A 132,792-nucleotide genomic window follows, 5' to 3' on the forward strand; every position below is an offset into this window, starting at 1 on the left:
CTTTTTCTTTTTTGGTAATTCCTTCATTCCCCCCCTCCCACCCCCCAAGTGTGCCATAGACCAATTTTCTTGCTCAGTGTTTAATATTTTGTGGAATTGCTGTTTAAAAAAAAGAAAAGAACAGTGAATTGGTCACACCATGAATAAAAAAGACACTTTTACTGGACCTCGGTTGTCATTCTTGTACCTGGGGTTGGAAATGTCCGTGATGCTGCACTCACCTGGGTCCACACCTGTTCTGTTTGCTGGGGGGAGGGGGGGCAGGGTCCACAAAATGCCAGACTGTGGAGGGGGCGCAGTCCTCTGCGTGGGGAGCAGCCTTTGGCCACCACCACTGCTCCCGCAGGGAAGGGCCCCCATCCTGACAACTACCAGAAGAGGAGAAAAGATGGGCCTCCTCCAGAGACGGGTGACTTGTAGGCCGAACCTGTCTGGCCATGAGTCCCATCATTTCTCACTGTTTCCGAGGGCTGGTGGGAGCTATAAGCAGGTGTATTGCTCTTGACTATGGAGGCTCCATAGAGCTCTCAAGACTGATAGCTGTTTGTAGCCCCCTCTGTGAGTTGATCTCATCTCCTTCCAAGGGCAGGACTAGGGAAGGGGGAAAATATATGGAAAAATTCATGGTGTGCCCCCCCCCCCGGACTGTTCTGTCCCCCCCTCCAAAAAAAACTGAACAGTTTTGGATTATGAAATACTTTCTCTTAGCATTAAGACGAAGTGTTTATATATTGTTACCCAGGCTTTACTCCCTCCTGAATTGATTTCAAACTATTTAAATAAGGACACTTTTATAGAAAGACTAGAGTTGTAAAATGTCTGGAAATAATGAAACCGTTTGGTGTGTGTGTGTGTGTGTGTGGGGAATGTTTCTTTGCTCTGCTTTATTCCTCTGTAAGTTTCCCGGCCTCATTATTTCTTCCATTCCTTATTAAAATCATTGATATAAAGTATCTTTTACTGGTAGACATTTAGGGGCAGCCCCCCCCCGCAGGGACCAGCTGGCTGCCCTCTTGGGAGCCCAACAGCAGGACAGGAGCCCAACCTCCTCCTCCTCTTGCGTTCCCCCAGCAAACACCCTGCCTCCATTCAATCCAAAGGGAGAGGCGGGTAAGAAATAATTTTTTTATTATTATTATTATTATTATTATTATTATTTATTATTTATTATTTATTATTTATTATTTATTATTTATTATTATTCCTGGGGCTGATAGGTTGCCCTCAGGACGATAGCCTTGGGGTGCAATCCTGCGGAAGTTTAGACAGGAAATATCGTGTGGGTTGATCGGCGTCGTAGACCAGGTTGGAGAGCTCTGGATCCGGCCCTCGCAGCTGCTCCACCAGTGCGGAAAACGGGCCGGCAGGCTCAGCATCCCTTCCCCGTTCATTCTAGCCACACTCTGCGGCAACCAGGCGCAGAAGCGAGGCGTTGATGGCGATATATCCTACCAAAATACAGGATGGCGTCGGCTGCAATGGAGCCAGGGTGATACTCTCCCGAAGCAGAACGTTCCCCGGCCTACGGTGCAATCCTCCACGCCGCCGACTCGGGAGAAAGTCCCACTCGCTTCAGCAAGGCCTCCTCTCAGGGCAAAGGGTGCATCGGTTTGGAGACGGCCGTCCAGCTTGCCTTTGCGAAAACCGATCCCGTCGGGTGGGGGAATCCGGAAGCCGCTTGCATGCCTTTATTCCCGGGTGCGGAACCTTTTTCAGCCCGGGGGCCGGATTCCATTCTGGGGACGCGTCTCGGGGGCCACGTTCCAGAGGGAGGGCCCGAAATGCCAGCCTTTGTCAGCTTCAAGCGCTTCCTGCCAGTAACAAAGGATTTGAACCTTTTCGAATGAGGGTGGAGGCAGGAAGCTGTGCAAAAGCGGTGAAGCCCCCCACTGATTGGTGGCTAGGAGAAAGGGGTGGGGCCAAGTGGTCTTCAGGAGAGCAGGACTTGAACTCCGGGCCTTGGGTTCTGCTGCCGTGCACAAGAGCCACCAAGACAGGAGTGAAACCAGGGCGTTTGCTGCAGATTTGCTAAAGGACACCGCCGTGTCGTTCAGAGCAGCAACAACATTCCCCGTCTGGGAATCTGCCTCCAATCCCAACTTTGCCGCCTCCAGGTCCCATGGAAGGAAACGAGCCCGAGGCACAAGACAGGAGCTGCGCGCGCTGCGTGTTTTCCCTCGTGACATCTGTGCAAGCGCCGGGCGGCAGGCCAGGATCCAGGAAAAACACCTCGCGCTTTCCTGGAACACCCAAGCGTTTGGGGGAAAGTTGGAGTGGCCGAGACGGCGGGAGTTTCCACAGCATTCCTGGAATAATTCGGATTCCTTTTCGTTCTCGTTGCTGGTATCTGTCCTCCGATGTCTGAGCTGGAAACATGACATGACTCGGGCCGGCTCGGGCGCCTTGGCTTGGATGAGGGGAAACCGAAGCGCCACAGCCCTGTTCCCTGCTTCCAAGCATTTCACTTACGGCTCGGTTCCGCCTACTCAGGGAGGCATGTCAGGCCACGAGGCTGCCGCTGTGCGTCTTCGGGGGCTTGCGTGGCTTTCTGCTTCTGCACTTCAGAGCTCTTGCTGACAGATCAGAAGCGGCTCCGGCTTCAAACAATGGATCCGCTGAGAGTTCCGGGTTTCGTTTCATTTCAAAAACAAAAGACAAGTTTAGGGTCCTTAAGAAAGCGAAGGTCAACATGGACCAGGTCTCTGCACTGCAAGGAAGGTTACACCGAGGAACAGCGGTGATAAATTCCCAGAGATGGAGGGGCAGTAGCCGTGCTGGCAGGGGTGGGGGTGGGGGTTATGGGTGTTGTAGTCCAACATCTGGATGGCACAAAGCCATCTTTGCAAATGTATTTGGCCCTGTGTCAAAACTCTCCCCTGGAGCACCCCATGTTAGAACGGATCAGTGCTTATGGAAACTTAGTGATGTCTGTGGAATAGGCCAACGTCTCCGAGTTTGTCAGAGTACCTGGCTTCAGAACAAGTAAGCAAGCCAGGTCCGCACAGAGGCAAAACGAGGCTCCACAACTCTTGAAAGCAAACGCACACACCCGGAATGGCCCGATAACCGGCCCCCTCCACGCCAACCTGAATCACCCCCCTCGACCCTCTCAGGGCCGAGACCACAACACCACTGCCTTCCTCAAAATGGGCCCATTAATCATCCGTCGGTGCGGCCACCGGCAAACGCTTTCCGGAACCGATGAATGCAGCCGGCGTGAAGCATAACCAGCCCTTTCTCTCCCCGCCACTGAGCGCAAGGCCAGCGGTGAGTCAGCGGACACCCGGTTCTCCTGAAACCACTGCCGGGTTTCTGTCGCCTTCTTGCCTCGCTTCCCTTCCCCTAGCTGCAAAAGTTCGCACGCATTCAGGGCCCGACTCTCACTTCGAATCCCAAAATTCGTGCTGATGAACCAAACCCGCGGAACATTGCACAAGGGAACCGAGTGTGGGGTGGTTTTTCTGCACCGCCTTTTGTCCCTTGTGTGCTTCTCCTTCCCAGCGCATGGCCTGGGGTTCGATTATTTTCACCGCAGGCGATTCGCTGAGAGGGCTTCCAGTGCTCAGGGGCGCCGTGTGCCCGCTTCCCTCAAATCGTACGCCTGCTTGCTCCCACCTGCGTGGGACTAAGCCCAGGGCTGGAACCGATGAATGCAGCCGGCGTGAAGCATAAACAGCCTTTTCTCTCCCCTCCACTGAGTGAGGGCCTTCATTGGCTGCCAGTCCAGGTCCGGGCCCGATTCAAAGTGCTGGTATGAACATTCAAAGCCCTAAAAGGCTTGGGGCCAGGCTATCTGAAGGAACGCCTCCTCCCATATGTACCTGCCCGGACCCTAAGGTCATCCTCAGGGGTCCTTCTCTGCGAGTCCCTGCCAAAGGAAGTGAGGCAGGTGGCTACCAGGAGGAGAGCCTTCTCTGCTGTGGCACCCCGGCTAAGGAGGTTCGCTTGGCTCCTACATTATATGCCTTTAGACGCCAGGTGAAGACCTTTTTATTCTCCCAGCATTTTAACAGTCTATAAATTAATTTTAACTCTGCTGTTTTAAATTTGTATTTGAAATTTGTATTTTGGCATTGCTGCTGCTGTTATCTTGCTTGTGCTTTTATATTGCATTTTATATTATGGTTTTATACTGCTGTTTTATACTTGAATTGTCTTAATTTTGTAAACCGCCCAGAGAGCTTCGGCTATTGGGCGGTATAGGAATGCAATAAATAAATAAATAAACAAATAATGCGGCTGGCTTGTTGTGGGCTGAGCCGAGGACACCTTGGCCTCCTGCCCACTTGCCCCCGGCGCCTGGTGCGGCATCCCTGGGCAGCGCACAGAAAGGCTCTGGAGCTAAGTTCAGAGCAGCGCCTATAAATAGCCCGTCCTGGTTCCTGCCAGAGCTATTTTTAGGTCCTCTGGAGCTATAATTATCTCCCGCTGCAGCCGGAGGGCGGGGAAGGCGGCCGCCTGGCACCACGGCCAGCTGGGGGAAAGGGGGGGGCTGCTCCGTGCCAGCAGCCGTGGAGCAGGGGGCAGGCGAGGGAACGCTGGCGGGGGCAGCAGCCTTGTGCCTCTGCGTGGCCAGACGCAGCGGTGCCGGGGGGGGGGCAGGGTTTCTGCCGGGGAGGGGAGGGGACGGGCTCCATCCTCCAGCAGCCCCGGCACCCTTGTCCTCGTTTATTATTTCCTGTGTTGAAACTCTTCAGACGCTTGATCCAATTCCAGCCTCTCTCTTGCCCCCCCTGACTATTACACACACAATACCACACCCCTCGCACACGCGCCTGGTTGCATTTTTACTCTTTCCTTTGCTGCTGAGCTCCTGCGTAGGCTGCTTTTAGTGCAGAGGTCGTCCCCCCCCCCCCATGTATAATGAGTGGATCCCTTCACTTCTTAAGTGATCGTGATTTATGATTATGTCTCTTTTCCTCCCTGCTCCTCCTCCTCCTCCTCGTTCTTTTTATTGCCTTTGTTAACTTTATTTCGAAATAAAATAAAATTTCATGGCGGGGGTGTAAGAGGAGGGGGCTCTTTTCCTTCCTTACCTGGAGATGCACGACGTCGTGGCCGCGTCTCACCTGTCCGGAAAGCCCTGCAGCGGTCCGGCCTGTCGCTCTCCGGGGCCCATTCGAGGCGTCCGCCTCCACCTTGAAAGCCTCAAAGAGCTTTGGACACCGAAGGGACCTTCGCCTTTCTCCCAAGGAGCCGGCAGGAGAAGCCCTTTATTTTGCTAACTGCAGTTCAGAATAAAGTGCAATTCCATGCTAAGGAGGTTAGAAACGACAGAAGAGGAATGTGGCGAGGCACCCAGAGTGGCGGCTTGAGCGTTGGACTGGGGCTCTGGAGATCCGGGTTCGAGTCCCTACTCGGCCGTGCAGCTCTCTAACAACTTTGGGCCAGTCGCTGACACTCCGCCTCACAGGGTTGTTGTGAGGATAACATGCAGAGGAGGAGGAGGGGGACCACGTGAGCCCTTGCAGAGGACCAAAAGCAGGATATGAATGTAATGAAATGAAAATTAGTTTTCAAATGCCCTCTGCAGCCCGTGGGGGTGCATGCAAATGACTGCCCAGAGAGCGACACGTGAAGAACTAAACTCCGGCCTTCCTGCGCTCACGCCGGTGCTGTGACTTGAGCAGTGGTGTCGTAGCATCCCCAGGGCTCGCAGGGCTGCCGCCCCGGGACTTTTTTTTAAGAGCACGGCTGTTCCCTGTTTCCCCAGGAATCTGCACAGTAGCTGGAAGGGGGTGGAACGCATTTCCCTTGCAACAATGGATTGATATCTGCAACCTGTCTTTGTCCAGCTGGGCCCTGAATGGGAAATTAAGCCCCCTTTGCTTGATAAGACACCGGCTCCTGGTGGAGAAGGAAACTCCTAGAATGCCTGACATGGATCTGCCTGGATTTTGGGACTCTCTTCCTTGTTATGTGGACTGTCACAATTTGCGCCTGCACGTCCGAATTTGCCGCCACTCCACTGGATTTAAGTGAGTTTAAAATGCAGAGTTGTGCACGCTCCGAGGATTTATTTGTTTTCTTTAAACCAAAGCCTGCCAGCAGTTTTGTTCTAAGTATCAGAAATGACCCCTGATCATCTGGTTGCCCTCCTCCATTGATAAGTACTCTTTGAGTCCGATTCTGTAGCCAACTGCGAATCCACCTAATAGTTGTTCCATCTAGCCCACTTTTAGCTAGTTTGGTAATTAGAATGTCATGTGGTACTTTGTCAAAAGCTTTGCTGAAGTCAAGATATATGACATCCACAGCGTTCCCACGGTCCACAAGGGAGGTTACCTTATCAAAAAATGAGATCAAATTTGTCTGACAGGACTTGTTCTTGACAAATCCAAATTGGTCTAACGAACCCCGAAGAATCCGTAACATTCGGGGTGTGGATTGCATTCAGGAAAGAACAGACCTGCTTAGCCATTATTTTCCCAAAGGTCTTTCAAGGTCTGTTTCGCCCTCCCCTCCTCCCCCGACCCCCATTTCCTGGCTGAGCTTTAGAACTGAAAACATTGAAACCTTCGGCTTAACCCAAACTCACTTTCAGTTCTCCGAATCTTCGCCTGTTCTCAATCTGGGAACTCGCCGTTAAAGAAGGGGGAAGTTCCCTGGCAAGCCATGATCCGAGTCCGGTGATGAAAAGCTTCTTCCTTCTTAGGCTTTTGCAATTCCGAAATTGTGTGATTCCGGGTGAGCGAAGCCCCGGCCTCCATCCCCACGACTGAATAACCCACCTGGCTGGAATCAGAGGGAGACAAGACCATCTGAAAAAAGGCTCTCCGGCAGAACGGAGGTGGCCAACGTGTGCTCCAGGTAGCGCCTCCCCGCACGCCTATAAAGGTGGCCTGGGGGAAGCCATTGGACTGGAGTGTTTGTCTGGTCTCCTCCCTTCTTCCCCAATAAAAATATGTGCATGAGAATGAGAGACAGAGGCGTGCACAAAAGCCAGGCGACCGGCCGCGGCAGACGTCCTCCTTGACCCCTCCTGCATCTCCATGGGTAAGCTTGCGACCTGACCCACTCCCTTCACCCCAGGGAGCCTTAAAACAGCAACCGCCTGGGCTCATATGCAAAGCCAAGGCTACCCCAAATAAAATGGCGCCCAGCGGAGAGCCGTGTAAACAAAGCTGCTCCCATCCCCAACGAGCACTTCCGGAGCAGCTGGGCAATGTGGCGGGGCTGTTTCTTGAGGAGTCCCCCCCCCACTTTCTTGAAGGTCAAGCGAGTGTCACGGAGGGAGAATTGCGGCGGCTTCCCCAGGGCCGGGTGAAGGCCTTTGGCTTCTGGCGATGAAGGGCAAGATGGAGCCTTCTGCCCATTTGGTGGGCCATGGCCAGCTGGACCGGCCATTGAATTGTGCTTCAGTGCCTGAGGTCCTGTAAAGTGGCTTCGGAGGCACAAGGCAGCCATGGCTTGCTCCGCTCCCATGCCCCCTGCCTCCGCCTGATGCAGCAGCAGGGAACCTTTGGACTGTGGGTGAAATCTGTGGGCTTTTCAGTCCATCCCACCAGTTGTTCTGGCTGGCTGGCAGACCCAACCCCTTTAGTCGAGACCCTCCAATTCTCCACGTTTCAGGCCACTGCCAGCAATCATCCCGGATGTTTCCGGGTTCCTGGCTGGTGCGTGGCAGTGGCCGGAGCCTTTGATCTCGATCAGCCACGCTTGACGGTGAGCCCTGCAAGCGCCCCGCTCGCCTCTGCTGCCTTCTCCGGAGGCGAAGAGAGACGTCCTGCTCGATCCCCTCTGAACCAAATGCAGTGACTAGAAAGGGAGCAAAATGATTCACGCCTGGATGCTTCTTTGAGGAGGGAGCTTGTTGGCCAGGCGTCTTCTTCGGGGTGTTCCTAGAAGTGTGGGTTTTCATCTGAGTGTGTGTTGAGAGGGGCAGGGAGAAGAATGGATGGGTGTCTTAGCTTTGCCCTGCCCATGTGGGGGGCTTGGCACCGCCGGCCTGCGGCCCTCAGAAGGGTAGCCATGGGGGAACACACGTGGCCAGGAAATGTTCTTCATCACAGCCTAATAAGTCCAGCTCAGAACATCAAGACAAGGTCCCGTTAGGAGCCGTTGAGGTTGTCTGGTTGCCACAAAACTTTTCGCAAGACAGGAGGGGAGAACGGGGGGAGGGGATGTGTCTGGATGGGCTGAACCTCCGAATCACTGGGAAATCAGTCGTTTTCGGAGAGCACCGGCTGGCCGTCCGGCAGACACAGCAAGGGACTGAAAGTGGGAACGTCCCGCTCTCGCTGGAAACGTCCGAACGTTGTTTCGTTGCAAAGGCAATTGCGCGTCTCGTTCGTTTCTCACTTGTGACTTGTAGCCATGAAGACCGGCCGACCAGCTAGTTAAAAAAGATCTCAGCGTTGCAATATCTCTGCTTCTATGGGGAGAGGTGGTTCCCCCCTTTTTTGTAAATTAGCTTTTCAAACTTTTAAATATTTCTGGCTTGTTATCATGAGCAAAGTCATCTCGGTTTCCTTTGTTAAATCATTCTCAGCCGCTGTTCAAGTTCACAGTTACCAAGTTGGACTCCGCCCATATTTACCTACGTGGCCAAATGAGCCAAGATGGGGGAAAGGGCGCTCCTGTTTTGCCGCTATGAATGCAGCCGCAAGAGAGAGAGAGAGACGGAAAGGCGCACGGAAGGGTGGGAGCCTGCAATGGTGGGGCTCAGCGGCCAACTTGACCCTCTCCTCCTGCCTCTTTGAACCTGGCCCCCTGCCCTGCTCTCCCCTTGCTCTGGGAGTCGTCGAAACCGCAACAGTCCAGGACACAGAGAAAGCCGGGCGATGGTTGTGTCGGCCCAGATAAAATGGAGGCCTGGCAGTGAGCCGGAGAAACCAACCCTCTCCCATCTCCAGCGGGAGCGGCCAAGGGACCTGAGGCGGGTGTTTTAGGAGGGCTGCCCCTGTCGACAGGATGGGATCCAGGCAGGTCCCCCAAAGGGTTTTGCCCCCCCCTCCTTTCCTGGAGCGGGGAAAGGCCAAGCGAACGTCACGGAGCTTTGAAAAGAAAGCGGGCCGAGGGAGCATTGCGGCGGCTTCCGCAGGGAAGAGGAATGGCAAGATGGCGCCTTCTCTCCGTTCGGTGGACCAAAGCCAGCCGGGCTGGCCGTTGACTGGTGCTTCAAGGCCCGAGGGCCCGTAAGGTGGCTTTGGAGGCACACGGCAGCCGTGCTTCGTCCCTCTCGTGCTCCGCCTGCCTCTGCCTAATGCAGCAGTGGGGAACCTTCGGCCCGTGGGCCTAATCCAGCCCAAGAGGCTTTCCGGCCCAGCCCACCAGCACTCTCGGTAGCCCCCCGCTGTTCTGTCACTGGTCTCTCCCCCCCTCTTGGCTCCATCTCGCCCTTTGCCACCACGTCTTCCGGGTTCAGCCTCCCAAGGCTTCTGTTCCCACCGTGTACAGCTGTTGTGCCTTTTTCCGCATGGTTAGCTCGAAGGAATGCACCCTTGTTTATTTTTCAAAACCACTCCACCCCACTTCTCAGCCACCTGAGGCATTCCTCCTTGCCAGGTGCCAACTATTCTCTGCAGCGCTTCCAGGTGCCTCGCTGGCACTTGGCGTTCACGGAAGACGTTCAGTCCTTTTTGGCCGCTCTTGGTGGCGGGTCCTGCAAGCGCCCCCCCTCACCTCTGCCCCCGTCCTCCCGTCCCCGGAGGCGAAGGCGTCCTGCTCGCTCATGTCTAAGCTCAAAACGACAAATGGTAAGGGGAAGTGATGGCCGGCCAATCGCTTCAAAAGGTGGCAGGAGTACTTTACTTTTACCCGAGGAGGGCGGTGCGGTGGTGACCCTGAGAGCGGGACTGAGGCGAGGACGGTCGTTTTGGGGGGTGTCCCTCGGGCAGGTCCTTGAAGGGTGGGTGTCCTTCTGTGGGGTGTTTGGGGGGAGAGAGAAACAGATGGCCGTCTTAGCTTCGCCATAGCGACTTTTGCATGTGGCGGGCTTTGAACCGTTGGCCTGTGGCCCCCAGAAGGGTAGCCATGGGGAAGGGGGGGGGGCAGCACACGGCCAGAAATGTTCTCCATCGCGGCCTAAGAGTCAAGTCCTGCCTGGAACGTCAAGAGAAGGTCGCATTAGCAGCCGCCAAGGTGAAGTTGTCTGTTTGGCACAAAACTGTTTGCAAGACTGGAGGGGAGAACGTGGGTGGATGTGTCTGGATGGGCGAAAGCCAGGTTGAACCTCCGAATCACTGGGAAATCAGTCGTTTTTGGAGACACCAGCAACATACCGAAAGTGGGAATGCCCCGCTCTCGCTGGAAACGGCCGAAAGCTGTTTTGTTGCAAAGACCATTGTGTGTCTCGTTCGTTTCTCGGTTGTGACTCACAGCTATGAAAACCGACTGATCAATGAGTTGAAAAGCATCTCAGCATTGCAATATCTCGCTTCTATGGGGGTCAAACGCCCCCCCCTTTTATTGTAATTTAGCTTTCCAACATGTAAATGTTTAATAGGGACATTTGGGACTTGTTATTAGGAGGTGAAAATGTTCGGGGGCAGGGGGGAGGCTCTCAAACACTAACGTGAAATTTGCAAATTCCCTTTGGGATCTGAGCCTGAACAGCCGTTGATATTAGGGGTGTGCACGGACCCCCCGATCCGCCCCGCGGGCCGATCTGAAAATTTCGGATCAGGCCCGCTCCACGCCGCGCCGCGCCGCCCATAGTCCGTTCCTCTTCGCCGCGGAGCTCCGGCTCTGAATCGGAGCTCTGCAGTGGAGAGGAGTGGTGCCAGGTAAGGCCCCCTCCCTCCTGTCCCTTACCTGCAGAGCCCGGTAAGGGAGAGGAGGGAAGGGGGGTTTACCTGGTAACCCCACTTACCTTTCTTGTGGAGCTCCAGATCGAGGCGAAGGATCCGCCTTCACCTCGATCCTCTTCGCAACGCTCTGCCGGCCCCCCAATCCTCTTCGCCTCTGCTTTAAGGGGAGGCAAAGCACCCCGCTCCGCTTCTAATTCGCCGGTCCGATATCAACATCCCTAGTTGATATTAGCAAGTGCTCGTCCTCAGGCTTGTCTCCCAGCCAAAGAAAGCGAAGCAGGTCGGTACAACACGCAGAGTCTTTTCGGTGGTAGCTCCCTGCTTTTAGGAACGCCGTCCCCAGAGAGGGGTACCTCGCACAGAGCCTCTTTTTGGCCCCGGATGGAACCTGTGCTCTTTCCCCAGGCTTTTAAAGAACATTTTTAAAGTGTTTTTATATCGTCAGATTTTTTTTTTTTTTTTAAAAAACAACCCTGCTGCTATTCGTTTTATTTTGGGCTTGCTGACGTGCTGTTGCCAGGCTCATGTTGGTTTTGCCCAACTTCGTTTTTCTGTTGTTTTTATTGCATAATTGTGCTTTTAATTAGTTGTTGTTTATTCGTTCAGTCGTTTCCGACTCTTCGTGACTTCATGGACCAGCCCACGCCAGAGCTTTCTGTCGGCCGTCGCCACCCCTAGCTCCCCCAAGGTCAAGTCTGTCACCTCCAGAATATCCTCCATCCATCTTGCCCTTGGTTGGCCCCTCTTCCTTTTGCCTTCCACTTCCCCTAGCATCAGCCTCTTCTCCAGGGTATCCTGTCTTCTCATTATGTGGCCAAAGTACTTCAGTTTTGCCTTTAATACCATTCCCTCAAGTGAGCCGTCTGGCTTTATTTCCTGGAGTATGGACTGGTTTGATCTTCTTGCAGTCCACGGCACTCTCAGAATTTTCCTCTATCTTCCTTCGCTCAGCCTTCCTTATGGTCCAGCTCTCGCAGCCGTAGGTTACTACGGGGAATACCATTGCTTTAACTATGCGGACCTTTGTTGTCAGTGTGGTGTCTCTGCTCTTATCTATTTTATCAAGATTTGTCATTGCTCTCCTCCCAAGAAGTAAACGTCTTCTGATTTCCTGGCTGCAGTCAGCGTCTGCAGTAACCTTTGCACCCAGAAATACAAAGTCTGCCACTGCCTCCACGTTTTCTCCCTCTGTTTGCCAGTTATCAATCAAGCTGGTTGCCATAATCTTGGGTTTTTTGAGGTTTAACTGCAACCCGGCTTTTGCACTTTCTTCTTTCACCTTTGTCATAAGGCTCCTCAGCTCCTCCTCGCTTTCAGCCATCAATGTGGTGTCATCTGCATATCTGAGATTGTTAATGTTTCTTCCTGCGATTTTAACTCCAAAACCCTCAGTTATCGGGCTGTTTTGAGATGCAATCAATCAATCAGTCCATATCTGGCATAGCTCTGCATCCGGACCAACGCTTCATTTGGGGGCAAGACGGCGGTCGAGGCAATAATAGCCAATAGGGATAGAAACGAAACTGAGGAGCGTCAGCCTACGAGAACCTTGGGGTCACCCCCAAATGCTTGGAAATATCTTGCGCCCCCAGCAAGTATTTTTTTGCCTCTACGTCATCTCATGGGGGGCTGGAGGGAAACTCCGAAGGCCAGAACTGCCCCCAGGAAAGAGGTCGCCCCCCCTCCCCAGTCAGTGAGGATATTCACCTGGAGGTGTGAGTGTCGCATTTATTTATTTATTTATGGATTTTTATGCCGCCATTCAGCCAAAAAAGGCTCTCACGGCGGCTTACAAAAGTATTTCTCGACAGTCCCTGCCCACAGGCTTACAATCTAAAAGACACAACACAAAAGGAAAGGGGATTGGGAGGGAGGAGGAGGAGGGGGAAAAGGAAAGCAAATTCAGGCACTACAATCTTAGTTGTAAAGTTCAGCAGTTAGTTGACAGTTGGCAGCAGGAGGGAGGGGGCATTGGGACGTCCCAAAGTTTACTGTGCGGTTGTGACGCGTGCCCGATCACCCAGCGTGCCCGCTGTCCAAGAAAGAAGTTGATCTCTGAGTAAACAGCCTTTATTATGCGAATCGGGCAGGTCAACAGAACAGGTTACAGATTTTCTCACCTAGAGCAAAGATTTCTAATTTGACTCCGAGACATTGACTTATAATAAAGTCTCCTGAAGGTAATTCAGACTGACCCCAAACACATATTATCCTCTGCTCCAGCTTCCCTCAACATGCCCCCCCCCCTGCCCCCATGATGGTTTGGACTACAACTTCCCTCATGGCCCAGCCAGAAAACCTGATTTAGCAGGGACAAACTTTTTGGCTATGGGGTTAACTGAGTCGTTCCTTTCCTATCTCCTGCATATTAGCTTCAGAACTACTGGATCCTGGGTGGCTTTAAAAGGGGGTTGGATCTATTCCTGGAGGAGAAAGCTGTCCATGGCTACTAGCCCTGATGGTTGTGTGCTACTTCCAGTATTCAAGACAATAGCCTGTGTGCTACCAGTTGCTGGGGAACATGGGTGGGAGGGTGCTGTTGCACCGTGTCCTGCTTTGTTGGTCCCTGGTTGGCAGCCGGTCGGCCACTGTGTGAACAGAGTGCCGGACTAGATGGACCCTCGGTCTGCAGGGGGTTGGACTCTATGGCCTTATAGGCCCCTTCCAACTCTACTATGCTATGATTCTATGATTCTATGGTCCAGCCTCAGGGCTCTTCTGGTGTTCTTATCCTGAAGTCATTTATCTAAGCAGTAAATGTTTGTTTGTTTGTTTATTTATTTATTACATTTCTATACCGCCCCATAGCCGAAGCTCTCTGAGCGGTTCACAAAAATTAAAACCATAATAAAACAACCAACAGGTTAAAAACACAAATACAAAATACAGTATAAAAAGCACCACCTGGATAAAACCACGCAGCAAAATTGATATAAGATTAAAATACAGAGTTAGAACAGTAAAATTTAAATTTAAGTTAAAATTAAGTGTTAAAATACTGAGAGAATAAAAAGGTCTTCAGCTGGCGACGAAAAGAATACAGTGTAGGCGCCAGGCGGACCTCTTTGGCAGGGGCTCACGGAGAAGGACCCCTGTGGATGATCTTAAGGTCCAGGCAGGTACATATGGGAGGAGGCGTTCCTTCAAATAACCTGGCCCCAAACCGTTTAGGGCTTTGAATATCAATACCAGCACTTTGTTTATTTGTTTAACAGGGGGAAAACACTATATAACATTGAAATAAACACAAAGAAACATGAATAGTGAAATGTAACAAAATCTTCTTATGTTTTTAAAACATCAATATTTGTAGAGTGACCAGATACAAAAGAAGGCAGGGTTCCTGCAGCGTTAACTGTTGCAATGAAGAGGGAATTTCGCCAGGTGCTGCATGCATATTAATGACACCTGCTGAAATTCCCTTTTCAATACATCTGTTAAAGATCCAGGAGCCCGGTCCTCTTTTCCATAATGGTCACCTGGCTTGTGGATGCAAAACTATGGTCTTATTTATTTATTTATTTAACACCGCCACACAGCCGAAGCTCTCTGGGCGGTTCACAAAAATTAAAACCACAGTAAAACACCCAACAGTTTAAAACACAATTACGAAATACATTATAAAAAGTGCAATTAATGTTTATTTGTATTTATCCTAATGTTTTATAGTGTTTTTCCGAGCAAACAAACACTTAATGCCCAGATAAATAACTTTAAACATAATCTTCTTGGGTGGCCTGATATATCTCTCTATATAGATATAGATATCAACAAGAGCCATTAAAATCAGGATCAGTGAACCCAAAAGTGGCATGAGAAAATGAAAAAACCCACCAAAGTCTGCAGCATTTCCTGCTGTCTGAACACAACCTCAACTAATTATTAATTATTATTTATTTACAATATTTCTACACTGCTCCCCATTCAGAATTTCGGAGCGGTGGGCAAAATAAAATAGAATAAAAACCAGAATTAAACCACATTAAAAGCAGTTTAAAAAAAAGAAAAAAGAAACGAGGTGCAAAATGACCCGCGGCTGGTGGTTCAGGGGAAGGGCTTCTATTTGCAGTTCTTCTGTTGTGAAAGTGTTGCACAGGAAGGACGGAAGAGCTGCACCGCAGAGACGTAAAACATGAAATGATTCCGCCCCCCTTCATTTTGGGCCATGATGTGTTTGGAAAAACTGGTGTTGTTTTTAAAGCATCTATTGATTCTTTTGGGATGTGATCCCTTTAAAGGATAACTACAGCTCCATGAGGCCCCCATCCCCTGTACTGTTGGGTGGTGGTGGGTTTTGGTTTGCATTTTTTGCCTTTTGTGGGGGCGGGGGCACTCCAGGTTTCATCAGCTTGCGTAGAGAGTTTGAAGATGCCTGCAAGAGAAACCGCTTGAGCTTCCAGAAGCTTCGAGGTTTACTTTTTCACTGTAAGTATGCTCTTTTCATATATGAGAAACTGTGTGTTTTAAGGCATTTATAAATCATTATACCTTTTCTTGGTATAGATTTGGGTTTTTTTCAGACTACTGCATTTGCTTTCCACTTTCCAGTTCTTTTACTGTTGCCATCTGCTTTAGCACGTACATGTGTCTGCTCAGGTCTGGCAAAGTCCATAAATTTGTGAGTTCTGAATACAACACATTTGCATAGTTTATTTTTATTGTTTCATCTCTCTCGGGGCTCGGAGGACGGAAATGAGGGACAGGGTCTCTTCAGTTATGGCCCCTTGATTCTGGAACACTTTCCCCAGTGAAGTCCGCCTGGTGCTAACGTTAACCTTGTTCCTCTGCACCCAAACATGCGTTGAGGATTTTAACAAGTCCTGGGACTTTTTTAAAAAATTGCTGGTTGTTTAGAATGGTTCTGTTTTTGAGCATAGGGTTTATTTCTTTATTTCTTTTATTTACAATATTTCTATACCGCTCCAGTTTCGATCTTTGCGAATTTTGCAGAGCTGTTTGGCCACTGGGCCCATCTCGAAAGGGTTCTCAGCGGGTGCCGTTGGCAGCGCACCCAGGACGCCTGCCCCTCTCTGCGTGCGGGACGGTAAACGTCCTCGGGGCGCCTGGCCTCTCCTCTGCCGTCCACCCCCTGGCAGGAGCCCGTGTTCCTTGGCGAGCGAGGGAGGGCTTTTAATCTCATAAATGCGTCGGCAGCCTGGCGGCTCCTGCCGGGAGATGCTCTCGCTACCTCATCCCTTGGGAGGCGTCCAGCCACTTGGCTTCTAGTGCTGCCAGTCAGAATGCATCCTGCAGCTCTTCCGCCCTTTCCCCTGAAACACGGCTGGGTCTTGTAGCGAGAAAAACAGCGGCGGAGGCCGGGGCGAACGTGGCGACGTTGTGAACGGGCACGCTCCGGACCCCTGCGAAACTGCACAGGGCGCTCGCGGCGTAAACGCTTCTTCAGGAAGCACTCTTGGTCCGGCCTCCTCTCTGTTCCGATTACTCCAATTTCCATCAAGACGCCCTCTGGGACCCTGTTGATCGCAGCACAGGCGGGGTGGGGGAGTTGCGTCTGGAGGGCGCTTTGCGAGAGCCGTGGTGAAACCGGGCTGCCCTGTCCAAGTCAGGCACGGTAAGTCTGGGTGTTTGCCAAGGTGGGTCTCATCCCCAGCCACAAAGCCCTTGCCAGCATGAAGCCCCCCTGCCTTGTCGCCGGTGTTCGATTTTTACAGCTAGACTGCCCCTCTGCCTGGAGGTTCCATTTTGCTCTCACGGTGAATAACCGTGAGTCGGCCTCCCTGTGCAAAACTAGGCCTGTTTTCACAGGAGTAAGCCCCACTGTCTTCAGAGGGAGCCCTGCTGGAGGAGAGCAAGGTGAGTCCATTTGGGCCTCCCATCCTGTTTCCAGCAGTGCGTAGCCACGAAGCTCCCGCAAGGATAAAGGCTCTGCATAGCTCCAGGGGTTTGTCCCCGAGCACCTGATACGCTTAGGGTAGACTCCCCCTGTCCCTTGAGTTTACATTCAGCTCCCAGGGCTAAGATACAGGGAATTAAGAATTAAAAATGAAGGTAAAATCATGGAGTTGGAAGGGTCGTGAGGTCATGTAGTCCACCCCCCTGTGCAATGCAGGGTCTCCAATTCAGGGTGCTGCTACAGCATCCCTGAGAGACGGCCATTCAGCCTCTGCTTAAATCCTTCCAGTGAAGGGAAATGCACCCCCCCCAAGGAAACCTGCCCCAGACCCAAACAGCCCTCCCTGTTCAGACATTCTCCTAATGTTTAGCCAAAATCCGCTCCCCTGTCTTTTCCACCCGTTGCTTCCAGCCCCAGCCTTGAGAGCAGCAGAGACGGCGTCTGCTCCTTCTTCTCCAAGACAGTCTTTCAGTTATCTGAACGCTGCTATCAGGCTGCCTCCCTGTAACCTCCTCCTTCTCCAGGCAAAACAGACCTCGATGGAAACATTTCTCCATTTCTGTTTCGCTCCGTTCCCCGGGCTTAAACTTCTTTCATCCTGTATCCACCCTAGTTTCCACATCAGATTTTTTTTTTCCATTGGAAAAAGTCCGGGCAGAAATCCGTAAGCATTTCTTCCAATATGCATATTATTATTTTTTGCAAGCCCTTTTCCCTCAGCAAAGCCGTGTTTGGACACCGGTTGCCCCTCACGGTCACGTGTTTTTGTGAATCCTTTTCAACGACAGCAGGCATTTTTCTGTGCACTTTCCTCTAATAGACACATTTAAAAGAAAAAGGGAGACCAGCATTGCGAAATTTGGAAAAAAGTGAACGTAGAAGCGTTGACTGCATTTCAGGCCACAGAGCGGTTTGCGAAAGTGCGAATTCGGTCTGTTCACATTCAAATCCGAATCGAACCAATTTCTCTTCCATTACTGTTTTGATGGCTCAGGCTATGTTCAAGCAGCTGGGAGGCCGTTTTATGGTGCCATTTGCCTGTGCGGGCGCCATTATTTTCCTAACTTGATTCCTACTTAACTGTACAAAGTAGCTATGAATCATATTCTATGATTCACCAGTCACTGCTGGTCACGTGGCGTTTCCCCCTTTGACACAGGGATGGGTTAGAAGGATGAAGGAAGGATGAAGGATGCTTTAGGGTGGATTCCTGCATTGAGCAGGGGGTTGGACTTGATGGCCTTGTAGGCCCCTTCCAACTCTGCTATTCTATGATTCTATAATTCTATGACTCTTTGTCCGTCTTCTAAGCCAAACTTGTGTCTTCTGAGAACGAATTTGCTCTTTCGTCCATTCTCAGCCTCTAACCACCAATTTGATCCTGCGTCATCGCCGGTTTCTTCAAGACCTCCCTTTATCTTTCTACGCAACCTTTTATTGTTCTATAATAATGTGTGCACCCTATTTCATTTCATTCCTTTTGTACCCCGCCCTTCATTAAAAATAATACTAAACAAACAGGTGAGGAATGATAGTGTTAAAGCAACACGATAAAAAAAAAAAGCCTTTTTAATCAGGCTTTCCCTGACTTATAAACACGCTGCTCCGTTTTATTGTTTTTGAAACTGTTTTTAATGTATATGTTACAAATTTTTACATTCAGAGAAATCCATTTGGGAGGGGCTGGAGTTCAGTGGTTACTCCTTAGTCTCCCCTACCCCGCCCCAGATTTCGGCCAGCTCATGGATTTTCCAGGCGCTTTGCACATTCTCCCTCCACAGGCTCCACAATTTGTGCAAATTTCTGAGCATTTTATGCTAATTCTGCTACAATTCGTGCAAATTCAGTTGTAATTTGTGGAAACTGCCTGGAAACCTGCAGAAATTGCGGAAGCCGCAGGGAAAATTGAGCGCAGAAGTCCGTGTAGTTTCGGGGGAAAGCGCAGAGCTCAGCTCGCAAACACAAACGGAGGCGTAACGTGCCGCAGAACTCCGTTGAGTCAAAAGAAGAAGACGAGAGAACCGGATATCAAAGCGACGGACATCCTTGTAGAGCAGCAGTTTAAATAAAATCAATCGATCAATAACTAATAGAAATAAACGAACATTAAATCAAGCCAATGAAGCAACGGGGAGAAGCGATGATGTTCGTGGGCTTGGGCAAAGCGGCCCTTGTGCAGACTCAGGCAGGCAGACAAGCGTTTCGTCCTCTGTGTTTCTCCCGGGGGGGATTTTGCGCCCCAAAGGCTGCCTCTTGATGCTCCTCTCCTTTCCTCACAGGCCGCAGCATGGATCCCACAGGGCCGCCCAGAAAGACAGTTTGGCAGAAGGCGCTACTCTTCCTTCTGCTCCAGCTGGCGATTGCTGCCATCCTCTTCACCTACGTCCGGACCGGGTCGAAGGCGGGCGCCTCCTTCTCCGTTTTCCCCATGCTGGTGTCACGCAGCCTGTCCGGCAACCGGTCTGTGCCGTACCTGGGCTCCTCCGGGCTCACCATCCTCCTGTGGACCTGGCCGTACGGCATCCACGTCGGCATCGAGAACTGCACCGAGGTCCTGGGCGTCCCGGACTGCCACTTCACCGCCGACCGCAGCTGGTACCAGAAGGCCGACGCGGTGCTGGTCCACCATCACGACGTCTACCTGAACGCGGCCAAGCTCCCTCAGCAGCCCCGGCCGGCCGGCCAGCGCTGGATCTGGTACAGCCCGGAGCCCCCCAGCAAGCACCCCGTCCCCACCTTCATGGACAACCTCTTCAACCTCACCATGTCCTACCGGAGGGACTCGGACATCTACGCCCCGTACGGGTGGCTGGAACTCCTCGACCAGCCTCAGGAGTTCACCATCCCGGCCAAGTCCAAGCTCCTGGCCTGGGCCGTCAGCAACTGGAAGCCCAGCTACGTCCAGCCCCGGATCAAGTACTACGAGGAGCTGAAGAAGCACATCCAGGTGGACGTCTACGGGCGCGGCCACGTGGCCCTGCCGGGGAACAGGCTGCTGCCCACACTGTCCCAGTATAAGTTCTACCTCGCCTTCGAGAACTCGCAGCACGACGACTACATCTCCGAGAAGGTCTGGCGGAACGCGTTCATGGCCGGGACGGTGCCCGTGGTCATGGGGCCGTCCCGGAAGAACTACGAGCGCTGCTTGCCCCCGGGCTCGTTCATCCACATTGACGACTTCCCGAGTCCCCGAGAACTGGCCGACTTCCTGCGCGAAGTGGACGGGAACGCCACGCGCTACGCCGGCTATTTTCAGTGGCGCTCCTGGCTGAAGCCGGTCCACTACAAGTCGTGGGGCTACCAATTCTGCAAAGCGTGCCGGGGCTTGCAGCGGCTGCCGTCCATGTACCAGGCCTTGCCGGAGCTGAGCAAGTGGTTCAAGTGAGGCGGGAGAGCCGCCGCGTCGGGCCGTGGGGTGCGCTCTTTGGCCGGCGGGACTGTCCCAGTCCGGCTCGGAGGTCGAGACGCCCCCGGCTCTTGCAAACACAGGACGTCACGCTCCATGCCGCCTTCTGCCATGCCTTAATTGCTGCTTTTACATTAATCAAATGGGCCGAATTAACATAGCGAATGAATAGGGGGCAGGGGTGGGTGTGTGCCAAAGATTTAACATGCGTTGCTTAGATCAGTGTTTACAAAGCAATCCTACTACACCCTGCCGGAGGCGCATTGCAATGCCAGAGAACGGATCCAGGCCTGCCGTGAACTGTGTTGCAGGCCGGGACCTCAATCCTCCCCCAACTTTTACCTCTCTCCGCTGTGAAGGGAGGGGGAGTGATGTGGACGTTTCCACGGGGCTGGGAGGGGGCTTCTAGGGCTAGATCTTTCTCTCTCCGCCCTCAGAAGGGCTCGATCCAAATGTGCGGTACGTGTCAAACTTCAGGAATTCCGGGAAGCTGTAGCAATGGACGAATCAGCCAGTCCCTCCCCGAAGCCATAGGCCTTTAGCCTTAAATTACAAGGGTATGAACCCTGCCTTAGGAATCGAGAACTGGGTTACACCACGGATGTGGGATGCAGTTCTCAAAGCGGCCGCATTGGGCAGCCGGCTGCTTCTGCCGTTATCTCCAAACACTCATCGGAGATAACCGGGCATTTAACAACATTTAAGCTTGAAAGAGCTTGCACTTAAACACCCCTGCATGGAACTGAATTCTGCTTTGCAGCATGAAAGCTGCTGCGCCGGGCCTTACTCCTGAGTAGACATGCCTAGAATTCAGCTGTGGCTTGAATACTTAGCGAGAAAATGTCCAACTTGGTACGAATTACACTTGACCACCCCCCTCAGCCAAATTTGCTCTGGCCCACCCACTCTTCCCTGCACCCTTATCCCTGCTCCCCCCCGACCCTTCCCAAATTGCAGTTCAGCCCCTGGGCCCCAAAAAGCTTCACCACCCCTAGATTTCGCTGAATGACGCATGAAGGCATGGGGGGGGGGAGATTGCGGAATACATGAATCTGAGGCAGAGGTAGTTTACTTACTATTCTATGATTCTATGATTATGATTATTTTATGACTATTTTATTTTATGACTATTCTATGATTCTATGATTATTTATTGGCAAGCAAGAAGAGATGATTATGGGTGATTTATTATAAGGGTTGCAATTAGGCCTGTGTGTGTGTGTGTGTGTGTGACCAGAATTGATTAAGAGCTTTTGTCCTTTGCGATTCGGTATAGATTTATATATGCGAATTTATCTAAGCTTGAAATAAATCCCATGCAATCGATGGCTGGCTTAGAGGGCTGCCTTAGAGTGGACGTTCCACCCATGCGTGCTTTTCACTGATTATTGTGCACTTCTATGGAAATCAAATAATGGACTCACAGAATCATAGAAGGGGTCTCAGAGGCCATCTAGTCCACCCTCCTGTTCAATGCAGGCTCTGCCCGCAGGGAGCAGCAACAGGCATCCCTGAGAGGCGCCCACCCAGCCTCTGCTTAAATCCTCCCAGTGCAGGAGAACCCACCACCTCCTGAGGAAATGTGTCCCCGCTCCGAACAGCCCTCCTGGTTAGGAAGTTTCTCCTAACGTTTAGCCAAAATCTGCTCTCCTGCAATTTCCAGCTACCCTCATCTTCTCTTCTCCGGGCTAAACACAGCGAACTTTTCCAACCGTCCCTCAAAGGACTTGGTTTTCTGACCTCTCACTATCCTGGTCATTCTTCTCTGGACACACTCCAGTCCATCCTCCTTACAAAAGGGCGTCCAGATCTAGACACAAGATGCAGACTGGCGGATTGAATAAATCTGATGAGTTTTTATCAGGGGTCTCTCTCTCTCTCTCTCTCTCTCTGCTTAACTGCCCTGCAGGGGGCAATTGCAACTGGGGCTGGAAGGGTTAACTCCCTCTTTCTGACATGCTGCAAACGCCCCCCGCCCCCACCGGCAAACATCTTCCCTTGCAAGGCAATTAAGCTAAGAAAAGAAAAAAACTCCCCCTGCCCCCGCCTCGGTTTGGGGTGAGCTGGGTCCGGGTCCAAAGGCCTGGGGATAATTGGTTTCCTTTGAGATGATCTGCATGAGAAATCCATTAGCTGCGAAAGCTAAAGAAATCTCCATCTTTCTTTCTACCTTTCCCTATAGAGACACACATTCGCACACGCGGCTTTGTGTGGGATGGGCCTGGACCACGAATCCTTCCCAGGGCCTCGCCACGTCCCCGGGCTCGCTCCAAGGGCTGAGGCCAGGGCAGCCTGGCAAAGTGGCGCAAGGCGCCCGCCGCGCACCTGGGTGTAGGCCCCGCTCTTGGCTCGCAGCCTGGACTCTGATCCGCCGCCCTCTCGCTCCCCCCTCCCAGCCGCACCGTGCTTGTGACAAGGGGTCGCCTGCATTGAAGCACCCATGCAGCCACGCTGGGGCCTTTTCACACCCAAACGCAGAGCCAGACAACGCCCCACATTCCGTGGCTTCTGCCAACTGCTGACTCAGCCGGCTGCCCGGTTTCGGCCCAGCTGGATCGGCAGGCGGGGACGGAGGCGCGCCCCCTCCCGAGCGACAGGGCAGATCGGAGACTTGCCCACGTTTGGATCGGCCAACCCACATTCCACAAGAGATGGCGGCGGCTTTCGCTCCATCACTCTCTCTCTCTCTCTCACACACATGCATAGGTAGGTGCGCACATGCTCAGGGGTGTGTGTGGGGGTCAGTATGTGAGCACAGCTGCGAATTGGCCCCGTCGCCTCCAAGGAGAGCCCCAACATGCCAGCAGGCCACTTTTCGTCTCCTGCAGGATCAGGGCTTTTGCCGACCTTTGGGCTTTTGCCATTCCAATTCAAGACACACACACACACACACACACACACACACACACACACCCACCCCAACTGACTTTGCATCACAACAGGAGCAATGTTTTCTCGACTGGGAAATGCACATCCTTCCGGCCCGCAGCCACCGTGAGGGCTACAGCTGAACAGGGACGCTTGCGGTGTTGTCCCTCTGAGCCACGACACCACGGCAGCCGCTGTGCCAACAGAAGTGGCCACATTGCTCAAGCGCCGGCCCACGGGGGCCTTCTGGCACGCCGACATGTGCAGATGTCGTGAGGATGTGGCGCTGGTGATGGGCCGTGACCTTGGCTTCCCTCCAGGACGCAAGACAAGTCCTAAGGACGTCAGGAGAGCCCTGATGCTGGATCAGGCCCTGGGTCCGTCCAGTCCAGCCCTCTGTTCACGCAGGGCCTCACAGGAGACCGCATGCGTGCCGCCTAGTCTAACACCCCTCCTGACCGTGGCCAGGGCGCCTGAACGATACAGACGTCCCCGTGGAACATCGCCGATCCAGCCTACGCAAACGGCGCCCCCTCCCATCCGGATCCAGACCCCAGCGGGGGCAAAAGAGTAAAGCCTCTCATTCCCGCTATGAGGGATCAGGTCCCTCACGTTTGCGTTTGAGCAAGAAGCAAGCGCCGCCGTAGCTGCATGCCGCGTTTCAAAGACAATGCATATAGTTGGGGCTGAGACTCAGGTAGACTGCCTCTACCTGCAGAGGCTCGATTTTGCAATTGTTCCTAAGAGCCGCCAATGGGCTCCTCTTTTAAAGCGTTCTTTAACAATTATGCATGGTGTGAAAATGTCCTTCCTTTTGTCTGACAATAATAATAATAATAACAAAAACAACAGCAGCAATTTGGGGTGATTTGGGATTTCCCTGGCTGGATTTGCCTTCTGTGTCGAGCGGGCCGGAGGGCTCCCTGTCTCCGCAGTGCCCCTAGCAATGCCACCCCCCACCCTCCAGTCCCAAATCCCCTCCCAGTTGGTTTCACAGCACGAGCCCAAATTCTGGTTTTACCGGAGAGGGAGAAAAACATCTCTCTGTGTTTTCTCCGCCCCACGATGCATCGCTTTGCATATGGGGCCCACGTGCTCCCGCCTACGTGTCGTAGCCCTGGCTCATCTTCACCACTGGCTCTTGGCAGGCTGCTCCAGCGGTGAAGCTTTCTCAGGCCGCTTGCATTCAGCGTGGATTTTTTTTTAAAAAAAAACCACATCATTTTGCTTGCAGCCGTGCGGCCATCTTGATGCGATTAAGGAGCAAACAGCCGTCTGCCTGCCTCTTGCCTGCTGGGCCCAAAAGGCAGCCGCGAATTCAGCCGTGTGCACGGGGGGCTCGCTCCGGATTTATGGTGCGCAGCCTGGGAGGGGCTTTAACCCTTTCCTTCCCCAGCCACTGTCCTGAAGAAATCCCCCCACTTTGCTCTGGAAGGGAAAACACCCTCCTCCCCATATCTCACCTTCTTTATTTATTTATTTATTTATTGCATTTTTATACAAAGCTCCCTGGGCAGTTCACAAAAACTAAAACCATTCAAAGTATAAAACAAACAGCATAAAAACATGATATAAAACACACATTAAAAACTGATTAAAAACATACCATACATGATTAAAACATCTTTAAAACATCCTACAAACATTCTAAAATTCCGCTGGGTAGGCCTGCCGGAATAGATCTGTCTTTATTGCTTTTTTTTAATTATTCTAAATGACCGTCAAGTTGACGAATCTCTTCCGGCAGGGCGTTCCACAGTCTGGGAGCAGCAGAAGGAAAGGTCCTCTGGGTAACAGTTGTTGATCTAGTTCTTGCTAGCTGAAGTAGACCCTTCCCAGAGGACCTGAGTGTGCGGGGCGGATTGTACGGGAGAAGGCAATCCCGCAGGTAGCCCGGACCCAAACCACGTAGGGCTTTAAAGGTGATAACCAACACTTTGTACTTCGCCCGGAAACTAATCGGCAGCCAGTGAAGAGATTTTAAAACTGGTGTAATGTGGTCGCCCCAGGTGCACCAGTGAGCAGCCTGGCTGCGATATTTTGGACTAATTGAAGTTTCCGGACTAGGCACAGAGGTAGCCCCATGTAGAGCACATTGCAGAAGTCAAGCCTCTTCTGCCAAGTCCGGCCTCCGTTCCTGGCACACCCGTCCTCTCGACAGGCAGCAGTTCCCCAGGGCAGCCAAGGCAGAAGAAGGTCTCTCTCTTCTCCTCTGGGCTCTTGAACCTGGCTCCACCTGCAGGCAAAATGGGTCCTGTGAGTGGCAGCTGCCATGCATTGAGCAGGGGGTTGGACTCGATGGCCTTGTAGGCCCCTTCCAACTCTGCTGTTCTATGATTCTATGCCCCTAAAGATAAAGCAAGGCTCTAGCCCTCATGGTTCTGAGTCAAGGGCTGGTTTAAATCGGAAGCGGCCTTCTAGCCTTGGCCCATGACGCCTGGTGTCCTCAATACCGGGGTGGGGGGATTGAAACTCTTAGAGCCCGAGGCGGGGGGGGGATTCTGTTTCAGCGAAGCTTTGAGGTGGGTGCATTCTGGGAGAGGGCAAAGGGGGTGAGACAGAAATACCCACACGACGTCCTTTAGCTTAGAGCTCTCAGTGGCCAGAATTCAGGCACTGGGGAGGCATTCTAGCTTTTGAGAAGGGAGGGGGGAGCTGCACAAAGCTAGGAGACCACCCAATGGGGAAGGGGCGTGGCTAGGGGAAGGGGCGTGGCCACCTGGAAAACCCCGCAGGGCCGCATTTGGCCCACGGAGCTGAGCTTCTGCACCTCGGGTCTCTGCCAACTGGCTGGAGCTGTGCAGCGTGTCTGACGTGAGTGTGTGTGTGTGTGTGAGTGAGTGATTTGCCCCCAGCTGAGAGGAGAGGGGCCCTCCTCTGCAGGAGGCTGCAGCCCTCCTCTTCACGGCTGGGAAGGGCCTCCGCACAGACACACACACGCACACCCTCCCTCTGAGCAAGCGTTTCCCGTGGCTAAGTGCAACCATGTGTGCTTCTCCGGCTTCTCCTGCTCCTTGGCTCGGAAACGCTGCCCAGGCCTCTCCCCTGGTGACCTCGGGGCTTTCCGAGTCCTGTCTCTGAGTCCCGCCACCGCGACCCACCCAGGGCACGACGCGCCCGGGTCTCCCCTGCCTGCCCGCCCACAGCGACGGGCTCGGCCTGAGTCAGTGCGTCTCGCCGGCTGAGAATCCCACCTTCCGGCTGGGTCTGAAGAAAGCGCTCTTGGCTGGGATGCCGGCGGCCGGATTGCCTTATGCACACAGAGCCCTGCTCATCCGGCTGCTGCAGAGCTCTGTCAGATCTGGGGCAGGGACAGCGGGGGGAGGGGAAGGGGGCATCTCTTGCACAGCGGGGAGAGCACAGGGGGTCGGGCAGAGCCGGGGTTGCCGTGAGGAGGGGGCTCCCCAAGGGGTCCTGCCAGGCTCCACATCCCCAGGTTGTCCTCTTTTCCAAACAGCCCTTCTGCAAACTGGTGCGTTCCAGGTGTGTTGGACTACGAGGCCTATGAGGCACGCTGGGTGATGGACTGCAAGGCTTATGAGGCTTATGGAAATGCACGTGAAAGCAGGCGGGCAGAATTCGGCCCGCAACGGGTTAAGGGTTCGGGTTCCGTTCCGGGTCAACCGATCAGGCCGCAAGGAACAGCAGAGCCCTTGGCTTCACAGCTTTCTGTCATTTTGCATGGCTGCTGTTTTTATCTGGTTGAGCTTTTATATTGTAGTTTATATTATGGTTTTATACTGTTTGTTTTATACTTTGAATGGTTTTAATGTTTGTGAACTGCCCAGAGAGCTCCGGCTATTGGGCGGTATAGAAACGTAATAAATAAAGAAATAAATTGGTTATTTCAGATGAACTGACACGCCCCCCCCCCAACCCTTGGCTTCTCATTCTTCCCCCATTCCATCCACCAGAGAGCTTAGGAAAGTTTACATGGCCCCTTCCCAACAACCCTGTGAGGTAGGTTAGGTCGCGAGATCTAGGGACTGACGCAGAGTCATGGCTGAGGGTGCATTTGAACTCGCCTCCCCCTCCCACTCCAACACTCTGAGTTGTGGCTCAATAATGGGCTCAAGTTAAAGGAAGCCAGATTTCGGCTGGACATCAGGAAAAACTTCCTGACTGTTAGAGCAGTGCAACGGTGGAATCAGTGACCTAGGGAGGTGGTGGGCTCTCCCACCCTAGAGGCATTCAAGAGGCAGCTGGACAACCCTCTGTCAGGGATGCTTTAGGGTGGATTCCTGCATTGAGCAGGGGGTTGGACTGGATGGCCTTTTAGGCCCCTTCCAACTCTGCTATTCTATGATTCTATGATTCTATGATTCTCCAGCTATCTTGGCCTATAACTGCCCATCAGCCCCGCCAGCATGGCCAATGGTCAGCGATTACGGGCGTCATAGTCCTAAACACAGTTGCCTCCTCTTGCTCTAGCCATTACACAGCACTGTCTCAGCAGGAGCACGACAAGAGGGGGGGTCGCCTTGCTATTGTCGCAGCTAGGTGGAGCACCTCGGAGCACTCCGGGCACATTTGGAAAGGCCGCTGGACACGCGCCCCCGCCGCTGACCCTCTCAGGCGCACCCAGGCGCACGCCGCGCACCGGCTCCTGCCCCCCCCGGGGGCTTCTCCACAGCCTTTTCTCTGCCTCTGCTTCGGAGCTGAGCTGTCGGGCTCTGGGGACCCCCGGCTGCCTCCCTGCTTGCGCCGGATGAGTCCTCGCTCCACCCCCGGTCTGGTGGAGAAGCTGGCGTGGAAACACCCACCGGCGTCTGAATTGCAGCCCTCTGCTTGCCCGAGGAGGTGCCTCCGCCCCAGCCCCTCTGGGGAGGCGGCAGAGACAGAGCCCCCCCCACTCCGCTTGCCAGGCTCCAGCCGCCCCCCCTCCCCCTCCCCGCCTTCCCCTCCAGACTTGGCACGATGGAGACCAGACGGCGGGGCTGTAGAAGTGCCGCTCACACAGTCTCGGCTTGTCTGCTCCCTCTCTCTCCGCTGGGACCGCGGCCAGGAGGGCCGCCGAGAGAGGAGGAGGCCGAGGGCAGGGACGCGCTGGCGCTGGGAACCTCCGCGTGGGGCCCTGCGTGGGGTCCCATGCCCACGGTGCGCGCTTCGAGGATGCCTGGGCCCCTCGAGGCCACGGTTCCTTCTCTCCAAAGATCCCGGTGTACGGTCCACGCTGGAGCGCTGCACCCGTCTATTTAGGGCCGCCCCCTGATTCTTTTCACTCAGGCCTCCTTAACCTGGATTGCAGTTCCCATGTTCCCCATGCCTTAGCTGACCAATTGCCTGGGCTTTAGTTGGGTGAATTAATTGATCCAACCTGCGTACGTTTGCATCGGACTAAAAGAATGAGGTGTCGTGGTTAGAGTGTTGGACCAGGACTGGGGAAAACCGGGTTCGGGTCCCTCTTGGCCATGAAGCTCGCTGGGTGACTTAGGGGCTGGTCACTGGCTCTCAGCCTGGCCTACTCTGCAGGGTTGTTCTCAGGATACAATGAAGAGGAGGAAAAAACGCAGGAATATAGATGTAGGCACAGGGGCGGTTCAGGCAGCTTCTCTGGCGAACTCACGTGGAGCTTAGGAAAGGGCCTCATCCTGAGTCAGGAATTGGTCCATCCAGCCCAGTATTGTCGGCGCTGACTGGCAGCAGCAGTGACTCTCAGGGGTTTCAGGCAAGAACTGCCGGGAACCAAACGGGTCCTTCTGCCTGCTCTATCACCGAGCTACAGCGTTCCCCTTTAAACCGAAATAAAGATCCCAGTCCTCATGGTTCTGAATCACAGGCAGGTTTCACTAGAGTGAAATTGAGGTCGAGTCCCGGTCCTGCATGCAGGAGGCCTCAAGTTCAACTCCCGGTGTGGCCAGGTGGGGCGGAGGAAGCCCCACCTGTTCAAGGCGAAGGTTGCCTGAACCCTGCCCACGAGGGGCTGGCCCTGATCCTGGAGAGGTGTGTGCAACGAACGGTGCAGCCAAGCAGAGTGTGTGTGTGTGTGTGTGTAGAGGTGTAGGAACACCTTCCTCAGCCCGCAGAAACACCGCTCAGGTGTCCCTCATCACCTGAGTCACCACCGCCACCCCAGCCCTTAGGTGTGAGGTGTGTTCAGCTACCTGTTCCCTGGGGACACCGGGTCAACTCGGGACACATCCCTCCCTCTTTCTCTTTCTCTCTCCGAGCTGAACAAGGTGCAGAGGAATACATCCAACCCATAATGCCTGGTGGCAGAGCAACGAGAGCCTCAGGCGGAAGCCAGGGGGAGGCGGCATCTCTGCCCACATGACACAGAATTGGCTCTGCTCCTGAGGATGAGGCAGGGCGCACCTGCGGAGAATCATGGCCGCTTGACACCTCTCTCTCTCTCTCTCTCTCTCTCTCTCTCTCTCCCTCTGTCATTGCCGCTCTCCGTCTCGGAGGCGTGGAGGTGAGGCCGGGTTACGAAAGAGGAAGCGGATGAGAAGGTGGTGGCAAAACAACGAGAACCGGAGATGGGAACAGAGGTGGCGACGTCAGAAATAACACTATTTCCCCGTCTCCCGTTTGGAACCGTGCGTGCGAGTAAACCACGCTACCGGAACTGCTTTAGCCTCGGAAGCCTCCGGAAGGGAACCGCCAAAGGCCTGGCGTTGCGGAGCCTTTGGGCCCAGGTCCTGGCTCTCTGAGGCTGTTCCTACAGGGAAGAAAGGCCCTGCTGGTGCAGCCCAGCACCCTGGCTCCGGCAGCGGACAGCCAAATGCCCAAATAGGCGGCACACAAGCCGGGCATGAGCCCGAAAAGGCCCCCGCTGCCATTGATGCCTCCTCCCAGCAGCGTCTGTTTTTCAGAGGTAGACTGCGTCAGAATATGGAAGTTCAAATGGTCGGAGATGGGTAGCTGCCAAGGATGCATTTCTTCTCCGTGAATTTGCTGCCTCCTCCTCCTCCTCCTCCTCCTCCTCCTCCTCCTCCTCCTCCTCCTCCTCTTTTCCAACCGTCACAGCTGGTGTCCATAGGCACGCCACATAGCAATGAGTTCCATAGATACTCAACGGGGCTTCCTTATGTACTCGATGGGGCTTACTTCTGAGCAGACATGTCCAGGGTTGCACTGTGTTTGGGGGCAAGGCCTCTCCGAGCCCCCTCTTCCCCAGCCTCGAGACCCCCTGGCCTCCGTCTCAGCCTGCAATGCCCAATGCGTCGTCCAGCTCCTCATCATTTCAACTAATAACACATTTTCGTCTATTTACCTTCTCTTTATTGTCACATCTGCCTCTTTGTGAGGACGTGGCTCTGAAAGGCCGCCTACAAATACTTCCAATAATAACTATAACAGTGACAACATGGATTTGTGTTGTATTATTATTGTGCTTTTAGCTAATTTTCTGACTTTTCTGTGGACACCCGGGCAAGCCGGGCACAAGGTTGACTGTGCGTCCACTGGACTCCTCCCTCCCAGCCCCTCCCCGCCCACCGCTCCCAGCTACGTTTTTATATCCTGATGCTTAGCAAGACAAAGTTCTTCTCATAGCTCAAAACCTCCAGTATATAAAGTTCTTCTCATAGCTTGAAACCTCCAGTGTATAAAGTTATTCTCATAGCTCGAAACCTCCAGTGTATAAAGTTCTTCTCATAGCTCAAACCCTCCAGTATATAAAGTTCTTCTCATAGCTTGAAACCTCCAGTGTATAAAGTTCTTCCCATAGCTCGAAACCTCCAGTGTATAAAATTCTTCTCATAGCTCAAAACCTCCAGTATATAAAGTTCTTCTCATAGCTTGAAACCTCCAGTATATAAAGTTCTTCTCATAGCTTGAAACCTCCAGTATATAAAGTTCTTCTCATAGCTTGAAACCTCCAGTATATAAAGTTCTTCTCATAGCTTGAATCCTCCAGTGTATAAAGTTCTTCTCATAGCTCGAAACCTCCAGTCTACAAAGTTCTTCTCATAGCTCAGAACCTCAAATTGCCTTAGCATTTTATATAGCGAGATGATGTTTAGTTGTTTATCTCGCCCTATAAGAAAGAAGAAAGAGCAAGGAAGACAAGTTGCAGACAAAGGGAACATCAGGAGAGGGGAAAGCAGGGCCACTCCATTAGCCCTATTAACTGTCTACTTGGTTATTTCCCCCTCTTCCCTCCCCATCCCTTTTTCCTCGTGTGTCGTTGTTGTTGTTGTTTAGATTATAAGCCTGTGAGGGCAGGGACTTTTTGCTGATTGCATCCTGGGATAAAAAATACTTTAAATAAGCAAGCAAGCAAACAAAAAAACAACAACTTCCCAGCTAAGGAGAGCGGCAGGAAAGGAGAGGCGAGGATCTCCTTGACCATGTTCCTGTTCCCAGCTGGGCTCCAGCCTGCTCAGGGTCACCCCCCATGGTATCTCCTGCCTAGACAATGAGGTTGTGGAGGATGCTTTCGACAAAGCCCAGCGTCTCTGGCTCTGAAAAGGGTCCCGGGGGGGGGGGGAAGGACGCAGGGGGCTCGAACACTCTCTGTGGCTAATTACAAGATCCACATCGGTTGTCTCTGAGTGGAATCAGGACTCCTGGGTCCCGTGCTGGCTACTGGGAAGGAAACAGGTTTGAAGGCCATTCTGCTGTGGTTTGGTAGCCACCTATTTTTTCAGGGCCAGCCTGCCAGGCAGAAATCCACCCGGTTCTGTTTACCAACACCCTCTAAGAGAAAGTGCCTTGGTTGAATTTCTGCTTCCTTTTTCTTTATTTATGTATGATAGTTTTATTGTGAGACTGGTATCCCGCTGTTTTCCCCTCTTACATTCCTTGTACATGGCCCTTCTCCTTCCCCTGCAAGGTAGGCCAAGCTGAGAGTCTGTGACCGGCCCGGAGGGCACCATGGCTGCATGGGGACTTGAATCTGGGTCTCCCCAGTCCTGATCCAACGCTGTAACCGTTACACCACACTGTCTTGTGGTTTGTGCTTTTCATGTGTTGCATCTTCCCTTTTGTCTTTGATGGAAACGGAGGATTCACACATGCACGCACCTCGGCGCAACACACAGTGTCTGTCACCAGCGTGTATGTGGGGGGAACGCCATGTTCAGGCCGTGTGCCTGGCTGCATCACCGTGGGGCTGACGTGGCTCCACTGAGAGAATTCTCTGCTGGAACGCGCCCAGGAGAACATCGTCTGCGGGTGTTATCACGCCCTGACATAACCGCGCAGGGATGCTTGGGGTCCGCGCTGATGCGCCGTGCGCATTCCTCGCCATAGTTTCCCACACCTTCTCCGCCTCGTCTCCCCCTGGGGCTGTTTCCCGCAGTAAGTCAGCGGCCCAGAATTCCTGCGCCGTGAGCGATGAGGGGCCCCTGTCATCATCACCTCCGACTCACGCCGGGGCTTACATTATTCCCGAAGCGATCCCCAGGCGGCCAAATCTCCTTGGCGTGGGAGAAAAGAACGGGATGCCGGACATCTCAGCCCGACGTGTTACAAGCCACCCATGGGCTGCCTGGGACTTGCTGGCAATGGCCTTGGGCTGGGATTTCAATGTACGGCAAACGTACCAGAACCCATAGAAAGTCCCTGCCGGTTAGTATAGGTAATACCAAGGCAGGCAGACCATGGGCCTCTGTGCCGGTCAAAATCCGCCCTTTATTCAGAACCATGAGGACTAGAATCTCACTTTTACGATTAAGGGTTCCCAGCTTTGCACCGTTTCTTTACCCATTCTGACAAATCGATTTGGCTCCCCTGAGGCTGAGGTGATGCCAGTCAGAGCTTTAAGCTAAAATCTCCTGGCGGTTTCGTTTTTAGTGGTTTTGTAGACCCCTGCTCCCACCACTCCCGATTCAGTTCGAAAGAAGTTGAACACCAAGGTAGATGGAGCCAGGGTCTGGCTCTGAATAACATTCCTACGTTCCTGTTTAAATCCGCCCTTGATTCAGAACCATGAGAACTGGAAACTTGTCCCCAGCTCCGATCTCCAGGAAGGGCAGGAAAAATCCCTCTGGCTGAACCCCGGGAGAGCCGCTGCGGCCAGTCCGTGCCGACACTACTGGACTGGATGGGCCAAGGCATAAAAGCAGCTCCCGGGATCCCTAATTCTTAGCCACGAAATAAGTGTTAGAGAGATGTCGTTTATGGCGACGCATGCAGGCCTGGGATGGAAGCGCTGAAATGGTTCAGTCCGGTTCCGTGGCTTGGTGTGTTTCCCCTGGATGACACGGGGCTAAATTTCTCTGCCACTGGACATGAGCTATTCCCACTAGGCCAGCCGCTATTATGGAATCGGGGGGGGCATGCACGGCAGGAGCCCCCCTGCTTCTTAACACAAGGGCATTCAAACGCCATCGTAACAACGTTGGGAAGGCTAACCCTGTGCCTTGTTTCCAATAGAGGACAGCCAAATGGGAAATGGAGTTTCCCCCTCCCCGAACCGAGGCCAGCGACTGTTCTGCGCTAGACTGCCATGGGACATGGAGGCTCATCTCGGCTAATACTTGTCGGTGGAAAGAAGCTCCTTTCCTGAGAGTTTCTCTACCCAAACTTCTCCCTGTTGAACGTCGCTCTGCCCCTTAGGAGCAGAGGAAGAGCCCCAAGGCTGGGTCAAACCAAGGGGCCACGCTGCCCACGGGGAAACCACAGAGAAGCAGCGCCTGGCAGACTTCTCCCTGCCACTCGAAGGCTTGCGACCCGCCCCGATCAAGGCCCTTCGCCAGCCTGAACCCAGGCCAGATTCTCCGCCCCTGTGCCTGCTTCCCATGAGACCAGCACCTGCCTGGCTGGCTCCAATTAAAGCCATGATTGCCTTCAAGGAATCCACTGCTGCTATTTTTAAAACTGGCCCCGGAGCCTGGGAACAGGCGGATCTCGCTCCGCTGTGGCGGCAGCCGTGAGTCACTCGGGCTTGACAGGCGGCACGAGGGAAGCCTGCTCCGTGGGGCAGATTCGGCCTCGTGACCGAGGCAAGAAGCAGGAATGTTCACTCTGGCACCTACTGAGGGAGAAGGGAAGCCCCGCCTCCTCCCAGGGACCAATCCCAGGAAAGGGGGCGGAGTCACGGCCCTGCTCACCTGCCTGCCTGCCACAGTGGCAAACCGGCAAGGTTCTGTCTTCAACCTGCCACTGTATTTTCAAGTGTTGCACTGTGGTGAGGTTCTCGCTTCGGTTATCGGGTGGGATGGAAATGCAATACACAAACAAGCCCGTTTCCTAGCCTGCCTCTATTCTTCTTGCAAGGGATCCGGGGTGGGTGGGTTTCACCCGCCCCCCTCTTCCCCCCCATTTGACCCTCACAACTACCCACCCTGGGAGGGTTTTCCCTACAAGGTGGCTTATATACACCTTTTAATTCATTAAAAAAAGAACCTCGTTCTCTTTGTGGGCTTCTTCTTGGGCATCTGGATGACTCCACAGCTGGAAACCGGAGGGTGGACCCATTTTGGGCCTGATCCTCCAGGGCTGCACTTACATTCTTCTTAAAAGCAATCCCATGCCTCTTTGGATGGAAGAAAAAGTCTTGCAATTCCCAGTTTTGGCTGTAGGACATTCTTTCTGGCGGGGGCAGGCCGGGAGTTTTTGGGACCTTGGATTCTGGCTGGGAGCGGCAGAAGGGCTTTGCAGAACTTCCACGCGTGGTGACAATGCGCCCATTCAGGACACCGTATCTATTCTCTCCAGGAGAGGGAGGCGGGGAGCAATGGATGCATAGAGCATAGAATCATAGAGTTGGAAAGGGCCTACAAGGCCATCGAGTCCAACCCCCTGCTCAATGCAGGAATCCATGTACATGGGGTTCCCAGGTAGTCACCCTTCCAGAAACTGACCAGGCCTAGACCTGCTTAGCTTCTTTAAGGTTGCAGCCTCCCATGCCATCACACCAGCTTGCTGTCACAGATAATAGCAGGGATGTGACCCTGTCAACACCTCGTACGATACGGCACCCTTTAACAACCATATATCCAGACGCTGCATCAGCCGAAAGCATTTCATCCGGTGCAACCACGTCAGCATGATGTAACCCAACTGTGGCTGGATTTCATTCATTCATTTATTTGATGCATTTTTTATTCTTCTACTCAACCCAAAAAGGGAATAAACAAAAACTCCTTGTCCTCCTGCCCCCACTTCACATGTAAAAATAATAAAAAAAGACACATCACACAAGGAAACTGGGGTGGGGAGGGAAGAGGAAAACTGTAAGTCCGCTTTCAGCAGGACTCGTGGGAAGGCCACGCTTGGCCCACTTATCTCCCTGGGTAGGTGGGGGACCATCGAACTGGAGCAGGCTGTGACGTTCCCTCTGCCGCCCCTTCCCTGAAATAGTTCAACAGGAGATACAACAGAAGGATAACAAAAGTGCATTACATGCACAGAAGCAAACATTAACTGAGGCTAAAATGTTGCTGGTTCAGGTACTGACGGCAGAAAGAACTGTGGGGAAAATAATATTTGTTCTAATATTGAAAGATAACTGTTTACACAGAAAGAGTAATGAACCAGCCTCTAATAAATATGTCAATGTCTTAGAATAAGCAGTTACATTTGTATCCCATGCCTTGCCCAAACATAAACTCCTTTCTGGGATTACATCAACAACAACAAACCAACATTGACGTATCTTGAATACGAGTCATATGAGGGTTAGTAGAAAATGCTCAAACCAGGGAAACTGGTCTGAAGAGGAAAGAGTGACTTTGCAGTGCGGCTGCACATGTGTCGGCTGTGAATTACGCCCCCATTCAGTTCCATGGGACTTACGCCCGGGTTTAAGTGTGCGTAGGGTTGCAGCCTAAATAGTGGGGGGTTGGGGTTGGACTAGATCTTTTGAAAACGACACCACTTACATGCTTGGGGTTTAAGTGCTCTTATTGCAAATCCCCACAGCAATCACGTACGGCAAACCTGCATTATGCACCCATAGTAGAGGAGGGAAAACTGAGGCTCGAGGAGGTCACCAAGGCGCGAACTCAGCCGGGGGCTTCTCAATTCAGAGCTCCGCTGTTCTCGTTTGTCCCTGCGGGAACTCCCCACTCTGCTCCCTGACAGCTGGGGCTGGATTTGTGCCACGTGGACTGCCACGGCAGACCGATGCCAGGAAACCTGCCCAGCCGTGGCAGAGCCTCGCTTCACGCGTGCAGCCTGCCATAAAAGCCATTTCCCCAAGGTTACCGCGTGCACCTGAGAGGTGCGTGTTGCGAGTCCCACCACTTTGTAAATGTAAACACACATTAGCGGGCCGAGGTTTTATTACTGTGGATCTTAGCAGCGGGTTTCTCGGCACAGCCTTGGCAGGCCGCGCCGTAAGGAGGCCGGACACGCTACGCCTGCATGGTAGCCTCCTGCTCCTCATGGACTCTGCACACTCAGTGTGCCAATCTTTCCTCTCTCTGTTCTGTGCTCAGAGTTCAGCTGAGCACCATCTTTTGGGGCGGGCAGCAGGGGAGGCATTTGGGCTGCAACCTGCCCTCTCCCGAAATCGTTCGCTTGCCTTCGTGGTCTGCTCTGGGGCAGGCTCCCTCTGGCTACTCTTAGAAGCCAACTTCTTCCTGCATTCCTCTTTAAACCAACCTTTTACTCAGAACCATGAGGACTGGAAACTTACTTTACTTTTTAGGGGAAGGCTCCATAACCCAATAGTCACGCGCCGGTCTGCTTTGCCGGCAGAGGGTCCCACGTTTAGTAATATTTACTAAAAAAAAAAAAAGCCATCCAAGCGGTGCACAGCGTTTTAAAACCATAAAACCTGAACGTAATAAAAAAAGGTTGTTAAAAAAGTGACACATTTTAAAAGGCAAAACTGAAACTTTCTAAAGGCCCAAAGAGTGGAGGGCAATTGTGGGAACGCATTGCACAGTTTGGGGGCCACCCAGGAGAGAGCCCTGCTCCTGTATCTTGAACAGTTGCATAGAAAAGGGAATTTCAGCAGGTGCCATTTGCATGCATGCAGCACTGGTGAAATTCCTCTTCATCACAACAGTTCAAGCTGCAGGAGCTATACTAGAGTGACTAGATTTAAAAGAGGGCAGGGCACCTGCAGCTTTAACTGTTGTAAGGAAGAGGAAATTTCCCCAGGTTCCCCATATATACAAATGACACCTGCTGAAATCCCCTTTTCAATACAACTGTTAAAGATATAGGAGCCCTGTCCTCCTTTTCATAGGGTCACCCTATCTTCATAACAAGAGAGGTTCCAAATTCGGTCGCCACGTCTGAATCCATTTGGGGCTTTCAAGGTGGAGACGGACGCCTTGAATGGGGCATGGGAACAAACAGGCAAGCCCACTGCAGGGCTTTCAGGACAGGTGAGACATGGCCACGATGTCGTGCAGCTCCAGGTAGGCAAGGAAAAGAGCTCCCTCCTTTTACCCCCCCCCGCCCCATGAAATATTATTTCGAAATAAGTTAATAAAGGCAACAAAAAGAAGACTAAATCAAAATCACTAAAGAAACAAAGGAATTCACTCAGTATAATAGCCAACAGGCTCATGGAACATCTACAGTGCAACAGCCTACGTAGGAACTATGTAGCCAAGGACATGATTTATGCAGCATGTCAAAGGAGCGTGTGAGAGGAGATGTTATTTTGTGTGTGCGAATGTCTGCGTACCCCAGAGACCTGCTGCCAGTTAGGGGCGTATGAAAGATTGGTTTCACTTCATTTTTGATTGGGATTTGAACGTTTTGCGCCATCCCGACTGAACACGGACTGGGACCGCGATCCGCCCTCGCGGTGATTTGCGGCCCACCGACAACAACGCGTTCGAAACATTTGAAAAACGTGCGCAAATACGCTCTCCAAGCGCGCTCACGACCGATGCGCGCATTTTGGAAAAGGGCGTTTGGGCGCTTGCAGCTGCAGGGAGCATCGCTGGGTTTTGCATGCGAACACACACGGATGTTCGCGTGGAAAGGAAGAAACCTGAAGCTCGCCATCTGACGTGGCGCCAGAAGGCACTTTTGCGATGGAATGTGGACAGCTTTGGCCAGTGAGAGTCTGGCTGTTTTGTGGCCAGTCAGGGTAGAAGAAACCCAGGGAGCGAGGCCACGGCCTTCTCCCCACCACAACTCCTGCTCTGCGGCGAGCGAGAACCGGGCTCCTCTGGGAGGAAGGCAAGGCTGGCAGCGGTCCAGAGTCCCACCGTGTCCGGGGCGCGCGTCACCGAAGCCTCCTGGGAGAGGTGCCGAGTCACGGTTTGCCTTCTGTTTGCGCTCGGCCAGGGCGGCCCAGGAATCGGAGGCGGGGGCCGTCTCGCAGGAGCCTGGCTTCTTTGGGAAAGACAGCCTGCAGGGAGCGTTGACCCCGACGCGATGGGGTCAGCAGAGGGGGTGGGGGTCTGCATCCCCCCCTCGGGCCCTAGGGAGAGGGCCGTGTTGATCTGACGGGGGAGCGGCCAGCGGTGACGTCTGCAGTGTTCTCCAGGAGACGGCCGGCCTTGGCTGCTCCTCGCAAGTTGACGTCAGCAGTGGCCGTGGCCGCGGCGCTCGTGGCCCAGGGAGGCCGGAGCAGGAGGGCGGGAGGGGTCAGAGGTCACCCAGCCGCAGCTGTATCGGGGCGATGGGAAAGCGGCCGGCGGCACTGGGCCCTGCTGCGGGGGGCTCTCTGGGTGGGTTTGCCCCACACTCCTGGGATGCGCCTCTGGCCCCGGGTTCGGTCCCAGAAGCATCTCCAGGGAGGGCTTGGAAAGAAATCCTGCTGCTGCTGCCAGTCAGTGTTGGCAATACTGGGCTGGTTTGATCCAGGATTAGGCAGCTTCTGATGTTTCAGCGCTGAGCGAAAGCAGCCAGCTCTTTGCGCATGCTCTGGGCCAGCAGAGGATGCGTCGTATGTTGAGATGTGCTGGTCTTTTTTGGGCTGGCGTCCAGGGTCCTTTGGAGGTGCACAAACCCCCTAGTTGGCTGGAAAGGGGGTGGGATGGGGGGTGCCTGCAAGGCCAGGCCTGTTCCCCTTCCTCAGGACCCAGGACTCCAGGCTTCCAACCCCGCTGCCTCCGCACCCTCGTGCACTCTTTGCACCATCGTTCTCTGGCTGCGTTTGCAGACAGAAAATCCAGCCTTTGCTGAAGCAGAAAACCTTTTTTTTTTTGGTCAGGGAACGCCATTTCAAACCGCTCGCAAGGGTGCACGCTCTTCCCTCCCTGTCCCGCTAAAGAGGGTGTTTTATTGTGATTATTCCCCGCAGTAAGAAAGTTAGCGTGTCAGGGAAAAGGGCTCTCCCTTTGTTTTGTGTATTTGTTGCATTTTATATTCTGCTTCCCCCCCTCCCGCTCCAAGGAACCCAAGGCGTCTCACATGGTCCTCCCCGTCTTCCTCTCCATTTTGTCCTCACAACAACCCTGTGAGGTAGGTGAGGCAAAGAGTCAGTAACAGTTCGAAAGCCACTCAGTGAGCTGAGCAGGGGCTGGAACCTAGATCTCCTGAGTCTCAGTCCAACACTGTAACCATTACACCACACTGCCTCTCCATGACACCTGTGTTCCCTGCATGCAACAGCCTTCCTCAGCCTGCCTACTTGACCTCACTTCCTTCCCTAGAGTCCTCTGGGCTCTCCAACAGCTGTGCAACAGGCAGAAATCCAACAGGCGAAGCCTCCTCTATGTTTTTGTGAGGGGTGGCTGCGGGGGGTGGGGGTGGGGAGTCACTTAGATTTCAGCTTTGCCACGCAGATGTTGAAGGCACAGGAGCCCTGCCCAGGGGAGGCATCGGCCACCCTTCATCTCCAGGCACCTGCACCCCCTGCGTGCCAAGATCCGTCGCGCCCCCCCCATGCAACTGTGAGCAGCGAATGATGCTGCGTGTGGGGCCTGCATGTGGGGCCTGCAAGCGGCCATCCTCGCCCCCCTCTCTCTCTCTGCAGGGCTGCTTGTTGGCAAAGCACTTTGGGTGTGCATTTGGGGTGGGGAGCGTCCAGTGCCCCTTCCTGCCCTTTATGGCCCCTCCAGTGTCCATGTGGAAGACGCTTTTCTGGGGCGCTGGAGACAGCCGCTCCCTGCCTCGCTGCCTCCGTGACTCCTTCCCTCATCGCCTGGCAAGCTGAGTAGAGCGGCATTCCTGGCCGGGCCTCGCCAGAGCGGCACCTCCAGCCGGGCCGGCTGCCAGCGCCAAGTCGGCAGAGAGCACCCAGAGGCCGCCTGAGCTTGCCTCATTCCTTGGCACTTGCAAACAAGGAGAGGACCCCGGGCCAACGATTCCCACAGAGCCGTGGGATTTGTCAGCCTCTCTCCTGGTTGAGAAGAAAGAGAGCATTCTTTCCCTGTTCTTGGAAAGCTAGCAAGTCAGGGGATGGTCTTCATCTTGACATGCTAGCTTGCTGTGTGCAGAGAAAAACATTTTAACTGTGATCTTCTTCTTCTTCTTCTTCTTCTTCTTCTTCTTCTTCTTCTTCTTCTTCTTCTTCTTCTTCTTCTTCTTCTTCTTCTTCTTCTTCTTCTGAAATAATTCAAATCCCTTCTGCACAGAACACCAGTAAAACATGGATTGAGATGAGGATTTATTTTGTAGTTGGATGGGAATCCATGGCATATTCACCTGGGAGTAAGTCCCATTGAACTCAATAGGATTTGCTTTTGAGGAGACACACGTAGCATTGCATTTCACTCTACAATCAGTGGTATTGCTATTTTATTTGGCCCCAGTATCCTGTTTCTGACAGTGGACAGCCAAATGCCCCGACAGGTGGGGTGTGGATGGTTGGGGTCAATGTGAACAGGAGAATTAAGACTGGCTTAAAACTCTCCCAAATGGAGCTTAAGAGGGTTGGACGGATTGTGGCCCACGTTCGCTTGCAGATGGCTGGCTGGGAGGCCTTTGCACAATGTGCACCCTTCCAGTTTCACTTTACTCAGAAGTAGCTCCCAGTGCATTCAATACGGCTTACACCCAAGTCAGTGTGCGTGAGACTACTATCCAGCCCGTCCCACTTTTCTTTACCAAGCTGCAGAAAACTCAGCGAAGGAAAGGCCCATCCGGTGGGCCCTGTGCCCATGTAAGCATTGCGCCTCAAGTACATTGGTAAAAGTTTCCTTCCATTTTCATGCCTCTTCTTAAACTTGACTGGTGCTGGGCAAAACGGAAAACCACCTCAGCCTCTTCGGTTTGTTCCAGCAGCTCAGCTCTTGCAAAGCTTATCTTCCTGACTGGTTGCGCGGGTTGGACCTCGCCAGCTCTCGCGGCCTCTGAGCTTGCCTTAATCGCTGGTCGGTAACGGCGCCGAGGGGCGTCGATTGGAAAGGCCGAGACATGTGGCTTGTGAGAGGCTAGAAGTGAATCCTGAAAGGGGGCACGGAAGCCCTCCCGCCTGCGTTTGGGTCAGGCTGCGGTGCCAGAACCAGCCGCCTCAGTTAGCAGCCCTGGCGCTGAGCATCTGGTGCCTCTCGCCCCGGTTTTATTCCTCCCTGGGGCAGGATCAGGGCCTGCCTGTCTCCTTGGAGTGACTTCAGAAGCAAACTTAAATACATCAAAAGCCATGCCTGTCTTCTTGCTGCGAACTTCAAGGCAGTTTTCCTCCCACGGAGGAGGAGGCGGAGGCGGAGGAGGCCTTGTGAATGCCTCTCCGGCATGAATGCTGAAGGGGGAGGCCCCATATTCAGTGGGGAAGACAAAATAACAGAAGAGGGCAATTTTTATTTTTTTATTATTACGTTTCTATCCTGCCTTTCCTCCTCCTGCAAAGAACCCAAGGGGGAAGGTTACATGCTCCCTTCCCTCTCCATTCTATCCTCACAACAACCCTGTGAGGTAGGTGAGAGCCAGTGACTGACCCCAAAAGACCCAGTGGCCTTCATGACTCGAACCCGGGTCTCCCCCAGTCCCAGCACACCACTCGAACCACTCCTCCACACTGGCTCCCTATGGGGCGTGGGGCTGTCCTCTGTCGGAAGCAGGAACCTTGGCTAAATGCGCCCACTTTGGTCCATTGAAGCAGAGCTCTGCTGGTGCTCCCTCGGGTCAAGCGGACAGCCGGCTTCTGTGCATGATTGCTGTGCATGACGGCTTTGCTCCCAAGGAAGGTTGCATCACATTCCACGCAGGATCCGGCCGCAGAGGGGAGGGGAGGCTGAGCTGGCCTGGAAGGACAGTAGCTGCTTGGAGGCCGCCCAAGCCCCCCCCTCCCTGGCCTCTTGCGGGAAGCCGTCCAAGGCCGGCCTGCCAGGCTCCTGCAGGAACGTGGCTCAGCATTTTGTGTCTGGGAAGCCGTGAGTCAGCACTTGGGCTGACGAAGAAGGCCCCAGCCGCGGCCTGCGTCTGTGGGGATGATTCCCAGGCAGGGGGAGCAGGGGGGGAGAGAGGGGGCAAGGAGCCCCCCCTCGCCCTGGCCGAAACCTCTGCCAAAAGAGCCATGTGCAAAACCACACGCAAATCTGCGGTCCGTGCTCCCCTTTTATTGCGAATTTAGCAAAATAAATCAGAAAACAAACCGTGGAAGGAAAAATGAAGAAGAACAACAAAAGAACGGCGTGCATAGAAATCTCAATATTCTATCAAGCGCAACGTTCTTAAGACAGGAGAAGGGAGTTCATGGGTTAGGGTTCAAGAAGCAAGCCGAGCAAATGTCCCTCTGTTTATCCGCTCGTGAGTGGCGCCTACATAGACACACCCGTTCCAACGTTGAGGGCGCTGTTAGCTGCTCTGTCCATTGCATTGAGGTTGGTGAACATTTATCCTCCCAACGGCATAATATCAGTCTTTGGGCTGTCAGGAGGGCTCAGAAAACCCGTTTGCGTCGGCCGCACGTTCGCTTCCAAGAAACCGGTGGGGCTTACAAGACACAGCAAGATGTTAGTCCTCATGGCTGTAAATAAAGCCCTGAGTTAAGGAGGGGCTTCTGAAGCAGTTTGAGACTGAGCCACAGGCTGGGTTCCCAACTAAGGGGACCCCATCCGCCTGGCACCATGCAGGAGGGCGCCCGCCCAATGCCAGGCGCTGCGGAGTGAACAACTACACCTGGGCCTCGGCTGAGCGGACCGTTGGCCTCTGGCTACCAGAGATGCCTTGTTTTTCTGGAGTACCACTCCCTGCGCCTCACTGGCTTCCCATCCAGTCACCCTACCCCCCACCCCCACCCAACCGGACATCCGGTAGCATGCCGTAGCCGCCGGCACTTTTGCTGCTGCCACCTGCCTCTGCCAAGTGAACCAGGCCACCGAACCAGCTGTGCGAGGGAAGCAGGGTGCTGGCGAGTTTCCAGACTCAAGGGATGAGCACCGCCTTGGCCCCGATCCCAGTTTCTTCGCCTCCCCATTCACTGGAGAAGGGCGTGCGATCCCTTCCTTCCAAAGGACGAAGCGACCTGCAACACGCCGCCGAATTGTTTACGGCACTTTGGACGCTCTCCTGAGCAGGCTTAACTAGGATGTAGGTCACGCTGAGCCCAGAACTTTCTTCTGAGGAGACCTGCTTGGGATTGCAGTGTTTACGTGGTCTGCACGTGCCAGGAGGGACGGCGTGACCTTGAAAGAGAATGATGTTTAATTCTTTATCACAGACAGTAATATAGAATCAATCTCTTGTTTATTAACAGCAACAACCCCCCCCTTTTTTTTAAGGTGAGGGTTTGGGGTAGGATCCACTGTCAGTCCTATCTAGAGTAGACCCACTGAAATGAATGAGACAAGTTAAGTCCCATTCAGTTCGATGGGTCTACTCTTTGCAAGACTAAGATTGGATCCTTCCCTTGTTTTCGGTCAGGATTTTCCAGTTTTTCCACTGTTCGGTGTAAACATATTTAGACCAAATTGGCATGTTGCAAGGGATTGAGGGAAGGAAGGCACGCCCAGAGGGATGAGTTGCAGAAGGGACGTTATTTATAGCATGCTGGAATTAAACATTTGAAGGTGACCGTACATCTCCTTGTATTATTTTTGATTATTCCCCCCCTTCCCTTTTCTAAACGACAACAGGCACAATTGTACGACTCGGGCACTGTTGAGTTTCACCAACCCAATTCTTAAAAACCGAGTTTGTTGTTTTTTCTAAAAGAAAATAATTTGGCAACCTATATGCATCATGCAAGTTAAACAGGTTTACATTCTTCGTGCATACCTCATCCGTGTTGTTCATGGCAAGGAGCAAGAATCTTGATTATTCAGCCGCCGCTCCGGGCTTCTGGAGTTTGCCACACACCCAACCCACACACTTGTAAACAACCCTCTCTTTGAAGCCATAAGGACTAGCAACTTGGCAGCTGTTGTTCTTTAAATGAAAGTGGGCATTCTCCAGTAGGGTGGCTGCGTGTCCTCATTTACAGAGCTCGGTCGACTACTCCATGTTAGGCATAATTAGAAAAGACACCGAGAATAGAATCATAGAATCATAGAATAGAGTTGGAAGGGGCCTACAAGGCCATCGAGTCCAACCCCCTGCTCAATGCAGGAATCCACCCTAAAGCATCCCTGACAGAGGGTTGTCCAGCTGCCTCTTGAAGGCCTCTAGTGTGGGAGAGCCCACAACCTCCCTAGGTCACTGGCTCCATTGTCGTACTGCTCTAACAGTCAGGAAGTTTTTCCTGATGTCCAGCTGGAATCTGGCTTCCTTTAACTTGAGCCCATTATTCTGTGTCCTGCACTCTGGGAGGATCGAGAAGAGATCCTGGCCCTCCTCTGTGTGACAACCTTTCCAGTCTTTGAAGAGTGCTATCATTTCTCCCCTCCATCTTCTCTTCTCCAGGCTAAACATGCCCAGTTCTTTCAGTCTCTCTTCATAGGGCTTTGTTTCCAGACCCCTGATCCTCCTGGTTGCCCTCCTCTGAACACGCTCCAGCTTGTCTGCGTCCTTCTTGAATTGTGGAGCCCAGAACTGGACGCAATACTCTAGATGAGGCCTAACCAGGGCCGAATAGAGAGGAACCAGGACCTCACGTGATTTGGAAGCTCTACTTCTATTAATGCAGCCCAAAATAGCATTGGCCTTTCTTGCAGCCATATCACACTGTTGGCTCCTATTCAGCTTGCGATCTACAACAATTCCAAGATCTTTCTCGTTTGTAGTATTGCTGAGCCAAGTATCCCCCATCTTGTAACTGTGCATTTGGTTTCTATTCCCTAAATGTAGAACTTGGCATTTATCCCTATTAAATTTCATTCTGTTGTTTTCAGCTCAGCTCTCCAGCCTGTCAAGATCATACTGCCCTTAGAGAAACCTATGGTGCAACCATGATTGGAAGACTGAATGTAGTCCTGGTCGCTACGCCTAAAATAAGATATTGTAGGGTTGAACAAGTGCAGAAAAGGGCAACTAAAATGGTCAAGTGAAGGTGACAACAGCTGGGATTGTTTAGCTTGGAAAAAAGAGGCCGAGGGGAGACAGGATAGAGGTGCATAAAATGATGCCTGGTGTGGAGAATGCGGACAGGGAGACATTTTTCTTCCTCTCTCATAAGACTAGAACCCAACGGGGTCACATCCATTGAAGCTGATGGTTGGGAGATTCAGAACAGATGAAAGGAAAGATTTCTTCACACAGAGTTAAACTATGGAACTCCCTTCCACAAGATGTGGTGACGGCCACCAATTTGGATGGCATTAAAAGGGGCTGGACGAATTCATGGAGGAGGAGGAGGAGGAGGAGGAGGCCAGCCATGGCTACTAGTCCTGATGCTATGTGGTACTTCCAGTATCCGGGGCAGTAAGCCTGTGTGCACCAGTTGCTGGGGAACATGGGCGGGAGGGTGCTGTTCGTGGGTTTCCCATTGGGGCAGCTGCTTGGCCACGGTGTGAACAGAGTGCTGTGTGAACAGATGCACGCTTGGTGTGATCCAGCCTCAGGGCTCGTCTTGAGGAAGCGGAGTCCCTCACTTGATTCTGCATTTTGCAAGGAGGAGTTTCCTTGGGTTGGCCGCACACCTCCTGCCCGCATCCGTTTCACTGCCTCCCCCCACCCACGAGGCGAGAAAGAAGACCCCCCCTTTTTGTCTGCCGTGGCTGCATTTGGTGTCCATGCTTTTAGCATTTAATCTTTTATCCTGCGGCCTACAGTTTTCGATAACATGGTGACATTAGCACAAGGGAGAGGTCCTTCTCAGAGGTGGCCCCAGCTGCAGAACTCTCTCCCCAGCGAGGTCCGCCTGGTGACAACACTGTCATCTTTTTTGGGCACCTGTTCAAGCCTTCCCTCTACTCCTGGGCGCTTGATGGCATCTGACATGGCTTTTAATGTCTGTCATTTTATCAGGGTCCCTGCATCCTACTATAATTATTTCTAGCTGGGTTTTTTTTAATTGCATATTAGAGCTTATATTATGCTTTTAGGATCTTGTATTTGTGGGTCGCAATTTCTGCGAACCACCCAGAGAGCGTTGCTAATTAGGTGGCATAGAAATGAAATCTTTGCCACACGGTATTTTAAATCGAACGGGGGGGTGGAAAAGAGAGAAAAGGAAGGCATGGAAATATCTCCTTTCCTGAATCCTGAGCCTGTGATGGGGGGGGGGGGAGCCTCCTGTTCCTGTCTTGCTGTATGCCCCCCCCCATCAGCATGAAACGCATCTGGGGTTCCTGCCCAGCTGGCAGCCTTCAGCTTGGCGGGCGTCAATATCTTCTCTCAGGACGACCCTTTGTGGAGTGTTTGTTTGAGTTCCGGGTGGCCTGAAATGCCTCCCTGGCTGGACCCAGCGATAACGGCCTTGGAGGGAACAATTTGAGAGGCTCTGATCTGGCAGCTCCACATTCTTGCCCTTTTTGGGTTTATCTCTGGTCCACCTTTGCTGCTCCGTCGAAGGGACGGTGGGAAAAACCGACCATTCTCCCGGAACACTTTGGGGCTATATTTAGACTCGGGGCTGTGTACAGAAGGCAGGATTCTCCCTCTCTCTCTGTCCTCTCAAAAGGGCTGGTTTGCAAGGCAGATTTCCCTGACCTGGTTGCCCTCCAGATGTTTGGGACTTCAACTCCCATCACCCCCAGCCAGCTGGCCAACAGTCGGGAATGCTGGGTGTTGTAGTCCAAACCATGCAGAGGGCACCAAGCAAGGGACAGCTCTTGTAGGTCACGAGTTCCTGCCTCAGGCTCTACAAACTCTGGATCTTCCTGCCTCTGTGTGCAGGAGCAGGCCTGGTTTGAACAGTTGGCAACCGAGCTCAGATCCAAAACAACCTGGCATGACTTGACCCCAGCGGCGTCTGCAGCTCCAGGCACGGCCACGCCTAAAGGCAAGCAGAGGTAGACAACACTTGTGTTTCCTGTCCCACGGTGACCTTCCTCCCCGACCGGTTGCCTCTGTCCTTGAGTCACCTTGCAGGTACAGAAATATGTACCTGTGGTGTGGGGCAGGCACCGTCCTACCTTGCCACAATTCAAAGTACTGCAGAGAAGAACACAGAGGAGTCCCGGCTGTCCCTAAACCCTCCCTCTCCTCCTCTTCCAAACCCGCACCGTCTCTCAGGAAATACTTGAGAAGATTCCCGGCAGTTCCCGGCCATTTAATCTGCCTTTATTATGATTAATGCAGATGTACATTCGAGAAATAAGAGGCACGGTCTGGAACAGCAAATCTGACACACAAATATCAAAGTCCTAGAATGCTAAAGGCATTTATAAAAACCAGAAGTCTGCAATGTTTCTGATGGTTTTTAAATTTTTTATACTTTTTAATGTTTACTGTTTTAACCTTTGTGAACCGCCCAGAGAGCTTCGGCTGTGGGGCGGGATATAAATGTAATAAATAAATAAATAAATAAATAAAAGCGGTTAAGTTCAACACGCTGCCCTTGTGCGTCGGACTGCGGGGTTATGATCTTAGAACTGTCGTCTATGACGGTAAAGTTGGTTCAATTTCCGTTTGTGAAGGGCGCAATCCCGTGACTGTTAAGACAGAAAAAAAGCCCTACATCCTATGCATATTATAAGATCGTGGGGTGGGGTGAGGAGACTGAAAAATGTCCTAGAACTCCCAGCCTGCCTCAGCAACGGTTCGAGCCCAGTCTTGTTTTAACTCATTAACTAAACCCTTTTAATTGGTACTGTGTATCGCACCTTTCCCTGATCTGGTGCCCACCATATATTTTGGAAGCCAGTGCCAATTTTTTAAGATATCCGATCAGCTCTCCAATTTTAATTTGAGTATCCAGATAAAAGTCAAGTTAGTAGTCCTCATGGGGAGAGCCCAACGCCTTATGGAGACGCGCGGGCCATGTTCTAATATTCAGGGGTTAGAGCTACTAATTTCCCTCTTCCCTAGAGCAGAGTGGGGGAAACTCTGCCCTACCCTCTTGACTCCAACTCCTATCAATCCCAGTCAAGAATGCTGGGAGTTGTAGTCCAAAACATCTGCTGGTGCATTGCACCACTTCCTGCAAAATGTGGGGGGGGCCTGTGCATTTGGGGCCTCCAGATGTCCTGTCCCATGGGAAACACTGTTTGCACTCCAGTTTAAAGCTGAGTCATCACAGAGCTCTTTGCTGATGGAGGAAGACAAATGCGAAAACCGTCTGCAGGTCCTTCCGCCTCTTGCAAAGAAATGTGGCCCAGAACATATGTGTGTTTGTGCAGTCTTGTTTGAAGAAAAACAGGGCACGCACGCGCATACACACACGCACGCACGCGCACACATGTGCAGCTGGTGCCAGTCTGCCGTTTCCATGTTGGGATAAAAAATCTTGGAAGGGCTTGACATTTGGGGTTTCGGCTCTGAATCCTGGCAGTACTCGCTGTTTTCCTGACGCTTCTCTTTGAACATGTCGCGCCTGGCAGGCCCCTTCCTCCCCCCACCCCCGGCCTTGTTTTGGAAAACGCCTCTGAGTCCACTTTTTCCCTGGACGGAATGAACTTCTGGAGGAATCCCTGGAATCCTAGGGGGGGACGTTGTTCAGGGAGCGTTGTTTTCCTGCCGCAGAACAACTTTATCTTCGTGCCCAGTTGGCCACGGGCACCCAAGGCCGCCCACCTGCGCCCCTGCCAGCTCCATGGCTTGGCCAGGGGGCCTCTGCTCACGTGCAAAGCTGTCAGGTGAACACAAGCCTGGGATTGTCGCTTGCGAGAGAGAAGAGGCTGTTCTAGGGCAGGAACACCAAGATCCTCCGCAGGCCGACATCTGCCAAAGGCCAAGATGGAAAGCTGAATGATTGGCCTGTGGACGAGGACAGGACAGGGCTCACTCACCGTGTCCTCAGTTAGCCCTGAGTCCTGGGCTTAATATCTGACTTCAGCAGCAGCACCGTGGAAAAGGGCCCGGCTGATGCAGCCCTTTCACAATCAAAACAAACCAGAGAAACACCAGACAGACAGAACATGCATCCTTGCTGTTGCGAAGTGGTGGTGCTTTGCCAGCTTTCAGGGTCACACAGAACGCTTTGGAGTGGAACCAGGGGCGTTGCTACCCCTGGGCCCAAATCTATTTTCCAGCCCGCCCACCACAGATTTATTCCCCAGAGTATCTATGGATGTGCTTACCCCCTAATTTAATTGCCACCCAGCCGGGTGGATGGGGGTGGGGGGCAATTTTCGTGGGAGAAGGCAGCTGGGGGAAGGAAAGGGTTAACTTTCCCCTCCTCACCTGCTTCACCCTGGCAAAAAAGCAAAGCTTCCTCTGCCTGACAATTGAGCTTAAGAAAGAACAGCTGCCCCTCGGTGGTTTGGATTGACTTGGCTCAGGTGCCAATGAAGGCAAGCATTGATTTGATTCGAGAGGATTTACAATGCGAAATGAGCCGGCTGCCTTTCGCTCCTGTGAAATGGGAAGAAACCCTAAGGATCATTTCCAAAGCGGCAGCTGGAGATATCCATGAGGGCAGGTAGGTTGGATGCAGGCCTGTGTCCGATGGACGTGGGGTCCCACGTCTGTTAGGCGCCGATCATGCAGCAAAGGGATTCATGCATTCAGCCTTCGAGGTCTGTGTGCCGGGATGGGGGGAGAGATGCCTGCTCTTCGGACAGGTGGAGGCAGTGCGGTGGGGCAGGACAGGGTTGCCTCTTGCACACCCTTTGAGGTTTCACGGGCAAAAATTAGAGGCTCACGTAACGCCCGTCTCAGGGCGCTCTTGCGCATTGCTGAAGGTGCAACTGCGTCTCCCCTGCAACGGCCAGCCCTCCTTCCACTAAAAGAACAAGCCAAGGCGTTCTTTTGGAGATGTCCTTGAAAATTCCCTACAGCCTGTTGTCTGTGATTCCAGTTGTTTGCTGGCTTATTATGGTTTGCATGTCGCCACTGAGGCTTCTCAGAACGTGCCACCGCTTAAAACCATCCGGACGTCAAGCAATGCAAGACAGGACATGGGATGGATGGCAGCATAAAAAGCAAACGGAGCTCGGTGGCGGCAGGGCGTAGAGACGCAGATGCGCACGGCACAGCGCCTGGCTGTTCGTGCACCTGTGCATTTTGACACGCGTGTGCGCTGGGGACAAGAGGCCTCCCCTGCCTCCCCCCTCCCTGCTCAGGGATCATAGAATCATAGAGTTGGAAGGGGCCCACAAGGCCATCGAGTCCAACCCCCTGCTCAATGCAGGAATCCACCCGACAGAGGGTTGTCCAGCTGCCTCTCGAAGGCCTCTAGGGTGGGAGAGCCCACCACCTCCCTAGGGAACTGGTTCCATTGTCGTAACTGATTCCATTGATGTAACGTTTGACGACCCCGAGGAGAGAGCTGAGCCTCGACGGCTGACAGTTCGAGCCACTCGGGCTAACAGAAATTGCACGAGGCGCTCTGCCGGGAGGCACGGCTTCGGGCGGCGATTTTCCAGGCAGAAAACGGGGAATACGCAGAAGAAAACCCTCCACGGCAGGTCTGTGCGGAGGAGAGGCCACCACCGGCCTTTGCAGACATGACCCCTGAGCAAAAGGAAGGTGTGTAGCACCTCCACGTGGGTTGGACTACAACACCCGCCATCCCTAGCCAAGCCACTGCTCCGCCTCCCCCTGTCTTGCCCCCTTGGAGCTGTGGTACCAGGAGAGAGAGGTTGTGGCCAGAGGAAGGGGCGTGGCTATCCGGGGAACCCACTTTTGGTTCTGCCCCTCTGCTCAAGTCAAGTCCAGCTCCACCAAAACGCAGAAGAGCCAAGGGCTGCAGTCTTGCTCATCCTCACAGGACGTCTTGCCAGCCACACGCCTGCCGGACGGCAAATTGGAGCGGGCCCTTCTGCAGGCAAAACCGGCGTCCTGTGGGTGCTGTGTGCTTGCATTCCCACAGGCCAAGAGCATCGGAAGAGCCCTGAGGCTGCATCAGGCCAAGAGTCCGTCTCGTCCAGCACTCCGTCCCCACAGTGTCTGACCAGCTGTCGACCAGGACGCGAGTGCCACAGCACCCTCCTGCCCATGTTCCCCAGCAATGAGTGCAGGCCGGCGAACTGCTGTGATTCCCACACGTATTTCTATGACGAGGCCTCGGTGCTCCCTGCACGGGCCCGAATCCAGCCCCTGTGGCACCCCTGCACCACCTCGAAATGCCGGGAGCTCTTCCTGTTTTGCAGGTGCCTTCACCTCTGGCTGCGGAACAGCTGGCAGCTCCAGGACTTTGGAGGAGGTGGCTGGGGGCAGCCAGGACTCCTGGGTTCCTTTCCCTGGCTCCGCCGAGGGCTCATGGCCCAGCCACGTGCCGGCTCCCTGGCCTCCGTTTTCCCTCCGCCTTCCAGGAAGTCGGCCTCATTAGAAGCGAGATTCTTGCTTGTTGTTTTCAGAGGCTGCTGACACCCATGGGGCTTACAGGGCAGGCGGGGTGGATAATTTGCAGCACACACGCACACCTGGCCGGCCTGCCTGCCTGCCAGATGAGGAGCCTTACCTGGAGTCCAGCATCAAAACACACCTTGGTGCTGAGGGCAGCCACGGACGACGTGCTGTTCGTGCCTGTTGCTTTCAACTCCCTCGTTCTTCGGGAGGCCATCTTGGGCTGTCCCCTGCTGGAACCATGATGCTGGGTTAGCTAAATGGAGCAGCCTCGGGCTCACGTGAGGTTCTTATAACACAGGGGAGGGGGGCAGGGCAGAAGCCCTGTGATTGATCGTATTATTTATTACATGTGTTCCTTTACCGATTAACAAAATCTCCATCCCGCACTCTCCGCTTTCCAGAGAGTCGTCACGGTGGCTCTAGAAAGAACGGCGGCTATCAAAGACCCACCCAAAGGGACTCTTCTCCCTCCAGCCCATGTGGGTCTTCCCCACTTCACTGCCACTGAGTTGATTATCCTTTTTGCAAGGAATAGCCAACCTCACAGGGTTGCTGTGAGTATAAAATCGAGAGGACAGCAACTGTGCATTATTATATTATTACATTTATATCCCACTTACAACAACAGCAATGGAATACTGGCAAGCCAACAAGACCACTTATTCATAGAATCATAGAATCATAGAATAGCAGAGTTGGAAGGGGCCTACAAGGCCATCAAGTCCAACCCCCTGCTCAATGCAGGAATCCACCCTAAAGCATCCCTGACAGATGCTTGTCCAGCTGCCTCTTGAAGGCTTCCAGGGTGGGAGAGCCCACCACCTCGCTAGGTCACTGGTTCCATTGTCGTACTGCTCTAACAGTCAGGAAGTTTTTCCTGATGTCCAGCTGGAATCTGGCTTCCTTTAACTTGAGCCCGTTATTCCGTGTCCTGCACTCTGGGAGGATCGAGAAGAGATCCTGGCCCTCCTCTGTGGGACAACCTTTTAAGTATTTGAAGGGTGCTATCATGTCTCCCCTCCATCTTCTCTTCTCCAGGCTAATCCTGCCCAGTTCTTTCAGTCTCTCTTCATAGGGCTTTGTTTCCAGACCCCTGATCATCCTGGCTGCCCTCCTCTGAACACGCTCCAGCTTGTCTGCGTCCTTCTTGAATTGTGGAGCCCAGAACTGGACGTAATACTCTAGATGAGGCCTAACCAGGGCCGAATAGAGAGGAACAAGGACCTCACGTGATTTGGAAGCTCTACTTCTATTAATGCAGCCCAAAATAGCATTTGCCTTTCTTGCAGCCCTATCGCACTGTTGGCTCATATTCAGCTTGTGATCTACAACAATTCCAAGGTTCTTCTTGTTTGTAGTATTGCTGAGCCAAGTATCCCCCATTTTGTGTACTATACAATATGTAATTTGCAGGTACAAATTTGCCATCTTTTTGCAAGAAGAATTTAAAGGCGACAACGACATTACGAGACTCAGATTGATGCACTCAGGCTGCCAATTTACAGGGTTTTCCTGCCCACCCCAAGCTGGTGACCTCCTGGAGGTTTTGGACTACAATGCCCAGCATCCCTGACCACTGGCTGGGGAATACTGGGAGTTGTATACTGGAGGTTGGTGTATAATGTGAATTGGTTAATTGCATTGAGTCTTTGACCAGAACGGATACAGTGTAATTGACTAAGATGACTTCCTTTGGATGGCTGTACTGGCTATAATACCTCTGGCACAACGTTCCTTTTATTTGCATGCATAAACACCGTAGAGACTTTTTATTTTTAACGATCCCAGCTGCGGTTTTCGAATCAAGTGCAACTGAATTGTCTATGGGGACGTCATTGCAAAGAAACTGCACTTGCTGTCGTACCTGGTGCAAAACCAACACCCTGAAAGCCTTGTTATTAAAAACAAAACAAAACAAATAAATAAATAAGGGTTTGTTTGTTTTTAAAGCAACTCACTAGTCCTCAAGGCTGTGGAGATGCAAGTGAAAGTGAGGAAGCGGAAGCTGACTCCCTGCATAGTTTTGCATCTTCGCCAGGCCTAAATTATGGGGACAAAAATAAGTAAAGGCCTAGGAGTTAAAAAGGACAGAAAATTTAGCTTTCCTAGCTTAGCCTCAGTTGCCTGGTTTATGGGTCAGGATTTTGGGGTCTGAGCAGAGGCAGATCTTGGCTCCTCTGTGCAATTTAAATAATCCTTCTGGTTCTTCATACTTTATTTATTTATTACATTTCTATTCTGCTCAATAATTAATGTTGCCTGGATGGATGATGAACTCCTGTCCAGGCAAAGGGTAGATATGACCCTGAGGATGTGGGTGGACTCCAACTCCCATCATCCCCAATAGTCAGGCATGATGGAAGTTGTGGTCCCCCTGGGGCTGGCGGAACTCAAGGGCCCACCGGGGTTGACACTCCAAGATATTTTGAAATCCATATATTGCAATACCTCTCCTTTATTTTTATTTTTTACCATCACAACAACCCTGCGAGGCAGGTGAAAACAGGGAAATGGAGACTGTGGGTTCTGGCTAAGCAGAGATTCGAAGGTGGTCTTCTTCCACCTCCACCCTGGGGCTCAGGGATCTGGCATCTGCCCTGTGCATATGTCCACGCGTGTCCCACCATCCGCCCTGGGAAACACGCAAGCTAATTACTCCACTTTTCGATAGCATTTTTGATGCAGAAACACACCCACATGCCTGTAGGGCCCCAGGTTCGAGGAGGGTTGCAGCAGAAAAGCCAAGAGGACCTGAGCGTGCTAAAAGAAAATTAACCAAACTCAGAATGGAAGGAATAAGTCATTTGAAATTCCTCCTAAAGGTGCATGAAGAGGGGGCTTCTGCGTACTCTCTGGGGAAGAGGATTCCACCGCGGGGTCCCCATGGAAAAGGCCCTGCTTCTGGTACTCGTCAATCACACAGCTCTTCCCGGTGGGCCAGAGAGTAAGGCCCGGATTCTTCCGAAGCGAGGTTTTACGGTCATGCAAGAATACGCGCCTTCTCTGCCCTCAAGCCTGGTGACGTCTCGACTGTCCTACTGTGATGGATTGAACCCCTGTTTCATTGCTCCTGTTCATTTGCCTATTTTAATCTTGAACCCGCCTGGCAGCCGACCTCCTGCGAAGCTTATCTCGTTTATTCCTCTCCCTTTAAACTGACACGGAAGCAGCTCTCGAAATCTGCTGGTGTTTGCTTTTTGCAACTCGGCTTCCCTGTAAAGATTATGTTAAATGAACTGTTTATCAACGTTGCTGGGGAAAACGTCAATCTAAACACGAGTTGACAGGGTGCCGGGTGTTTTCGCTCAGGCAGGCCAAGGCGGAGCAAACCGGCGAGAGTTGCGTGTGTGTCGCTGAGCTGGATCCCTCTTCATCCCTCCTCCGTTCTGCCCCCGATATATAGCATTATATTAATATGAATAATAATGCTGAATAAAGACAACAGGACACACAGGCTCCCGGAGCAGTGTGTGTGTGTGTGTGTGTGTGTGTGTGTGTGTGTGTGTGTGTGTGATCACAGTGCTGAGAAGGACCTGCCAGAATTGTTTTGAGGATGCTCAATTCTGAACCAGCTTCCTTTCCACAAAACAACATAAGCCAGGGTTGTGGGCGCCTTGGGAAGAGCAGGCAGCCTCTGGTGCAGCTATTACAAGAGTGGAGCACGGACTTTCATTCATTTCCAGGCGATTGCACCAGTGCTGACCCTGGGCAGGCTGGAATCGTGCAGGGAGACAAGGGAAGGAACCGCTTAAGTAAGTCAAGGAGAGAGGAGGTCAGCGTGTAGGAGGGGCAAAGGAGAACGTCCACACAGCCAAAGGGGCGGAGAATGGCCAAAGTTATGCTTTGCAAGAGGTCAGCTGCCAGACCAAGCTGGAGTGTGTTGCAAGAGCGCAGCTGCTCTGCCCGCCAATTTAGCAACTCAAAAGGGCTGCAATGCACCTGGCTGCAAGACAATTGAGATTAGAACACCTGGCTGAGAGACAGAGGCCTGCTTTGCACAAGCTGAGCGGCTCTGTCAAACGCAAGAGCTCAGCTGCAGTGCGTGTTAATGTAACAACGCACAGGGTCTGGCTATGGCACGGCAACTTCACACAGCCTGTGCAAGAGCTGAGCTGATCCATCTATCAAACCAGAAAATCTCGCATGATCTCAGCTGCACTGGGTGCTAATTTAGCAATTCAAGACTGTTGCAAACTGTCTGGTTGTGACACAACGAAGATTAAACTTTCACACAATACGCACATCGCACCTACGGTTCTGGTTTAGTTACGGTGTGTTCTGACTTGGGCCTTACAGCAAGATGGCTGTTTTAGGAAGACGTGAGCAAAATGTAAATATTCCCGTAGTGTCTGGATTCATCAATACTTCCTCTTTTAGAGGCATGCATCTGTATTTTGCCAGGAGCCACATTGAGATGCGTTGGAGGTAGTTGAACAGCGCTGAAGTGCATTGGAGAACACCATCCCTTTTCCTGCCAAGTGGGGAGCAATATTTTGCTTTATTTTGCTCCACTGCCAGGGAAAAGCCAAGGGATGTCACATCCCTCCTCCTCCATGCACACACACACACAGGGAAAAAAGGGACGAAATGTGAGGCTGAGGCCAAGTACACTGAAACGTGGCCTCATCAAAACATTGGCAGGCCAGGAGGGCACGCGTCAAGCCCTGTTGCTTGGCCCCAGTTAAGGGGTAGACCGCTCCTGAAGATGGAGGCTCAACCAGAACTAAATTGCCCTCCAGGAATGAACTGGGTGATTGGTGTACTGGTGATGAGCAGCCCACAGCTAGAAAAGTGGGCTCCTGGAGGCTGGCCCCACGGCAGGGGGCGGGGTGGATGGGTTGCAGCCCATAATCTCTTCGTCTAGTTTTCTCCAGCTGGCTGCATTTGCATAGCTCTGTTCCTGTTCAAACACTGGCTTGTTCCTCCCCCCTCCCCCCCCCCCCCCGGCCGGCCTTGCCCTCTGCCTTTCTCGCTCAGGGGAAAACCCCGCCGGTTCCCCCTTGGTCTTCCGAGCAGCTGGCTCCTCAGTGGGGCTGGGATGGAGCCTGGCTTGTTGTGAACGTGGCTGTAAAAGCTCAGGACCACCCCCCCCCACCGCCCTCACCCCACCCCCAAAAGGAGAGAGACATCTCGAGGTGCAAAGGTTTTTCCTGTGGGAAAGGAGTGGCGTCCGCGTGCACAACTCACAGGTGCACCTCCACACCCGTGGGGGGGGGGAACCATGCAGACCCACATGTACACCATGTACAATGATGGTGCTATATAAATAAATAATAATAATAATCATAATCATGGGGGCTGCAACGTAGCCGTATTTACACTCTGACTCAGGCAGCTTTCGTCCGTATTTTTCGCGTCCTTGTGCCGGGATCGTGGTGGCTTTCAGGGCCTCTTATGCAGCGGGTGGGGCAGTTGGAGCAGGCCTTGGAAAAAAAAGAAGGCAGACTGACCCCGCTCCAACCCCCATCTGCACAGGAGCCCTGGTCCACCAGGATGCTGCATCGCTCAAGCAACAAAGCCAAGCTGCACAGGAGACACCTCCCCACGTCCCTGCCCTCCATCTGCGGCCCTTTAGAGCGGAGAGGAACATCCCCGTGGGCCTCAAACGCAAAAGGGCCTTGAGGGAGTTTTGCCAGGTTCGCCTTGTCATCCCCTCGAGCGCCGAAACGGAGCTGGTGGGCAAGGAAGAGGCAGAACCCCCCGAGCACGGCATTCCTGCTTGGCCTCTCGCTGCCTCCACCCACAGGAACTTGCAAACCTGCAGGAACTCCCCTCCTCGTGGGCATCCCCTCCACCCACGTCCCTGGGCCACGAGGTCTGCAATGGGTCCGTGTGGGGGAGGGAGGGAGGGAGGGAGGGAACCCCCTCCACACGCAGCTCGGATGCTCCGAAGGCAGCCTGACGTCTCTCTCCCCGCATGGGTTTTCCACCCAGCTCTCCTGTGCGCGCGCGGAGGCACCCCCGGCAAGAGCTGACGCCTGCAGTGCCGCGGAGGTGGCGACCGCAGCAGCACACAGCTGAGGGTAACTGCACGGAGAGTGGTTTTGCCTCGGATCTGGGGGTTGAGAGGAAGAGAACACCCCCCTCCTCGGCTCAGGAGAGCACCCAAGGGTGCCTGAAGAGACCTCGGCTTGGGTGACAGCTGTGTGTGTGTATGCACAAGTGAAAAAGTCAGTCGTGGAACAAGTCCTGACAAATCCTCCCCCGTTCCGTGCTCGCTCTTTGCTGAGCACTCTGCAGAGAAAGGTCGACACAGAGCTGGCCTTCGTTAGTCTCATTTGCATACTCCCTTCTGTGGCTCTTTTGGGGGAAACACAGCGCACCGACACCTCCCCTCTGACCTCTGAGTCGCAGCCAGGAAAGGCCCACGTGGCTTCCAAGCTCAGCTTTGGCATTTTAAGGGCTAGCAGCCTTGCTCAGGAAACGAAAGGCATTTCTAAACAAGAACCTGTTTGGCTCTGCACCCAATCCCCCGCATCGCGCTTACGCAACGCTCTTGCAGGGGTCACATGCAGCCTTGGCCGAGATCCACAATGAGCAGCGCGTGAAGCTGGGACCCCTGTGCAAACCGAGGCCACAAGCAAGTCACAAGCTTCGGAAGGCCGGCTTGGTTTTTCTGGGAAAGCGGAAGTATCGCTAACCAAGGCCTGGCATGAGAACAAAGTGCGAAGTTAAAGTCTCCCCCAAGGCTCCTCGGCACACGGAGAGGCGAGATTAGAACCCGGGTTTCACGAGCTTCCTGTCACTGGTGGGGATAACAAGGCCGGACGTCTGCGCCCTCTTGGAAAGCGGATGGCCAAGCCCTGTTTCTCCCGGCCGCAAAAGCAGAAAGGCAGGAGCCAGCCGGCCAATGAGCGCCGGCTCTCTGGCTTGGCGTGTGTGTGTTTGCTTCTCTAGCTTCTCCGCCCCGAAACTAACCACAGCAGCAAAAAAATAAAATAATTGTGGGCCAGGAGCGGGAAGCGTGGCCTTTAAAAAGAAAAGGAAGGGGTGACACAGCGCCGTGTGTTGCAATCTTTCACCTGCTCCAAATACCCGACGCTCATTTGCAAAGAGAGTAAAACACCGGTTAAGGCAGCCTCCGGAAGGATAAACGCGGCAGCTGGCCGTGCGCTCATGCACATGGGCGTTTCCGTCCTTTTCAAGGGGGCTGACTCCCAGGTAACTGAGTGCAGCAGTGTGTTTGCCAACCTGTGCCCTACAGCTGCATAAAATTCAGCCTGGTTGGGGGAAACGGTTGGAAAAAGGCTGGGGCATAGGAGTTGTTTTGGAACCAAAGTCCTCCTCCAAGGGACAGGCGCCCCTAAAACACACACACACACACACACACACACACACACAGCCCACACAAATTTCCAGAGCATTGTAAAAAGCAGACGTGTTAAAAATGCTCAAAACACGGGTGTAATCTCAGACCTCTCCAGAATTTAGAGTCACCAAGAGTCCTGGGACAGCAATAGAGCTGCAAAAGAGATTCACCCTCTTTGCTGGAAGACACCAGCTGCAAGCTCAGAACGAACACACACACACACACACACACCAAAATGCAAAACAACCCCTTAAGAAAACACATCATGCTTTACTTTCAGAACATAAAATACGTTTTATTGCAATGTTTAAATCGGATATAAGAATATATATCTTTGATTCTCTGTCAGCATTTTAGAGTGCAAAAAAAGAGAAAAAGTTGCACATTCGTTTTGTTTTTTAAAAAAAGATAAATAAGTCCTTTAATGCATCCAGGTGTTTAAAAAAAAGATAAAAGTTTGTTTGCAACTGTCTTTTGTAAAGCAGTCCTTGCATTTATTCATTTTTTGCATAAGCTAGCAGATGCAAGAATTCTTCACTCTTCCTCTGAGAGGGGCAGGCCACGCTGCTGCCCGAAGGCTCCCCTCCAATCATCCACCGTCCGTGGAGAAATCCAAGGCGTTTTCCGGCACATCCCATTCACTGGTGGCTCCAGGCACCCATCCACCCCCCCAGGCCCAGATGCGGCCGGCCACAACCAGCCAGGAAGCCGGCCTGTGCCGCCTCCGCCTCCTCCTCCTCCTCCTCCTTCCTCTTCCTTCTGAGCAGTCAGCTGACAGGGCCAGTCCCCGCCTCCGGCACCCTCGTCGAGGCAGGCCGCGGCTGCCACCGTCACGGCTCCGGCTCCCATCTCCATGACTCATCCACTGCTCTCGTTCTGACGGGACGGGCCCGGCTCAACTATTTTGGATTTTTTTGTTTTAAAAGAACATCTCTCCCCCTTTTGCTTTTCTTCTCGGGTCGCTTCACACGCGGGCCGGCGGCTCAGCGCATCTGCAGGGAGACGTAGGGCACCCACTGGTTCTTGCAGCGGCTTTCCTCGCAGTAGCTGGCCACCTCGGCCAGGCCCTGGCTTTTCCAGGAATCCGTGTGCGGGTTCTGTTTGGGGAGAGGGAGAAGAACGGGCGATTAGCGGAGAAAGGCAAGAGGCGAGGTCCCCACACCGTGGCTTCCTCAAAGGAGCCTGCCTGATGCAGCTCAGCTGTGGGGGGCCCTGGCTGCCTGGGACTTTAACGCCCATCATCCCCAACCAGCACGGCGAGTGGTCAGGGCTGAGGGGAGACAGAAGGTGAAATGACTCCCGTTGTAGGAAGTGGGGGCATAACTTGGCCGCTTCAATTTAAGCAAAGAGCTCAAAAGAAGAAGAAGAAGAGGAGCGCGCAAGATCTGTGTGTTGTTTTTGTCCCGGGAGCTTTCAGTGGGCCGGGCCCCGGCTGCAGGGCCGGGATGCCTGGAAGTGACGCTCCAGGAATTCCCCCTCCTCCCTCCCTGCTCGGAACGAAGAGAGGACATTCCAATCCCTGTGAGTCAGGGCTGCCTGCCAGCAACTCGTTCAAAAAAGAAAGAAAAAGCCCTGTATGACTCCGACCGACCGAAACAGGACAAAAACCAGGAGGAATGCCCTCCCTCCCTCCCCTCCCCACAAGCCAAAAAAGAACCAGACGCCTGGGTGTGAAATCCCTCCACCCCCAAGGTGCTCCTGCCCCCCTCTAGTTTATCTCCAGTGCTTTTTACCTTAAAAAGAAAAAAAATGCTAAGATGACGTATGTGAAGCAGATGCGCCTCACTCAGCCTGGGGTCCTCCAAACATTCTGGACTGCATTTCCCAGAATCCCCCTGTTCTAAGGAGTTCTAGTCTAATGTGGTTGGGGAAAAACTGATCGACGATCAGCCAACGGTGGTGTCCCACAGATCTCCTGCCCTGCCTGTTCAAGAACTCTGTGCTGCTCGCAAGCTTGAGGAAAAGGACCGGTTTGGGGCACCTCTCCAATAACGGCCTCTGCTTGCGGGGGGGGGTTCGGGGGGCTGCTCAGCCTGTCACATGAAGCAGCAGCAGCAGGCTGAGACAGCTCCCTGGGTGGGAACAAGCCCCCCCCCCCGGTGTGTGGGGATCAGTGCGCCCTTTGCTAGGCAACCAGCCCGAGGAGATGCGTGGCATGCAGGCCCCACACGACTCACCGTCACCAGGATGCAGTGCAGGTCCCGTGGTTCGCCGCCATCGTTGGGGCTCTCGCCAAGCACGGCGGCCAGGCGCTCCATGCCCGAGACGCGCAAAATGTGGATGTCGTTGTCGCAGCAGAAAGCCTGGATGAGCGTGAAATGGATCTGCAAGGCGATGTCGCCCTCGTCTTCCTCGTCGACGGCCAGCAGGCACAGCACCACGCTGTCCGGGTCGCTGCGGAGAGGAGGGGAAACGTTGAGGAGCCAATTCGCAAAACCGGCAGCGCCGCCCAGGACAATTCGGAGAAGATCCGCCTGCCCTGCAGTTTGGGCTTGGCGTGGGCCGGGTGGTGGGGTGTGTTCCCAAAGCCACTAGCGGCCTCCCTGTTTCCCTCTCCCAGCCCAAGGAAAACAAACATGCCTCCTCGGAAAAACAAAGACACCGAGAGCGCAGAATAAATAAACCACGGAGCATACTTACACATTCATGAGCTTCGCCGATTCGTAGACGCCAACGGTCAGGCAGCCCTGGCGCTGGGCTGCTACCAACAGCTGCTCCACAGCTTCGCTGATGGGCTTCATCCTGCGAGGGAAAACAAGGCACAGCCGTGAGAATGGGCAGCCCAGAGACCAACCCCCGGGGGACGGGGGAGACCCTCAAACCCAGCGGGACGGGCTCCTGCAACCGAAAGTCCTGCCATCCTTTAAGGACTAGCAAACGTACCACGGCGCTGCTGCTGCTGCTGCTGCTGCTATTATTATTATTATTATTATTATTATTATTATTATTATTATTGGTTGCAACCAACAGCCTTGCAGCCCTTTTCAGACTAGGAAACTTATCCTGGTTAAGCATTATTATTGCTGTCCTTAATCACTCGTAAACTCATTTATTCTGGCCTCAGCCCCTGCGCGCGTGTTCAGCATCGCGACCCGCTCCTCCTCGGGTTTAAAAGCGCTGCACTTACTTCTGCTCGGCGTTGTCACAAGCCACCAGCTCTTCCAGGGTCATGTTGCAATTGTAATCCACAGTGGCGTAAACGCAGCCACCCACGGAAAGCGAGGCTTCCGAGTCCAGAGAAGGGCGCACGCGGAGGAGGAGGAGGAGGAGGAGGAGGAAGGGACCCGATTCTCTTCACCCCAAAAGAAAAAGGGGGCGCTCCAAAACAGCCACCAGAAATCCAGTACAAGTAATCCAAGAGGCCGGATGGGAAAGCGAAGGAAACACAGGGATAATCGCAGCGCGCAACAAGCCGACGTCGCTCCGCGCTCCTCAACCGGCTGATGCGCGTATGGCGCTCAGCGCCCGCTGACAGCTCCTTTTATGACCTCCCTCGGGGAGGCGTGGCTTTGGGGCTCCTTTCCTTGTTCCTATTGGTTGCCCAGCCACAAAGGAAGTCTCTGGGTGCTCTGGGATTGGCTGCCTGCTCAGGGACCACCACGTGGGAGTAGGGGAGTTTTGCAAGGTTTTTTTCCTTTCTCTTCCTTTTTGGAGTTTGAAAGAAAAGAAGAAGGGGGGGGGGCAGAGGGGCAAGTCAGAAAGCAAAGCAAAGCGGCAGAGAGAGCGGAGTTTCGGTTGGAGTTTTTTTTCTTTTTCTTTTTTTTCCCAAGCAGGCAAAAGTTCTTGTAATGCAGCTGATTTGTGATTTCCCCAGAAAACGGGGCTGGATTTGCATAGGTCTGAGCGTGGCTTTATGAGCAGGAATATTTGGTAAGTCAACCTGACCTTCTCTCAATCGATTGAGAGGAAATTTACAAATAGAAAAAAAGTGCATCCCAGCCTGAGGTGCGGAGTGACTGCTCCCCCCCGCCTTCGCCTTCGCCCTTTTACACGGAGCTATTTTGGGAACTAGGAATGTGGAGATTTTAAAAGCCTGCGTGGAAATTCCTGTTCTTGGCTTTGGCTATTTATTGATTTGTTTGCCAGTAATATTGCAACAGTGGAACAAAACAGATGTTGATCAGATGCAAAAAAAATAATATAAAAGGGCGAGTTAGGAAATGTAGAATCGGAGGGAGAGAAGGGGGGGTGTCATTCACTCTTCCCACCCCAAAACACACACACCTCCCTCGGCAAGAAGAAGGGAAAAGTTGTACCTCCTGTGCTGTGGGCTGGGGTGTGAGGACGGGTGTGTGTGTGTGAATCAGCCACATCTCTGGGCCGCACATCACCCGGGCTTCCAACTTGTCCAAACTCTACCCTCGCTCTCTGCATGCATCTTGCAAAACAAGAGAGAGAGAAGGGTGTGCATTTTGCAAACAAAACCAGCCCCCCAAATGCGTATGCAAAAACAAGCAAAAAGTGCAGTAAAAGTCACGTGTCCATTTTGCATTACTTACCTCCCCCCCAAGACATTTTGCAACGTCGCCCCCCCCTTCTCCTCCTTCCCGGAATGACCCTCCCTTAATTTGTGCAAGGACGGGGTGAGGGGGGGGGAAGCCCCCCAGCCTGTTTGCTCGGAAACGGGAGCCCTGGATCTCAACAGGGCTCCTCTGGGTAAAGGGAGCGATCCTGATGCATCAGGCTCAGTGGAGGGGGGGGCACTTGTTCCCGAGTAAACAGGCAGCCTGGACGCCCCTTGCACTGGGCGGCGCATTGCACTGCAACCCAGGGAGTAAGCCCTACTGAACGCAATAGGATTTACTCCTGAGTAGAACACGGATAGGCTTGCACGCTAGAGAAAAACAAAAAGCACCCGCGAATGGCGGTTTTCTCTTTGGTAGCCCGATCCTGCGCATGTTTACTCAGGAGTAAGACCCTCTCCGTTCGGGGTTTGTTTACTCGCGTGTAAGGGCTGCAGGGTGGGCGTCTTGCCAAATTGCACCAGGAACTGTCACTCGCCGAGTCATCAAATTAGGGCATAATTGGGAGGGGGGTGACACAGCTGAAAGAGGAAAGGGGGGGGGGTTCAGTCTTGTCCTGGATCCCCGGCGAAAGTGGGTGAGAGGTGCCTCAGCCCTCTTGCAAGGCAGCTGACCCCGATCACCCACGGGCGAAACGTGATCCGGCAGTTGCACAACCGCCCCTGTGACTCAGCCCGAAGTCAGCGAGCGTGGATCGGATCGGGGCAAAGGGGGTTGCGTTGCCCCCCAAAGCCCTGGGCTGGAAAAGAGAAAGGGAATTGATGATGATGAAGATGATGAAGATGATGCATCAATGCGCTGGTGACAGGAGAAGGAAAGAAAAGGCCAGTTGCAGCAGCAACAGACCCAGTATCCTGTTTCCAACAGGGGACAGCCAGGGCAGGAAGCTCAAAGGGGTAGACCCGTCCTGGATCTGGAGGCTCCACTTGGAAGAGTTTGCCCTCAGGATAAAACGATTGCTTGGCTGCATCAGAACCAAGGTTTTTTTTGGGGGGGGGGTCCAAGGTGCCCCCAAGAAGAGCACAAGCCGGGGTGTCAAGTCAAGGCGCCCCAACAACTAGTGTCCGGGGGTTGACTGCTCTTGGACCCGCAGGCTTTGCTGAGTGGTCCTTACAGCAAATTGGTTTTGACGGAGCCACCCCACCCCTGCCTGGTGCACAATGACTGGAACTGGTGCTGCCTCCTGCCCCAACTTGCAGCAAGCAGTTCCACAGATCCATGATTCAAGGTGTGAAGAATTCCCCGTGCTCCCTCCCTCCGACTGCCCTGCTGTTTCGCTGGGTGCCCCCATCCCCCCAGGTGCCAATGTCACCTGAGAATCGCGGGAGAGGCTTATAAAAAGGGTCTGTAACCTTCTCGTTGACACATCTGATAAACTTTTGCAATGAAATGCTGTGATAAACATGGGCGAGAGACAGTGTGGCCCAATGGTTAGGTCGCCCCTGCAAGCTCGCGGGGTTGTCGTGAGAATCGAAGGCGGTTGAAGCATGTGGTGGGTGGGAGTGTGTTAATCGCTTCCTTGGAAGGAATAAATAAATAAATAAATAAATTCTAGCAATGCACCATCAAAGGAAAGCATTTGTTGATTTATTAGCGTATATGAGATTGGGGCGGGGGCTCGGAATTGTGACGAAAATATCCCCCCTGGTGGATTTTGTTATATGCCTGATACAGGACCCATGGTTAGCACCCATGGGTGCTTCCGCCCTGAGTAAGGGCATTGCCAGCGAACTCCTAAAGAGTGAGCCTGCCCCCTGGTGGCTGGACCCATAACCAGCATCCACTCCTATCTAGGGTGAGAGATTATTCTCACCATCACTATATTACAACCGCTCAAAAGTCAAGGAGGACTAGTTTCTTGCAAAGGATTGACGCCTTTCTCCTGGCTGCCATAATTCCCAGGAATAAAGATAATCTCAAATGCATGGACGGATCGGCTGAATGGTTTTCTTTCCGAAGAGATCATAGAATCATAGAATAGCAGAGTTGGAAGGGGCCTACAAGGCCATCGAGTCCAACCCCCTGCTCAATGCAGGATTTATTCGGGATATTAAGAAATGTCTCGGGGTGCGTTCCAAACATCAGAATATAAAGAGACGCCGTGCTGGATCAACCCACGGCCACCCGGCGAAGTCCCTAAGCAGGACATGAGCGCAATATAGTCCCTTCTCGCTGATGTTCCCCAGTATACTGCCTCTGATAATGGAGGCGATGCAAAGCCATCAGGTCAGCCATGGATTGCCTTCTCTTCCTCTGCAAAGTTGTCTATTCCTTTGTAAAGCCGCCCAAGTCTGTGCTCAACAAACATCTTGTGGTAGTGAGTTCCATAGTTTAACTATTGGTAGGCCATGTACGTCTTGTCCTCATGCTGTGAAAATCTGACCCTGTTCATCGGTGCGCCATTTGAAAACACAGGAACGGGAAAGGCAGTTTCCTCCTCATTAGTTGGCAACCCTAACAACAGGCAGAAAGCCAACAGGTGCTGCATGTCTCCATCACTGCATCGCTGTCCCGGGAGAAACTGAACCATTTTTATTTATTTATTACATTTCTAATCCACCCCATAACTAATATTCTCTGGGCGGATTCGTCACACGATACTCCCGTTAACCTGCGGAACTTGCTGCCACAGGATGTGGAGATGACAACTCCAAGCTTGAAAGAGTTTAAGGGGCGCGGAAAAGGGTGACCAAAGTGATTGAGGGGCTGCCGTGTTTGGAACTCTTTCGCTTAGGAAAATAAAAAGGTGAGGAAGGGGGAGACGTGATGGGAGTTGCATAAAATTTTGGCCGGATTTGCAGGACCCAGAGAAACGGGCGCATGTCGTGCATTGGAGGCAGATGCTCTCATTCCATGCGCAGGCGGCTTGTGAAACCACCAGGCCAGGTGACCTGAAGGTGAGCTGCTTAGAACTGGGGCAGAAACCGGCTTTATGACCTTATTAAATAATTATCCCAGTTTCAAAGGGCAGGAAAAGTAGCCGGCTGCTGCCCCCTGCTGCCAAAACGTGGCATTGCAAAGTCACAGTGTTCTCTCTAACACAGCTTTTCCCCAACCTGGTGCTGGACTGCCAACTTCCATCATCCCCAGTCAGCCGGGAATGATGGGAGTTGGCAGTCCAACCCCCCTCCCCCAGATGGTGTTGGTGTCGAAGCTGGTAAACCTATTGCCTTTCAGTCACCTTTTCTCTGGACTAAAGACACCCTTTTCAACCCCTCCTCTTGCGACACGATCTTCAGACCCTCCCTCAGCGTTTTTTCATAGAATCATAGAATAGCAGAGTTGGAAGGGGCCTACAAGGCCATCAAGTCCAACCCCCTGCTCAATGCAGGAATCCACCCTAAAGCATCCCCAACAGATGGTTGTCCAGCTGCCTCTTGAATGACTCTAGTGACCTGGACCAATTTAGCAATATCTTTCTCAAAATCGCGGTGCCCAGAAGCCGCACACTATTCCAGCTGAGGCCTGACCAAATCAGAACAGAGCGGCACCCTAACTGTTCCCAATCTAGATCCTACGCTCAGAATTGCATTAGCCTATTTAGCTGCAGCGTCTCGCCGCTGGCTTCTCTTTAGCTCACGACCCACGAAAAAACCTTCGATGCAGATTTCACACATCCTATATTAGCACATCTGTGGGTTTTTTCCTGACTTGGATGTAGAACTAGACACTTATTTCATTGTCCAGCCCATGTGCTACCAGTGTGCCAGTGAGAATATTGTGTGTTCCCCTGTCAAATTAAAACGACGCCCCCATGCCCCTGAAAAAGGAGACGCTGTTTCACAAAAAAGTTTGCTGTAGCAAATTCGTTCACCTTGAAAGTGCCACATTCTCTTTCTTGTTTTTGCAGCAACAGTCTAAGAAAACTATCCCGGGTCACCTATCTATTTAGTCTTTTAGCTCTGGTGTTTTACATCTTTTCTTTTATTTTAAATCTCTGCATTGCTGATGGGTTTCATTTTGGTTTGTGCTTTTATATTGTCGTTTTAAGCTCTTACATTTTATATTATATCACGTGATGCACTTTGCGCTTTTAATTGTTCTGAGCTGTCCAGAAAGCTTCAGGGATTGGGCTGTATAGAAATGTAATAACGAATTAACGAATAAATAAAATCTATCTACCTCTTGTTAAATATTCACTACACGCCAGCGCTGATTCCTCCTTTCCACAGAAATGTTGACTTTCTAGCTTGTGGCCCCGTTTCCCCCCCGCCCCCAATCGGCAAACAGGTGTGGCTGGCAGGATGGATGGCTCTCCGTCCTGGTTTCTATGACAACCAGAGGATGGGAGTGAGGATGGCCGTTGCTATAGCGACAGGCTCAGCAGCATCACTTCTCAAGGAGGGTCTTGCTCCTGGGAGGCGGAGGTTTCGCTGGAGTAAAACAGGACCCTACTAGGCCTCTAAATAATGCAAGAAGCAACGTTCACTAGCTACTGAATCTTCTTTTTGGGTAGGTGGGTGGGAGGAACATGGATCTTTCCAGGGGTGGGAGAATGAGATTCCCCCTTCCCACATGGCACTCCAGAACTGTGAAGGGCGCCAAAGAGAAAATCCTGTCGCATCTGGCTTTTCCCTTCAGTGATGGGAGAAGCTGGTTTGCGGGGAAATTCTCCCTCTGAGGCAGCTCCGAAAACTCACCACAACCTGTACAGATCTTCTAATGACCTGCAAGGCAGGCTGCAGCTTTAGTGGGCAGCACATACGTTTAGCGTGGAAGACGTCGCAGGTATGATGCCGGCAGCACCTCCAGGTAGGCCTAGGAAAAAATCCTTCCTGAAATCCCCGAGAGCCGCAGCTGCCAGCCCGTGTTGGCAATATTGGGCTAGATAGACCCAGGGTCTGACTCTGTATAAGGAAGCTGTCCCAGGTTCCTCTTTAAAATCAGCCCTTGAATCAGAACCATGAGGACTGGTATCTTGGCTCATTTTTAGCGGAAGGGCGTAGCCTGGTGTATATACTGAAGAGATTATTTATTTATTTATTCATTTATTTATTATTGCATCTGTCTACCGCCCCACAGCCAAAGCGTTTACATAAGATCCTTGTTTAGGTGTATAATAACTTTAAAATACAACAAATAAATGTAAAATACATGTACAATACAACGAAACAGGTGTTTGAAAACACTTGGACCTTACACAGGAGGAAGGCACATCAGGCTTGATTGAACACCTGGGCCACGTGTGAAACAGCCCTAAATGTGTGCATATATTGGGGGTGGGTGGGTCGGGACACCCCTCCCAAAGTGGTTTTTTGTTGTTGCAGTTAGGACCTCCTTTGCCTAGGAGGCGCTGTGCAAAATCAACCGATGGCCCCTTCTGCTCTGCAGACTCCATCATCACAGGAGCCCAGTGCATTCTGGGACTTGTAGTCCTTGTCATCTCAAACTGCAGCATTGGTAGATGGAGTGATGGGGGCAATGCAAACGTCAGCTCCCAGAAGCCGGTGACAAAAGGCAAGGGAGAAACGTCCGCGAGTTGCACGTGCAAAAGTAGTTTCTCCCTCGACTTCTTTAGACACATTTAATTTTGCATTGCAAAAAGTTAGACTGAAAGGCAGAAGGAGGGTTTTCTTCTTGGTATTGTACATTACCAAGCTGGCTGGGGCATTCTGGGAGTTGTAGTCCAACACATCTGGAGCGCCCCAGGTTGAGGAAGGCTGATCTAGTTCAGCACTCTGTTCACACAGCGGCCAACCAGCCATCGGCCAGGGATGAACAAGCAGGACATGGTGCAACAGCACCCTCCCGCCCATGTTCCCCAGCAACTGGGGCACACAGGCTTCCTGCCTCGAATACTGGAGATAGCACACAACAATCAGGGCTAGGAGCCCTGGATAGCCTTCGCCTCCAGGAATTGATCCAACCCCCTTTTGACGCCATCCAAACTGGTGGCCACCGCTACATCCTTTGAACAGCAGCGTATCAGTGAGACGCATCAATCCGAAGCTGCCTGAGTGCTGTTTTTCTGGGAGAAAGACAAGGGTGCAAATGAAATGGGTGAATAAATAAATGTTGTAAACAGCTGGGTTTAAAAAAGAAAGACAGTCTGAATCCTGAGCCGAAAGGGGCCAGCCGTACGCCCCTTGGGGTGGGGTTTCGGGAAGGGGGCTGTGGGATTTGGGCCCGGAAGGTCGCAGCTGCAGCTGCGTTGCCCACACTGGTCTCTGCTCCATTGCAGAGCTGTCTGGCCCATTCTCTGGCAGCCCCATTTGGGGTCTATCCTGGCTGAGGTTTTGGTGCATATCAGTGAGGATTCTCCCCCCAGCTGTGTTTGGAGTTGGATCTTTGGATCTCTGCATGTCATTTTCTGGGTACACCCAATCTTCCAAATAAAACCAATTTCCGATTCTCAGCACTGTCTGCGAAATAGCTGAACCCCCTCCTGCTCCGTCCCCTCCTTGTTGCTCAGCTATTAGCCGTGATACACGATTCCATTTCTTTTTAATCTCTTGAATCCACAAAGTCTCCGCAAACAGTGACTCAGGGTTGCTCCCTGGAGACCGGGGAAACGTGGCATCCCTTGGCGGAGAAAAATCTGATGGCTCACTTCAGCAGGGGCTGCCCCACACCGCTTCTCTTCACTGACCCCTGTGTTGACACTAAAGCTGAGCACAGGCGGTTCCCAAGCAAAACGCCAGTGGTAAGCATACAATCATGGAGTTGGGAGGGGCCTTGGAGTTCACCTAGTCCACCCCCTGGCTCTCTGTGTGAATACTTTGTGTGTGTGTGAATGAGCTTGGACTGGCATGTATGTGAATACTCGGGATGTGTGCATGTTAATGAATTTGGATGTGTTAATGACAGAATTGGCCCGTGTCTGTGTGTGAATACTTTGGATGTGTGTATGAGCGAATTTGGACCTTGAGTGTGTCCAAATGTAAGAATTATGGACATGGGTGTATTAATGACAGAATTTGGAGCATGTGTGTGTGTGTGTGTGTATGTGGGTGGGTGGATACACCCCGTGTTCACACCCTTCCACCCCACATCTGCCTGGCTTCTCTCTGCACGTGGGCCGTCTCCCGAGTGTGGAATCACATCCAGGGCTGTGAGCAGCTATCAGTTTTGACACCATCTATCTGAGCTGGGATGAAGCTGTCTTCTGAACTAAGCCTGCTGATCCACGGCGCTTTGTGCAGCAGGCCCAATCCTTTACCTGCCTTGACAGGGCTCTTTGCCAGCCGTTTCCTGAGCTCTTCGCCTCCCCAAATTCCCCAACCTGCTCAAAGCTGCTGGGTGTCTGTGCAGGCCGATGAGTGATTCTGGCCTGCTTGATCTCTCTGGGATTAACCCCCCCACGCCATTTCCCCTGGGATCCCAAAACACGCCGGCTTTTTTCTGGTAAATATTAGAGGATCACTCGCCTCTTTTCTTCTCCAGCCGAGGAATGACAGAGCACAAAGTTTCTCTCCTTGATTTATGCCGGATACAAATCTTCGGTTAAGTTTTGCTCCCCGAAGGGTAGCTGTGTTTTCCTCTTGCCACAAAAGCAGCAAAGAGGTCGTGGGGCATCTTAAAGGCTAACAAAATTTGCTATGACATCAGCAAGTGGTGCTCTCCAGATGGGTCAGACTACAAACCCCATTATTCCTGGCCAGCATGAGGGGGTTTGTAGTACACAAAGCATATGCCGTTTAAAATTGTGTTCAAGGTTCCACATTTGTTTATTCTGTAATGCTGGTTTTGAAAGTCTTTAAAATATATATATTGCAGTGGAAAACATGACATTGTACTGCTTTTTATTTTAAATAATAATAAAGAGACAGATGCTGAGGGTATTTTTCTCCTTTGCCAACTCTTATTCCTGGATGCACACACCCACACGCACCCCTCCGTGGCAAACGTACATGATGCCTCCTCTCTTCTCCAAACACACCGTTCGAAGTGAACGTTTTCTCATCCTATATTTGCCGGTTTTGTTGATTATACGTAAGCTGCTCCAAGACCCCTTTTGAGGCTTGCAATCTAAAAAGTCATGACACGCAAGGAAAAAGAGGTGAGGAGGGTAGAGGAAAAAGACGAAGTTGCCTTTCATCAAGGCTGGTGGAGCGCTACTCTCTTGGCAGCCTGTAGAAGCTTGAGTAGGTGAGCTCACTGGTATCGTATGATGGGGCTCTTACTGTCTCCTTAAAGATGGATCAGACAGCAGAGGAGAGAGAGGCCTAGCCATTAGGCAGAGACACTTAAATCTAACAACCTACCTCTGGATCCAGACCGTCTCCTGATGAGGAGAGTAAAAACAGATGATAAAGTCACAGAGAGCAGTTCGAACAGCAGCTGAGTGGTAGTTAAGAGAGCCTCCTATCTTCAGGGTAGTCTATCACCAAATCGCCACAGGTCTTCCTGGCTTAGAATCATAGAATCATAGAATAGCAGAGTTGGAAGGGGCCTACAAGGCCATCATGGCTTGTGGGCTTACCCGTTGGGGTGTCCAGTTGGACACGGAGGGGGGACGGGAAGTGAGGCCAGGCGGACCTCTGTTCCGATCCGGCATGGCGCTCCTGACACCTCCCTCTCGCCATCGAGACATGGTTGGGTTTATTAATTATTATTTATTTTATTTATTTGTATTCCGCCTTTTGCCCAATTCTGGGTTTATCACAGAGATGTCACCCGGCTGTGCTCCCATTTCTCTCTCCAGACTTTGCAGTCAGAGGATGTTTGCGTTTGAATATTGGGTGACCTGCCGTGGCGCCAGGAAGAGGCCAAATTACCTCGTGTCCTTCCCCTCCTCCCTGTCCCCAAAAATGCCCTTTGGGAGGGCGGAGGGGTGGGAGGGGACACCGCTATATTTGCTCTACGGTCTTCGAGAAATGCGTCAGAAATGGGAGCAGGGGGTGATTCCCTCGTGGGCAGCCGGGCACGAAGGGCCATGGTGGAAGATTGAGGTCTCCAGCACCACTCAAACGGCAAACTCTATTTGCACACACGCGCACACTTCCCACCAATCCGCTCCGGGCAAACGGGTCAAGGCCAGGCGCGCCTCGGCTATAAGAGAGCCGCCCGGGTCTCTGGCGCTGCCCAGTGGAAATCCGCGGCGGACTTCAGCACCATGGCCACCTCCCGGTTTTCCGCGCTCTGCTTCGGGTGCTCCGTCCTCTTGCTCATGGGCGCCTGCGAGGAATCCGCCGAGATCCGGGGTGCGGCGGGCCAAGCCGGGGCCGCGGAAAGCCAGGAGGCGCAAGAGATGGTAAAGGAATCCGTGGGGCCGGAGATTTGCAGGTGGGGTGGAAGTTTTTGGAGCAATGGCATAATGTATGTATACGATAGGCTGGTGCCTTCTTGGTGTGTGGGGACTACACCTCCCATCATCCCCAGGCAGCGTGGAAGACACCAGGATGGGCACTTAAGGTGACCTCAGCTCTAGCCCTTGTCCATAAGAGCTGAGATGTCATGCGAATCCTTCACGCCGAGATTCCCCACCTTTTGCTCTGCGCTCAGAATCATAGAATCGCAGAGTTGGAAGGGGCCTACAAGGCCATCAAGTCCAACCCCCTGCTCAATGCAGGAATCCACCCTAAAGCATCCCTGACAGAGGGTTGTCCAGCTGCCTCTTGAAGGCCTCTAGTGTGGGAGAGCCCACAACCTCCCTAGGTAACCCAGGATGAGAGTAATTGCTGTACGGAGTTCAGCTAATTTTAATTTTTTATGTAACAATGTGTGATAGGATGCTTTTTATATTGTATTTTGTATTTGTGTTTTTAAATTGTTGGTTGTTTTATTATGCTCTTCAGGGTTTTAATTTTTGTGAACCGCCCAGAGAGCTTTGGCTATTGGGCGGTATAGAAATGAAATGAAATAAATAAATAATAATATGTGTTCAGCTAAAACCCATTTAGGGTAGCCATGAATAAAATGTGTATTTGTAGGTAACCCAGGATGAGCCCTGCTAGATCGGGCCAAAGGTCTGAGGCCCACGCCAATGTTTTGCCCACTTGTGCGAGGGTGCTGCCGCTTCCATTATGTAATGATCAGCTCGCACCCCTGTGACATTGCTAATGGAGGGAAAATACCACCCCTTCCCCCTTTTTTAAAACACATCTTCCCCCTTTTTTTATCACATCTTCTGGCATCAAATCCCACGGATTAAGTTATGCGTTCAAATGAATTAAGTCTCTTTTAAATGTCTTCGGCAGTTTGGGCCGCCTTTAATCCGGATCGCTCTGAATAAGTGCATGTCTCCACCAGAAGAGCAAATGTGGACCAAATAAACTTAAATTAAAATGTTCACATTGTCTAACAGGCAGGATCGTACGTGAGGGAGAAGCTCTGAAACCCCCAAAAGAAATGGGGGCAGATGCCAAAGTGCCTTTCTCTTTAAAACGTGTTTTCCCCCCTCTGGTATCAGAGATACTTGCTCCTGTAAATACAGCTAATTCGAGCCTGTTGTAACTTTAAATTGTTCTACTCACTTTTTCTCAAACGCACACCAGTATAGACATTTAGGTTATTATTATTTTCACTCCCAACACCAGCACTGAGTTTCGTGCAAGGCAAGATTCAGTGGTTTGATAACTCACTAGATTTTTTAAAAAATGGCGAAGTTGAAGGAACCAAAAGGAATAAAAATAAAAAGTCAATTTTATTTATTTATTTATTTATTACATTTTTATACCGCCCAATAGCCGAAGCTCTCTGGGCGGTTCACAATACCTTTGACAGATTAACAGCTCTATTTTTGCCAGAGACTGGCGCTTTTTCCATCAGGCATAGGGAACGGACCCCTAAGCAAACACAGGAGAGAAATCCGCGTCCATTAAAAACAAATTGTACAACGACTCAACACGGCATTTGCTTTACCAAGTAGCATCGCAAATTATGTTATATACTCCATGGCGCACGGGATCCTCAGCTGCTCACAGGCCTAACTGCTTCCCAAGTTCCCACCCATCACTCCTTCCATATACACTCTCCTGTTAGCTGGCCACTGCAGGGCAACTGCTGCTCCAAATCTGTCCACCTTAAAGGTGCTGGAAGCCTCTTTGCTGTCTGTCTGGCAACAGACCTCTTCCAGGCTGTTTATCTGGGAATTCTCCCTATTCCATCTTCTCACTGTGGTACCCGCTCTCCGCGCGTCATGCTTTTTTTTTTTTACGTGCTTGATGGCTGCACACTCTTTGTTTCTCTGAGCATACTAGACCTTGGTTTGCAGATCGGAGCTCTGCATGACATCTTGGAGAAACTGAGGAACAGCCGGCTGCCGTCCATGCAGAAGAAGTTTGGCTGGGTCCCGTCGGTAAGGAGCCCGTGAGGGCAGCCTCGAACCTGCCCTTTGGGGGGTTATTGTCCTTTATTGCATTTATTGTTTTAGGACTCGCTGGGTTCTAACAATGAGGGATGGGCATCCTGGGATCTAGTAACCTATTTACTATTATAGACGGGCTGTCGGGAATCCATGGGTCCCCAAGATATTGTTGGAGTCTCCAACCTCCATCAAGGAGGACGGGAGCCTGCAGTCCAAGATGTAGAGGACCTCAAATTCCCACCCCTGTGGGAGAGGCACGACAGTGAAAATAAACAGCAATGGACCGTGCTGTTTTTATTTCGTCAAGCTGACATCTAAGATTGGACTAATTCGGGCTGGCTTGACTTGCGCGTGAATGCACCCCCAGGCTGGTGCACATGGGCTACAGAGCCTGGTGAAGTTTTATTCAGTTTCCATGGCGTGTTTGCGCATGTAGCCAGTGTGGTGTAGTGGCTAAGATGTTGGAATTGGGAGGTCCTGGTTCTAGTTCCCACTCGGCTGTGGAAACTCACTGGGTGACTTTGGGCCAGTCACAGACTCTCAACCCAACCCACTTCACAGGGTTGTGGTGAGGGTAACATGGAGAGGAGGAAGATTATGTATGCCGCCTTGGGTTCCTTGGAGGAAAAACTGGTGGGATATAAATGCCGTAATAAATACATAATAAATACGTAATAAAAGACATATGGCACAAGCTCAGCTTAATCAAGATGGTTGTGTTTTTAACTGTGTTTTAAGGCATTTGTTTTTTTTATTGTTTTAATCAAGTTTTATTCATGATTGAAAGCTACCTTGAGTGCCATTTTTCTTGGTAGAAAGGCAAGGTAGACATCAAATTAAAATAAGTGTGAGAGCAAGGTGTGTGGTTTCTTTCGGCCCTTGCAATAGACCTGTTGCGGTGTGTGTTCCGTACTGCTCCATCTTCCTCCTGATATTTCAGCAGGCACGGCCATGTGGGTGGCAGCCTTTTCCCCATGAGCCCTATGGACTAGAACCTTGATTTTAAAAGCGGAGATTTTCAGCATGGTTGAATGCTCACACTCATCGCAAGCTTAGGTTCCCATTCAGAAAACTAGAGAAGCCCTTAACCCTCCCCTGGGGATTTGAATGCTTATGGTTTATGGTTTATGAGCTTTGCAGATTCTGAGACCAATTTGTCTCTCATTTGGCCCAGCTCCAACTGCACTAACTGGGAACTAATTGTGCAGATCAGAATTTAAGATATCACATAATGTGATGGACTGAGTACTTAACGCTTTCAACGTTTGAACGCGTGGCACAAAGACGCCATGTCTTTGGATAATTGGTCCGCTTTGCTTAGAAAGCCATATTTTTTATTAATACCATAATAATAAATAAAAATTAGATTTTTATACCACCCAATAGCCAAAATTCTCTGGGCACTTCACAAAATATTTGTTCTCTCTCTCTCTCTCTCTCTCTCTCTCACACACACACACACACACACACACACACTTCATATGCAATTATATCGCTATATTTTTTTCCTTTTCCTCTTTTTTGTTTCGTTGAAATTTCACAATTTCAAAACAGTATTTAATTGACTGCCAGCATTTGCACATGTGAGGTCAAGTTGCCTGCTCAAAAACAGGATAAAAATGCATTTTTAAAAAACTATTTAACAATATATCTATAACGCTGCGTAGCTAAAAAAGATTCCAGAGTGATCGACATAGAAGATAAAATAGTAAAAAGATTAAAAAGCATATTAAAATTGTGCATTTTAAAACAGTATGTGGGGGAAACGCATATTTCCCTGCATACTGTTTTAAAATGTATATATATACATTAAAAAAAAAATCCACGGATAAGTGCAGGGACAGTCTTCTGAGCGAATGGATGTGAAAGTGATGTGGGGCGGGTTGCACATTTGTCTCTGACAGGCGCATGAGAGAACCCAGACTGCCCAGCGCCCTGACACCTTCACCCCCCCCCGCCCCCGGTCTCTTTCTCTGCAGTGCGACGCCGGGGAGCCGTGCGCGGTGCGGAAAGGGGCCCGCATTGGCAAGCTGTGTGACTGCCCGCGCGGGACAACCTGCAACCTTTACATCCTCAAGTGCTTGTGACGAAGCCACAGAGGGGGAGGCAGAGACGCTGGGGAGCCGCTTTCGGACGGGAGGCGTCTGGCTCAGCCCTGGTGAGAAGGGGGGGGGTAGGAGGACATTCAGTGCAACGGATCCACGGTTTTAGACAGCAAAAGGTCAGAGAGGTCAAATCGGTGTGCGGGTAGGAGCGAAGGCAGCAGGTGGGAGAGGTGTGGCCCGATGGATGCGGGCTGGAGTGCAGTTCCCATTAGCCTTAGCCAGGGGCAAGGAACAATGGGTGTTGTAATCCAAGACCTTTTAGTAGGCTAGAAAGGAAGTTCCTGGGATGGGAAGGGTCCGACTTTAGAAGAGGTGCGTGGGGCCTCCTACCTCAGTTGTGGGGCCTTTGCGTTGGAGGTAGGGGGTCCCGGGTTCGATTTTTAAAATTTTAAAATAGCAAGGAGATCTTGGAGCCAGGTTGCTAAAGGGATCCCTCTCTGCTCCAGGCTATGGAGTCGAGAGAGAGAGAGAGAGAGAGAAGAATCAGACAGCTCGACTTGATGACCTCTGGGGGTCCCATTCAAAGACCTGTTCAGTGCAGGATGTAATGACAACATCCCTGACTTCTGGACTGTGTGTCTTTATAAACACAATGCATACATGCACACACGAAACAACGCAAGGACAAAAACACAAGCAAGCACACACAAAAGTAATACACATGAACACAAAACACACACATGCATGTACACACACACACACACACACACACAAATATTTGTCTTTCATTCATTCCATTTCCTTTCTGCCCCAAAGCCAAAGCTCTCTGGATAGTTCACTAGAAGCACAACCCCCAAGATACAACGTAATAAAAACATAATATAAAACCTCCAGCTGTACAAAGTTAAAGAAAAAAGAAATTATTCATGCATTTATTGTTTTTCCATCATAGTTGCAGGAGCGAAAGTTTGAAGTGAGAGAGCAGGGAGCTCTGGAGCGAATGTCCTGCACATCAACAACAACTTATAATGTGCAAAGTGCCTCACTATTATAGAGTCATTGACATTTTGGTCGGAAGGGTCACGGAGGTCATCCGGTCCACCCCGCCTGGCTCAGTGCAGGAATCTTGCTGTGATGGCACCCTTGACAGGTGCCTGGCCGGCTTTTCCTTATGAACCCCCAGTGAAAGAGAGCCCGCCCTGTCCCCAGGCAATCTGCCCTGCCTCCAGAAGGCTCTTGCCTTCTTCCTAATGCTTAGCCAAAATCCGCTTCCCTGCCACCTCCATCCGTCGGTTCTAGCCCTACCCTTTGAACAAGGCTGCTATAGTTTCGTATTATACACTAGTCAGTTGGCAGCAAAAAGAAAGAAAAGCGAAATCACCTCCTCTAACAAGCCCTCTGCATCCTTGCAGGCAAACAAAACCGTAAACATCCCTTCTTTGGGGGAGCAGAAACTATCGGCTCAGCCTCCCTCTCTCTCCCGGATTCATCCAGCAGGTGGCAGCCAAAGTTTTCATCGGCGCCGAGTTCAAGGCACGGTTTTGTATATAAGCCAAATGCAAGAAATAAACAAAAGTTCTAGGCAAATGGATGGCTTGTGCCTGCGTGTGTCTGCATCGTTACGGTTAGCAAACTCAACGGTGGGACGGAGTGGTCCCGTCTGGGATCCCACAGCCCGGGCAGATGCAGAGATCAGCCGTGCAAGAGAGCAGAGGCATATAGCAAGGGAGAGAGACTTGGCTTCAAGGGAGAGGCAGGACTGATGCCAGTTGCTACATCATCCCTTCTTTTATTTTTAAAAAAGGTTTTACGATCAGGTGCGCCAGGCACGTACATCGTTAAAGGCACTCATTTTATTACGTTTACCTTAGAGAGGGTCCTTTCCTCTAACAAAGCGGTGTTCTATTTTCTAGTGTTTAGCAGCAGAAGCGAAGTCCGCCGCTTTCCAGCTGCAGTGGCAACGGCGCAAGGCTTCGAGCACATTGAAAAGGCAAAACGTGCCGTGCGCACAGGACGCCCCTTTCTGGTGTGGGGTGGGCAAACGGGGGTGATTTTTTGTTTATCTCGAACATATCAGGAAGGCAGAAGCAGCTGCAGAGCGTGGAAAAGTGTGTGGAGCAGGGAGGTGTTGATTGTGCGCTTCACAACTGAAGTCACACACACACACACACAGGGCCGTCTAAAGGGCGCCCCTTGAGGTCATCCAACCCAGGGTGGAAAATTCCCTCGCGGCCCCACTCGGGGCTCAGCCAGGGGTTTTACCTGGCTGACTGTTCAGAGATGCTGCCGGTGTAAGGAGGCAGCCAGGAACTCTTGCTGGAAAAGGATCGGATGTTTAAGAAGGAAAGGGAAACGTTGAAATACCTCCCCTGAGGCACAGTTGCTGGCAGGAAGAGAAATTGAGGCTAAAATGGGCTGGGGTCTGGGGCATTTTGGGCCTGGCCCTTGGCCTTTGACCCCTGCCCACCCCGGGAATCCCCCCACCCTGCCCCTGAGAGCATCTCTGAAACCAAATTTGGCCCTCAGACCAAACAGGGTTCAATATGATAAAAGGCGCCTGGAGCCCCCCCTCTGCTGTCCGCCTGAGATCCCGGGGAGATACAGGCGTGGTGCCCCCCCCCCGCCAGTCCCTTTTGCCACCCCCCCACCCCATCAAGGAACCACAGGGAAGCAGCGGCCGGTTTGTCTCTTTTTAATTTCTCTCACGCGGAGGAAAGCTCCCCTGGTGCTCTTTGCCACGCCCAGCGCTTCTGCAGGGCCACGAGCGCCACGCTGCCCACCGCCAGCACAGCCACGAGACCGGCCACGAGAGAGAGGGTGTCGTCCCAGTGCATCTGACCGTCCGGGAGAGTTCTGGGCTCTTAAGGGGACAAGATGAGAGGCCGGGGGGGGGGGGGAGAAGAGAAAAGAGGCTGGTTTAGCGGGAGAGGGGTGTATAGTTCACTGGGGGGGGGACGGGACGCAGCACACCTCTTTCCACTCAAGACCCCCCCCGAACTGCGCTTCCTTGAACACTCCCCCCCAAAGGTCCACCCCACGCCCCTCCGTGCCTGCCTCCCCGCTCCCTTACCTTCAGGAAGGTGTGCCTCCACGGCTCTGCCAAAGAAATCCACGGGGCCATCAGAACTCACCAACGTCAGCCACTCCGTGGGTGCCTGATGGCCTGTTGCTACTCTTTTGCCTGGAGAGGAAGAGAAATAAATTCCACTGCTTTGGGAGGAGTTCCCTAACTGTCGTCTGTCCCGCAGCCCGGAGGCAGGAGACTCCGTCTCAAGTTTTTATTTATGATCGCATTTATATCCTGCCTTTTCCCTTTTTGTGCATTCCTCCTCCTCCTCCTCTCCATTCTGTCCTCACAACAGCCCTGTGAGGTAGGTCAAGCCGAGGGGTTAGACTCGAACCCGGGTCTCCCCAGTCCTCTTAATATCAGGACTCACTTCTCCCTCGTGGGTTCGCCTCACAGCGGGCGGCACAACTCTCCTGCGAGGAAGGCACACAGGCAGACGCGCTGCAGTGGAAGTAAACCTAGATCCGGAGAGAGACAAACTTTAGGAACTCTCCCGGCTACAATTCTATTTTACTTTTAATAAAGGGAGATTTGTGCCTTTCACATTCCCCATTGGATGTCAAAGGCAGGGGAGCACTCGTTCTTAAGGCAGATAAGGATTCTGGCCCTGGCCCAGAGCAACAGGGCCTCTGAGCATGTCCAGAAAGCAACCACGCCCAAGGAAAAGGGCGATCTTACCGGCCCGGTGAGCATCCGTTGGGAGGCGGCGTCCACGAACGTGAAGGTGCTGACGATGAAGCGCTGGTGGTGCGTTGGGAATGGCAGCCCAGAGTCCACTCCGACGGGCACCAGCTGGGTTTTGTAGTTGTCTCCTTCGTAAGGGCACCTGAGAGGCAAGGAGTGGGCAGCTCACAGAGGCAGGAAGTAGTCCGGCTCTAGGGAACGCACCCTTCAGTTTCACGGCAGCAAAACCAAGTTCCTAGTCCTTATTACTTATGAAATATTTATATTAGACTTATATCCCACAGAGGGGTTGGTTTAAGTCGCCTCTGTGGCGGGGTGGAAAGGCAGGTCCCTGCGGTCCCTGTAGCCTTCTCTGTCCCCCCCAAAAGCAGTATACAGGCAGATAAAATGGAATACTAGTTTTATGACAGGAACAGCTGGAATGCGTCAGCGCAAGCATCTCTACAAGCTCTGGACTTGAGCTTCGAGCCAGCTCCGTTGCTACTTCAAAAAGTGGCCAATTGTTCGTGGAGGCGCTAGTCCTCAAGATATTCTTCCAAACGTTGGAAGTTTTAAACCACAATGAAAGCCCTCATAGGAGGCTGAGAGAGGCGGCGTATGGATGTGAAAACAGATCCCAGGGACCTGAGCTTGGTATGAACACCCAGCAGAAAACGATTTCCCCAGGAGGGCCGGTCAACTACCTCACCAAACCAGCTTGCTTAACCATGGCTGGGTGCTTTCCCCCCCACTCTTAAAACCAAGGGGTGGGGGAAGTAGTTTATTGAATTTCCCCATCCTTTTAAACACGGAGAGAAAGTTGAAGCTTGAAAGTCAGAAAAGCAGCAACAGGACCAGTGACGAACCACGGTTTGCAGAAAGACAGCAGAAGCAGGATTCGAAACCAGGGCTTGGTGTGGTGTCTCAGCCAGGTATACAGGTGAGCACATTTCAGCTTCACGCTAAGTAATTAAACTTCAGGAGAACCGTTTCAACCTTTCCGAATGGAAGGAAGGAACAGCAGTGAAGCCGGGAATCGCCAAAATTATCCGGTGGGGGGGGAGTGAGGGGAGAAGGGCCCCACACTGACCCGTCCTCTAGTAGCGGCCAGTCCGGCTTCTGCAGGGGGTTGGTGCTGGGGGTCGCCCAGCATTCGTGGAGGACCAGGACCAGGGCCGGGTCTCTCCTGCCCAGGATCCGGACCTCGACGTGGACAGGGTCACGGAGAACCTTCACCACCGGATAGTCCGAGTCCACAAAGTAGTACGCGTACTTCTCATCTGAGGGAGAGGAAGGACAAGGCCCGTTTAGACTCTGAGCGACGCCTAAGTCTATACAGCGGAATCTCTTTCAGCTCGGGGTTCAGTCGGCATCGCTTAATCCTGATTTCCCCAACTTTGGAGTTCTCCCGGTGGGCTGAACTGCGAAAGAAAAAAGGCTTACAATCCATTAGCGAAAGGGGATGGGGAAAGGAGGGGACGGGGGGAAACGGACACGACACCAAAGGAAAAGGGATGGGGAGGGAAAAGGAAAAAAGGGATTTCATTTTTATTTTTATCAAGGCTGGTGGCGTGCTGCTGCTTCACCACGCATCTGATTTGGGGAGGGGGAGACACTCCAACACAGCTGGAGGGCTCCACTTTGGGAAAAGTGGGATTAATCCGTCGGCCCAGGAATCTGGCTCTTGCTTGGGTGTATGGAGGGGTCCTCTTTTTTTAAAAAAGGAAAGTTAAAGTAAATTGGCAGGAGATCCCAGGCCAAACAGAGCTGCCCCATCGTGCTTAGTTAGCGGCGTTGCAAGGAGAAGACGACCATGGGTGTAGATGCCGTCCAAGGAGGTTAGAGAAATTTGGGGAGGAGACGTTTGGCTAGCAGAGCTGAAAAGGAATTCCTGTAAACAATAGGAGTCTACCTCTGGATACCGGGGGTGGGGGCAAACCATGCCTCAGTGTCCTGGAAGGAGGAGAGGAGAGACAGGGCCATTCCCCAAGCCCTGCTAGAAGGCTGTTTTTTTCCTCTGCCCTCCTCATCCTTTTTTCCTTGCATGCTACGTCTTTTTCGCCAATCGATTGTAAGCCACTTCGGGAGAGCTAGAACCGGATGTCTCTTATCCTGATGCTTCTCCCTGGTGCCCCCGAGCTTACCTCCCGGGTTTGCTGGCCTGGCCGCCCCCCCCCAACCCGCCCACGACCACTCACCTCGAGCAATCCTCATTTCCAAGGTGAGGAGCCCTTGCTGAGCGACGGCAGCCGGCGGGGGAAGAGTGGCCACCAAGACGGCGACAGGGAGCATGTCCTCCGCGGTGTAACTGCAGCGGACGGTCAGCCTAGCGGAGACAAGGAATGAGGTTTGTGGGAGGGGAACCCAATTGCTGCTGTTCTTGCATCTTCTGCCAGAAGCCCCTTCCCCAACCTGGTAGATTCCGGATGTGCCAGGACTCCACCTCCCATCTCCCCAGCTACTGGGGTTGATGGGCGTTGTAATCCCAACACATCCCTCACGTCTGATCTATGGAGAAATGAAAGCACTCCTTTGTCCGGCGCCTACGTTAACCTACGGAACTCACTGCCACAGGAAGGAAAAGGCGACGGGCGTGGGTGACTGTTCAGTCAGCTTTCCCCAACTGGCAGCCTCCAGATTGTGTGGGGAGTACAAATGGAAAAATGTCATAAATAAATAAAAAGCAACAACTCCCATCATCCAGATGGAGGTAGTAGTAGTCCGACAAGAACCCTGTCTCCCAGGGGCTTTGCACCTTCAGTCTCCTTGATCAGTGGGGGGCAAGATCAGCCTTCCAGATCTGGACGACGGCCGCAGAGCCCCAAATCCGACGGAGACCCACGTTTGGGGGGCCTCCCTCCCTCCCTCCCTCCCTCCCTCCCTCCCTGGGCTTGAACTGTCACTCTGCCTGTATCACCTGAAGTCGCTGTCTCGGGTGATGGATCCTGACCCAGACACGAGGACCTCTCCGTCCGCCAAGAGTTCATTCTCATAGATCCGCCGGCTTCCTGATTCCTGAGCAGAAACAACGGTTCCTTAAACTTTTGAGTCGCAGAGGCAGAAATCAGATCATCCCAAAACCGGACAAAACCATGTTCTGTACCATTTAGATTTTGGCATGGACTATTGGGGGATGATGGAGGTAGTAGTCAGACAAGAAGCTCGTCCCCAAAGCCGCTGTAATGGGTGGGTATTCATTTCGGAAGACGAACAAAAATGGCGTTTGCATGGAATCGCAAAAAAAGGAAGTTTTTTTAAAATTTTAAATTCTATGATATTGAACAGCTTTCTTCAACTTGTTGCCCTTGAGAACTACGTCATACCTTGCCAGAGACCAGGGATTATGGGAACTGTAGTCCAAAATCCTTGGAGGGAAGCTCTCTTTAAGGTGCAGTCCTGTATATATGTTTAGACATGTTGTAAAACGCCCAGAGAGCTTCGGCTATGGGGCGGTATATAAATGTAATAAATAAAGTAAGTAGACAAAAAAAAAAGTCCTACAAATCCCAGCATCCCCCCAGCCAGAGAAAAAGCCCCATAACTCCCGGCTTCCCCCAGCCAATGCTGGGAATTGTGGGACCTTTTTCCGTCGGAAACACGCATAGGGTGGTGCCTTGAAGCTCACACCTGTTTCGAATCCAAGCCTTCCATAACGCTAACGCTTTCCAGTCTACGCCTTTCGTACGGTTGATGCACAATTGGGCGCTGGGGAGTGCAAAGGGCAAGTCTCCCGGTCCCCTTTACCTTGAAGGTCGTACCGCACGCGGACAGAGGGAACTCGAAGAGGATAAACAGGCTGTTCTTGGTCCGGGGGCTGCACCTGCCGCCGAGATTGCTGGCCAGGTGCACCGAATCCAAATGGAGCGGGGGCAGAACCACATGCCTGGAGACCGCTACGGAGAACTGGCCGTCTGGGGTGCAGCGGGCTGTCACTGTCGGACGAAGGGCAGGGTCAAAGCGGGGGCGGGCGGGGGGTGTCTGGGCCATGAGCAGAGCAGAAGGGGCTCAAGAGCTCTTCTTGCCACTTTGGAGAGGGAGTTCAAACTCTCAGAACGGGGTCCAGAAGTGCCTAAACCCTGGGAAACCACCCAATGGCGTTCCGCTTTGGCCATCCGAGGGCTGCGATGCTCCGCACTCGTGCAGCTCCGCTCATGCGCTGCCCAGGCGGGAATCCGCAGGCCTGGGGTTTGGCTGGCTTTTACTAAAAGCTCCGACCCTTCCCAGCTGAATGGACCTGCAAGTTCTACCCTCCAGGTTCACTCGGCTCCTCGACTCACCTGCGTTGGCGTAGTAACAGGGGGCCACCCGGTCCCAGGGGTGGTAGCAGCACCCGAGCGCCGCGCACTCCTCTTCACTGACTTGGTGGGTGCTGCACGGCAGCCGGTCTGAGGCGGGGACGGACGCACACACGCTGGCGCTGGGGGCATCCAGCGCTGCAGGGGACAGTTAGAGGCGTAAGAGCCCTGCCCCCTCAAAGAGGATCTGTTCCCCCCCTGAGGCTCATAAAGGGCAGTCTGCCAGGCAAGCCGGCCCAGCCAATGAGGAAGGCAGCCTTTGCACAGCTGGCTAAGTCGTAGGTAAAGATGCGTCTTTGCTGTGTTGGCCGCTGTGCAGTTTGGCTGCTCAGGAATAACGGGGCGTTGAAGGTTAGGGGAAATGCCGGGGAAGCAAGCTGGACTCATTGTCTTCTCCGCCTCTCTTGTTCCTGCGGCTCTATCTGCTGCCTGGCAGGCAGAAGTTCAGCGGTAGAGAGCCTGCCTTGCATGTAGAACATGCCAGATTAAATGTCCAGCATCTCCTGGGCAGGCTGGAAAAGATCCACAGTCCTTGGGAGATGCTACCAGTCCTTGTAGAGCAGCGTTGGGCCGCTGAGTTACAGCCCTTCTCCTAAAGATAAAGCTAAGATCCCAGTCCTCATGGTTCTGAAAAAAAGGGGCAATTTAAGGAGGAACGTAGGAAGCTGCTTTATACTGCATCAGATCGCTGGTCCGTCTGGTGCAGGATTGTCAACACCAGGAATGGGCAATTTGTGTCCCTCCACAGATGTTTTGGCCTACAACTCCCATCATCCCTTACTACTGGCTCTGATGGCTAGGATTGATGGGAGCGGTAGGCCTGATCATAAGCTGAGCTGGATAGACCAGCATCCTGACACAGTATAACCCCGTTTGCTACTGAAAGGAGCCTTTTAATCAGAACCATGAGGACTAGAAACGTCCTCTTTTTTTTCCTAGGGAAGGATTCAATAGGCCAAGCAACTGGTCCACATGCAAAAGGTCCCGGGTTCGATTCCCGGCGTGTCCCTTTGAAAGACCCTGAGAACCGCTTTAAACTTTGTGCCGCCTTCTGTCATGCCATTGTATCGCACGGTTTAGACCAGCCTTCCTCAACCTGGGGCGCTCCAGATGTGTTGGACTACAACTCCCAGAATGTGGGGCATTCTGGGAGCTGCAGTCCAACACATCTGTAGTGCCCCAGGTTGAGGAAGGCTTGTTTAGACCGAGTGGCATGAAAATGAAATGCAACGCAACACATTTAATCTTTGTAAGATTTGCGGTGGGGGCGGGAAGTATAGAAATGTTAATAAATAAAATAAAGTGATAAATTAAATCAAAGATTGAGGTTTGGTGGGAACAGGGGGGAGGAAGCTAAAATTGGGGAAAGCGGCAGGGACTAGATTTAAGTGGTTGGTTGTGCAAATTTTAATGCGCGCGCAGAGACTTATTTTAAAAAGCCGTCCTTTCGCAATCCCGCAGCCCTGCTGCAACACACTTCGGTTGTAGCCGTTTGCGTTTTGCAATCTTTTTGCCGCCAAGTAAACTCCTAGCTGGCTGGCAAGAGCACCCAAATATACACACACACACAGGCATTTAGAAGGAGAGAGGTTTCTCCTCGCTACAGGACGGGCCTCTATTCTTGCTTAGGGCCAGTTCAAGTCAGCCTCGCTAGACCTGAGCTGCACAGTCACTCCGTGGAGGTGGAAGGGGACCCCAAAATCGGGTATTGCCCCTTCGAGACCTTCACTTCCTCATCCCAAACTGTGCAGGAAACACAAGACCATCCGAAACAGGTCTTACGTCTGCCTGTTTCGGAGGCAGGGTTTTGTCAGCCAAGGTTCTCTTGATGGGGGCCAAATTGTGGAGACTTTCCAAATCCCCCCCAAAACCAGCACGCTTGGAAGTTAAATTTTAAGCGAGAAATAATGCTGCCATCCCAGAGCAGCGCACAGCAATGCCAACGCACATGGTTTCTACCATCACAGCCTTCCTTCAACCTGGACTCCTCCAGGTGTGTTGGGACTACAACTCCCATTATGCTGGCTGGGGGATGCTGGGAACTCATCTACATTTGGGAGAGTACAGCTTGGGGAAAGCTCTTAGTAGAACTCTTGAACAACAACACCCAAAACAAACAGTGAGTTATTAACACATTAGAACTAAGTATTACTCACGAGAGTTTCTGCCCTGAAAGGCAGGCTAGAAATACGGCAGATAAAAATAGAATAAGATAAACCTGTTACAATCATTCTTCTTCAGTGTCTGGCAAAATATACATGTAATAATAATAATAATGTGCATTTGTACATTATTGTTTTTAATCAGGCCATTGTTTGGACATGTGTGTCTGTCTGTCTGTTTATATGTCCGCAGCTAAACTGTTTTTGTAATTATGCACAATATTGTATTTTTTTTAACTGTGTGTTTTTATGAAAAGTGTCTCCAAAACTTTCTATACTGTATTTTTTAATGGTTTCCGTAAAGTGCCCAGAGAGCCCTGGCTACAGGGTAGCATAGAAATGTAATAAGTGGAATGGAAAATGAACAAACAGATTTACTGTCAAGCACATGAAGCGGTGGAGGAACGGACGGACGGACGCTTAGAATCTTTAAGCCCAATTTGAGTTTACAAGCTGAAGAGCGAACCTCTCGTCCCAGCCCCACCTGGGCCTCCAAACCTCAAGCCATTGGGAAAAGAGGTGATTAGACGCGGCGGACACCCCCTTGAGAGGCTCCCATCCATCTGACAGCCACCGATTCCTGCCACGCCACTGGCTAAACCTACCCCAAAGAAACACGCCCTGGTCTTTTTGCCTCCTCCGGTTCCCAGTGTGACCCATCATGGCGGCAAAGGCGAGAGACCCAGGCGGCCAGGGAAGCATCAGGAGAAGCCCCAAGAAACGCCAGCGGAGCATAGCGAGAGACGGCACCGATGCCACCAACATCGCCCGGCTGTCCCTTGTCTGGAGGCAGGCGTGCAGGGTGTGTGTGTGCTGCTGAGGTGGAAGGGCCCCTGCCTCCCCAGCTGGGAAGCTCAGCCTCTTTGTGATCTCAGATCCTCGGTCACTGGGGTGGCAGGAGCTGGGCCATTCACAAACAAACATCCAGGCTTTGACAGCAACTGAACAGGCAGAATGATTAAAAGAGATCCCCTCCACCTGCAAAGGTACAAGAGGGCAGCTAGAGAAGGGTCAATGACGCTGGATCAGACCCAGGGTCCATCTCATCCAGGACTCCGTTGACCAGCTGTTGACCAAGGACCCACAAGCAGGACACAGGTGCAACAGCACCCTCCCACCAAGTAAGGCAGGTGGCTCCCAGGAGCAGGGCCTTCTCTGCTGTGGCACCCCGGCTGTGGAACGATCTCCCTAAGGCGGTTCGCCTGGCACCTACACTATATTCTTCCAGAGCTTTTTATTCTCTCAGCATTTCAACAGTCTATAAATTCAATTTTAACTTTGCTGTTTTAAATTTGTATTTCTGCACCGCTGATTTTATCCTGGTTGTGATTTTATATTGTATTTTATACTGTTTGTTTTATACTTTGAATGGTTTTAATTTTCGTGAACCACCCAGGGAGCTTTGGCTACTGGGCGGTATGAAAATGCAATAAATAAAAATGCAATAAATAAGAAATAAATAACACAGGCTTACTGCCTCTGATTCTGGAGGCAGCACAGAACCATCAGGGCTAGTAGCCATTGATAGCACTCTGCTCCTCCAGGAATTGATCCAACCCCCTTTTAAAGCCACCCAAACTAGGAGCCCTCTGCACGCGCACGCACGCACCCCTGCCTTTTAAACACTCTTGTTCACACAATTGCCAACTGGGTGAATGGCGTCATGCCTTATCGTGACCCGGTGTCCAGAGGAAGGGAACTAACTGCGACAATGAAATCCCACAATGCAGGTGCCATCGCTGAGAAGCGCCTGCCCTACAAATGCACACCTGAGACCTCAACCCATCAGTGGGAGAAGGAGCTTCCGAGGAAGATGGACGCAAGCGGAGGAGGAAAGAAGGGAATCGGTTTGGCCGTACCTAGAAGCGGTTCTGGGCACCTCAGCTCCTCTTTATAGGAAGTCCTCTGTCCATCGGCTCCAAGGCCTTCGATCTGGATTGTGGTCCGGTAGCTCCCATCCTAGGCCAGAAGAGGAACCGATTTCAACATTCACCTTGTACCATTTGGTAACCTCCCGTGGGTTGTGGCCTTCCAGACGGACTGGACCAACTCCCAGCACCCACAGTCTATGGTCTAGGAGCCTTCAGCCTTTTATCCCACCCTCCGGCCAAAAAGCCTCCCAGAGCGGCTTAAGAGCAGTCCCTGTGGCTAAGAATTGAAAAAGATGCGGCACAAAAGGAAAGGAGATTGGGAGGGAGGAGGAAAAAAAAGGACCCCTGAATGGCACCTGAGATTTTAGCCGATGCAAGCTGGAGGGAGACGAGGGCCAAAGGAGCTGCTATAGCCACATGGCTAGTTCCAATGCCTTAAAAGAGCCCCGGGCTGTGTCATCCGATTACTTTTATTGATTGATTTACTACATTTTTATAACGCCCAATAGCTGAAACTCTCCGGGGAGTTCACACAGTAATTATTCAGTAACGTGTCAGACTAGAGCTAGGAAGATGCAGGTTTAAATTCCCAGGAGTCACCGTCTCTCCATCTAAGCTCCTTTGCAGGGATGTTGTACCGGAGCGGGGAGGAGAGCACGGTGCAGGCCACTAGTCCTGAGGGCTACACACTTCCTCCAGGAACGGGGCCTTACTTGCGCTTGGACGTAGCACCCAGCCAGGGCCACCTTCACCGCCAGGGACCCGTTGAGAAGGGGGGACAGCCACGTCCCGCAGGCAGAGTCGTTCTTCAGGAGATGGGGCCGGCCTTCAGGATCTGTGCAGAGAGCGGGGAAGGCAGAGGACAGCTCCGTCACGTGGGGCCGCGGTACCCGGACTGCACCCTCCGCTGAATGATATATTACGGCATTTTCTCTCTCCCCCACCCTGCAACCCCGCTTTGCCCAACGAAGCCGAACTCCAGAAGTTTGCTCACCATTCTGCCAACACGTGGGCCAGCTCTTCGTGGATTGTAGAATCTATTATTATCGTTTTTATTTCACTTTTAACACGGCTCCCTTTCTTTTTTATGCGACCTTACAGTGCGACGGTGGAATCAGCTACCTAGGGAGGTTGTGGGCTCTCCCACACTAGAGGCATTCAAGAGGCAGCTGGACAACCCTCTGTCAGGGATGCTTTAGGGTGGATTCCTGCATTGAGCAGGGGGTTGGACTGGATGGCCTTGTAGGCCCCTTCCAACTCTGCTATTCTATGATTCTATGATTCTATGGGTGGGGAGCCCCAAAACAGGGGCAGGGAGCCTCTGTGGTCCCAAGCCAATTTCAGAGAAAGTATCGGGGTGGGGTGGGGGGTGCGCATTGCAGTGACAATGTCAGCCTATTGGATCTTAAAGTTCTTCCTGCTGGGAATGATATCTTAAGTGAGGAAAGAGGCTGCAAAAAAATTCGGGAAAACATGAAATGAGGGGGTTGGGGAATGGGGGGGGACGTGGCCAAGGAAAGAGGCCTGGACTTCTGGGGAACAGGAGAGGGCTGGATTTGGCCACAGCACTGAGATTCTCCAGCCGGCCCGACCCACAACTTACAGGGGGAAACAGAAGTCCTAGCAAAACCGTTCTAACAGGAGGGGTCATTACCCCAAGACCCACCTTAAAACCAAGGCCCTGAGCAGAGACCCACGGGAACCCTAAAATGAACCGCCACCCCTCGGGCTTCTCAGCGATGTTTGGTTCCTAGTCCTCAGCCTGGTTCCTAGTCCTCATGTTTCTGCTACACCCACTTACCTGTGGGTAAACCCCGCTGAACTCAGCGGGATTTTCATTCTGAGCAAACCCACCACGCCACCAGTGGTTCCGTTTGCGACTTGCAATGGCTCTTAAAATAATAATTATCGGGAGTGTGGGTTTTAGTTTGCAAACGTTCAAAGGCACGCCAGTGAGGCCGCCACAATGCAAGATTTGGTGATCTTGCACGGTAAGCAGAGGAGGAGGAGGAACAAGCCCCAACAACTGAGCTGCTGGTGTCAACATTTACCAACTTTTCCTCCCGCCCGAAAATCTGTTTCATGCTAAATATATTCAGACAGCTCAGCAGTTTGACTCTATAAATTGGCAGCATTTTTTGTGAAGGCAGCAGAAATCCCACCTGCTCCATTGTGCATGTCCTAGGTCAGCTTTCCCCAACGTGACACCCTGTAGACACCTTGGACTACAATTCTCATCAACCACAGCCACACAAGCGCCTTCTACAGGGTCAGACAGAGGTCTGCCTAACTCAGGATGCGTCTAGCTTCCAAGGGTCCGCCCAGAGGCACAGCTAAGCGAGGCAGCTTGGATATTTTTCAGAAAGGCAGAGCATAAATTTTGGCAAATAATCCAAAAAAAGAAACGCGCACCGTCACCGCACAGCTGGCCGTTTCGCACATTGCAGCTGTGCTATTTGGAAACCCAGAGTCCCTCCGCCTCACTGTTAGCTACATACAAAACAAGGACACTTGCCTTTCGCTCCGGAGTTATTTTGGGTTAAGCAGAGCAAAGAATTTAATAACAGCACATATTTGCTTTTTTAAAAGCCCTGTCTTTGTGCGTTTTTGCTGATCTGGGATGTTAAGGGCACAATCCTATGCATGTTTAGACAGGAAAAAAAAGTCCTACAACTCCCAGCGTTCCCTGAGTTGTAGGATCCCCCCCCCCGGTCTAAACATGCATAGGATTGCGTCCTAATTGGGATGCTCCCATCTTGTGCTTTCAGTGAAAGGCTCCGGATATAGACTGAAAATCAAGTTTACATTTTTTGTGAACCGCCCAGAGAGCTTTGGAGATGGATGGTATGGAAATATAATAAGTAAAGTAAGGAAATAAATTAAATTTAAGGAATATATTGAGAGGTGGATAGAATCAGCAAGCAATCCTGGATATTAAAGAATTGGAGTGCAAGTATGTCCTCATTTCCATCTGTGAAATGGGACCAACGCTAGAGTTTTTTTTCTGCCTCGCAACGTGGTCAAAGGCATCCAGACACGTAGCAATGTTCTCATTTCGGCTGTAAAGGTCACCCAGTTACGACCAGACCACAGCAGGATTTGTGTGCATATTTACTTAGGCCACTAGACTGGGGGGATCCGGGTTCTAGTCCTCATTATTAGGCCGTGAAGCTCACTGGGTAATTTTGGGCCAGTCATGGACTCTGAGCCTCACCTGCCTCAAAGGACTGTTGTTTTGAGGATAAAATGGAAAGGAGGGTGGTGTGACCCACTTTGGCTCCCTTGCAAGATGCAATAAAAAGCAGGATAATAATAATAATAATAATAATAATAATAATAATAATAATAATAATAATAATAATAAAAAATCTAGCAACCCTGCATTTTCAGCAGACAACTTCCCCTTTTCAACACTTTTAGGAATCCTGCAGGGGTGAGTTTTTAAGCCAGAGTTTAGCAGGAGTTTCCAAACTCACCCAGAAGCCTCAGCACAGACGAGGAGACCTTTGGCTCGGGCGTCAGGAGGAAGCCCATGTTTCCGCCATCACAGCTCAGCAAAGTCGCTTCCCAAAAGCGCCCAGCGGCACATAAACACACCTGCAACCCCCCAAGAAGGAGAAACAGTGGCCCAACCTCCCCCCAAGGCATCATTGCTAAGAGAGGGCCGTCTTCCTCCTGAGCTAAACGCTTAAACACTTCTCGGTTTCTAGTCCTCAGGAAGGCCTTTATAGCTCTAACAGAGGAAGCGTCATCAGGGAACACCTGGGCCTAAACGGAGACAGTTTCAATTTAAAGTTGAGAATTGAGGCTCTAGTCCTGGAGGTGCTTTTGAGTCTCAGCCTCACCTACCTCACAGGGGTGTTGTTCTGAGGATAAAATGGAGAGAAGGATTTTTAATAAATAAAATAAAACCACACTCTGTGCATGCTCAAGGAGTTGCTCTTTTTGAGCCCTCCTCCCTTTCAGTGGAAAGTGCAATACTCTACACATGCTCAAGGGCTTGTTCCTTTTAACCCTTTCCCCCTTTCAGTTCAAAGGAAAAGAGAAACACCGCACTCTGCACATCCTCAGAGGCCTGCTCTTTTCAGCCCCTCCCCCTTCCAGCTCACTTCAGTGTGCAACACCTAAGCAATGCACTCTGCACATGCTCAGGATCCTGTCTTTTAGCTGCTGACCCCTTCCTCCCACACATAGGAGAGGCACTGCACTCTGCACATGCTCAGGGGCCTGTCCTTTATTTATTTATTTATTTATTTATCATACTTATACCCCGCTCCTCAGCCAAAAAAGGCTCTCGGAGCGGCTTACACTTAGCAAAAAAGACAGTCTTTTAGCCGCTGACCCCTTCCTCCCACACATAGGAGAGGCACTGCACTCTGCACATGCTTGATGTTGTGCAGACTTCTACTGTTACTTTGTACTGTTAGTTTTACCCTACCCTGTACCTGTTTGCATTCTCTTCCCCTCCTTATTGTTTTACTATGATTTTATTAGAATGTAAGCCTATGCGGCAGGGTCTTGCTATTTACTGTTTTACTCTGTACAGCACCATGTACATTGATGGTGCTATATAAATAATAATAATAATAATAATGACCCCTCCTCCCACACATAGGAGAGGCACTGCACTCTGCACATGTTCAAGGCGTTGCTTCTCCCCCCCTCCTTAGCCCCGCCCCCACCCGGTTCACTACAGTTGCAAACAGGGGAGGCGAGCCTTGCGCATGCTCAGTAGCGCCCTCTCTCCCTCCCTCCGTCCCTCGCTGCCGGAGCAGGCAGGAGCGCGCGACGGGCGACGGCCGGCCACGCCCCCTGCCCCCTGATTGGCGGGCGGTGACGCGGGTGGGCGTGGCCGGCGCGAGGGGCGCCTTCAAAGCCTGGGCGGCGGTGGGCGTGGCCAACGGACGCCTGTGAGGCGCCAAACAAGATGGCGGCGGCGGCGGCAGCGGCGGGAGGCGGCGGCGGAGCGGGGGGAGGCGACCCCCGCGGCCCCGCCGGGCCCCTGCCCGCCCGCTTCACGCTGGTGGTGGTCTTCGGCACCGGGGGCGGCCGGCCCGGGCTGCGCAGGGCGGTGCTGGGGGCCGTCAGAGCCGGTGAGAAGGGGGGACCGGAAGTGGGGGGAGGGGGAGCGCCGGAAGTGGGGGGAGGGGCGGGGTGCTTATGGAATTGGGGTGGGGGCCCCCGAAATAAACGGCAATGAAGGCAGGAGCCCGTGTAGTTGCTTGCCTGTGCTTATTGTAATTGGCCTAATTAGTGAATTAGTTAATTGGTTAATTAGTTCATGCCTGCCTCTTGCCCTTTTAACAAAGGGGGTGAGGAGGGGGGAGGCCTTGGGGGTCCTTTCCCTCTTTTTATTTCTCTCTCTCTCTCTCTCTCTTTCTGTTTTTGCACCCTCCTATTTTCATCTTCATCACAACAGCCCTGCGAGGTAGGCGAGGCACTAAAGCAACAGAGAGAAAACTAACACTAAAGCAAAAGAGGGAAAACAAACACTAAAGCAAAAAAGGGTGGGGGGAGAGAGAGGGGGTGTTGGGGGGGAAAGACCCCCCCCAGTGAGGCATGGAAGGTGTGGGTGTAGGGGGGTCAAAATGCAGGCCTGGGGGTGGTAGGAAAGAGCGGGGTGGAGTTGTGGGGAGGGGACTCTTAAGAACAGGCTGGTGCGCCTCTAGATGTCTTAGACTACAACTCCAATCATCCCCAGGGACCACGGCCAAGAAGCGGGGATGCTAGGAGTTGAGGGAGCTGGAATAAGGGGAGAATGACAGGCGAAAAGCGCTCTGCGTGTTCTTGTTTCTGGAATTTTGTCATTAGCCCAAAGCTGAATTGCTGCCTGCAGCCCCCCCCCAACCTTAATTTCAGGGTATTTCCCTTTGAGAGGCTTGCAGTCAAAAATTGATGGTGCAATCCTAGGCAGGCCTACTCAGAGGTAAGCCCCATTGAGCTCAATGGGATGGGCTCCCAGGGAAGGGTGCGTATAAGGCTGCAGCCTGAATGAATCACGTCTTACCTTTATCTACGCAAACAGAATTTGAAAGATGTCTCGCTCGGCTGGCCGGCAACATTGTATGTTTTTTTTAAAGTAAATAAATAAGAGATTGTTTTGTTTGAGTAGGTGAAGTGTCATTCGAAGCCAAGGCTGCTGGTACTTTTGTGTGGTAGTTGAAAAACAAAATAAAAGCTGCTTCCTCTATATTACGCACGTAAACAAAGTTTTAATCCTGGATTCACACTTGAGACCGGGTCCCATTGGAGCGGGTGGAACTCGCCGCCCAAGTAAACACAGATAGGATCGGCCTGCAATTAAAGGGAATTGAAAATGATAACGCGCCGCACACGCTCCGTGTCGGGTGAATCCAGGCGAGTCTGTATTTCATGCGCTTTAAATGTGTTCGATGATCCAAGATGGAGAGTCGGGTCGCCTGGAGTCTGCCCGTAAAGTGCCTGTCGAGAGACACCCTGAACAACTTCGGACTAATCGATGTGGCAGACTTGATCCAGGAGCTTTGTGACAAGAGTACAGATTTGACAGGGCTTTGGAGAATGGGGCTGGGTGGGGTGGGAGCTTGGAACAAGCACGTGGTGGAAAACAGGAGCCAGAGAAATTTATCGTCTTTTATAACCTATGGCTGGTATCCTCCCATGAAGCTCAATACCATTTTATCTTCAAAACACCCTGTAAGGCAGGTTAAGGCTGTGCGGAGCATTTGAGCATTGGATGGCCTTAAAAGGGGGTTAGATAGATTCCTGGAGGAGCAGGCTATCAATGGATGCTTGTCCTTAGCCGGTATCGGAGACAGTTGCTGGGGAACATGGGCGGGAGGGTGCTGTTGCACCCGTGTCCTGCTCGCTGGTCGGCCTCTGCGTGAACAGGGCTAGCTGAACCTTTGATCTGATCCAGCATCAGAGCTGCTAGGTCTCTTCATCCTAGTCTAACAGCGCTGTCCGTTACATCCATTGGAGAAAGGGATTTATTCCAGGCCTTAAGCACCTTAAAGATGTAGCAGCCTTTGGAATGACAATTCGGGCAGCAGTGAGCATCAAAAGGGCAATTCTTAGATTCCAAACTCTGGAACGTTCTTTATTCCTCCAAGCAAGGAATCAGAGAGCCTTTCTGAATCTGGGACTGTGTTTGGGCATCGGAAGGCCGTCTACGTGCCAATGCGCGTGTGTGTTCCAGCTCCTTGGCTGAGAACATCCTTGCAGCCACACCGGGGAGGGTGTCCAGGGCCTGCATCTCCAGCATTTTCTTTGTGGTGCTGGAAGCAGAAATAAGGGGTCGCGTCCGCTGAGATGGAGGGAGCGTTTGTGGCCAAGCATCCAGGAGAGATTTCCTAGCTGTGGAAGCTTGTAGTGGTGGTGGGGGGGGGGAAGGCAAACCAAGGCACATGGGAAGGAAGTGCAGGTATTAGGAATCGATCCCTCGGTTTGGCTCAGAATGGAAGCTGAGGCAGCCGCTCGGCTTGTGGCGGGGGGGGGGGGGAGGGCTTGCGCTCCTGATTTCGGTAGTGCCTGATCTCATCAATGTGCGGGGCTTGGATTTCGTAGCACGTCAGCTGAAAGGTTCCTTCGGAAGCGCTGGGGTTGGAGAAGGTGCAGCCACCGCGTGCCTTGACCGCTCCGCGGGCCCCTGGCATCCGTCCCGCCTCACGCCCTGGCCAGCGATAGGCCAAGGAGAACTTCCCTTTCGCTTGCCGTGCCCCTGGGAGGCTCTTAAAGGGATTCCCTGTGCAAGGCCTGGGTACTAGAGGAGGAGACGCCAACTCCTTCCCCATCCTGGGGCCCTCCAGATGTGTTGGACTCTGAACCCTCTGCTGGCTGGGAATGATAGGAGTTGTAGTCCAGCCAGGAGGGAGACAGCTTTGCTTCAGGCTGAGGGTGGCTGAGCTCTGGGGGCTGATGCTGCACTGCAGAAAAGACCCTGTTTTCTCCCGGGGGTCCCGCACTGGAGGGGAGCAGGGGAAAGTTTGCCAGGCGAGGCGGAACTCCAGCAAACAAACGGCAGACGTTCAAGGCAAGCAGGAGCCTTTCTTCTTCTGTAATTGCCCTTGAAAAGCAAATTGCTTTTAATTCTTCCCTGCCTGCGAGGCCCAGGGAGGTGGCTGCCTTCCCGTAGCCGGAGGGGCGGCTTTTTTGTTCCTGGGTGCAGCTGAGTCACTTCTGCAAGGTGCATTTGCAGCGTGCACCTGTCCGGGCGCCTCTCCTCTGGCAGCCGGGATGAAAGGGCGGCTTGTATCTGCTTGCAGGGAGGGCTTGCGCTGCCTGGCTGGTCCTGCCAGCAATGCCACCAGCGCCAGGCGTTTGGATGCTTGGGGATCCTTGCTTGCATTTGAAAAGGAAAGGAAACCTGTTCCCAGCTCTCCTGGCAGCGGAGAGAAGTTTGCAATCTGCCAGCGTTTGGGAGACGGGGGACGTCTGAGCTCTGTGTGCGATTGACTCCCGCTCAGTTCTACACGAGGCAACGTATTTTTATGACAGCCACCTCCCCGTTTCTTCTCGGGTGGAAATGGGGGGCTCCAAGTTTCCACTGTCAGACCAGGACCTGGACTTCAGCGAGGCGGCTGCCTCACCTGCTGTGGTCATAGCTCTCCCCCCCTTGATGTATTCAGGGCTGTGCGTCACCTGCGTGCAGGCGAGAACGTAGCGTATGCAGGCGTCGGCCTCTGTAAGTCAGGCAGTTCCTACTTTAAACGTTCAATTTGTTGGCCTTCAGTGAACCCCTTTATCTGGGACCCAGTTCCCCGTCTGCTACGTAGGGATGGAAATACTGGCCTTCCTGAAAGGGTCGTTGTAAGGATTGCACTGAGAAGGGCTGTAGAGGCAATGCAGTTATTATAAATTCCTTCAGGCTCCGGATTTCTAAAGAGGGAGCGCTCCGCTCTTTTGCCAGGAGGGCGAACCAGGCTTAGGAAAACGGACGGCAGAGCACGCGGACTCAAGTTCGAGCGGATCAGGAAGGAAGCCTTGCAAATGGGCCCTGTGGATGCAAAATAGGTCGGCCGGCTGGCTGGCCTCATCCCCTCGTGCCCCCCCTTCTGCCTTCTCTTGGATCCTCAGGGCTTGGGCCGAGGCCTCCGTTGGACGCTCGCCAGCGAGTGGCCGCTGGCTTGCACATTCTAGGCTCGGACGTCGGCCGATGAGCCGTGGGGCACGTGGTTTGTGTTGCCGCAGCGGCTGACTCAAAAGGCCTTCCTGGAAGGGGTGATGTGTCGCCGATGGCTCAGCTGCTGCCTGTGAGCAGCGCTGGGCTGATGGGTCAGGATGCGTCACAACGTCTTTGGGCTGGGTGAGCCCGGAAGCGGCCGGAGAGCTTCCTGGCTCCTTTTTCTGCCTTTCGGAGCCTGTGGCCTCCTTAACAAGGCGTGGCCCACTCACTGGGGAGTCTTTAAAAAGTGTGGCTTTCCACCCTCCTCATCTGGGTGCTTCTGGGCCGAGCTGCTCTTCCCCTCAAAGTTGTGGGTTGAATTAGAAAGCGGTTTGCTCTGTGTGACGCCGGGTTCAAGGCGTGGAGTCGAGGTCCCCCTGTGACCTGCAGGAGAATCGCAGGCCCAGTCCCAGGTTTTGTGTGCGTGCGCTGAATGGCGTTGCTTGAAGTGTTAAAAACCGGTGCTTTAAAGGAAATAAAACCTTAGGGTGCCATGCTATATGCCAGGCCTGCACAGAAATTACAACTCCCGTCGCACACCCACACCCATGCTACATAGCTTCTTAGCACAAAACTCTGCTGTGGATCTTTCAGTTCTCCTTGCAGAAGCCCTCCAGTTTTGTCACCCAAATGAGGCTGCACATTCCCTGGGCCTAGAGAAATCCCAGGCGCTTTTGCCCTTCTCCCGGCTCTGCTGACGGTTTGTGTCTCGGACCCGGGTTAGTCTTTCTGGGTCCCTTTGGGTTTAGATTCTTCTAGGGAGGCCACCCAGAGGCAGAGAAACTCGGTATGAAGCCGTTACAGGAAGAAGGCGGCTCACCGGGCCAAATATATTTAACCGTTCTTTAAAAGTTCCTAGTCCCTATGCATGTAAAGGACTCTCTTGTCTTTCTCTCCCCGCCTCTGTGTGTGTGTTGTTGATCTGTTCACGCGGCTCATCTTTGGGAACTGGGACAACTTGGGTGTAGAATCTAGACCTCTTTTTCTTCTGATTTTAGAAGCCCGTTCCTCCGATGGAAGAGCCAAGCCTCAGTTTTCCCCGTTAGCTCATGCGCTTCCCATTTCTGCGGCACTTCCTGTGTCCTGACACTAAACAGGAAATAACTGCAACAGACTTTTAATATCAGGTTCCCTTTCCCCCCCTTTAAAGCAGAGAGTCTTGGGTCAGGCCTGAGAACACACGCTCAGAACTCAGCCTGCATTTTATTTTACTTTAATTCCACGTTTCCTCCCTTCAAGAGCTCAAAGAGGTAAATAGAGGAAAACTTAATCCCAAATGAGCACCAGTTAAAAGCCTAGTAAATCTGAATAAACCAGGCGGCAGCAGTAAAGTCAGGGAAGTCCCTGGAAAGGCCTCTGGGAAGAGCCAGGATTTAACCAGCCGGTGAAATATCCAGATCAGCCTTCCTCAACCTGGGGCGCTCCAGATCTGTTGGACTACAACTCCCAGAATGCCCCAGCTGGGGCATTCTGGGAGTTGTAGTCCAACACATCTGGAGCGCCCCAGGTTGAGGAAGGTTGATCTATACCCTCCCTTTCTCAGAGGGGTCATTGTCCCACGAGACTGATGGGTGGGAGATTCATGACAGATAAAAGCAAGGACCTCTTCACGCAGGGCAGAGTTAAACTATGGAACTCACTGCTGCAAGATGTACTCATGGTTTTAAAAAAGGATTGGATAACTTCTTGGAGGGAAAAGGCTGTCAATGGCTGCACATAGTCGTGATGGCTGTGTGCCACCTCCCATGTCAGAGGCAGTATTTTGCTGGGGAACGTGGGCTGGAGGGTCCTGTCGCACTCCTGTCCTGCAAGGGCGTTTACTGTGGGGAGCTGTTTGGCCGCTGTGGGATGAGAATGCTGGGCTAGATGGACCCTGGGTCTGATCCAGCCTCAAGGCTTTTCTCATGTTCTTCACCTTGCAGGGCCGTTGCTGCCAGCCAGTGTCTGCAATATTGGGCTAGGTGAGCCACGCGTCTCCTAGTCCAATAAGCTTCTGATTCAGAACCACGAAGACTAGCACCTTGCTTTATTTTTGGAGGAAGGGCCTGTAACTCAGGGTCTGACTATCAGCCAGCTTCTGAGGTCCTCGGAGTGGAGAATTTCGGTATGTCACCCGAAGGCTGCTTTGAACTCCTTCCCAGGAGAGAAGCTGGGGTCGGCCCCTCTGGGGACGTGGGCCTGGTCCCTCTGCAGAACGCCGCCAGGCTTCTCCGTCCCGTCCCAGGTGGGAACAGAGCGAGGGTCCGGCGGCAGCTGCTCTCCTTCCGTGGCACACCTAAGCTGGGCGGGCCGTCTTCCCGCAATGGGCCGCCGGGCTCTTCCAGGCGATTTCTCGTGCCGTTTCGTGTTTTGGGACCTTGTGGCTTGGGGCGAGCGATTCTGGAGACCGGCTCCGCGGTTCTCAGCCCCGGGGGGATTCCAGAGCCGCTGTTGCTCTCCTAGGAAGGGCTACGGGTCGCGCCCGGTGGAGGAGCTGCGTGGCAGCTGGCGGCTTTCTCTGCTGGCCGCCCTCGAGTTTGGCCTTCCAGGCACTTGATGGGCGTCGAGATCCCCTTGTCCGGCAAGGACTGAGCCTGCTCCTGGATGACCTCTGGTTCTGTGCTGCAATCCTGGGCAGTGGCCATTTTTTAAACATGTAAGCTGCTCACCCACCAAGTGGGCAGAACCTCCCGTGCCGGAGACCCAAGCGGGCTTTGGGGCACGTGGGTGCTGCGATCCTTTGCGTGACAACCAGGACGATTCCCTTGGGTGTGTGTGTGGGGGGGGAGGACCCATTCGCTGCCCCTCTTGGCAGGGGCTTTGGGGCTGTTTATCTTCCCTCCTCCTATTTTTCTTTATTAAAAGAGGCTGGCTTATTATGGCCCCTTTCCACATCCCCTGCACCGGCGTCTGGGCTGCCTACGTCCGCCCTTGAGTCGCTTGCATGCCCGGCTTGCAGATGGGCTGAGGGAATGACGTTCCGCACCCCCGGACTTTTTTCCGCCGCCGGAGAGACGCGGACCCGGCACAGCAAGCGGATCTATTGGGGAGGGACCCCTGGGCCACCGTGCATCAGCCACGCCGGGCTCTCGAGCAGCAGAGTCTTCTCCCACCGCAGTCGAGGCACGAGCGCGCGCACACCGGCCGGGGCCGTTTTGCGAGGGCTGCAGTCTTGTGTCTTGGCTGACGCAAGTTGCGCTTGTGTTATGTAAGCTGGGAGGTTGTGGCGGGGGGGGGGGGCGGGGGCGGGCGGAGCGGGGTGTTTAGGGAGGGAAACTCCGGGTCCTTCATGCCAGCAACGCCTGCTGCCATCCGTCCGGCTGAGGAGCGCGTGGCTTCCCTCGGGTTGCCGGCAGCACTCTTAACTCTTCCCCCCCCCCCCATGCAGCATCTTGCTGCTGTAGGCAATTTTGGTTGTGTCCTGCTTGCACCGGGCCGAGCCGATGTGAGGGCACGGAACGACCGCAGACATTCGGGGCGCTGGGAGACCAAAGCTCTCGTTCCGTGTGAGGGAAGGGGACGACGGTGTCCGTTGCAGCTGGGGCTTGAACATTAGGGGCCCTTCGGAGGAGCTCTGTGGGGCAGGCTGGTGTCTGGGAGGAGGGGGCCGGAGGGAGGGGGCCCCAGAGACAAAAGGAAGAGCAAAGCGGCTGCGGATACGAATCATGAAGGGGTCAGTGCCTCTCCCCCCCCCCCCCCCGGAGTTAAAGAGACTTCATTAGAAGAATGCGGAATAGAAAAGGAAAATTTGGGAAATGGCAATTAGTGAAAAATTGACACAGAAGGTACAACTTCAAAGAGGAATAAAGCAAAGAGATAATTTTAAGAAGGGTTTATACTGTATTTTGTCATTGTGCTTTTAACCTGTTGGTTGTTTTATTGTGGTTTTAATTTTTGTGAACCGCCCAGAGAGCTTCGGCTATTGGGCGGTATAAAAACGTAATAAATAAATAAAATAAAATAAAAAATATGCAGAATAAATGAAGAAAGAAAAGAATAGAACAACTTTGGCAGAAGCTTATAGGACTCTCTGGAATACCTGAAAAAGAAGCAGGGCACACGGGCACACACACACTAAAATGGAAGAGATAAAGAAAAAGGGTAGACCACCCTAGAAAGAGAAATAGGGGGAATCTCTGGGAGGCGGGCACGGCTGGGAGAAGGAACAGGGTGAAGGAATAAAAAGGTGACGCTTGAAAAGAAAGGAATTTTGTTAAAATTTCTGGTTGAAGAAAAGTTTGCTGTATTTTGTATGTTTGTTTATACATATATATTGGAAACTTTAAAGAAGATGAAGAATGCAGAATTTGTGACTTGCTGTTTGAGACTGCTGCGGTGCTCTTCCAGAGGCAAAGGGAGCATAAAACCACCATACAGCCACGTCCCCGTCCCCCCCCACGGAAGCTATGCCTTGGAAAGAAAGCCCCTCCAGGTCTTGGGGTGGCTCCGGAAGGCCCTGGGGGCTTTGACCCCTGTAATGAGGTGGGGGTGTGTGTTTTCCTTCCGCTGCTGTTGAACTGGTCTCATCTGTCCCCGGAGCGTTAAAGCGGTGTTCTCACCTCACCCCACCCCAATGTAGGCTAGGGTTAGGGTCCATGTAACGGCGGGTGGTTCTGTCTGCGGCAGGGTGGGTGGGGGCCGGGCCTCCGTGGCTGTTCCTCCCAGCTCTCTGCATTGCCCTCCGTCTCCAGTACTGTGAGGACCGGTGCGCTGAGCGAGACGGATGTCCCCGGGGTCTGCCCTTGCCGGGTGATTCTGGCGGTGGTCCGTAAATTCAGCTGGGGAAGGGAGGAAGCCCTCCGCCAGGGCCTGATGGGAAAAGGCCAGACCCGCCGAAGTAAATTAAGGCGCAATCCTATGCCTGTTTAGAGGGGGGGAGGGGGCTACAACTTCCAGCATGCCCCAGCCAGCTGGCTGGAGCATGCTGGGAGTTGTCGGCCTCTTTTCCTGTCCAACAGGCATAGGATTGCACCCTTAATTTCTCCATGACTTCGGTGTGTGTGTTTAGGGGCAGGGGCGTTCTCGATTCATGATGTGGTACCACTGAATGCACCGACTCTGTTATTCCCCTCCGCCTCCATTTCCTGGATTCTTGAGGGCGCTGAGGGAAGAGGCTGTAATACTGGTGGAAGAATTCCCCCCCCCGGTACATGTCTCCATGCTTCCAGCGGTCCAGCCTTGCTCACCATGGGGAGGGGGGGCACACCGTTCTGCAGGCCTCCCTGGCTCTTGGTCCGAGCCCCAGTGACCCCTCTGCAATGCCCCTCCATCCCTGGGAGACCTCTTAGCCTTTGTGTCATCTCTCTCTCTCTCTCTCTCTCTCTCTCTCTGTCTCTCTCTTCTCTCCCTCTTCCAGGGATCCGCTCCTGGGATATCGACCTTACTGCCTGCAACCTTGACCAGCAACTCAAACTCTTTGTCTCTCGTCACTCTGCCACCTTCTCGGACATCGTAAAAGGTAAGGAGCTGTCCGAGACGTTGCTTCTGGGGTGGGGAGGGGCAGCACGCCCCCAGAATCCCCCCTCCCCCCCAGGGCTCCCTCTTTGACCTGGGAATCCTGAAGCGCTGCAGCTGGGATACGATAATGACAAGCGCGTCCTGTTCTCCTGCCTTCCTCTGGCTTGCCTGGGAGCTCACGGATGCTTTTCAGGGGCCGGTGCAAATGGGTTCTGGGGCGGAGGGAGAGGGGGCCGAAAGCTGTTCTGAGACAGCGGCCTCCTGCCTTCCTTCTCTCTCCCCCTCTGCTCAAGTCTTACCTAGAAGGCGTTTTAGGATCAGTTCTTTGGACAGCGAAGAGGGATGCTGGTATGTTGCAGCAAAGCTGGTCTTGCATTTATTTATTTATTACTTCTAACCCACCTTTTAAGGGCAAAATCCTCTCAACGTGGCATGCAGGGATAAAAAGACATGCAAACCAGCAAATAACTATGCAAGAAAACACGATGAAACCACATCTGCGGTGCGCCAGGTGCGTCCGCTCCTGGCCTTCATAATGGGCAGGTGGAGTTGTAGGTGAGGGCGCTCTCTGTAACAGTCCCCACGGAATAGATGGGTTTGGCTCTCCAGTCCTTGTGGGGCTGTGCTGGATTTTCAGGGCTGGGTACTTCTGGTACTGAGGGGCCTCAGGTGTGTATGTGGCAGGCTTTCAGAAGACCCTCAGATCTGTCTCTTTTGGGGGACCCGTCGTGGCTGCTCTCGTCAGGTGCTTTAGCACGGTTCCTTTTCTCTCTCTCCCTTTCTCTTTTTTTTTATTTTAAAAAGAGGCTGATTGGCTATACAGTCTGGCCAAGCAGGAATACCAATATAGTCTGGCCAAGCAGGGATCCCAGGTCCAATACAGTCTGGCCAAACAGGGATCCCAGGTCCAATACAGTCTGGCCAAACAGGGACCCCAGGTCCAATACAGTCTGGCCAAGCAAGGATCCCAGGTCCAATACAGTCTGGCCAAACAGGGATCCCAGGTCCAATACAGTCTGGCCAAACAGGGATCCCAGGTCAATACAGTCTGGCCAAACAGGGGTCCCAGGTCCAAATCTGACCATGTGAGGAAACCACCTCCTCAGGCTGGCTGTACAACAGCGCAATGCTGTTGTCCTTCCTTCTGCGGCCTTCCGAAGTTCATCGAAACACGGAGGGGTGTTGTTGTTGAAGCCCTTCCCTCTCTTTAGGCTTGGCTCTAGAGCAGGCCCCCCAACCCTGGTGCCTTCCAGATGTGTTGGTCTGTCATTCCCAGCCTGGGGTGGCTGCTCTAGAGTTTTCCTTAGCCCGCATCATGTCATGATCATGCCAGGAGGCCCCCAAACAGTCTGCGTTAACTACATCCGGCCCTCCCCTGTTTTGTTCCCTGCCAACTGGAACTCCAAGATAGACTGCCTCTGTTAATAGAGGCTCTGCCCTGGGCTTTCTTCATTCGTAATGGCGCTTTATCTGTCTCCCATGACTTTGGGAGTGCTTCATCAGGAGAGCAGTCCTGCTGCGTCAGAGAGAGCAAGGGCTGTCGAGTCCCTCAAACGCCCGAAGGTGTTTCGATACCAGATGCTGGGGGCTGAGGGCGCATATTGTCTCTGAAGGTGGAAGGTTCCATTCGGCAGTCGAGGGGAACGGCAGGCGTTTCGTCCGTCCCCAAACGGTTCATTGCGTGGGCCGGAAATCCAAGCCGGACTGCACAACCTCAACGGGAGACGTCCTGGTTCCTTTTGCCCTCCCCCCCCAAGTTTGGATGGTGCGCTGTGTGTAACACTCTCCCCATCATCCGAACTGAGCACGTTGGGAGTCTGTGATCACTCCTCCGAGCCAAAATCGGGTCTCCAGCACGTTGGCCGCGCTGGCGGCGTCCTCAGATGACTCTGCACGGATTCCCGTCGCCGCCTGGATCGGTGGGCAGGATGGAGCAGCTGGGTAGCAGCCGCCACTGTCTTTGGGGGCAGCTCCACCCACCCTCCCCAAAGCCCTCCGGGGCAGAGCTGCGACTTCTCTGCGTTTTGCCAGGGCAGGCAAACATTTTTCTGCCGGAGAGACAAAACGGCTCTTGTTGAGCCGCACTGGGCCGCTCCCTGCTCAGCTGACCCTCCCCTGCTGCTTGCACCAGACAGGCCCGGCAGCTGTTCTTCCTGGGGGAAAACAGGCGCGAGATTCCCTGCGCCGCGGCTGGCTAGCGGCTGCTGCCTTCTCTCAGGGAAGCGAGGCCTTCTCCTCCTTTCACCCTTGCAAAAAGCTGTGCTGCTCTCTGGTGGTCCCCTTGGGTGTCCTCTTCCCTCCGTGGCTCCATGGGGACACTTTGGTTCCTTAGCCCCAGAGGCCCGGAGTCCAAATCTCTGTGCCTGAACTGAAGCCTGCCTCTTCCCCGCACCCCGGTTTGCGGCTTTTTGACGCCTGTCGCTCTCCTTGAACGGTTGCAGCTCAGCGCCTTTGCGGCTGGCCTGCTTCGGAGAGAACTAGGCAGCGCGTGACTTGAGCTCCCCTTTGAGCTTTCTTCTCCAGCCTCCTGCATATGCTTCCCCGGCCCGAGACTCACCCTTCCCCTTCCGCCTCCCGTCCTGGGACGCTGCAGAGATCAGCCGGTCCGATTCTGGAGCTCAGCCCCCATCTGCACCTGCGCTGGCGAGTCAGGAAGCCTTTCGTTGGAAACGGGCCGGCTGCTGTACCGTCTTCCTGCTGGTTGCAAGCAGGAATCGGCCGCCGCTGGGATATTGGCGCTGTGCAGGTCCGGTCCTGCGCCCACGGCTCCTGGCTCCTGGAATCTCAGCTGCCGCCGCCTCCTGCTCGTCTCTGACGCAGGTCTCAAAACGGCTTTTCCATGGCTTGGTCTCTGCTCGATGCCCCAGCAACCCCCTCTGCTTTTGGGGAGCCCCTGTCAAAGTTTGGGGGTTTGTTTTGGCGTTGGGGGTGAGAGGGAGGGGACCCTACTGACAAGCATACTGTGAAGGGAGGGGTGTTTGCAGCGGCCTCTGGGGAGAGGGCCTGTTTTTGCCGGTCCCCCTCCCAAAGTATCGTTTTGGACTTGCTCCCCTGGAGACGGGTGCCGCGAGGGGAGCCTCTCCCAGTCAGACCCGGCGGTGTCACGGAGCTGTGCCCTCGTCCGGCTCAGAGGGCGATGGTGTCCGCTTGTGACGCTCACCCGCATCCTGAACAGAGCGGTGTTCTTCCGCCTGGGCCCAAAGGTGGCTTTGGGCTGGGGAATGTATTCTAGCGCGGCCTTTTCTTCCACCCTTTTCCTGGCAGGTACAACCCTCACTTCCTGCCTCCCTCACGGCCCTCCCTTGGCCCTGTTGGGAGCATGACTCTGGCCGGCGAGCCGCACGCCGCAAGCGCTCTCCGCCCCCCCCCGTGTCCTGCCCCTTCCTGCGAAGGGAGCCCCCGGCTGCCTCCTCCTCTGGCTGCGGAAGAGAGTCATCGGCCCTCCGCCCTGCTGCTCAGCAGAAATCCTCGCCTTGATTTTTCGGGCCGTGGGCCTCCCTGTTTCCTGGGGATGTGAACTCCAGCCTTTCTCCTCCTCCTCCTCCTCATCCTGTGGATGCAAAGAGTTAACACAGCGCAATGCAAAACAGCCACCGGGGTCGGAATTCTTTCCTCCGCGAGCCCGCGTGGGGTTTATTTTTAACATACGTCCTGCTTTCCAGCCAAAAATGGGCTCGTGGCAGTCGTCGCAGCACACTGAAAGCGCTGGTGCGGAAGGAGGGGGAAGAGGGTGCCCTCGGCCGTTTACCGCCGGCAGCCTGGCTGTGGCCTCCCCCGCCTCGTTTATCCCGTTGTTTTTAGGGTTCCCCGGGGCCAGGCCACCCCCCCACTCTTGGATTCTGAGTTCTGTCAAGGGCCTCTCTAAACCAGCCTTCGCCAACCTGGTTCTCTCCGGATGTGTTGGACTGCAACCCCCATCATTCCCAGCCGGCATGCCCAACGGGACTGATGGGGGTTGCAATCCGATAGATCCAGAGGGAACCAGGTGGGCGAAGACTGGTTGAGACACGCTGCTGACCGTATTTCTTTGATTGTAAGACGTCATTGATTGTAAGACGCACACTGATTTCAGTACCACCAACAGGAAAAAAACCCTAAGACACACCCGCGATTCTAAGACGCACCCCATTTTTAGAGATGTTTATATGGGGGGAAAAGTGCGTCTTAGAATCGAAGAAAGGTTGTTCCCATGTCCCCCGTGGCCGTGGCGGCTGCATCATCAGCCTTCAAGCCACCACTCGGGGAACACTAGGGCAGCCCCCAGCCCTGCCCAGAGGTGCCGCCCGCCGGGGGTCGAACCTAGAACTTCCTGCATGCAAAGTGGGGGGCTCTGGCATGGAGCTACGGCCCCTGATGCTGGCCTCTCCCAGGATTTTATTTATTTTATTTATTTATTTATTACATTTTTATACCGCCCAATAGCCGAAGCTCTATGAGGAGCATAAAAACAACCAACAATTTAAAAACACGAATACAAAATACAATATAAAAAGCACAAGCAGGATTAAAACCACACCGCAAAGATTGATATAGGTTAAAATATGGAATTTAAACAGCAGAGTTTACATTTAAGTTAAATTAAGTGTTAAAATACTGAGAAAATAAAAAGGGCTTCAGCTGGTGACGAAAGGAGCCAAGCGAACCTCCCTAGGGAGCTTATTCCGCAGCCGGGGTGCCACAGCAGAGAAGGCCCTGCTCCTTGTAGCCACCTGCCTCACTTCCTTTGGCAAGGGCTCACGGCGAAGGGCCCCTGAGGATGACCTTAGGGTCAGGCACATATGGGAGGAGGCGTTCCTTCAAATAACTTGGCCCCAAGCTGTTCAGGGCTTTGAATATTAGTACCAGCACTTTGAATCAGGCCTGGACCTGGACTGGCAGCCAAAGAAGTTGCAGAAGGATGTAGCTCTAACACTGAGCCACGGCCCCAACTCTTGCTGGGATATATTCCATGGCCGTTCCCCAAGAGTCTTCCCCTCGCCCTCTCCAACAAACAGGCAGCATTCCGGCCCCCACGGAGCATGCTTGGTGTTCACTGGGCTGTTTTGGGTTCCCCCCCCAGTTCTTTCTAACCTTTTTTTTTTGTACTTGTGCAAGCCTTGGCATGCCCCCAAACCCACTGATACCCCCCTCTTGCGTGTGAATGCCGCTGTTTTAGCTGCATCTTGGCACCTGGAGAATGAGTTTGCCGTTAGTGTGTACGCAACGTTGATGGCGCGCGTGAGGCCGCCCAGCTTGGCAAGATCTCTGCTGTTGCCATTGGACGGGGCGGGGGGAGAGGGGGCGGCCTTCGCTTGCCATGTCGCCTTCCGGAGCACGGAGATGCTGCATTGGATCAGCCCAGAGTGGTCGCCCCAGCCCTGGAGGCCCTTCCCAGCTCTGCTGCCTCTTTCGCCCTCTGCAGGTCAGCGCGCCCTCCATCACCGCGGGGAGGTCCTGGAGACGTTGGTATTGCTGAACCCTTCCGACAAGTCGATCTGTGACGAGGTGAGAGGCCGGTGGTGGGGCTCGTGTGTGCGGATTTCCCCAGTCTAGTCCGGGGCAGAAAGAGACCTCGGATTTGAGGGGCGCCGTGCCTGACACAGCAGCTCGCCTCTCACGGCAGAGTTGAGAAAACTCTTTCAGTCCTCTCTAACTTGGTGCCCTCCAGATCTGTCAGACTACAACTCCCGTCAGGGCGAGCGATGGGAGTTGTCGTTGACACATCCGGAGACCACCGGGTTTAGGGGAGACTGGTCTGCTCAATTTGGCCTTGATCCACTGTCTGTCTGAATGTATTCACATTCTTCCTTTGCGGGTGCAAAGCCTTGCGTTGCGTCTTACGCCACCACCTATAAACACAAACCGTAATTTCGTTTGAAAAAACGGACCGGTCCATTGAAAATGCCGAGAACCCAGCAGCAGCAGCAGCAGCTAAAACCTGAAGCCAGCATAAATGTCCGAATCCCTTCTTTAAAAAAACTAGGTGGAACAACGCCCTCTTTTACGTCTGCTAACAAGTCCCTAGCGAACGGGGGCCATGCTGACTTCCTGGGGGAGGGTTGGGGTGCCGCCACTGAAAAGGGCTTTGTACCTGCCTCCTGCCGTTCCAATGGTTGCCAGTGGCGGCCAGAAAGCAGTCAACTCCCGTGATCCCAAATTGTTTGGGGGCTTTGGAGATCAACGCCAGCCCCTCGGATGGAGGCCAGAAACCGGCAGGCAGCTGAGGCGATTGGTGCCTGCTCTGTGCTTTACGTTCTGAATTCTGTACCAGCCGAAGAGCATTCCAGTAGCCTAGCCTGGATGCAACTGGGGCGCACGGATGTTACTGCAGCCACCTCCTCCGTTTTCTCCAGTTAGGGTTGCAGCCTCCTAGCCTGCCGTCGGCTCTCTGGTTATGGGGAGGCCTTTGTTGACCTCTGCTACCCTGAGACCTTGGGGGTCGAACTAGGGGCCTTTTTGCGTGCAAAGCTGGTGTTCCGCCCGAAGTGGCGATTCGAGCGCCTCCCTCCTCATTTTCTCTCTCTCTCTCCTCTTCTAGCTCCGCAACCTGATCACTGACCCTTCACGGCACAAGCTGCTGATCTTTGCCGGGCCCTGCATCGAGGAGACGGGGGAGCTGGTGCTGCAGACGGGCACCTTCTCTTTGCGGGACTTCATCCAGATCTTTGCTGACAAAGAGGTGCGCCCCGCCCCACCCCGCCCCTGTGCTTTAGGGCCAGAAAGCTGGAGGAGCTCAGCAGCACCTGTATCCCTGAAATTAACCTAGTTCAGGACTCCTCCCCCACCCCCCCGGACACCGTTGCTCTGTGCAGGGCTGTCTGCAGTTTGAAATGACACGGCCCAGGCACCCCAAAGAATCAAGGGGGTGGGGGCTCCTCTTGTGTTGGTGCCTTGGTCTTCCCCTCTCCCCCACCCCCCCAGCATGGTTTCTCTGTCTTTGGTGCAACAGGGCCTTGAGGAGTCCGTCTTCAAAAGCCATGCCCCCACCCCACCCTGAAAACTAGAGCGGGGATCTTCACTTTGGCTCTAGGTGCTGCCACGGAGGCCAACCGGGAGGGTTCGAGGCCTCTCCTCTTTCTCCTCCTTTCCCTGCCCCCCCAGTCCAGGACGTCTCCTCCCCAGCATCCAAGCAAGGCTGCCTCGCTCAAGTCACCAGGCAGGCAAATTCCAAGAGGCTCACTTGGATTGGGCCGGATATTTTTCTCCTCATTGCCCTCCCCAGCCTGGTTCCTTCGAGATGACTTGGGGTTGTGGGGGTGGGAACAGAAACCCCAGGTTGGGGATGGCTGAACGAGGTTGAGAATCCTTCCTGACTGTTAGAGCAGCACGGCAACAGAACCCGTGACCTAGGGAGGCGGTGGGCTCTCCCGCACTGGAGGCCTTCAAGAGGCAGCTGGGCAGCCCTCTGTCAGGGATGCTTTAGGGTGGATTCCTGCACTGAGCGGGGGGTTGGACTGGATGGCCTCATAGGCCCCTTCCAACGCCACTCTTCTAGGATCCCAACTCTTGTGTTGTCTCTCCCCGACCCGCTTCTGTTCCACGCTCCTTGCAGGTCGGGGAGCTGCTCAGCTCTGCAGACCCCTCTGCCAAGACCAGCTTGACCGTGGTTTGCCCGGACTTTGGGGAATGGAAGGACTCCCGGCTGGGCCCTCACAACCTGCTGGACTTCATCGACCTGCGCTTCAACCCGGGCTGCGTGCTGCCGGAGATGGAGGGCCTGCAGGAGTTCCTGGAGTACCTCTCCGAGTCCCTGGACCCTCCGTCGCCCTTTGACCTCCTGGAGCCACCCAGCACCGTGGGTTTCCTGAAACTCTCCCGGCCCTGCTGCTACATTTTCCCGGGGGGGCGAGGCGACTCGGCTTTCTTTGCCGTCAACGGCTTCAACATCTTGGTCAACGGGGGCTCCAACCCTCGGTCGTCCTTCTGGAAACTGGTGCGCCACCTGGACCGCGTCGACGCCATCTTGGTGACCCACGTGGGCACCGACAGCCTCCCCGGGGTGAACAGCCTGCTGCAGAGGAAGCTGGCCGAGATGGAGGAAGACCTTTCCTCTCAGGGCTCCCAGAACGAGGACTGGGGGAAGAACCTCATCTCCCCCGAGCTGGGCGTGGTGTTCCTCAACGCCTCGGAGAAGCTGCGGGCCATCGAAGGGGACTCGGGGGTCTTGAAGAGCTGTGACGAGGCCAGCTTGGCGCTGCAGTCCCTCCGCAAGCTGGGCATCCGGCCCCACCCGCTCTCCCGGGACGCCGGCCCCAAGGCCGAGCCCACCATCCTCTTCCAGAAGATGGGCGTGGGGCGCCTGGACATGTACGTGCTGAACCCTGTCAAAGGCAGCAAGGAGCTGGAGTTCCTGATGCAGCAGTGGTGCGGCAACGGCTACCCCAAGGGGCTGGAGCTGCCCTTGCAGTGCCTGACCTCCATCTGCGCCCTGCTGGTCTGGCACCCCGTCAGCCCCACGGAGAAGATCGTCCGGGTCTTGTTCCCGGGCTGCACGCCCCAGGGCAAGATCCTGGAAGGGCTGGAGAAGGTCAAGCACTTGGAGTTCCTCAAGCATCCGGTGGTCACGCAGAAGGACGTGGAATCGTTCTCCTCCTCCTCTTCCTCCTCCTCCCAAATCAAGCAAAAGAGGACAGTCAGTCAAGAGAGCCTCAAGTCGGGGTCTCGGCTCAGCCTCACCGAGTTCAGCACGCCTGTATCGAAGGAGAAGCGGGAGCCCAAGCTGGCCAATCCCCGAGACCGACCGAAGGCCCCCAGCGAGACCTCGAGAGGTAGCATCGATGAGGAGCGGCCCAAGGCGGAGTCCTCGACGGAAAAGCTCAAGCAGGACGTGCGGCCCAAGCAGTCGAAGGAGAAGGCGGCCGCCAGGAAGGACGTGAAGAAGCCGCTGCCGAAGGAGGACGTCGCTCCGGAGAGGAAGGAGGGCAAGCCGGCCAAGAGGGAAGCGAAGGTCGACCCCCCCAGGAGAGAGGCGGCGAAGAGGGAGGAGGCCAAGAAGGAGGTCAAGGCGGAAGAGAAGGCCGCAAAGCCGCTGGCGAAGGACCTGCGTCGAACCCCCAGTGCGGAGGCCAAGAGGCCCCCGACCAAGGTGGGCAGCTTCCGGAAGGCCATCCCCACCCTCAAGAAGGAGGCGGACAAGCCCAAGGCCAAGCCGGCCAAGGAAGCCCCGCTCAAGCGGCCGAGCAGTGCCAAGGGAGGCCCGTCGGAGAAGGCGTCGGCAGAGAACCATGAAGTCATCACCGTAGCCAAGACCGAGCTGGAGCCTTCGCCGCTGGGCGGCCCGGATTGCCACGGGAACGGACTGGAGCCCCCCCAGAACGGCCTGAGCGCAGGAGCGGATCCGGAGAGCCCGCAGCCTTTCCGGCATCTGGAAGCCAGCTCCCCGCTCAAAGGGATCGGGCCCCCGTCCCCGTTGGCCAAGACTCCCAAGAGCGACCGGAGCGTCAACTTCGAACTGACGCCGACAGACATCCGGGTGGGGCTCAACCACTGCCCGGAGGCCGAGGAGGTGTGCGGGGGCAGCTCTGAAGAGAAGACCCTGGAGATGATGTCCCCGGCCAGCTCCGCCCCGGCCAGTGCCGGCCACACACCTTTCCACCAATCCCCGGTGGAAGACGTGATCATGGCCGAGGAGCCGGCGGCCGTGATCAACGCCTGGCGGCCCGACGGCTCCGGCCCTCGGGCGTCACACGACAACTCCAGCTCTTCCCAAGAGAAGCCGTCGGGCTGCCTGTCCCCATGCCTCTTCCGCGACGATGCCCATGATGTGTCCCCTTCCATCACCACCCCCTCCCTGCCGGCCGAAGTGGGGTCCCCTCATTCCACCGAGGTGGACGAGTCTCTCTCCATCTCCTTTGAGCAGGTCCTGCCACCGGTGAGCGAGTTCCCCCAGGAGGAAGGCGGCAACGTCCGGGCTGGAGGGCTCACCCCAGAGCCGGAGGCCGCGGTCGGCAAAGGGGGGATGTCTCTGCCCATCCGGCCCTGCCACCCCCACCACGGCGCCCAGCGGTTGGACGGCCACGTCTTGCCCAGGTCGGGCCGCCGCTCAGATTCTCCCCACGACGTGGATCTCTGCCTGGTGTCCCCGTGCGAGTTCGAGCACCCCAAGTCGGAGAGGTCTCCGTCGGCCAACTTCAGTCCCCGGGACATGTCCAACAGCAGCGACTTCTCTCAAGAGCTGACCAAGCCCGTGTCTCACCGGAAGGGCCCGCGGGGCCGCAAGCCCCACCCCCTGGCTGACGAGACCCCGCCCACCTCGTTCAGCGAATCGCTGCCCACCCTCTCGGACTCTGACATCCCGCCTGCCACGGAGGAGTACCCTTCCAGCGCGGCGGATGGCGGGCTGGACTCGGACGACGACCCGGAGAGCCTGGCCCGGGCCCGCGACCCACTCCCGGCTGCCCTGAAAGACCCTTGCCCCCTTCCCGCCCAGCCCGGCATCTGCATGGTGGACCCCGAGAGAGAAGGCACGGCCAAGGTCAAGAGGACGCCCCAGCGGGTGGGCTCTGCACCTCCCAAAGCGGACACCCCCAAAGCGACCCCTGCCAGCAGCAGCAGCAGCAGCATCCGGGCCAAGCCTTCTTCAGCCACTTTGGGGGAGAGGGCCCGACTGGGCACCCTGGGCAGGAGTGATTCCTCGGCGTCCCGCACTGCCAACGATAACAAGGCGCCCGTCGGCCACCGGGGCACGAGCACTCGGCCGCTCGCGGGAGCCGGCAGGTCCTCTCCGGCAGGTAACTTCATTTTCCCGTTGACCCCAGGGTAGGTAGGGGGCTGGCGGGCAGGGTTGAGAGCCAGGAGCCCCTTAGTCAGCGGGTGGGTGGGGAGGACACTGGGACCTGGAAAGGTGGCAGTGGGGCAGCCCCCTCGCCCGTCTACACCTTTTACGAGGGCTTTCCCCTCTTCAGTTCAACGGGCCGAAAGCTGAGATGATCTACTCAGGTGCGTCTCCCCGGTTAGCAGGTCTGTTAAGAATGAGTCCAGCTCCAGACCCTGCAGGTGGGGGCAGGCGGGAAAAGGTGGCATCACCGGGTCCGAACTTTGGACCACGGGGTCCTGAGTGGCAGCGGCTTTTTCAGGGTCTCGGTCGGATAGAGAACGAGTGCGAGAGCGTCTTTCCGTCACCTGCTGCTTGTCTGATCTTTTTTAAGTAACCGGGATTGAAAGTGGGACCCTCAGTGCTCTGCCCCTGAGCTACATTCCCCCCTTCACACACACACACACACACACACACACACACACACACACACACACACCAAGTTTCCAGTCCTCATGGTCCCGAAAGAAGGATGTCTTTTCCCGGGCCTTCTGGAGATTGTCCCCCCCTGGGGCCTTCCGCAAGAAAAACAGGTGCTCTGCCATGGGGGTCTCAGGCCCGACCCACACCTGCGCACATCTCGTATATAAAACCACGTCTCTCTCCCCCCCCCTCACTTGCAAATCATCCGTTTTTTAAAATCACGGATTTGCCGACAAAGGAAGATGTCTTTAATCAGATGATGCCCCTATATATATTTTGGGGGTGCGGTGGGGGGAACCTCAGCTATTTCCTGCCCCCCCATGTTCTCATGTCTCCTCCCCACCCCCAGCTTAGCTTGAGCAGCGCTGCAACAGATTCTTGTCAGAGACCCCACCCTTCGATGCCCCCGTTGATGGCTGTTACGCGGGGTCTGACGGCCCCCTTACCTCTCGCTGCTTTTAAACGAGCCGTCTGAAGCCAGCACTCTGGGCTTTTAGATTGCGGTTTTCACTGGTTGCTGCTATTTTAGCTGCTGGCTTTCGGATTTAACGGGTGCTCCTCAAGATGAATGTCTTACTTTCCATTCCGTTTACGATGACTTTGTAAAAAAGAAGGCCCTGTTGCTAAGCCTAAATTTTGGGCTTGTTTGCTGGTTCCCAGCTTAGGAAGGTTTAAGCTCTTTTTACCCCATATTTTAAATGCTTTTTAACCTCCCCCTACACTCCCCCCCCCCCCAGGTGAAAAGGTAGCGTTGCCTGCTAAGCTATATCTCCGCTTGAAGTATTAAACTGGTTTAATGCTAATTTATGGAGGTGATTCACAGGTTAATTAACTCACGAATTGCTGCAACCTAGCGGGAGCCTCTGGTGGGCTCGGCGCTTTCCGCTTTCAAATAATGCCCTACAGTCACCCTGTTCTTAGTGTGGCGTCTCAACCTGGACACTCTGGGTTGTTAAACAGACCATAGTTAGCCCAACAAGAAACCCTGGTTTAATTAAGCCGGGATTGCCGTCAATGTGCGAACTGGGTCGTAGCCATGTTTGCTTTCTTCTCCTCCCCTCCTACGTGAAGTGTAGATTACCTGCCCACACAGCTCCCATCATCCCCAGATAGCAAGGCCAGGGGGGAGCCCTCTGGTGCAGCCTGGATATTATTCCATAGACGCCATTCAGGGATGAATGAGTGGCGGTTCTGTGGCAAGGGCCCCCTCTGCTGGCGGGAAAGGTCTGCTGCACCCTGACCCAATGTCTCGGATGCGAAGGATGCTCTCTGCTAGCCCTGCCCATGGGCCTGGGCCTCCCCTTTCTCTGCTTGCTAGGCAGCGGCTGGCTGAGCTCTTGTCTGGTCAGGACCGCCGGGTAAAAACGGCGGAAAACATATTGGCAGGAGCAAAGCTTTCAAAAGCGAGCCAGCTTTCAGATGCACCACAAACCTTCACCAGCCAGTCAGGATGTTAGTCTTGTAGAACAGGGCAGGAAATGCCTGAGGTTTTGGCCTGCTGCTCCCACGGGCCCTTGCCAGGGTAGCCAGTGGCCTCACCACTGCCAGCTCAGTGGTGAGGCTGGCAGGCCCCGGGTTGCCCTGTGACTGCTTAAAACTTAAGCCCAGGAGGTGGGATTTTGCGGGGCTTTAACGCTGCCGCTGCCCCTCCTGCTTGTGAGACGGCAGCCGCCACGGTCAGGGAGGACCTCCCAGCGGAGCGGGCAGCAGGGCCAGCGCAGCGCTCACACACACACACCCCGGCCTGCCTCCCGGGCCGCTCGGTCTGTTTGATCCCAGAACCGCCAACCTTGGGGGGGGGGGGGTTCTTCCAAGCGTGGATGAGGGGTCTCCCGCAGGACGGTAGCTGCCTCCAACGCTCTGTGTGACCCTCCACACAAATCACAGAGCCCTTCAGAGCTGCTGCCGCCTTTATTTTTATTTCTTTGGAAGCAACATGTGTTGTTAAGGCGACAAATGGGGCGAATTTGGGAGAGACCGCTTCCCATAACTCCGTGGTTGCAAGCGAACGGCCCCGGGCTCAGTCTCCGGTTAGACCTCAGGGGTGTGGATGGGGGCTAGTTGTGTCTCTCTCCGTTCCTGTCAAGGCCTTGGAAGCTTCTCGGAGGCGTCTGGGGGTGTTGCGCCCTCCTTCCGCCCTGCTAATGGCGCCCTCCCTGCTCTTTCTCCGTTTCCCCAGGCCCCAAGGCCGGCCTTCCGCGCCCCACAGTCTACCTAGAGCTGGCCTACATCCCCGGCTCCACGAGCGCCCAGTGGGTGGACGAGGACTTCTTCCGGCACATCCGCTCCCAGTGCTACGTCATCAGCGGCGAGGACCACGTCAAGGAAGGCGTCATGCGGGGCATCCTGGACGCTCTTCTGGCGGGGAAGCAGCACTGGGCGAACGACACCCAGGTGGGCCTCGAGAGGAGGAGGAGAAGGCCCTGTGCGCATGTGCGCAGGACTGCAACTCCTCCTGGCGGCCACTGAGCTGGGCAGCGTTAAAAGGGGGGGGGGTGAGGCAGATTCATGGAAGAGGGGAAGGGTGTTAACCCTGATGGCCAAGGGCCAGGACTGGAGGCAGTATACTGGGGAACAGGAGCACGCCCGTGCTCCTTGCGGGCTTCCCGTGGGGGGCGCCTGGCCGGGCACAGCGTGAGCAGATTCCTGGGCCGGGCGTTGGCCTTCCTCAGGTTCCGGGAGCCAGACTTTCCATGACAGGAAGCGTTGGATAAAACATTGTTTTATCTTTTTGTGCAGCGCAGCTGATGATGCCCTGTTACATTTTGGGATGAGAAAGGGAAACGTCTCGGTATCTCGTTGGGGCGAGTTGTGGTTTGATTCCCCCGGGTTTAGAAACGCGGCATTTAGGGAAATTGGCTCTGTATAATTGAGATTTTAGAATTGCGGGGCAGAAGTAGACATTTCTGGCCAGCCTTGTCTCTCCTGCTTTCACTTTGAATGATAGCTTTCACCCGTCACGGGCGGCAGTCGCCGTGTTCTGAAATCCCGCCCCGGGTAGCGCCGCTTGCCTCAAACTCCGTTGGGATCGAGGCCCTTTGTGCCAAGGGGGCTTCCCAGAGGGGGGCCCGGGCGCTCAGAAAGCGATTCTGCCATTTGCGTCGACGGATGGCGGAGGGCCCTGGGCATCGCCGGCCCACGGCCAGCCGGGCCAAGCGAAGCTCCGCATTCCGTGTTTTTAATGGAAGGCAGCCCCCGCCTGGAGAAGTCACAGCAAGGGTGAGGACTAGTAGCTTGCTTAATGGCTCTGCTTTAAAGACAAAAGTGGAGCGTCAGCGGCTGCCCTCTTCTGCATCGTGTGAGACCTGCCCAGAGCTTGCTCTCTTGTTGGGATTTACTGGGGGCAGCCAGAAGACCAAATTCAGTTCTGCGGAAGTTTTTAGCCCGGGGGGGGGGGGCAAAGGGGCAGGGCCGAAATACAGACACGCCCAACCTCTTGTGGTTTAACCCTCTCGCTGCTGGTGGCTTTACCTCAGGAGCGAAGGGGGTTCAACCTCTATAAACGGGGAAAGAGCCACGCAAATGTGAGGAACGCCATGTGGGGAAAGCGGCCCGTGGCTGACGGGGGATTTCCAGCGGCAGCACTTGGCCCGCCACGGGGTAACAGTAACCCCCCATCCTCCTCCTCCTCTTCTCGCCCCTCTGCAGGTGACCCTGATCCCCACCTTTGACTCGCTGGTCATGCACGAATGGTACTCGGAGACCTTGGAGCGGCAGCAGGCCCTGGGCGTCACGGTGCTTGGCAGCAACAGCACAGTGGCCATGCAGGACGAGACCTTCCCCGCGTGCAAAGTGGAGTTCTGAGCGGCTCCTGAGCCCGGAGGCTGGAAGAGGCGGCCGCGGTGCTGCTGCAACGGCCCCCCTTTCTCTCCCGGCGGAAGGAGAGGCGTCCCCGTTTTGGGGCAGGCCTCGCGTTGCGCCTTGGGCGCCAGGGGACGAGAGCGCCGCCCCCTGCCTCCCTGGGCTCGGGAGGCGCGCGGGGCAGAGACTTTCCCGGGACGCTTTTCCGCATCAAATCTCGTCCGCCGTTGGTCTGTTTCGTTTGCATGTTCACCGCCGGAGCGTCTCACCCTGGTCAAGCACTGAGGGGGTCTGGGAGCAGGTGACTTTGGGGAGGGGGCGACTGGCCCGGGAGTCGTTCCGCCCTTTTCCACTCCGCCCTGGTGATCTCCCCGCAGCCCCTCCCTCCTTCCCTCCCCACCTTCAAGCCCCCACAGCCGCTGGAGGGCAGGCTCTGCCCGTCGCCCTGAAAACCCTGCCCAGGAAAACGTCACGCGGCTCTTGCACGGAGGTCCGGCAGCGACGCTCTCGAAACACGAAGCGGGGTCCTGGGCACGAAGAGCGGGCCGTGAGGGCTGGGCCGGGCACCTCTGGCTGCTGGGAGAAGCCGTGGGGAGAGGCGACTGGGATTCGTGGACGCACTGGGTCTGGGTGCCCTTTCCCCTTGCGGTTTGGTTTAGCGGAACAGGGTCTTTGGGGGGGTGGGTGGGGGTGGCCCCCCACGAGGCAGAGCTTGCTTTCCAGGCGGGGTCCCAGCTGCCCCCGTGGTGTGGCAGCCCTTGTCCCTGCAGAATCCCGGCCGGTCGTCGGTTTGCACCTGCCGGCCGGGCCCTTTCCCTCCACGGCCTCCCCCCACCTGGCGTCCCTCCGATGCGCCGGCCTGCAGCCCCCGACACATCCGAAGGGCGCCAGGTTCCCCAGCCCTGTTGATGTTGCTTGCTCCCTTCCCCAACACCCCCCTCCGGTCCCCAGAAGGCGCCGTGGGCTGACGGCAAGGGTCCGCCTGCCCCCATCTCCGTAGGCTGACGGGAAGGGGGGTCCCCATGCGGCGTGGCGCCTTCCCGCTCCAACAGTTCTGTTGTTTCCAGCTCCCGCCTGACCTTCTTCTCCGGATGGGCGCGGGGTGCTCCCATCTAGAAATTCCTCTCCTACACCCCCCTCCCAACCCCCCCCCCACGCACTCCAGATTTCTTCTACCTCTTATGTTGAGAACCGCTGAGAGCTTGTTGTCGTCCATCGTCCCCCCCCCCCCCCGGCGGTTTTAAAATCCCCAAAGAAACCCCCGCCGGTCTTACCTGCAGCCTGTTCTCTGGTGTCTCTTTGCTCCCTCCCCCCCCCCGCTCTTAATGTTTGAAGGAAAATTGGGGAGGGGGGAACAGCAACCCGTCCCCCGCCCCGCCCTTTGCAATGTGACACTAAACCTTGGTTTTCTGAGGAAGGAAAAAGGTGTGGGTTTTTTTCTTTCTTCTCGAAATGTCTATTTTGTATTTTTTTCTAAAAAACGAAAAAAGAAGAAGAAGAAGAAGAAGAGAGAAACCAAAACTGTTAATGTATTGAAGGTTTTTTTAATTTATAGGATCACTTTCTTGTGCGGCGTTTACATATCCCAGCTAGGGAAAGCGGTGGATGGAAGGAAGGAAAGGGGGGGTGCAGGGTGTCTCCCCCCCCTCGCCTCAGAGCAACCTGCCCCCCCCTAATTTGGGAACGGCTCCTGTGTTTCACACTTGTGTGATGTATGTCTGTGTTGGGGGGGGGGAAGTATTTTTTGGGCCGAGAGACAAGAATGTTTTCACCACCTTTAGTGCTTTATATACTCTGCCTAGTTGGAACCCTGTTTTTAAGAGCAGGTCAAAGGGCAGGAGATGGGGCCAGACCCCCCCCAAACCCCCCGGCATCCCTCTTTCCTGGGGTGTGTGTGGGGGGGTGGAAGCCCTTTCTCCGGTGTCTCGCTCTCTCCCTCTCTGTCTCACCCCCAATTTTAGGGAAAAAAAGACTGTGGTTGTTGTAGCCGTTGACACACTCACAACGTTGCGTGTACACACACAAATGCACACTGTGTTGAAACTTATTTGGGGGGGAAAAAACCCCATTAAAGAGATTAGTAGCTGAACAAACGTTCTGTGTTGCTTTTTCGGGGCCTCGTTCGATGCGTTCCACGGTCCTGGGCAGACGCCGCAGTTCCTGACCTCTGCCCGTCTCTCCAACTCAACCCTAACTTAGCCGTCATGAGGCCTAGAAACTTGAGACTTGTGGCATGATTTTGAATTTGGGGCTTCTGCCTTCACTCCCTTCCGGCCTGCGCCTCTAGAGATCATATTTCTGGTGCGCCGGTGCTCCTGTCCGACAGCACAGAGCAACGTCCGTGCGGCTTGGAGTTTTATCCGGTAGCGGCTAGCAGCCCTCCCTGCACGCCCACGGGGCTGCGGTTTCGTTTGCGCTTTCCTGGCGTTTCTCCTTCCTCTACGATTAAAGTATATTTCAAATACAAGGAACGGGAAAGGGGAAATGCCTGGAATATGTACCGCAAAGGTGTCTGAAGAATCACAGTGCCTCCTGTATCAAACTTCTCTCATTTTTTTGCGATGACTGGAGAATTACCATATTTCTTCGATCCTAAGGCGCACTTTCCCCCCATATAAACATCTCTAAAAACGGGGTGCGTCTTAGAATCGCGGGTGCGATTATTATTCTTGGAATCAAAGCTTTTTTTCTGTTGGTGGTACTGAAATGAGTGTGCGTCTTACAATCGATGGCGTCTTACAATCGAAGAAATACGGTATCAGGAAAGCTGCAGAAAGGATAATGAAGGAATTTTACACAAACGCACACACGGCTTTTTACAAAAAGAGTGGGATTTAACCCACCTTAGCTCTCCCCGCAAGTCATTGGGGGATTTCCATCTCTGTGGGGATACTTGGCTCAGCAATACAACAAACGAGAAGGATCTTGGAATTGTAGATTGCAAGCTGAATATGAGCCAACAGTGTGATATGGCTGCAAGAAAGGCAAATGCTATTTTGGGCTGCATTAATAGAAGTAGAGCTTCCAAATCATGTGAGGTCCTGGTTCCTCTCTATTCGACCCTGGTTAGGCCTCATCTAGAGTATTGCGTCCAGTTCTGGGCTCCACAATTCAAGAAGGACGCAGACAAGCTGGAGCGTGTTCAGAGGAGGGCAACCAGGATGATCAGGGGTCTGGAAACAAAGCCCTATGAAGAGAGACTGAAAGAACTGGGCATGTTTAGCCTGGAGAAGAGAAGATTGAGGGGAGATATGAGAGCACTCTTCAAATACTTGAAAGGTTGTCACAGAGAGGAGGGCCAGGATCTCTTCTCCATCCTCCCCCGAGTGCAGGACACGGAATAACGGGCTCAAGGAAGCCAGATTCCAGCTGGACATCAGGAAAAACTTCCTGACTGTTAGAGCAGTACGACAATGAAATCAGTGACCTAGGGAGGTTGTGGGCTCTCCCACACTAGAGGCCTTCAAGAGGCAGCTGGACAACCATCTGTCAGGGATGCTTTAGGGTGGATTCCTGCATTGAGCAGGGGGTTGGACTCCATGGCCTTGTAGGCCCCTTCCAACTCTGCGATTCTATGATTCTATGAAGAGAAGGGCAGGAAAGGGATAACAGAAGCACATAAGAACATCAGAAGAGCCCTGAGGCTGGATCAGACCCAGTGTCCCTCTCGTCCACAGCACCCTCCTGCCCATGTTCCCCAGCAACTGGTACTAGCTACACAAGAGGCATGGCCTGCCCTTTGCACGGAGATGCCTCCAGGTTCAGCTCCCGCCGTCTTGCGTTGAATAGGTGACAGAGATCCGTCTCGTGCTTGGCTAGGGACCCCGGAGAGCCTGCTGCCTGTCAGAGTAGGAAATGCTAGGCTCGCTCTGTAGCAGTCAGTTTCTACAAAGACAAAGGAGATCTCTTGTCCTGTCTGTCTCCTCTTTTTCCCCTCACTGACCGCCTTGGACCTGAAGGTGCTGTTCACCAGACCCACCTTGGATCAAGACTCCTGACTCTCCCTACGTTTGCAGAACAAGGTACCACCCCAGATGTCAACGGGGCCTTTACACGTGACAGCCAGAAGTGTGTCCTTGTGCCCTGTAGCTTCATCCTATTATGGGAAGGATGGATAGTGGGTGTTTTTTGCCCTGTGGGACGATCACTTATTTGGGGATTTTCTTTTCAGAGCAAGAAGGATCTTTTTTCCCCGTCTCTAAAGAAAATCCAACGTGCATTTAATGCTTTTTAACTAAAAGTATTTAGGGGAGGTGGACCACTCTGTATGCTTCACGGCTCTTTACTGTTAATGGCTGCACTTTGCAGGAAAAGTGGGGTGTGTGGGTATCCCTCTCCCCACCCTAAACAAAATATTCTAGCTTGAGGGTGAATTCCTGCAACAGAGGCCCAGCTCTGCTTTTCAATATCTCTCTTTTTTTTTCTTATTTAATCAGTGGACAGCTTTGCTCATGGTTGCACGACTGGAAGATCAAAGAAGGGAGTAAAACTGTTGCCATGGCAACAGCCTGGGAAAAGACGGTCGATTTGGGGAGCATCTCTTGTCCAGGAAGATCCACCACGTAACCTATACCTGCGGGGGGGGGAGGGGGTCCTCTTGCCTCCCCCCACCCCCAAATAAACCAGGGGGGCAGTGTGACCTGACGCAAGGCTTCCTAGGAAGAAACACCTCTTGGGACTCCCTCAAATTATATAGATTTGCAATTCTAGGACTCCCTGCATAAACATGCATTGGTTTTGCACCCTGAGTGACTTGGATGAACTGATTGGATGGACATTTTTTTTTTAAAAAAAATGCAAAACCCTTATTTTTAATTAAATGCTTACAGAAATCCAGCCGTAGCATGTGCGGCCTTACAAGAGGCGAGCCCTGCCTGTATTTCTCAAGAACAGGTGCTTTATTTTGATTATTCCAGCGTTATTATTATTTGCCCTGCTTTCAGTTTCCCAGAGCATCTTACACAGATCAAATGGCAAGGCAGTTCCCTGCCTTCAGGTTTGCAATATAAAAGACACCGCACAAGAGGAAAAAAGGATGGAGAGGGAAGAGGAAAAAAAGAGAGCAAACCTCAGGCCACGGTTCTAAGTTTCAAAGTTTTCGTAGGTGTTTCCTTCTGGCAGCAAAGGGCAAAACAAGCTCCCTGCAGGGTTGGTTTCCGCTGCACAGCCTTCCTGTCGCCTTCTGTTCCCTGGCCGATGGATGAGGCCAGAGTCCGGGAGTTTACGACTTCTTTTTGTCATGCATCTCCCTCAATGAGTTTTTGGTCGATTTCTAAATTTGCAGTTGATAAAAAGTCCGTTCAGAAGCAAAACCACGTGTACTTTCCTCCCTCGATGCGTACAAATATTGCAGGCTGTAATCCGGGCCAGTGCTGCCATTAGGCCAACGAGGCAGCCGCCCGGGGTGCAGAACTGCCCTTTAAGGGGCACAGTTTTATACAAATTAGCTGTTCTAAGAAAAAAAACCTAAGTTCAACTTTCGTGCTTTTTATTTTTTCCACAAAACATCTGTTCTTAAAAATCGAAGTTGGCAATTTGTGTGTGTGTGTGTGTGCAAGTAGCTCACCTTGCCTAAGGCACAAAATAGTCTGGCACCGGCCTAGTTTGCTTCTAAACCCCTGTGAAAATTTGCTCTCTGGTTATTCAGGAGCACTTTTGGAATTGATCGAAATAGTTGCAATAAATCCCAACTGATGAATTAAACGAACGATCCTGCGTCTGAGGCCGCTGCGTTTATTTGGGGGATCAAACCCAGAACTGGGGAGCAGATCAAGTATGATTCCTGCATTGAGCAGGGGGTTGGACTAGATAGCCTTATAGGCCCCTTCCAACTCTACTCTTCTATGATTCTACTACCGTATTTCTTCGATTCGAAGACGCACTTCCCCCCCCATATAAACATCTCTAAAAACGGGGTGCGTCTTCTTAGAATCATGGTTGTGATTATTATTCTTAGAATCAAAGCTTTTTTTCTGTTGGTGGTACTGAAATTAGTGTGCGTCTTACAATCGATGGCGTCTTACAATCGAAGAAATACAGTACTTACATTTATATCCCTCCTACCATATATTTTTTAAAATAACTAACCAATGCATCATGGCTGTTACGTGTTTTGCTTGTGGGTCCCTGGTCAGCAGCTGTTTGGACCCTGGGTTTGATCAGGGCTCCTTTTTTGTTCTTACGTAGCAGGGCCTTCATTCTCCTGGCTAACACTAGCATCAGCCCTTTTTAGGTATTTCGACCAAACAACAGACTGTCTATATGTGCTTCATTTTTTAAAAATTTTGCACCTGGTTTCAGCTCCGATTTGGGAGTTGCTCAGCCGCGCAAGTCCAGGGAATCAATGCATCACGTAACCTTTTCTTTGGCTGTGCCCGTTGCTGCAAACGTGCAATGCCTTGTGACCGTGTTGCCCGCTTGCTACATCGCCAGCATGCCACAGCCTGGAAATAGGGCTAACCAGAGCATGCCATTTTGCCACTGAGGAAGCCACGGATCTGTGGCCACGGCCGGCAACCGGTTCTGAAGATGTGATGTTCTTTGGAACGTGGGGAGTTTTTCTGCCTGCCGCCGTTCAAAGTGCGACGGGTTTCAAAATAACAAAGAGCTTTTGGGCACCTTAAGGACTAGCGGATTTATTCTGGCATGAACACAGTCTGGCCTATATTTCAAGCTTGATGCAGGAAGTGTTCACCTCAAATGGGCAGATCTCTATACACAGGCTGTGGCGTAGGCAGCCAGGACGGTGTGTCTGTGTCAGAGAATCGAAAGGCAAAAAAAAGCGCGTGACTATTTTAACGGTTGCCGTACACAAAACGTTGGCTAAAAACGCAGGGCTTCATTGCACAGGAAAGATAAATTCCTTTCAAAAGCAGAAACCAAGGTGACATTGCAGAAGTACGGACCAGCGAGAGATCTCCTGTGGTTTATATAAGAATAAAGGTGTTGTTGTTTTAAAACAATTGCACAACGTATGTTATTTGGTTCACCGTTGCCTTGATGCCTGGGTTCGCACCCAAGAATGTGGTATGACTGGCAACCGTTCCTTTTTTTGCATTTCAGTTCCTTCTGACCACAGAGTTTACCTCCCCACCGGCACGCGTAGATCGAGGCCTGCCAGTTTCAGGCTAACACTTGACGTATTTGCTGACCGTGGCCACAGATGCTGGTGCTGGAATTTGTGAACCTTTAAATCACCGGAAGGGAAACCCTTTCCACCTGAGGACTGAATCCCATTTCAGAGAGGTGGGGGCAGAGATTTTTGGGGGGTGGGTGGGTGGGGTGGGGGACTACTCAAAACTCTTCTTGGCTTAGGAGAGGCGTTTCAAGCGTTCAGAATGGGAGAAAAACCTTTGCTCCCAACAATTGGTAGCGGTGAGTGGTGTGTGGTCTTCTGGGAAACCACAGGAGGCCAGATTCCCCCCCCCTTATACACCCCCCCACCAGGTGTGAAGTTCCCCCACCTTTGCTTTTAGGTACCACAAAGACTCTCTGCCGTTTTTGCTGCAACAGGACTGGCACGGCTGCCCCGCCGCACCCAGTATCCTGTTTCCAACAGTCCACCAGCCAGGTGCCCTAAAGGTGGAAGCGCAGAAAATGGGTAGAAAATGATTTTATGAAGTATTTTCAGCGCTTTGCTCGGCCGTCTGTTGCCAACCGCCCTGCATGCTCGGCTGGCTATTTTGCAAAATAATATATATATATATATTGTTTTAGGGTTTATTATTTATTTGTAACGGTGTCTCTTTCAGTTTATGGTTTTAATTAGGCCGCCCTGAGATCGTACTGATAAAAGGAAGTGTATTTTTAAAATCGAAATGAAGAGGAGGCGTTGATGGCAGCCCCTCATTGCGGATCTGGCAGCTGGTCCTTTGGAGATGGGGACCCTTGGGTGGGGGGCTGAGAAGGGGTGCGTCATTGCTAGGCGGGCTCTGAACATCTTGGGCTGCTTCTACCAGCCTTTCCTCAACCAGATGTTTTGGATTTCAGCTCCTGGGTGATCCGTGGGGCAGGGTCAACGCTCAGGGATGCTGAAATATCTGGACGGCATGTGGTTGGGTTCCCAGCCCCATTCATTGCCGGCGGAACCAAGGGCCCCTGGGAGGCTGCCCCCCCCAGGCAGAACCTCAGTGCCAGGGGGAGACCAACCTGCCCCCCCATAACAAGGAAGGAAGAGATTGTCTCGCCCTTCCCTGCAAGAAAGGAGGCCCGTGAGAACGTTGGGACTCAGAACGGGCGCTGGAGTTTTGCTTTTTCCTCCTCCCTCCTCCTCCCTTTTCCTCTCCTGACTTTCAAACCCCTTATTCGTTTGTGTGAGAAGCTCTGGGCGTCTTTTTTGGGACGAAGAGCGGGGTGCAAACCCTGTAAACAAAACCAGTGTGGTGGCGGTGTTAGAATGTGGGGCTGGGGCTTGCGAGGCTTGGGTTCGAGTCTCCATGGCGTTCTTGGGGGCGGGGGAGGGCTTTGGGCCCATCACAGACACTCGCCCTGACCTACCTCACAGGGTTGTTGTGCGGATAAAATGGAGAGGTGGAGGACCATGTGAGCCACCTTGGGGCAGAAAAAGGCAGGATAGAAATATAATCGATCCAAAGGGAGAGGCGGGTTGTTATTATTATTATTATTATTATTATTATTATTATTATTATTATTATTATTAACAAATATGATTCAATGAGTAAACAAACCAGGTCCCCTTCAAGTGTGTTGGACTACACATCCCAGTATCCCCCACTAAACATTGTAGTCCAACACATCTGGAAAACATTGTGGGGGGGGAGGAGGTGGGGGTGCAGAGGATGGACTGTTCTGTCTTCCAAGCTTGTCGCCCCCCCTTTCTGCCCCCCCGCTTTTGCATCATCATCTTGTCTGCTGAAGAGCTCTGGAGATCTCGAAAGCTTGCTCACCGTTTTGTGCACCGCCCCCAATACAAGGTGTATATTGCAATAAAATGTGCTTTTATAATTCATTGGGGAGGGGAAGGGAATGGGGTTGCTGCCGCTTTAAATATGCAAATGAGGTCCCTGGGGAGTTGGTGCGGGGGGGGGGGCAGAGCAGCAGCAGCCCAGAAGCAACGTTCGCTGGCGGGCGGGGCAGCCAATCAGGAGCGAGCTTGCTTTCCGCTTTGCAACCGAGGCTCCTGCAGAAGCCCCGCCCCTTTCCCACTCCTGCCTGCAAGGGGGGGGCTGTTGCTTTTTTGGGGGTGGGGGGGGAGAGAGGCAAAGCAGGCGGAGGAAGCAGGTGCGGCAGGCGGAGGACCGTCAGGGAGGTCAGTGCACGGACCCCCCCCCCGCGGTTGCTTGCGTTGAGCTCCCCCCACCCACCCACCTCTGCAAAATTGCAACGGGTGCTCCCCCCTTGCGCTCCCCCCCCCATTTGCAAGGTGGGGAGGGGGGACAATCACACCCACAAAACCTCTTTGCACCTTCTTAATATTGGGGGGGGGGCTGGAAAGAGAGGATTTAAATGAGCGTGCATCAGACAGAGGGGCGGGGGGCTGGCTGCCTTCTCCTAAATTGAGATCGCATCCCCCCCACCCCATCCAAAAACGCCCTTCCCTGTCTGGAGGGAGGGAGAGAAAATGTATTTATTTGTTATATTTTCCCCGCAACGTGTTTGTACATCGCCAGTAAGGGAATGAACTTGTTCCAGGCTTTTGCAATGGGCGGATTTTGCTCCCACTTTTAATTTTGTAGGGTGTTTTTTGGGGGGTGGGGGTGGGGGCATTTTCTAAGAAATGGGGTGGTGGTGGGTGAATTGCATGTCTGTGTGTGTAAATACGTGTGTGTGTGTAATTTTAAGAACAATAATAAAAGATGTGGATATTCTGGCTTTCCTAGGACCTGTTTGCCCGCATGCAGAACGGGATGCGTGGCATAATAATAATAATAATAATAATAATAATAATAATAGGATGCAATTCCAAAAATACTATTTGGGGAGGGGGGTGGAGGCCATTTATGTGTGCTTGCGCAGGGGAGGCACGTATAGGTATACACAGTCTCCAGTCTGATGAGCAGGAGCAGGCCAGGATCCGACCGAGGCAGAAGGGTGGAGAGAAAAGGGCTGGGATCCGTGGGTCCAGCCGGGCTCCTTCGCAGGACGGCTGCTCCCCACGCAGGATCTGGCCCGGGCGCCCACCTCCAGAGGGTGTTAAAAAGAGCACAGAAGGAGGGGACACCAGTTGCTGTAGCCGGGGGGGGGGGGGGAAAGCGGAGGGGGGGGTTTCAAAATGGTAGCAGGTGCGTCATCTGCTTCCCCCCCCCCACTTGCACACACATTTCCTGGTTTGCTGGGCAGGTAACTTTTGCAGAAAAATCTGGTGTGGGGTGTGTGTTCTTTGCTGCACAACCTTCGTTTTATTATTTCCTCTCTCTTCTGCTGCCACCTGTATGACATTTTCCACGGCTGCCGTCTTTTTGCAGGTTCAGGTAAAGGTGCTTGGTGGTGGTGGGAAGGGCGGGTCGGGGCTCTGGGGGCGCCTGTGTGTGACGCTCGCCCTCGGCGTGACTGGGTGGCTGCCGTGGTCAAAGGTCCGGTCCGGCGTCCGCAGAGACTAGAGCCAGAGTAAATATGAGATAAAGCACCTTTATTTGTTTTTTTTATTATTATTATTTTAACTCTCGGAGGATGGTTGGGCTGCTTTTCCGCACGCGACGATTCCTCGCTCCACCTGGGTTTTAAGAACGCCAACCCTGCCGAGGAGGCCTGCCACGGCTGTGGGTCGTCGTGGGTTTGTCTGGAGTGGTTGGGGGTGGGTGGGGATGGGGCGGGTTCCCGTGGCATGGCACCGCAACTTTGAGTGTGTGTGTTTGTGTGTGTGTGTGTAAAACACAGGGGCAGGGCAAACTCTGGTGGACTCCAGTTCCCAGCAGACCCATCAGCACTGCCACAAAGTCAGGTACGATGTGTCCATCAACATTTGGACGGCCAAAGTTTCCCTGCTGCTGGCGTAACTGTTTAAGAGAACAATTTTGACGCAAGAAAAAATACGGTCTCAGTTGGAGGTTGAACCTGATCCCCATGTTTGCCTGATTCTGCACCTTGCAGGGCTGTCGTTTGAGTCGTGTGTACCTGAGGCCTCTTGCTCCCCGTCCTGGCGTTGATGCGTTTCTGATGCAAAGGCTCCTGCGTTCCACGCCTGCCCATTTGGGGTGGGGGGGCGGAGGCCAGATTGTGTGCTGGGGGGGAAAGATGGTGCAGGTGGTTTTGAATACGGATTGGACAGACGGACCTGTTGTAGTCCACGTTGGAGAAGTTTAGATTAAAAAATGTATTGAAAAGGGGAGGGGGGAGGCCTCTTGACATCTCTTGGTTGTGATTGCTAAATGGAGCCTCCTCGTTCGAGAGCAGTCTGCCTTGAATTTCATACTCTGGATGGAATCTGCAGAGAGCTCAGCTACCTGTTCCCAGCTGGATTCGATTCAACCAGCACAAGCGCTTCTGATATTTTTTGCCACGAGAAAACAGGTTTACGTTTTTGTTTTCTGTGAGTGTGGGTTGTGGAATCGTGGGTTGTCGTTACAGGGGAATGATGGCTTAAGCTGCAGGTTGTTAACCATGTTAGCTACTTGCAAATCGATATGGATAGTTGGTCTGCTTTTGCTGAAGTTTCTGTATAAGCTTCACAAAGCCTTATTTTCGTTCATATATACATTCCATATGCATGTGTTGAAATGGATTTGTTGGAAATTTACAATAAAAAACATTAATGATAAAAACAAACCATGAACAACCCAGGGAGAAAAGCCACGGTTTGTTGTTGGGTGATGAACTCTGGGTTGTTCATCATTGACAATCCGTAGTTAAACCACAGTGCAGGGTTCACACATAATGACAACAACTGTTATTCAACAACAACCCATGATTCAATGACAACCCATAGCCAAGCCAATCCCTGGGTTGTTGCCATGTGCGAACCAGATCAGTATGTAATTGAGGCAGGTAGCTAAAGACGGTGTCTCCTAACGTCCCCCCCACCATTTCCTCCTCCTCCTCCTCCCGTTCTTATGGCCGGGAAAGGCCTGGAGAGTCACCTGAGTCGCCTAGGGCAATTCCCTCTCTTTGTATGGTGTAGCTGATTCCTTGTGTGGTGTTTTGTAACTCGGCTGAATGTGTGGGTCGCCGTCCAGCTTTTTTACACGTTTGGACTGGGGCGGCCGCAGTGGTGGGGTGGACTTTGAGATCTTCCGGGCTGGGATAGCTTGGCCACAGCGGTACGGGCATTGGTAACCTCAAGACTAGATTACTGCAATGCGCTCTATCTGGGGCTGCCCTTTAGACTGCTCCCGAACCTGGAGCCAGTGCAGAACGCAGCAGCTCGGCTGTTGTCAGGAGCTGCCCCTTTCCAGCATGTAACTCCTCTGCTGAGGGAACTGCACTGGCTGCCCATTTGCTACCGGGCCAGGTTTAAGGTTTTGGTACGAGCGTACAAAGCCCTGAACAACTTGGGACCAGGATACCCGAGAGAGCGCCTTCTCCCTGACCAACCTGCCCAATCACTGAGGTCGTTGGAGGGCCTGCTCTTGGTGGTTCCACGTGGACCTGTGCCACAATTGGAATCCACCTGGAGAAGAGCCTTCACTGTGGTGGCCCCTTTCCTATGGAACTCCCTGCTCCTGGAGGTCAGGCAGGCGCCAACACGAGGCTGCTTCCAGTGCCTCCTGAAAACATCTCTGTTCCGAGAAGCCCCTTCCCCGACTGACCAGCCACGGTTTTTCTGGCTCCTTTGTTTTTAAATTGAATAATTTTAATTTGTTTTTTAAATCTTCCTTCTTTTACTGTGTATACCTATGTTTACGGCTCTGGAATCTGCGTTAGATAATTGAGTTTTATATTATATAAATGTAATGAAAGGAAAAGTAGTTTCTTCTCCAGGGTTCGAGGTTGCTGCGCTGAGGAATAGAATTTGGAAGGGCAGGACGGGGTGGGTGGGGTGGCTGCCTGCGTGAGTCTCAGCTGGAGCCCTTGGCCAGTGGAGAAGGCGTGGTTTAGGCCATCGTCTCGGACTCCTGGGTTCTATTCCCCAGCTCCAAGGAGACGTGAACGCGACTATGCTGGTTTTCAACTGGCAAAGGAGCAAACAGGTGCCCTTCTCCTGCAAACAGAAGTTCAGAAGAGCTGCATTGAATCAGACCAAAGGCCTTTCTGACCGTGGGGGGTTTTCTCCCTAGGATGGGGGCCTTGCCCCTTCTCCCATCTTACCTGGGGACCTACTTCTAAGTCAGCCTTCCTCACCTGGGGCACACCAGATGTGTTGGACTACAACTCCCAGAATGCCCCAGCTGGTGCATTCTGGGAGATGCAGTCCAACACATCTGGAGCGCCCCAGGTTGAGGAAGGCTGTTCTAAGTAGACATTAAATGCTGCTTGAAGAGGCGCCTGTTTACTCAGACTTTCCCTGATTTATCATCACGCTTCTCTGTTTCTGTGTTTTTAATGCATTTATTATTGTTTTTACATAGCTTTTTTGCGTTTATCTGTTTATTTTTTATTGAATTGTTCAAAGTAATGATGAACAATAACAAATCCAAACACCCCCCATGTGAGTCAATTTCTTGACAGTCTCTCTGACCACCCAACATCTCTATTTGCTCCAAGCGAGATTATCTGATAAAGTTATTGCCCCTACTGGATCACGCCGTAGAGTTCTGTGTGACTTAGGAGGCTGGCGCGTGTTCTTCTCAATATCAGCGAATCTGTAAAAAGTGCCAATTTCGACTTGGCCTCTTTGTACCTTGAAGATGTTTAGTGAGTTTCTCCACAAGTTCAAGGCCCCAAATTTCCATATGATAAGAAAATGTCTGTTGGCTGCTTTCCAGTGAGCAAGTTGTGACTGACCTAGTTGCTGTCCAGAAGAAAGCCAGGAACTTTTTTTTTTTTAGAGATCTTGGGATATCAAGTAGAATATAAGTAATTTAAATGTAAATAAATCAGTAGGCGTGTAAAGATAGCGTGTGCTGAGCCAGACTTCAGCCTGACACGCCAGAGAACCGTGACTGTCTTAGGTTGATTTCTGCATCCACAGAGGACTCCGTATCGCTCGGAAGTCTTGTGCACTGGTAGCCACTGGTTCCATCGCCGGCTTCTCCAGTTTAAATGGTTTCTGGAGCTGGGAAATTGATCTTTCTGGCCAAGGGTCACCCTCTCTGGACTTCCAGGGGTGAAATGGTTTAATTATTTGGTTCGGATTAAGCTAAAACCGCCTGATAACGGAAGTGCCATTTACCCTATTTTCTTTATTTACTTACTATAATTTCCAACTGCCCAATATGTTGAGAAGCATAAAACGCCAACATTAAAACGAGGAGTTAGATTTGAAAAGGCGCAGAATAAAAGCAGGATACAACCGTCTCAATGCAAACAGGCATATGACAACCAGCAGCCGGATCAAGGGCTGAAAGCGCTACGAATTCAAAGGAGTCCTTTGGATGCCTTGGAGGATAAAGCGGACCTTCACCTGGCGCAGGAAGGTGGGAACGCAAGTGCCCGGTGACTCTCTCCCCAAATGGGGGGCTACCACCGAAAAGTCTTCTCTCTCTGGGAGCTGCCTGGAGGTTCTTGGGGGCGGACTTCGGACGATGGCATTAAGGTCTGGGCAGGTCGGTGTGTGAGGA

The 132,792-nt window shown here is 53.1% G+C and overlaps 5 protein-coding genes across 7 annotated transcripts; 3 read left to right on the top strand and 2 right to left on the bottom strand.

Moving 5' to 3' along the window:
• The first annotated feature begins 18,892 nt into the window (after positions 1-18,892).
• LOC134412972 (3-galactosyl-N-acetylglucosaminide 4-alpha-L-fucosyltransferase FUT3-like) lies at positions 18,893-19,990 on the top strand. The gene has a single exon (XM_063146975.1). It carries the CDS (start codon positions 18,893-18,895, stop codon positions 19,988-19,990), a length of 1,098 nt encoding a protein of 365 aa, XP_063003045.1.
• Positions 19,991-58,978: 38,988 nt separating this feature from the next.
• GADD45B (growth arrest and DNA damage inducible beta) lies at positions 58,979-62,149 on the bottom strand. Its single transcript, XM_063146865.1, has 4 exons — positions 61,837-62,149; positions 61,350-61,451; positions 60,887-61,103; positions 58,979-59,806 (listed from the first exon to the last, which is right to left on the bottom strand). Exons 1-4 carry the CDS (start codon positions 61,878-61,880, stop codon positions 59,693-59,695), a joined length of 477 nt encoding a protein of 158 aa, XP_063002935.1. The 5' UTR covers positions 61,881-62,149; the 3' UTR covers positions 58,979-59,692.
• A 10,138-nt stretch (positions 62,150-72,287) lies between these two features.
• Positions 72,288-76,567, top strand: LOC134413163 (cocaine- and amphetamine-regulated transcript protein-like). The gene is made up of 3 exons (XM_063147292.1): positions 72,288-72,425; positions 74,388-74,471; positions 76,460-76,567. The coding sequence occupies exons 1-3, from the start codon at positions 72,288-72,290 to the stop codon at positions 76,565-76,567; spliced, it is 330 nt and encodes a 109-aa protein (XP_063003362.1).
• A 2,660-nt stretch (positions 76,568-79,227) lies between these two features.
• LOC134413164 (zona pellucida sperm-binding protein 4-like) lies at positions 79,228-92,263 on the bottom strand. The gene is made up of 12 exons (XM_063147293.1): positions 92,060-92,263; positions 89,297-89,418; positions 88,572-88,671; positions 84,533-84,688; positions 84,000-84,187; positions 83,173-83,270; positions 82,454-82,581; positions 81,346-81,535; positions 80,271-80,418; positions 79,963-80,050; positions 79,596-79,706; positions 79,228-79,385 (listed from the first exon to the last, which is right to left on the bottom strand). The coding sequence occupies exons 1-12, from the start codon at positions 92,232-92,234 to the stop codon at positions 79,228-79,230; spliced, it is 1,662 nt and encodes a 553-aa protein (XP_063003363.1). The 5' UTR covers positions 92,235-92,263.
• Positions 92,264-93,574: 1,311 nt separating this feature from the next.
• MAP1S (microtubule associated protein 1S) lies at positions 93,575-119,186 on the top strand. Of its 3 annotated transcripts, none has more exons than XM_063146860.1 (7): positions 93,575-93,676; positions 103,061-103,162; positions 108,563-108,645; positions 109,679-109,819; positions 110,693-113,870; positions 116,556-116,770; positions 118,025-119,186. In XM_063146860.1, exons 5-7 carry the CDS (start codon positions 110,849-110,851, stop codon positions 118,178-118,180), a joined length of 3,393 nt encoding a protein of 1,130 aa, XP_063002930.1. In that variant the 5' UTR covers positions 93,575-93,676; positions 103,061-103,162; positions 108,563-108,645; positions 109,679-109,819; positions 110,693-110,848; the 3' UTR covers positions 118,181-119,186. The 3 variants fall into 3 exon arrangements, with proteins under 3 accessions (XP_063002930.1, XP_063002931.1, XP_063002932.1); XM_063146861.1 differs by lacking the exon at positions 93,575-93,676 and adding an exon at positions 99,802-99,829; XM_063146862.1 differs by lacking the exons at positions 93,575-93,676; positions 103,061-103,162; positions 108,563-108,645; positions 109,679-109,819 and adding an exon at positions 110,510-110,564.
• The last annotated feature ends 13,606 nt before the right edge of the window (positions 119,187-132,792 follow it).

The sequence above is a fragment of the Elgaria multicarinata genome, chromosome 23, assembly GCF_023053635.1.
Source record: "Elgaria multicarinata webbii isolate HBS135686 ecotype San Diego chromosome 23, rElgMul1.1.pri, whole genome shotgun sequence".
NCBI classification, from domain to species: domain Eukaryota; kingdom Metazoa; phylum Chordata; class Lepidosauria; order Squamata; family Anguidae; genus Elgaria; species Elgaria multicarinata.

Coding starts and splice junctions, on each gene's coding strand:
- LOC134412972 (XM_063146975.1), top strand. CDS start 18,893: ATGGATCCCACAGGGCCGCCCAGAAAGACAGTTTGGCAGAAGGCGCTA.
- GADD45B (XM_063146865.1), bottom strand. CDS start 61,880: ATGACCCTGGAAGAGCTGGTGGCTTGTGACAACGCCGAGCAGAA. Junction 61,452..61,836: donor TGTGACAACGCCGAGCAGAA/GTAAGTGCAGCG, acceptor TTTCCCTCGCAG/GATGAAGCCCATCAGCGAAG. Junction 59,807..60,886: donor TGCACTGCATCCTGGTGACG/GTGAGTCGTGTG, acceptor CTCCCCAAACAG/AACCCGCACACGGATTCCTG.
- LOC134413163 (XM_063147292.1), top strand. CDS start 72,288: ATGGCCACCTCCCGGTTTTCCGCGCTCTGCTTCGGGTGCTCCGTCCTC. Junction 72,426..74,387: donor GCCAGGAGGCGCAAGAGATG/GTAAAGGAATCC, acceptor CTTGGTTTGCAG/ATCGGAGCTCTGCATGACAT. Junction 74,472..76,459: donor AGTTTGGCTGGGTCCCGTCG/GTAAGGAGCCCG, acceptor CTTTCTCTGCAG/TGCGACGCCGGGGAGCCGTG.
- LOC134413164 (XM_063147293.1), bottom strand. CDS start 92,234: ATGATGCCTTGGGGGGAGGTTGGGCCACTGTTTCTCCTTCTTGGGGGG. Junction 89,419..92,059: donor GTCTGTGCTGAGGCTTCTGG/GTGAGTTTGGAA, acceptor CTCTCTGCACAG/ATCCTGAAGGCCGGCCCCAT. Junction 80,419..81,345: donor TGGCCGCTACTAGAGGACGG/GTCAGTGTGGGG, acceptor CTTGCCTCTCAG/GTGCCCTTACGAAGGAGACA.
- MAP1S (XM_063146860.1), top strand. CDS start 110,849: ATGGAGGGCCTGCAGGAGTTCCTGGAGTACCTCTCCGAGTCCCTGGAC. Junction 113,871..116,555: donor CGGCAGGTCCTCTCCGGCAG/GTAACTTCATTT, acceptor CCGTTTCCCCAG/GCCCCAAGGCCGGCCTTCCG. Junction 116,771..118,024: donor ACTGGGCGAACGACACCCAG/GTGGGCCTCGAG, acceptor GCCCCTCTGCAG/GTGACCCTGATCCCCACCTT.